This window comes from Pelophylax lessonae (genome assembly GCF_965119305.1).
Source record: "Pelophylax lessonae genome assembly, chromosome: 1".
NCBI lineage: Eukaryota > Metazoa > Chordata > Amphibia > Anura > Ranidae > Pelophylax > Pelophylax lessonae.
The window spans coordinates 216,208,547-216,352,725 of record NC_138768.1 but is presented as its reverse complement, the minus strand read 5'-3'; the positions used below and the strand labels follow the sequence as shown (position 1 = coordinate 216,352,725).

The 144,179-nt window shown below is 45.8% G+C and overlaps 1 protein-coding gene and 1 pseudogene across 2 annotated transcripts; one reads left to right on the top strand and one right to left on the bottom strand.

Annotated features, from left to right (window-relative positions):
• Nucleotides 1-47,907: 47,907 nt before the first annotated feature.
• WSB2 (WD repeat and SOCS box containing 2) lies at nt 47,908-139,588 on the bottom strand. Its single transcript, XM_082243456.1, has 9 exons — nt 139,001-139,588; nt 101,887-102,058; nt 96,561-96,814; nt 96,245-96,376; nt 88,798-88,898; nt 85,222-85,394; nt 84,720-84,836; nt 71,247-71,354; nt 47,908-48,436 (listed from the first exon to the last, which is right to left on the bottom strand). Exons 1-9 carry the CDS (start codon nt 139,065-139,067, stop codon nt 48,271-48,273), a joined length of 1,290 nt encoding a protein of 429 aa, XP_082099582.1. The 5' UTR covers nt 139,068-139,588; the 3' UTR covers nt 47,908-48,270.
• On the top strand, nt 49,570-69,917 carry LOC309543751 (annotated as a pseudogene). The gene is made up of 3 exons: nt 49,570-49,602; nt 51,995-52,491; nt 69,894-69,917. The product of its transcript is annotated as an uncharacterized misc_RNA (transcript).
• Nucleotides 139,589-144,179: the final 4,591 nt, after the last annotated feature.

Below are 144,179 nucleotides of genomic sequence, written 5' to 3'. Positions count from 1 at the left end.
ACAGTACCTCTGCAGTTAGGGTTTCGTTTCTGGATACAGCGCGACTCAAAATGGTCCCTTGTTTTACAGTGGATGAGATGGAAGCACCGCTGCCGCAGCTGGGAGCTGGTATCACTTCAGGCGCACGGGTGAAAAAGCCAGCGATCGGATTGGAAGCTGTCAAGCACGCAGCTGCAGACTGGTGCTTTGCACCTTTAGCGTGGCTAGACAGCGCTGCCTCTCCCATGTTCGAAATGTCAAACGTTTTACGACACAGTGTATATTTAGCACGTCCCGGGTCCTGATCTTTCTCCAGCCACCTCTTATACTTTTCATCATGAAGCCATACATTTTAAAGCTGCATTTCCCTGGCATTGCTACACACTAACTTTAGCTGAAACTGCGTTACCCCCATAAAGTTAACTTGTAATTTGACCAATATACTGTAACTGGAGAAAGAAGATTAATGGCCGCTCCTGCTTGGGGATAAAGTTTCAGTTCAGGCAGTCATGATGGAGGTGCACCCGGACTGGTATGGATGGCACAGTCAGATGCACAAAATGCGGCGCTTACTCTTTAGGCCCAAGCAACAGTCATGATGGAGGTGCAGGTGGACTGGTATGGATGGCACAGATGCACAAATGCGGCGCTTACTCTTGTCTATACTCAGGGGTCAAGTCCTGGGAAAAAAAGTGTGGGGCTGCGGACATGATACAGGAAGTGGTCAGGGGCTGACAGTGGACATGATACAGGAGGAGGTCAGGGGCTGTGGACATGATACAGGAGGTGGTCAAAGGCTGCAGACATGGTACAGGAGATGGTCAAAGTCTGCAGACATGGTACAGGAGATGGTCAGAGGTTGCGGACATGGTACAGGAGATGGTCAGAGGTTGTGGACATGGTAGAAGAGATGGTCAGAGACTGCGGACATGATACAAGAGATGGTCAGAGACTGCGGACATGATAGAAGATAGAAGAGCACTAGGGGGGCCGGAGAGCACAGGGGAAGCAGAGAGCACTGGAGGAGCTGAATGGCACAGAGAGGGGGGGGACTGGAGAGAATTAAGGGTGGGTTTGGAAAGCATTGCAGGGGGGTGGAGAGCACGGGGGGGGGGAGCAGGGAAAATCAGGGGGATGGAGAGCACAGGGGGAGGGGGGGTGTAACTGGAGAGCACTGTCTGGGGGGAACTGGAAATCACTGAGGTGGAGCCAGGGAGCACAGGGGGGTGGAGAGCACTGGGGGAGCCAGAGAGCATGGGGGGGAGATGAAAAGCACTGTGGGGAGCTGAAGAGCACCGGGGGGGCTAAAGAACACTGGGGGGGGATAAAGAGCACTGAGGGGGCTAAAGAGCACTAAGGGGGCTAAAGAGCACTGAGGGGGTTATTAGCACTGAGGGGGGGAGGCTAAAGAGCACTGAGGGGGGCCAGCAAAGGAAGTTGTATAGGAGGGGGATGGGGCAGCTGCATATAGATGAACTTTCCATATTCCTCCTGCAGCCACTGAGAGGAGGAGTAACTAGCATTCAGTGACAGCATGAGGAATATGGAAAGTTCAATTCATCTATATGCAGCTGCCCCATCCCCCTCCTATCCAGCACACAAAATAAGGCTGCTCAGACACTCTCACTGACCTTCTTCCTGCCGCTGCCTTCTTCGCGCGGTGAATGCGGGCGGCCCTGCGGACACCGGCCTGACAGCCCCCCAGGGCTTCCTGACACCCCCCAGTGCGGCGATGCGGGCGGCCCGGCAGACACCGGCCTGACATCCCCCAGTGTGGTGATACGGGCGGCCCAACGGACACCGGCCTGACACCCCCCCAGTGCGGCGATGCGGGCGGCCCGGTGGACACCTGCCTGACACCCCCCAGTGCGCGCGCCCTTCCTCCCCGCTGGTACGCCCCTGGGAGCGGGGACACTAAGTGCACTATTTCTTGGTTTCAGGTTTAGGCGGATGAATCCGCCGCAGAGTTCCCAGCCTGTCACGGTCTATTCCTATTGTGGCAGCTGATTAATCCGCCTAAACCCGAAATAGAGAAAATAGTCCACTTACTGTCCCCCACTCCCATGGAATACAGGGGGCCCGGAGACATATTTTCTAAATTAAATAGTTGCACAATATTCCATGACTTTTCCAAAACTTAGTGGGGTTTACTCATTTTCCATAACTTTTCCAGGCCTGGAAAGTGTCCTATCAAAATCCCATGACTTTTCCAGGATTTTCATGACCGTACGAACCCTGTGAATGTGATACATTGTGCAGAAACCCACCGAACGCCTTCTCTGTTGTTATCCCTTGACGCAGAGAAGGCGTTCGATAGAGTGCAATGGCAATATAAGAACATGGTGCTTTCCCGTTTTGGGTTTTGTGGGGGGATTAAATCCCCAGTTATGGCCTTATACTCATGCCTCTCTGCTAGAGTGTACACGTCTGGCCTGCTTTCTAAATCTTTCAAAATCTCCAATGGCACCCGCCAGGGATGTCCACTCTCACCTACCATCTTCGACCTCATGATCGAGCCACTGGCCGAGTCCATTCGCCAACACCCTTCGATATCTGGATTTCAGGTCGGGGATGAGGATCATGTGGTCAGCCTTTTTGCTGACGACGTGATCCTCCTCCTGACGGAACCAGAAAAGTCCCTGCCTGCAGTAACCAGTCTGCTGGATTCCTTTAGCCTGATATCATACTACAAAATTAATTATTCTAAATCTCTCATTCTTGACTTGGGAATAACTCCTCGAGTAAAACTACAACTTCAGTCTTCCTACCCATTCACATGGGCGAAGGACGGTATCCCCTATTTAGGGATCACATTGACCCCCAAATTACGTTTAATGGCCCGTGCAAATTATGAACCCTTGACAAATAACATTCACTCACAACTGAACAACATGACACCTTCCGCCATCTCATGGGTAGGTAGAATAGCGGCATATAAAATGTCTATCTTTCCGCAGATTCTGTATTTCTTTAGAGTTCTCCCCCTTTCTATTCCAAAAAAATATATTACGACTCTTACAAAATTGCTGACCCAGTTCATCTGGTTACACAAAAAACCTAGGTGTGCAAGGAGGAACCTTATCGCCCACAAAAAAGTGGGTGGTATGGGACTTCCAGATCTTAATGACTACAGGTTAGCAGCCATCATAGACCAACTGGGTTACTGGTTTCAGAAATCCGAGGTCATTATGCAATGTTCTGGACCTGGCTTCCGTACTGTATATGGATTGTCTGGTGTCTGGCAATACTGGCAATACTTCCTCTCTCTCCCCGCCCATGGAAGCTTCAATATTAGCTTGACGCCATCTCCTGACCAACGCCAATGGGGAACCCCCTATTGATGTCCCCCCCATACCAATACAAACATTGGAATCCAGAATACCTCTTCTATACACCAAACCTTTACTTAGTTACGAAATTAAATATATTCAGGACTTTTATTCCGATGGTGTTCCCCGCAAGTGGCCAGAAATGCAACGCCGTTTTTCTCTTCACCCCTTACCTTCTCTATGCGTCTTTCCTTCTATCTGGGCTTTCCTTACGGCTCCAACACATAGAAAGGGGGGAATTTCTCTTGTTTATAATGCTCTCCAACATAAATCAGAATTCCAATTATCCGTATCCATTCAAAAATGGAACACAGACCTGGACGCGCCATACTCACTGACAGACTGGCAACGGGCTGTTCAATCTAACTATCGTTTTTCTAGATGTGTAGAACTAGATGTGTTAAACTGCTTCACAGATGGCACTTCACGCCATATAAACTTTCTAAGTTCTCGCCCCATCACTCTGACCAATGTTGGAGACAATGTGGACAAGTGGGTAATCTGACTCATATTATGTGGGATTGCCCATGTTTAACGGGATATTGGAAGCTAGTCTTTAAAATTATATCCTCCTTAACAGGGGTTATACAAAAACCCCCCATGGGTTTGGCTCTACTAAACCTTGGAATTGATAAGTTCCCATTATCCATGCGACAAGTTATATATCACATTTTATTAGCAGCTCGCCACAATATATTACTCAACTGGGGTACTCAAAATTCACTTAACTTACCTGATGTCAAATTAATGGTCAATTACAACCACTTGTTTGAGCGATTACTTGCAATTAACCAAGGCTCATGTACAGCCTTTGACGAAAGGTGGAATATCTGGGCTACTTTTAGAGGGTAGAATTAACTGGTTGTTTAGTTCACTATTCGGGAGAGTGTATCTTTTAATGGTGAGAAATGGTTGGGAGACCGCTACTCCCTCCCCTACCGTACAGTTAGTACCCATCAGGGGTGCGGGGGGAGATGGGACGGCGGAGGACCGACTAGAGCACCGCCTGCCCTTCCAATGGTCTACTTTATATCGACGAGGTAATAATAACATGGTTTTCATACTCGCATTTAACTCAGACGAATATACGGACTGTAGGGAGATACTGTGTTGTACTTGATAATCTTATCCTGTGTATTTTTGGTTTTGTTTCATTAACACCTAATGCAATACAATAGAATTGTTCTTTGATTTTGTTTGTGTGTATTAAATCAATAAAAAATTATTGTTGAAAAAATATTTACAAAAATGTTAGGGGTGTACTCACTTTTGCAAGATACTGTATGTATGGTCCTTTGTATTTCTTGTAGTTTTGCAATTGTTTGCCTTTGTACATATTTCTATGCACTGCACATCTAGGGAAACATAAATTACAAAATGAATAAGTAGCTTTTTGTACTAAACTAAAAATACTCCTAGACCTAGGGAAAGATTGTTGCATTGACTTACCAATGTGTGCTCGGTTGCACTTGTTTGGCTGCACTTTCAGTTTCTCTTTAACCACTTGCCAACGGGGCACTTAAACCCCCTTCCTGCCCAGGCCAATTTTCAGCTTGAATGCCAATTGCGCGGTCATGCAAAACTGTACCTAAATTAAATGTTTATAATTTGTTTTCAAACAAATAGAGCTTTCTTTTGGTGGTATTTAATCACTACAGGGGTTTTTATTTTTTGCTGAACAAACAAAAAAAGACAGAAAATTTTGAAAAGAAAAAAAAAAACAAAAGTTTTTATAGTTTGCTATAAACAGGCAATTTTTCTCCTTCATTGAGGTGCGCTGATGAGGCGGCACTGAAGGGCCCTGATGGGCACTGATAGGCTGCACAGGTGGGCACTGGTAAGGCGGCACTGATAGGTGGCGCTGAAGGGCAATGATAGGCACTGGTACATGACACTTATGATGGGGCACTGTATGGTGGCACTGGTGAGCACCGATAGGTGGCACTAGTGGGCACTGGCAGATGGCGCTGGTGGGTGGCACTGGGGGCATAAATTCCTTTCCTCTTCAGGACCGATGTCCCTCTGACAGCAGCCGGCAATCACTTTTGTTTTTCCTCCTCACACTGACAGTGTGAGGAGAAAAAAAACTGCTGATCCCCGGCTGTTTAGTTTACATGATCAGCTGTCATTGGCTGACAGCTGACCACGTGGTAGGGGGCGGGATCGCCCCCTTACTCCGATCTGTGATCAGGCGAGTCTCATGGACTCGCCGATCACAGAGCGAGCCAGGGGCGCTCCGCAGGGAACGCGCAGGCCGCTCATGCACGGGAGGACGTCAATGTACGGAATCCCGGCAATTTAGGTCCATGCTGTAGCCGTCATTCGGCTATAACGCGGGCGTCATCTAGTTAATTGCAGTATTTTCCTGTCAATTTGACTTCAAGCAGATTAGTATCAGTCTGTGGAGGCTACTGCATCTTCCAGACAGGAATTTGTGTGTATGCTTGACTGGCAGAACGGTCAGCTGACAAACGTAAGGTGGTGACAAGCTACCCTAAATGCCATGCGTGGGCAGTGGGAAGTGATCATGCCAAAATTCTAGCTCAAAGGATAATTTGGGTAATCTCAGAAGTGTGTGCTAATTACTAAACTTCTTCACAGCGCTTAGTGTGTGTGCTAGATTGTATGCGCATTTGTATCTACCTGTGTGTGGCCAGCCCACTGCAACTCCAAAAAAGCTTGGATGCTGTGTAAAATCTACATAAAAACAGAATGCAACGATTTGCAAATCTCAAAACCATATTATATTCACAATAGAAACGAGAAAACATTAAAAGTTTTAACTGAGAAAATGTATCCTTTTGGGGGGGGGGGGGGGGGGAATAATTTTAAAAATTGATGACAGCAACACATCTCAAAAAAGGTTGGGACAGGGCCATGTTTACCATGGTGTAGCATCCCTCTTTTAATAACACAAAATTCTGGGACCAGTTGCTGGAATTTTAAGAGAGGGCAGTTGTCCCATTCTTGCCTGATATAGGATTCTAACTGCTCAACAGTCCTGGGTCTTCTTTCTCATATTTTTCTGTCAAAATGCGCCACATATTTTCATTTGGTCTAGACCCAGACTCTTCTATGGTGAAGCCATGCTGTTGCCATAGATAAAGTACGCTGTTTAGCATTGTTCTGCTGAAAGAGACGTCTGGATGCGAAAATATGCTGCACTAAAAACTGGATAGATCTCTCAGCATTAATGGGGCCTTTCCAGATGTGCAAGCTGCTCATTTCATATCCACAAATGCACCCCCATCCCATCAGAGATTCATGATTTTGAACTGACCGCTAGTAATAAGCCAGTAGGTCCCTCTCCTCTTTAGTCTGGAGGACACGACGCTCGTGGTTGCCAAAAAGATTATCAAATTTTGATAAGTCTGATCACAGGACAGTTTTCCTCATTGCAATAGACCATTTTAAATGAGCTGTGGCCCAGAGAAGACATCAGTGTTCCTGGATCATGTTCAGGTATGGCTTCTTCTTTGCATGATATAACTTTGACTTGCATTCAGTGGCGGCTGGTGCTCAAAATTTTTTTGGGGGGGGGGGGGGCGCAAAAACAAAAATGTAATAGGTATTGCTTCGCGGCGAAAAACGCGGTAAAAAAATTGCATGACTTTGAGGTCATGGTACAGGCATGGCACAGGTGATGGCATAGGCATGGCACATGTGATGGTATAGGCATGGCACAGATGGTACAGGTATGGCACAGGTGATGGAATAGGCATGGCACAGATGGTATAGGCATGGAACAGGTGATGGAATAGGCATGGCACAGGTGATGGTATAGGCATGGCACAGGTGATGGAATAGGCATTGCACAGGTGATGGTACAGGCATGGCACAGGTGATGGAATAGGCATGGCACAGATGGTATAGGCATGGCACAGGTGATGGAATAGGCATGGCACAGATGGTACAGGCATGGCACAGGTGATGGTACAGGCATGGCACAGGTGATGGAATAGGCATTGCACAGGTGATGGTACAGGCATGGCACAGGTGATGGTACAGGCATGGCACAGGTGATGGAATAGGCATTGCACAGGTGATGGTACAGGCATTGCACAGGTGATGGTACAGGCATGGCACAGGTGATGGAATAGGCATGGCACAGATGGTACAGGCATGGCACAGGTGATGGAATAGGCATGGCACAGATGGTATAGGCATGGCACAGGTGATGGAATAGGCATGGCACAGATGGTATAGGCATGGCACAGATGGTACAGGCATGGCACAGGTGATGGTAAGGTCATGGCACAGGTGATGGAATAGGCATGGCACAGATGGTATAGGCATGGCACAGATGATGGTATAGGCATGGCACAGATGATGGTATAGGCATGGCACAGGTGGTGGTATAGGCATGGCACAGATGGTATAGGCATGGCACAGGTGGTGGAATAGGCATGGCACAGGTGATGGAATAGGCATGGCACAGATGGTACAGGCATTGCACAGGTGATGGTACAGGCATGGCACAGGTGATGGAATAGGCATGGCACAGATGGTATAGGCATGGCACAGGTGATGGAATAGGCATGGCACAGATGGTACAGGCATGGCACAGGTGATGGTATAGGCAGGGCACAGATGGTACAGGCATTGCACAGGTGATGAAATAGGCATGGCACAGATGGTATAGGCATGGCACAGGTGATGGAATAGGCATGGTACAGGCATGGCACAGGTGGTGGAATAGGCATGGCACAGATGGTACAGGCATGGCACAGGTGATGGAATAGGCATGACACAGGTGATGGTAAGGTCATGGCACAGGTGGTGGAATAGGCATGGCGCAGGTGGTGGAATAGGCATGGCACAGATGGTACAGGCATGGCACAGGTGATGAAATAGGCATGGCACAGGTGATGGAATAGGCATGGCACAGGTGATGGTAAGGTCATGGCACAGGTGGTGGAATAGGCATGGCACAGATGGTACAGGCATGGCGCAGGTGATGGAATAGGCATGGCACAGGTGATGGTAAGGTCATGGCACAGGTGGTGGAATAGGCATGGCACAGATGGTACAGGCATGGCGCAGGTGATGGAATAGGCATGGCACAGGTAATGGTAAGGTCATGGCACAGGTGGTGGAATAGGCATGGCACAGATGGTATAGGCATGGCACAGGTGATGGAATAGGCATGGCACAGATGGTACAGGCATGGCACAGGTGATGGTACAGGCATGGCACAGGTGATGGAATAGGCATTGCACAGGTGATGGTACAGGCATTGCACAGGTGATGGTATAGGCATGGCACAGGTGATGGAATAGGCATTGCACAGGTGATGGTACAGGCATTGCACAGGTGATGGTACAGGCATGGCACAGGTGATGGAATAGGCATGGCACAGATGGTACAGGCATGGCACAGGTGATGGAATAGGCATGGCACAGATGGTACAGGCATGGCACAGGTGATGGAATAGGCATGGCACAGATGGTATAGGCATGGCACAGATGGTACAGGCATGGCACAGGTGATGGTAAGGTCATGGCACAGGTGATGGAATAGGCATGGCACAGATGGTATAGGCATTGCACAGGTGATGGAATAGGCATGGCACAGATGATGGTATAGGCATGGCACAGGTGGTGGTATAGGCATGGCACAGATGGTATAGGCATGGCACAGGTGATGGAATAGGCATGGCACAGATGGTATAGGCATGGAACAGGTGATGGAATAGGCATGGCACAGGTGATGGTATAGGCATGGCACAGGTGATGGAATAGGCATTGCACAGGTGATGGTACAGGCATGGCACAGGTGATGGAATAGGCATGGCACAGATGGTATAGGCATGGCACAGGTGATGGAATAGGCATGGCACAGATGGTACAGGCATGGCACAGGTGATGGTACAGGCATGGCACAGGTGATGGAATAGGCATTGCACAGGTGATGGTACAGGCATTGCACAGGTGATGGTATAGGCATGGCACAGGTGATGGAATAGGCATTGCACAGGTGATGGTACAGGCATTGCACAGGTGATGGTACAGGCATGGCACAGGTGATGGAATAGGCATGGCACAGATGGTACAGGCATGGCACAGGTGATGGAATAGGCATGGCACAGATGGTATAGGCATGGCACAGGTGATGGAATAGGCATGGCACAGATGGTATAGGCATGGCACAGATGGTACAGGCATGGCACAGGTGATGGTAAGGTCATGGCACAGGTGATGGAATAGGCATGGCACAGATGGTATAGGCATGGCACAGGTGATGGAATAGGCATGGCACAGATGATGGTATAGGCATGGCACAGGTGGTGGTATAGGCATGGCACAGATGGTATAGGCATGGCACAGGTGGTGGAATAGGCATGGCACAGGTGATGGAATAGGCATGGCACAGATGGTACAGGCATTGCACAGGTGATGGTACAGGCATGGAACAGGTGATGGAATAGGCATGGCACAGATGGTATAGGCATGGCACAGGTGATGGAATAGGCATGGCACAGATGGTACAGGCATGGCACAGGTGATGGTATAGGCAGGGCACAGATGGTACAGGCATTGCACAGGTGATGGAATAGGCATGGCACAGATGGTATAGGCATGGCACAGGTGATGGAATAGGCATGGTACAGGCATGGCACAGGTGGTGGAATAGGCATGGCACAGATGGTACAGGCATGGCACAGGTGATGGAATAGGCATGACACAGGTGATGGTTAGGTCATGGCACAGGTGGTGGAATAGGCATGGCGCAGGTGGTGGAATAGGCATGGCACAGATGGTACAAGCATGGCACAGGTGATGAAATAGGCATGGCACAGGTGATGGAATAGGCATGGCACAGGTGATGGTAAGGTCATGGCACAGGTGGTGGAATAGGCATGGCACAGATGGTACAGGCATGGCGCAGGTGATGGAATAGGCATGGCACAGGTGATGGTAAGGTCATGGCACAGGTGGTGGAATAGGCATGGCACAGATGGTACAGGCATGGCGCAGGTGATGGAATAGGCATGGCACAGGTAATGGTAAGGTCATGGCACAGGTGGTGGAATAGGCATGGCACAGATGGTACAGGCATGGCGCAGGTGATGGAATAGGCATGGCACAGGTGATGGTAAGGTCATGGCACAGGTGGTGGAATAGGCATGGCACAGATGGTACAGGCATGGCGCAGGTGATGGAATAGGCATGGCACAGGTGATGGTAAGGTCATGGCACAGGTGATGGTAAGGTCATGGCACAGGTGGTGGAATAGGCATGGCACAGATGGTACAGGCATGGCGCAGGTGATGGTACAGGCATGGCGCAGGTGATGGTAAGGTCATGGCACAGGTGATGGTAAGGCCATGGCACAGGTGGTGGAATAGGCACGGCACAGATGGTACAGGCATGGCGCAGGTGATGGAATAGGCATGGCACAGGTGATGGTAAGGTCATGGCACAGGTGGTGGAATAGGCATGGCACAGATGGTACAGGCATGGCGCAGGTGATGGAATAGGCATGGCACAGGTGATAGTAAGGTCATGGCACAGGTGGTGGAATAGGCATGGCGCAGGTGGTGGAATAGGCATGGCACAGATGGTACAGGCATGGCACAGGTGATGGTAAGGTCATGGCACAGGTGGTGGAATAGGCATGGCACAGATGGTACAGGCATGGCGCAGGTGGTGGAATAGGCATGGCACAGATGGTACAGGCATGGCACAGGTGATGGTAAGGTCATGGCACAGGTGGTGGAATAGGCATGGCACAGATGGTACAGGCATGGCACAGGTGATGGTAAGGTCATGGCACAGGTGGTGGAATAGGCATGGCACAGATGGTACAGGCATGGCGCAGGTGGTGGAATAGGCATGGCACAGGTGATGGAATAGGCACTTACCTGGCGACGGCTCGGCTCCCGGCGGCGGCTTCTCCCCTCCTCCCGACTCCGATGTCCGTCCTCTTCTGCTTGGCTCCCGGCGGCGGCTTCTCCCCTCCTCGCGACTCCTCTTCTGCGGCGGGAAGGTGACCGGGCGGTGACGGTGAGTGACTGATGCACGCACCGGCACCGCCCCCAACGAGGTCACCATGGATGTCCTGAATCATGATTGGTCCAGGCTGGAGTCTGGACCAATCATGATCCAAGACATCACAAAAGGGGGTGGTGCGCTACAGTTACGCACCAGAAGGCCGCCAATTGGCGCCTCTGCTTGTGGAAAACCCCACCCCCCATCGGCACCAATGTGGCGGACGCCAAAAGGGGGTGGTGTAGCGCAGAGCTCTGCGCTACAGTTACGCCCCAGAAGGCCGTCTATCGGCGCCTCTGCGGGTGGAAAACCCCACCCCCATAGGCACCAATGAGACGGGCGCCCCTTGTGGGCAAAAATTTTTTTTTTTTAATCTTTTTTTTTTCTTTTTGTTTGGGGGGGGGGGGGCGGCGCCCCTGCGCCCCCTATGGGCCGGCCGCCACTGCTTGCATTGTTGAATAGCAAAATAAACTGTTTTCACAGACAGTGATATTTGGAAGTATTCCTGAGCCCATGCAGTGATGTCATAACAGAATCATGCCTGTTTTTAATGCAGTTCCATCTGAGGGCCCAAAGATCATGGGCATCCAATACTGCGTTTTGACCTTGTCCTTTGTGCACAGAGCTTTCTCCAGATTGATGATATATTTAAAGTCATTTCAATTTTAAGTTGATAAACATTTTCTCTTACGTCCGCCGACAGTCGCCGCCCATTCACACAGTCTTCACATATGGGGTATTGACTTCATCTCCACACGTGTTTCTAGGCATAAGACTTGTAAAAGAACAATAAATCTACATAGTCACACCCATGGGGGCTGTCCTACTAGTCCAATACCCCCCTGCAATAGCCAACCCAATTCAGTTTGTCTTCTGCCTAGCTTAGGAGTGGATAGGCTTCCCTGTGCTGGGGCTACTGTCTTAGCCTTCCTCTTTTTCATTATGATTTATTTTCTGGAAATTTAATTTTTCTTTACATTGCTAGCTGTTTCTTTTGTCAGCGCTAGTTTAGTTAGATCTTCGGTTGAAGACGGCGTTGCGGAGCTGGGAATCGGACTGACCGTCCTGGTTCTCCAGGACAGAGGTTTGGATGGAATCCCAGCCCGACATCGAGCGTTTTGCGGGCTATGTGTTCGCCCTGGCCTCATAAACGACCCATCCCTGTCCCTCAGGGATGCAGCCATGTGAGGTGGCTACCTCACTGGACACAGCATAGGTTCGTCCGTGCATTCATAGTGTCCTGCGTTTTTGGCTGGCGGCACTCCCCTGCCATCTGAGGGTGGGCGGTGTTCCGCTTGATCTGCGGCAACCCACGCCATAGGTACAGGTAAGCACACTCTTATGTGGGGCCTCAGTTTGGAGTCGGCAGTCCATGTGTGTCTGTGGTGTCCCCTGTGTCTGTGCGTTTTTGGGCTCCCTGTTCCAGTCCCTGCGGGGGGGGGGGGGGCTTTTCTCTCACGGCTGCGCTGTGTGGGGTGTTTGGGGGTCCCTATCCTACATGTCACTTAGGGTGCTTTAGGATGCAGACATTTGCGGTGACCGCTGCGTGGTAACACACCGCCGGTCTGCCATTTTTAATGTGGGCAGCATGTCTGGCTTCGCTGTGGGCGCTCTTGCAGCATACTATGTAGTGTATTTTCGCGCCATCCGGCGCCATCTTGTGTGTGGCAATGCGATCGTTCCGAGCACATGTCGGCGGCCATCTTGCCGAAGGCTCCCATTAGTTTATATAGGCATCCATTTTACCTTGGCCTGCAGCCTGGCTCAGCCCCCAGCGGTGGCATCACTTCCTCCTTTTTCACAGGAGAGTCCGAAGGAGCTGGTAACACTTTGTGGGGTTCTGTCCTGCTGTTTTTCCTGGTCAGTTTTGTCCCTGTGGGGGTTCTGTATATTACAGTCTTATAGCGGTGTGCTGGGGAGGGCTCCGCAGCGCACTTAAAGGGCCAGGTTCAAAAAAAAAAAAAGAACTTTTCTTTTCTGCTATGGAATCCCAGGACAGCAAATTCCGGCCAGCCTTGGTGGGGGATTCAGAGTCATCTGCATCCTCTAACCAGAACGATTTGGCTGCTATTGTGGCAACTTTGGTGTCAAAAATGGATGTGCTGATGTCTGAACGTGCTGCTTGGAAAAGGCCTAGGATTTCCTTTTCTTCTGATTCTGAGTGTGACATGGTTGCTGTAGGTAGCGGGTAGCGTGGCTCTTTCAGGGTCTCGCTCTTCTCAGGACCCGCAAGAGTCTGAGGGGGGAGGCGGAGGTCGCAGGGGGGGATGACTCCCCCCCCCCCCGGTCACCCGAGGAACGCGCAGCTATGGATGAGTTGATCCTAGCAGTGAAGGAAACACTACATTTAGAGGATGAGCCCACTCCTCCGGGCGTTGTGTCCTCTTTTGGAACACACAGGACCCGCAAGACGGCGCAGGGTTTTCCTTGCCCCGCGGAATTTCACCATAAGGTGACTGAGCTATGGCGTAATTTGAAGCACACCTTCGTGGTGCCTAAGAAGTTTCAGCTTCTCTACCCTTTTGCGGCTACTACGGCTGCGCGCTGGTGTGTGCCTCCTCGGGTGGACCAAACAGAGGCCAGGTTGAACAAGTCTACACTATTGCCCACTGAGGACTCCCCGTGTTTCCGGATCCTACTGATAGAAGACTGGAGTCTCTTGCCCGTCATGCCTATACGGTGGCGGGTTCCATGCTCAAACCGATTTTTGCCTCTGTGATGGTGGCTCAGGCTGTGGCGGATTAGACCACGGTGCTGAAACGCACCCTCGTGGCCGACTCTGCCCCTGCCACTACTGTAGCCATGGTGGAGCAGATTCATCGTGGGGTCATGTATTTGTGTGATGCGGCTCTGAATGAGGCCCCATTGGCAATACGCCTGTCCAGTGTCGCTGTGGTTAACCGTCGATTAATCTGGTTGAAGTGCTGGTCGGCTGACCAGAAGTCCAGGAAGACGGTGGCTGACATCCCCTATGCGGGATCTCGCCTTTTTGGGGAATCCTTGGACGCATTGGTTAAGGGTGTCACTGGGGGTAAGAGCACTCTGCTCCCCCAGAATCCCAAGGGCAAGTTTTTCCGCGGTAAGCGGGGGCCCATCCTTTAAACCTACTCAAGGGTCCTTTCGTGCCTTCAGGGCGCAGGACAAGGGGAAACCCTTCAAGGGCCAAGGTAATCAGAAAAAGCCCTGGTTTGGCAAACAAAAATACGGCCAGGCCGGTGCTGCGGCTCAGTCCGCCTCTGCCTGAAGGGGCGCCCTCACCCATTACAGGGGTGGGGGATGTTTGCGCGGTTTCCTACAACCTTGGCTGCTCCGAATCCCGGAAAGGTGGGTTCAGGAAATCATTCGGTCAGGGTACAAGATCGAATTTCTTTCAAGGCCGGCAAACAGCTTCAATCCCTCAAATCTTCATTTGACCCCAGGGCGGTTACAGGATCTGCATCAGGCGGTGCAGGATCTTCTCGCTCAGGGGGTGATAGTCCCGGTGCCTCATCGGGACAGGTTTCGGGGTTTCTATTCAAATCTGTTCACTGTGCCCAGAAAGGAGGGAAAAGTGCGTCCGATTCTGGACTTAAAAGCGCTGAACCGATTCGTGCGCGTTCAAAAATTTTGCATGGAGTCACTCCGTTCAGTGGTGGCCTCCCTGAATCCGGAAGAGTTCCTGGCTTCCATAGACCTGAAGGATGCGTATCTGCACATCCCCATTTTCGAGGGACATCAGAGGTACCTCCGATTTGCTATCGCGGAGGATCATTACCAGTTTGTGGCGTTGCCTTTCGGTCTCGCTTCGGCTCCAAGGGTCTTTACCAAAGTCTTGGCACCTGTTCTGGGCCTGTTGCGGGCACAGGGCATCGCAGTCTTGGGGTACCTGGACGACCTCCTGTTAAGATTGAGTGCCAGTCAGGACCTGCTGCGCAATCTGTCCACTACGGTCCAGACACTTCAGGAGTTCGGTTGGACGATCAACGTTCAGAAGTCAACCTTGTCGCCTTCGGTTCGTCTCCAGTATCTGGGAATGGTTCTGGACTCTGCTCAAGCAAAGGTGTTCTTGCCGGAGGACAAGCTCCGGACTCTGCAGAACGAGGTAAGGGCCCTCAGGGACAACGACTCCTCATCACTCAGGACCTGTATGTGGTCCCTGGGGTTGATGGTCTCAGCCTTCGAGGCGATACCATTTGCCCAGTTTCACACGAGATCTCTCCAGGCGGAGATCCTCGCCAGGTGGGACAGACTGCCTCAGTCCTTGGACCTGAGAATGTCTCTGAGTCCCCAGACCAGAATGGATCTCTTGTGGTGGCTTCAGTCCCCGGCGGTGTCGGACGGAAAATCCTTCCGGCCAATTCTGTGGACAGTAGTTACCACGGATGCCAGCCTGTCGGGCTGGGGTGGCGACCTGGGCAACCTGTCTGTCCAGGGCACCTGGTCGAAGGAGGAATCCTCCCTTCCGATAAACATTTTGGAATTGAGAGCAATCAGGCTGTGCCTGCTCCATTGGTCGGAACGCCTCGAGGGCCGTCCTGTGCGGGTGCAGACAGACAATGCCACTGCGGTGGCTTACATCAACCACCAAGGGGGCACCAGGAGTGCTCGGGCGGCCCAGGAGGTAACCGGTATTCTGTCTTGGGCCGAGACTCATGTCCCGGCGTTGTCGGCAGTTCACATTCCGGGTGTGGAGAACTGGCAGGCCGACTATCTGAGCCGCCAGACCTTGGACCAGGGGGAATGGTCCCTACACCCCGAAGTGTTTCAAATGCTGTGTGCGAAGTGGGGATTCCCGGACGTGGATCTGTTTGCGTCTCGGCTTAATCACAAGGTGGAAAGGTCGTGGCAAGAACGCGCAATCCTCTGGCAGACGCCTCGGATGCGCTGGTGGTGCCCTGACATCAGTATCGTCTGATATATGCCTTTCCTCCACTTCAGCTGTTGTCCAGGTTCCTTCGCAGGTTGGCCTCGGAACCATCACTGGTGATTCTGGTGGCACCAGACTGGCCTCGCCGGTCTTGGTACGCGGACATCGTTCACCTGGCCGTAGAGCCTCTGTGGCGGCTGCCAATGCGATAAGATCTGCTGTCCTAGGGACCGATCTTCCATCCTGCTTTACAGTCGCTGGCTTTAACGGCCTGGCTGTTGAAAGCCAGGTCCTGAGAGACAGGGGTCTCTCCTCAGAGGTTATTCCTACTTTGATCAAGGCTAGAAAAGCCTCTTCTGGTAAGATTTATTACCGTACTTGGAAAGCTTATTTTGCCTGGTGTGAGTCCAGGGGTTTCCCTCCTCGTTCTTACTCGGTGTCGAGAGTGTTAGCTTTCCTCCAAACTGGGGTGGACCAGCGTCTTGCGCTGGCCACGATTAAAGGTCAGGTCTCTGCCCTGGCTGTTCTTTTCCAGCGCCCTGTGGCGTCTCATTCCTTAATTCGCACCTTTATTCAAGGTGTGCGGCACTTGGCCCCTCCTAGAAGGGAGCCTTTGCCTCCATGGGACTTGAACTTGGTTCTGTCCGTGTTACAGAGTTCCCAGTTTGAAAACATCAGGGAAATCTCATTGCCTATGCTATCAAAAAAGGTGGCTTTCTTGGTGGCGATCTCCTCTGCTCGCAGGGTGTCGGAGTTGGCGGCCTTGTCTTGCCGCTCACCTTACCTGGTGGTTCATAGGGATAAGGTGGTCTTGCGACCTAATCAGTCCTTCTTGCCGAAGGTGGTTTCGGAATTTCACCTAAATGAGGACATTGTTTTGCCCTCGCTTTGCGCAAATCCCAAGCATCCTAAGGAGGTTGCTTTACATGCCTTGGATGTTGTCCGGGCGATCAGAGTCTACCTGACGTCGACTGAATCCTTTCGGAAATCGGATTCTCTGTTTGTCCTTCCTGAGGGACCTCGGAAGGGTTTGGCTGCGTCTGCAGCAACCATTGCCAAATGGATCAGACAGACCATTATACAGGCCTATTCGTTGCGGGAACGGGTTCCTCCCTTCCCTATCAAGGCGCACTCTACAAGGTCGATGAGTACGTCCTAGGCCTATCAGCATCAGGCCTCGGCGGCCCAGGTGTGCAAGGCTGCGACTTGGTCGTCGGCGCACACTTTCTCAAAATTCTACAAAATTGATGTTCTGGCATCAGCTGATGCCTCTTTTGGCCGCAAAGTGCTCTGTGCGGCTGTTCCTAAGGAAACCCTGGTTTTATCCAGGTTCCTGGCTGTTGGGGTTTTTTCCCCTTTGGTTATTTGTTTTCCTGGGTTGTTTCTCATGTTGAGCCTTTGTTTTTTGTTACCCAGAAGGTTACCTTCTTGTACATGTAAGGTTCCTTTCTCTGTGTGGGTTCTACATTGCCTTTCTGGCGGTTGCGTTGCCCACCCCTCATGTCTACACTGCTTTGGGACATCCCCATAAGTGAAGACTGTGTGAATGGGCGGCGACTGTCGGAGGACGTAAGAGAAAACTGAATTTTTGTAAAATCTTACCGTAAAATTCCTTTCTCTGAGTCCTCCGACAGTCGCCGCCCCCGCCCCTCTTTTTGGGGTCTTTGTTATACACTTTCACTGCTTGCGACCTAACTGAATTGGGTTGGCTATTGCAGGGGGGTATTGGACTAGTAGGACAGCCCCCATGGGTGTGACTATGTAGATTTATTGTTCTTTTACAAGTCTTATGCCTAGAAACTCCTGTGGAGATGAAGTCAATACCCCATAAGTGAAGACTGTGTGAATGGGCAGCTACTGTCGGAGGAGTCAGAGAAAGGAATTTTACGGTAAGATTTTACAAAAATTCTGTTTTTGAAATGTTCAACAATTTTTAAATGCAGTTTTCACAGATTGGTGAGCCTGTGCCCATCTTTACTTCTGACTTACACTGACTCTCTAGGATGCTTTTTTTTATACCCAATCACATTACTGACCTGTTGCCTAATTAGTTGCAAAATGTTCTTCCAGCTCTTCCTTGTTAGTAGATTCATGTCCTAATAAAAAAGAGTCACCATGAGCATGCATCATTGACAAGCAGAATAACCTTGAAGTTGAAGACTTCCTGTCTCCCTCAATGGATTCCATTTTATTGTTTAATGCTGCTTATATTACAGTGATGCGTCAATAGTACTGTTGAAGAGGTGGATAGAGCAAGCAATCATAATGGTTTCTATTTGCATATATGTAGCTTTGCAAAGCTTACCAGATGTTCAGGCATCTAAAAAGATGCCTTCTTTACACAAAACATGAGTTTATATTTTGCCACAGGTTCAGGAAGTGCATAGACAAAATTATTTTGGATGTCCAGTGTAGCTGCCTTGCTTAACAGAGGTTGAGGTCCTTAAATAAAATTATTTCATTCTTGTAGCAATTTCTGTATTAGCTGCCTTTTTAGCTTCAGAAAATGATACAGAATGAAACCGTTATATTTGGAGATTCTAACCCCTCCCAGGATTTGTTTAGTCCCGCATTATCTTTTGTTTTTTTCAGCTTTAACAATATGACCACCCATCATAACCCATTGAGGCATGGACTCCACTAGACCTCTGAAAGTAAAGGCCCGTACACACGTACCGATCGTCGGCAGACCGAACGTCCTACAAATGTTCGCGGCTGGCGTGTTTGTTGTTTGTCTGTTGAAAAGTGCTCAAAACTTGCCCAGGACATTTGTCTGCCGACAGAAAATGACGTCACTACGTTCCACGCACGTTCGCCGCTACAAAAGAGGAAGTGAGTGTTTGGCCGTGACCCTTCTGGGCATCTCGCGCTGATTTCGGTAGCATTTCTTTGGTTGACGACATTTCGCTATTTTCCGAGACATCGTTCGAGAATTTATTATGGCGACCGTGAATTCGTCCGTTGCTGTTGTTAGTGTTGGAGTTTTGGCTCTGAGACGACGTACGAGCAATAGGAAGAAGAAGCGGACCTCCTGGACGAAAAATTGGTTGCTTAACCGTGATCAATTTTCTCATATGTCCTTGCTGAGGGAGCTCCAGGAAAATAATCCTGATGACTTCAGGAATTATTTGAGGATGACGGATCCCATCTTTCACCGTCTTCTTGCCCTGGTGTCCCCCTATATTCTGAAGCAGGATACTTGTATGCGGCTTGCAATTACTCCTGAGCAAAGGATAATTGCGACGTTGAGGTATCTTGCAACAGGGAGAAGCCTGCAGGATCTGAAGTTCACCACAGGCATCTCCCCCCAAGCACTTGGAGTCATCATCCCTGAGACCTGCTCTGCCATCATCAAGGTCTCGCAGAAGGACTATATCAAGGTATGTTTCATTTTTTACATTACATGTATTAGTCGTTTCACCCGAATTATGATGTTTTTGGATGTACAGCAATTGACACAGGCCATTATTTGTAAACTACCCTCTGTCCGCATGCACATAGTAGTAAAGATGTAGATTATCTTTAACCATTTGTAAAATTACCCACTAACCACCCCACCATTCTCTCCTATGTGTCTCTAAACGCATTGCCTGTTAACAGTATGTCGAATTTTTCTAATTTTATTGCTTTCCCTCGAACAATTATTCCTTGGCCAATGTTTTAGTACCTAGTTTATGATTTATCTAAAATACATCAGTGCATCCATTCCCACCTATGATTGTGTATGTTTATGTAATGATGTTAAAACCTTCACTGACCATAAGCCCTTATTGATGTATAAATGCCCAGTTTTACTTACCCATCCCCCACCCACATGCTAAATCTCAAGGTCAGCATATACCAAAGCTCAAGCTCAGAGGTCTTCAAACTATGGCCCTCCAGTTGTTCACGAACTACAATTTCCATCATGCCTAGTCATGTCTGTGAATGTCAGAGAATTACAAGGCCTCATGGGATGTGTAGTTCTGCAACAGCTGGAGGGCTTTAGTTTGTAAATCTCAGCTCTAGCTGGTGAGTATAATGGGCCATACACACTAGAATATTGTCAGAACAATTTATCCTTCCGATTTACCAAAACCAAATAATATGAGGTCCAACAAACACTTTCAAATCCTATGCAATCTGGTAGGCCCTTGCACTACATAGAAAAGGTAAATCTGCACGAAAAAGTCTTCAGAGAATCTTATAGTGTGTATGGCCCTTTACAATATAAGAACAATAGGAGGTTGAAAATAAATGTATGTAGATGTTACATCCCAAAATCCAAACCTTTGCCTTCCTGTTGTTTATTTTTTAACAAGTTGCATAAGCATTTAACAGACAACTGTGTGTGTAATTAATAATGTGATGTGCTCAAGCACTAATTATTTTATTTTTATTTTTTCCCCACAGTTTCCTTCAAACGCAGAGCAATGGCTGGAGATTTCTGATCAATTTCTGGAGAAGTGGAATTTTCCCAATTGTGGGGGTGCTATTGATGGGAAGCACGTCCGCATTGTCCCCCCTCCGAATTCCGGCACATTTTATTATAATTATAAAGGTTTTTTTAGTATAGTCATGCTAGCCATAGTTAATGCAAACTATGAGTTTCTTTTTTTGGATATTGGCAAAAATGGCCGCAATTCGGATGGGGGAGTTATTGATCAGACGGAGTTCGCTCATCGTCTAAAGGACGGCACTCTGAACCTGCCATCCAGGGAGCAAACTGTTGAGGGTATGAGCTTTGTGTTTATCGCAGATGAGGCTTTTGCGCTTGGGGAGCATCTCATGAAGCCCTACCCTCAGAGGAACCTCACCCCAGACCAAAGGATTTACAACTACCGGTTGTCCAGAGCTCGCAGAGTTGTGGAGAATGCCTTCGGGATAATGGCCAACCGGTTCCGGATATTCCTGACGTCCATAAACCTGGCACTGTACAAAGTGGATAATGTGGTCTTGTGTTGCTGCATTTTGCACAACTTCCTACGCAGGAATGTACACAATTATGTTTTGCAGCAACTGGATATTGACCCTGCTATGCCAGGTACAAGTGGAGAGGCCCAACCTTCTAACCAAGTGGAGTCCATGACGTCAATGGAAGTTGGACGGTCAGCATTGGCATCACACAGGGCCCGTCAGATCCGCCAGGAATATCTGGACTATTTCGTGGGGAGAGGAGCTGTGTCCTGGCAGCAATCACTGTCACACACACATTAATCTTGTTAAAGATTTGACACACAAGATAAATGTCAGAGATATCTTATTTTTAAACACATTAAACCAAAATTGCAATGATTCTGTATTGTGGATTCTAATCATTTGGGCACATATGCCAAACATAATTATTTGGGTTAATCATGTGTTATATATGTGTGACTTTGGAAGGGTTAATACATTCATCAGTGTGTTTCTTTACTGTAGTCTCTCACCAGCTGATCCAAAGTGATGATGGCCATGTGTTATTTTTGAGCCAGTGGTGTAAATACAAGGGCCTTCTGCACCCCACAAAATTTACACAAACCCTGTCACATTGAGAACTAGGTCACACCCAAGGTTCATCTAATGTCACCTTACATTGGTGGTTCTTGTCCAGAAGTTGCCCATACTATATATTTAATATAATACATTAGGGTATTAACAACGTACCTACACCTGTTATGTTGTGTTCATTTATGACATCCTTCTCACTGCCCACCAATGTTAGGATATGTCAGTGTTATGTGAAACTTGATCATTGTTCATCTCAAAGTGTTATATATATATAAGTAATGGAAAGTGAACTAGAGCAACGAACAAGCAATACACTATGGATTACACTGATCTCCCTACACTGATTTCTACTGCCAATATCAATGCCATATTGAATCCTAGGACTGCTAGTACCTTGAGTGTTGAGTCACACTTATGCGATTGCGGGAAGTCTGCGACTTTGCATCCTTCCTGCATCGCATAAGGGTGACCCGCCACTTACTTTTTCCACAGGATTGTATTACACAAGTCTGAAGAACTGTGCCATCCAATCCTGATACATCTGAAATAAAGGGTCATGTGCGACTTGTGTGCGTGTTCAGTGTGAATGTAGCCATACAAAGTGTATGTCTCAATTCGCACTGCACTCGCACAAAAGTCGCACATGATGCATTTATTCAGCTGCATCAGGATAGGATTGCACAGTCGTTCCCACTTGTATGATCCGATCCTGTATGAAATGTCAGATCGCACTGTGATATGCGTATAAACGGTTGGGATCTTTAACATTTCATTGACACCTCCAGCAACTCGCATATGGCAGTGTCCAAAATGCTTTCATTAACATGTAAATATGGGAATAGGACAGCCATCATACATGTAATGCTTCTTTACACAGCTTTAGATCTCGACCCCCCAACGAAAGTCAAATAAAGAATGGAACACACATTGTTGAATGTAAAAACGTTTTAGTATCAAACATTCACAGGGTTAGGGTTAGGGTGTTGGAAAGTGCTTTTCCCAAACTTGGGTACACTCTTTAACATCTGAGTGTCATAAAACTGGCATAAAATATTCTCTAAAAATTGGAACATCCCAATACAAACAGTAAAAACTTTAAAAAAAAATATTTCTAAAATTTGGCAAGCATGTCCACAAAATCACGCATTTTTCCTTGCAATGCCGTTGCAGTCTCTTTTATTTGCTCGAGGTCTGAGCAGCATTGAAGAGCCTCACGGGTCAATTTGGCCAATGTGCAAGTATGTAATACATGATCTGGAAAATAAAATACAATGGAGTCAATGTGAATCACCTACATGAGGTCATAATATAGAAACATTTGGTGTGCAGGTAATCTTTAAATTCCTCTCGAGATAATACCTACCCTGTTCTTATGCTCTTTTGCCCTAGGCTCTTCATCTTCCTCCTGTCCTCCTCCAATGCTGTTGCTGATGATTCTGCCGGTCTCCTGAGCTTACTATATATTCATTAGGGGTGTGAACGCATGATGACGTCATTGTGAGGGCATGGTTGTAATGTATATATATTAAGATGCAGAGACCAGAGACGGGCAGAATGCACGGCAACAGCATCGGAGGAGGACAGGACAGGAGGAAGAAGAAGAGCCTAGGGCAAAAGAGCAGACAACATAAGAGCAGAAGATTGGACAGCAGAAGAGTGGAGAGGAGAAGATCCAAAGAGCAGAGTGGAGAAGACCGGATGAAGATATTTAAGAACATTTCATAAACGTCTCCTGTCGTTATTCACATACACTTCCATTTATGTGGTTAATGTGTAGGGGTACTATGTACCCCATACCCATTCACATAGTGATTGGGGTCTGGGATCTGGGGACCACCCTTTGTTAAAGGTTGCTTCCAAACTCCTAGGAACCCCCTGGATGCATGACCCCCCAAAACCACCAGACAGGGTTGTGGGGATGAGGCTCTTGTCCTCCTCTACATGGGAGTAAGGTGCTTTTGGGTGTGCGGTGCAGAGGCCCCCTGGCCCAAAGCAATAAAACCCCCCCATGTTGAGGGCATGGGTCCTGCTGTGGTCCAGGGGGTGTTTGTTCCGCTTGCTCGTTCTCTTTCCTGGCCTGACAAGCTGCATGCTTGGATAAGGGTCTGGTAGGGGTTTTGGGGGTAACCCACGCTGTCTTTTTGTTGTGGGCCTACCCTCAAACTCAATACCACACACAAAAGGCCTGGTTGTGAACTTGGGGGGACACCCACGGTGGGTTATTCAATTTGTCTGTGTAGTTCCCCCTCAAAAATCTTCACAGCGCAGGTGACCCCGCAAGTCAGAGCATCCTGATCCGACTTATGGTGCCACTTCCATTCAAATAAAGAGGCTCCCATAGGGAACTAGTGTTGACAATTGCAGGCTAAAAATAATACTGATATAAATCATTATGAAAAAACCTACGTGGGCACACAATTGGCTCTTGGACACTTGGTCCTGGTTCCTCCACAGTTTCGGAAGTGGCTTCCACGCTGCTTGCCAAGTTGCCAGGAGATCGGGGTTCTGACATGGCTGGGGATGCCACATCCTGGCATGACGCAACATCTGCAATGTAAATTTGTAAGGGAATACAAGAATATAAGGTTAAACAATCATTGCAAATACACATATTTCTATGATCCCACTACACAAAAATCTGTGCCTACAAACCTTCATGTTGCTCTGGTGTCTCATCACTTGTTGGCTCCACCAGAATCACCTCAGGAATAATGTCTTCATCTACATAATACAAAAAAGTTGCCATATCATAAAAGTCACAAGAGGTACATTTGTTAGGACATGGTGCCCTGCTTGATAGCTCTTTTAGTAACAAATATGAAGACATGTACATAGTTATCTACGAAAAATATGGTACATTAATGTTTGACAGTGCATAGGAACCAATTACCTTTAGTGGAATCTGTGCCACCTTCTGGGCCCATGTCCTCATCTTCTTCGGCAACTGCCGATGGAGCTGCCAGACCTCTCCTCCTCCTTTCCCATAGTTTGGCACGGAGTTTTCGTTTTTCTCCTATTTAAAGGTTTGATTAATAATCTGTGATTAATAGGAATGTTTGCAGAGAAGATTCGTGCAGGAAAGAACGTTCGTTGCAACACAATACATATATTTTTAACTATGGCTTCCTGACTTTTAATGTCATATACTAAAACATCAACAATAGATCGATCTAATCATGACATGACAACTAAAATGAGTAATCTAACTTTTTACATAGACATTATGATCTAGACATGTTAATACAACATACACCAAATTATAAAAAACATATTGCATGTTTAAAAAAAAAAAAAAAAAAAACTTACTTTTTTTCAGAATCCGATGGATTTGGCCCAGCTGATCCTGCTCACGGTGTTTCAGGTCGGACCACCGTTTCCGAATCTGATCTTTCGATCGCTCAACACCTAATTTTTTCAATAAACAGGCTACCACCTTATCCATGATGCCATCTTTCCTGGCATTGGGCCGCTCATAATTAGCCAACTTGCCATCATAGTCCATTTTTTCTAAAATGGAGACCATCTCCACCATTTCTGGCTTTGTCATGGGTGTAGCCCTTGATTTTCTGGTGGCCCAATCACTTCGGCCCCCACTTGATGAACTCTGAGATCTTTCAGACATTCTTCTTGATTAAAAGATTGTTCCACTGCTTCAGGTGTGAGTGTCGCATGTAGGCTTGATCTTCAGCACGTACACACCCCTGCACAAGCCCGCCACTGGAGGAGGAGTTGACGCCTGCGCTGTATTTAAAGGACGCCAGATCGTTCGGCCGACGATTCGCTAGCGGACATATCGAGGGTTGGAGCACGATCGAGCGGCGAATCACGACTTTTCCCCACAAACAAAGGTACGACTATTTTAATAGAAAGTGTGTGTTTTGGGCCCTATACAGCTTTTATTAGGAATATCTTTATTATGTGTCTAAATACATGCTATTTTAATATGTTTTGTGTTGTGTTGTGTCTTGCAGGCATATACTGTCCTGCAATATGGTGGACAATTACACCAGCCACAACTTTCTAATAAGTTTTATTGATGAGTTCAGGCAACTGCTGTGTTTGTGGCAAGTCAAGTCGGCTGATTATAAAAATAAAAAAATAAAAAAACAGGCCATGGACCATTTGGTGGCCTTCTACAAGCCCGTCTGTCCTGGGGCAAATGTGGACTATGTAAGGCGAAAAATTAACAGCATTCGCACTGCCTACAGGCGGGAGGTAAAAAAAATTGAAAAGTCCACCCGGTCTGGAGCAGGTGCACAGAAGATACATGTACCACGGCTGTGGTACTATGATAACCTGCGATTCCTGTCTGACACCTTGGAATCCAGGCCATCCATATCAACACTGCCTTCTACTTCAGCAGAGGGCTCAGTGTCGGTTGATCCAAGCCAGGATGAGGATTTCCTGGAGGAGAGTTTTACTCAGGTATGGCATTTCACAATATATTGTCTGCTAAAATTTAATCATGTAACAAAATTATAAGCTAAACCATAATTGACCCTTTATGTAAACGGGCATAGCAAGGGGTTGGCATGACAGGCAACCGCCAGGGGCGCAGGCCAAGGGGGGTGGGTCACAAAAACATTGGCATTGGTTTATTGTTTTTTTGAACAATCCACTCAGCCTGCACACCCCAGAACCCCCAGTTTGCAGGCGGATTCATGCAGGTGTAAAACATTGAGAGCTGCTTCATGCAGGTGTAAAACATTGAGAGCAGCTGAGCCAAAAAACCAGGAGACTGAGACTGCCTCTCACTGCATCCCCAGCACACCTCCGGTCTTACAAACACTGCTGCATCCCCAGCACACCTCCGGTCCCAACAAACACTGCTGTAGCCTCAGCATTCCTCTGGCTCAACCTTATTTAATACAAAACTAACAGCTCCTGCAAATGATACATCCATCCTTGCTTCCATGTCTCTGGTCTCTCACTCTGGGTCAGCAAGGCAGGTGGCTTCCTTATTCCTGTTTACCTGCACCGCTTCACCCTCAATGCCCTACATCAAAGCCCTCTGCAAGTTCAGGCCCCTCTCTCTCTCCAACCCCCCTCCTCTCTCTCTCACACCCCCTCTTTCTCTCCCTCTCTCTAGCTCTCAACCCTCTCTTTCTTGTTTTTCACACCTGAGACAATGATTGCCCACTAGAGAGCTCTACACTGGGCAAACAAGGGGCAAATGAGAAACTTTTGATGCCCTTTAATTTTTTTTTGGGGGGTGGGTTACATTTTTACATTGATCTTGGGGGGGGGGGGGGGGTTGTTGCCAAATACAGCTCCTCAACAAGGGCACTGGAGACCCTAGATACGCCACTGTATGTAAAGTCTGCTATTTGTTCACAATAATATAACAAACATGCATTTTTATATACACTATAACATTCTAATCAATTGTTCATTTCATCAACAGGGAAGTGTCACTGAGGAGGAGCCAGGTTGCAGCCAGGAGCCTGGGGAGCCTGGGGAGCCTGAGGAGCCTGAGGAGCCTGTGGAACTATTTCCACCACCACCTCCTCCTGCCAAACGGAGGCAAAAGAGGAAACACATCGACGACATCACCGATGAATTTATACAGGAGGCCACCATAGCCCTACGTAGGAAACCGGAGGCCAATGAGTCCTTCGGCAACATGACTGCCAAAATTTTAGATAAGGTGGACCTCAGGCAGTGTCAGTATGCCAGAAAAATTATTCTGGATGTCCTGCAAAAGGCGGAAAACGGCGTCCTTAATGAGCACAGCCATGCATGCCAGGAGCACCCGTGCCCTCCACCTCCACCTCCACAACAGCCACCACCTCGCCAAATGCCACATGGCCAGTGGCAATATGGCCAGCAGGATCCAAACCTGCCCTCATGGCAACCTGATTTCAGTTACCAGCAACTTTAATTTTTGTAACCCCCTATTATTTATTTTACCCCTGTTTGCCAGTTTCTATTTTAATTTTGTCCAAATGGACCTTTTGTATGTTTAGTTTTTTTATACGGAGAGTATTAATGTTTTCATGTTTTTTTTCTGAGATACAAAAAATAAAGAAAATTGTAAATAAAAAATGGATTATCTGAATTTGTTAACATGTTTAATATTGTGCATAACCTGAAAAATATGTTTTAGACATTAATTCATACAAGAATAAAGGGTCATATCAATAGTTAGATCTTTGCTGTTAAAAAAATAATAATGGTGAAGAGTTCAAATTATTTAATTATAAAATTTGATAGAACAGATAGAATAGACAAACATTATCTTCATCATAACAGAACACATGCCTTTTTATTAGAAAAGTATGGCATTATGAGCAGCATCTTCCTTCTTCTCACATTTATCAAGATGAGCATGTGCTCCGCATTTCACCTATTTCTTGGACTGCCGCGAGCCGAAAGTTCTTTCTGAATAAAATGTTGAGTTTACTAGAGAAAATTCTTCCGGGAACCCATTTGGTTTGATCATGCGTGTTGGGATTTGTAGCTGTGTGTCGGCAGAATTCTGTACTGACTGGCGAACAATCGTCCGTTCTGGTGTCGGCATACAAAAATTTTCATGTTTGCAAGAAAGACTCTTGTCCGCAGAATGCGCGCAGACAGCTGTCGGAGGCACCATACTAACAAGCGTACAATCGGCAGATCTTTCATCCGCCGACGTTTGTATGACGACGATCGGTACGTGTGTACGGGCCTTTACTGGCAAAAAGCCATCTGTAGCAGATGCTTTAGGTTGCATCCTTCAGGGATCTGACTTTTTTTCCAGCACATCCCACAGATGCTCAAGTGGATGGAGACCTGCAGAATTTGGAGGTCGATTCAACACCTTAAACTTGCTGTTAAAGGGGAGCTTCACACTAAGTACTCCTCCCCTGCCACATTTGGCGTGTCATTTTTTTGGGGGGGGAGGGGGGAGCGGGTACCTAGTTTTTACAGGTATCCTCTCCCACTTTTGCTTGGATCGCCTAGGCGATCCAAACTGAAGTTCTCCTCTCCCCCTCCCTCCATGCAGTCTTCTGGAACACGTCACAGGTCCTAGAAGACTGCGGGACCATTTAGGAGGCGCAGTGGGCACCTAAATGTGACGTCACAAGCCGTTCCTGCTGTGTGCCCACAGCTGAGGTGCCGGTGCCAGGCAGAGAAGACGAGGATAAGAGATGGCTCAAGTGAGCACATCGCTGGATCATGGGAAAAGTGAGTGTGTGTGTATTAAAAGTCAGCAGCTACAATTTTTGTACCTGCTGACTTTAACCACTTTACCACCGGAGGATTTTGCTGTCTTACGTCCAGGCCACTTTTTGCGAATCGGCACTGTGTGACTTTAACTGACAATTGCGCGGTCGTGCGACGCCTTACCCAAACAAAATTTACGTCCTTTTTTTACCACAAATAGAGCTTTCTTTTGGTGGTATTTGATCACCTGTGCGATTTTTACTTTTTGCGCTATAAACTAAAAGAGCGTTTATTTTGAAAAAATAATATTTTTAACATTTTTTTATATGAAATTCCTCCCAAAAAATAAGTAAAAATCTAATTTTTTTAAAATTTTTGGCCAATTTGTTTTCTGCTACCTATGTTTGGTAAAAAAAATCACAATAAGCGTATTTTGATTGGTTTGCGCAAAAGTTATTGCGTTTACTAACTAAGGGAAAGATTTCTGTCATTTTTGGTGTTTTTTTTTTTTAACGAGTAATGTTTGATTTGCGCATTTTTAAGCATGTGTTAATGGTATCTAATGTTGGGAATTTAATGAGGGAATATATGTGTACATGCAATGTCTACACTGGCCGCAGGGACGGTCATGAAGCCGGCCTTATCGAGAGTTTGGGTTTGCGGCAGAGGCGGGACTAGGATGTGGCCTAGTTAATTCAGGTATTCGCAGTGTACCCATGTGGTGTGTGACGATGTGGATAGCTCCAGTTCCGGTTTGTGTGTGGGCTTGGACGAGGAGGCTGCGAGCTCCACTTCCTGTTTCCGGCTTCAATGGCAAGGCGGGACGCGTGACGACATTTCCGGTTTCTCTGATGTCCGGATAGGCGGACACAGAGAACAGCGGAGTTGCGACGTCATTTCCGGTGTCTCCAATGTCCGGAAGAGCGGACACAGAGACTAGCGGCGGAGTAGCTTCCGGCTGCCAACGCAAGTGATATGCTGATTAGCGGCGGATTAGCTTCTGGCCGCCCACGCAAGTGACGACCCCGCCCAGTTCCCAACAACCCCCCCCCCCCCCCCCAAAAGGGTATAAAGATGAGGTGATGATGCTGCGTGCTTACGCCCTCAGTAGAAGTCCGTGCCGACGAAACGCGCCAGGGCGTGAGCACGCGGCCATTCGGTCTATACCAAGGACATCCCAGGAGATCCCTAGCTATAACGCCAATTGAGTCCGGGCAACATCGCGATCAGGTGGCTGGATTACCCGTACCGTGCGGCTCAGTGGGGACAACGTTAGCTGCGGGAGGACCGGGTCTTGTCCTTTGGATATGGTTTTTTGTCTAACTACATCCGATTCCATGTGAGTGTGATTTTAAAATTTTCAATAAAGCCTTGTGTGTACATATTACGCTATGGGTCCCTATTGTTCCCCTTTTAAGTGAGAGGAGAGGAGGAGGTGCTGTTCATATCTCTACCAGTTGGAGTGGAATCCTAAGGGGATCGCCATCCGGGAGTGAAGGATCACCTGTTGAACAAAGCGCTACACCCTAGCGTTTAAGGGTACGTGTTCACTCTCAAGGGGGGGAGCACAGTGGTGAGGTGAAGGATTTGGTGGTTGCAGAGTGACCAGCAAAGAAGTCTTGTTTTCACTACACATCAAGTTCCCCATGCACCCTGTCTTTCATGTGACTTTACCCTGAGAGTATCATGGACTTTTGAACTTTTGGCTTTTTAAAATCCACCATTTTGTATTTATTTACATTGTTTTACATTGTGCCATATACCCGTAACCTCGATAGAGGCTGTCTTTTAGCGCTGCTAGTGCTTATGTGGGCTGTTGCTCTTATACGCACCTTTTTATGATATGACCTGAGTTATAGCGGCTGCTTAATTGGGGATATAGGCATATGAGAATTTACACCTTGCAGAGTTGCTAGGGGTATATGTTTGATCCTTTGAGCATTGCATATACATAAGGGCTGAGTGGGTGGGATAAGGAATTATTGTTTCTTTCTTGCTCCTTCTGTGAATTTCTGTTTTTGGTAACTTAGCAGCTATGGATGCAATTCTCTTTCTCAAAAATAGGCAAATTGATGTGAAAAACATATTTGCAGATGAGATTGTGGATGATAATGATTTGGATCTGGGATCGGATCTAGCCGCTTTGGGTATTTTGCTCGAAAAGCAGATACGCAGATGGTGGGATATCTGCACCTTCAAACAGTACCTAAAGGAACGCATCATCATGCGGAGCCTGAGGTGGGAGGTGACCCCACAGGACGGCTTGGATGATGAGGCTAGTCAAAAAGAATGGCTGGAATTTTTTAACAATATGGGCATTAAGTTACAGGAACTGGTTTTAAAATGGAAAAAGAAAAAGATGACTATTTTAGAGAAATGAATAGCAGAGATAAAGGCCAATATTGAAGCTGAGAAGGACACACCTCAGGTAATAAAGTTCAATACAGACATACAGAAAAAATTAGAAAAAGTAGATCGGAAAACACATAAAAAGAAAGTCAAAAAATTCCATAGGGATATGGAAGATTTTAAAAGCAATTTAGTATATGCCTGGCAAATGCCGCCCCTACCCACTAACCACGAGCAGGTGCCACCACCATTGGTACCGGTGGCTGCACCTCTGATGTCCATGCCGAGAGGTACCCCTCGTGGGAAGGGTAAGGGAAAAAGTAACAGCACAATAGGTACGGTCCCTACCCCTACAGGGGTGGGCCGGCACATTATGCTAATTCAAGAGAGATGGAAGAGAGATGTCCTCCTGCCCCTCTACAATATCCAAGAAGTGATTGGCAACAGGGAGCCCCCAATGGTCCATACAGGGGCAATACACATCAGGGGCAGTTCCAGTATGATTCTGGATATACATATTCTGTGCCCACCTTTAATAGGTACAATGAGGCCCCGGGTTTCGAGAACCCAAGAACCCCGGCCTAGAATCGCCCTTTTCCCTGGAGGGGGGGAAGGGGCAGAGGCGGGAGGAGGAGGGGGAAACCGTGGAGAGGGAAATCCACTGGGGCCCAAATGGACTCCTGGAGGCGGCAGCTTCCCCATCTGGACAACCAAAGGGACAGCCCCTGGCCCAGGGTAGACGCACAACAAGAGGATGTAGAGGTGGATTCAAACACCAAAAAAAGAAGGAGAGAAAAGGATTAAAGGGTATATATAACCTCACAAACATCACTCTCACCGAAAAAGAGACCAATATACTGAAGACAGGGTTAAAATGCGCGGCCCAAAGGCCAATTAATAAATTCAATGTCTATGTGGATATCCACAAATACATTAGAAAAATCAATTTGAAAAGGCATTTTCTAAACCCCAGTAGAAATGTTTTGAAAAAAACTCAGTATGTTGGTAGTGGCCTAATAGGTAAAGATAGTGGTCTTAAAAACAAATCACTCTTTAATCCTCCTCAGCCGGCCAATCAATGCATTGAAGTGTTCAAGCAATCGGTCCTTCGAGACTTGGAAAGAATAGTACCTAAGAAGGATGTAAATCCTCTGTATATTAGAGAGGGCCTAGAATTGCTAGAGAAACGCAAAGATATTATTATCAGGCCGGCTGATAAGGGTGGTGGGGTGGTGATCTTAGACAAGAGTTTTTATGACCAACAATTGTCTGAGATGTTATCGGATACATCTACCTATGGGGTCTTACCAGGCAATCCAACTTTTGCTTACAGGAGGGAATTGGAAAGTCTGGTTAATATTGGATACCAAGATGGAATACTTACAAAAAAGGAAAGGTTCTTGGTACCGAGCTATAGTAGAATTCCTACTATATACACGCTGCCCAAGATCCATAAAAGCGATACAAATCCTCCACCTAGACCGATAGTGAACAGCATCAATTCGGACACCTCCAGAATTGGGCAGTACCTAGATCATTTTTTGCAGGACAGCGTCCAATCTCTCAGATCCTGTTTGAGAGATGCAAAGGATTTCCTTGCTATGATCAGAGGGGTTGAATTACCGCAGGGAGAGGTGTACGTGGTCTCTCTCTATACAGTCATTCAACATGACGACGCCCTGCTAGCGTTAAATTGGGCCCTGTGCAAACGACCGGATATCCCATTCCCCCAGAGGAGATTCCTAGGCTCGATACTGCAATTCTGCGTGTCCCATAACTATTTCTGGTATGGGGGCACGTTCTTCTCTCAGCGGAAGGGCGTTGCCATGGGGGCCAAGTATGCCCCGAGCCTAGCGAATCTCTTCATGGGGGAATGGGAGGATCGCTACATCTATGCCGCCGCTAGGGACGAGCTCGTCCTATACAAGAGATACATTGATGATCTCTTTTTTGTATGGGCGGGTAGCGAAGCCTCTCTGATATCTTTTGCGAATGATCTCAACACCAATGAGAACAATATCAAGCTAGAGTTCAACTGGAGTAGGACAAAGATCCATTATTTAGATGTTGAAATCATGATTCAGGGCTCCAGTCTGGTATCGTTGGCTTATTTTAAGCCAATGGACCGTAATGGTTACTTACCTGTGCACAGTGGACATCATAGCACATGGTTAAGGAACATCCCCAAAGGACAGTTCCTTTGTGTGAGAAGGAACTGTAATGCTGACTCGGATTACCAACAACAAGCAATGGGGATCAAGAAACGCTTTTGTGAAAAGGGCTATCAAGCAAATGATCTCGAACAAACAATGAACGAGATCGTTAAAATCTCACAAAGCGAGTGTTTAAGTGACAAAACAAAAACGCCCAATGAGAGACATCAGTGGGGGTTTATAACAGATTTCAACATCCAGCATAAAGAGGTGGAGCAAATTTTCTGAAAAAATTGGAACATCCTGCAGATGGATAAGTTTATAGGTAAAATGATCCCCGAGAAACCAGTTTTCATCTACCGGAAGGCTCCAAGTTTCAGAGATAGACTGGTTTAAAACGTTCTCGACCCACCTGTAAAACCAAAGTTTTTTTGGGACAACAGAGTTGGGTTTTACGCATGTAGACACTGTAAGGCCTGTAGGCAGGTCAATGTTCACTTGAGGGGGTACACGTCCTTTACATCATCTGCTAACGGACGTTCCTTTGAGTTCCAAGACCTGATCACCTGCAGATCCACACATGTGGTATATGGCCTGCAGTGTCCCTGCGGGCTGATTTATATCGGTCGGACGAAGAGAACTCTGGGCAAAAGGGTCTCAGAGCACATAGGGAACATTCGAAAGGGTTACAAATACCACAGTGTTCCCCTACATTTCAAGCACCATCATAATAAGGACCCCTCGGGGTTGCGCTTTTGGGGAATCGAGAAGGTGGACCAAGTATGGAGGGGCTCCAATAGGGTCAGGGAGCTCTCCTAAAGAGAAACCTTCTGGATGTACCAAACCAACGCATTAGCCCCTAACGGTATGAACGTGGAGTTGGATATCAACTGCTTCATTAGCGATTACTAGCCCAGGAAGGATCAGTACCAGACATCTTGAAATCAGAACTAATTGTCCATATAAGAATCATTTTTGTTATATTCCTTTTCTTCTCTCCCGGTCCTATCAGTACTGTATGTCTAACAGCTCAGGGGCACCTGGTGAGGGTAGGTCCCATTTGAGCTCCTATAGTTGTGGTATCGAACGATATATGCCTTTATCAAATTGCTGCCATTTGTTTTATAGGATTTTATCCAATTTATCTGGTTATGAAGTTTTAAACATTATTATTCTGGCCACTTGGATGGCCGTTTTAGTTTGTTTATCTATAGGACGCCACCACATGTGGAGTCTTATCCAAATCGAGGATGAGTGGTGACAATATAGGACCTAGTAGGTCTGATACAGTAATCATTTAATTTTTGTAACTTAAGTCAGTGAGCCCCCTTTTTTGGTATTAGCACATGCTGTCTGATTAATGCTCGCGCTGAGAGCGTGGGGGATACACCATACACTCAGAGGAGCATCAATATAAGGCGATATTCCCAGTATATGGGGTATAGAATTTAATATCGTTTTATGCACAGATCAGTTTTTATGAAACTATTCAGAGAAATAACAAAAGGGAAATTTAGGACCAGTTTAATCTGTGTATTATCCCTACGCTGATCTGTATATAACACCCATGTTACAAGGCTTTGGGGGTAATAGCAAGTTTTTGGTGGGAATCAGTGATTGTAACCATTCTTTTAGTTTCATATCTGTTATTGAATATTTGATTTGCGCATTTTTAAGCATGTGTTAATGGTATCTAATGTTGGGAATTTAATGAGGGAATATATGTGTACATGCGATGTCTCCACTGGCCGCAGGGACGGTCATGAAGCCGGCCTTATCGAGAGTTTGGGTTTGCGGCAGAGGCGGGACTAGGATGTGGCCTAGTTAATTCAGGTATTCGCAGTGTACCCATGTGGTGTGTGACGATGTGGATAGCTCCAGTTCCGGTTTGTGTGTGGGCTTGGACGAGGAGGCTGCAAGCTCCACTTCCTGTTTCCGGCTTCAATGGCAAGGCGGGACGCCATTTCCGGTTTCTCTGATGTCCGGATAGGCGGACACAGAGAACGGCGGAGTTGCAACATCATTTCTGCTGTCTCCAATGTCCGGAACAGCGGACACAGCGACTAGCGGCGGAGTAGCTTCCGGCCGCCAACGCAAGTGATATGCTGATTAGCGGCGGATTAGCTTCCGGCCGCCCACGCAAGTGACGACCCCGCCCAGTTTCCAACAACACCCCCCCCCAAAAGGGTATAAAGATGAGGTGATGATGCCGCGTGCTCACGCCCTCAGTAGAAGTCCGTGCCGACGAAACGCGTCAGAGCGTGAGCACACGGCCATTCGGTCTATACCAAGGACATCCCAGGGGATCCCTAGCTATAACGCCAATGGAGTCCGGGCAACATCGCGATCAGGTGGCTGGATCACCCATACCGTGAGGCTCAGTGGGGACAACGTTAGCAGCGGGAGGACCGGGTCTTGTCCTTTGGATATGGTGTTTTGTCTAACTACATCCGATTCCATGTGAGTGTGATTTTAAAATTTTCAATAAAGCCTTGTGTGTACATATTACGCTATGGGTCCCTATTGTTCCCCTTTTACGTGAGAGGAGAGGAGGAGGTGCTGTTCATATCTCTACCAGTTGGAGTGGAATCCTAAGGGGATCACCATCCGGGAGTGAAGGATCACCTGTTGAACAAAGCGCTACACCCTAGCGTTTAAGGGTACGTGTTCACTCTCAAGGGGGGGAGCACAGTGGTGAGGTGAAGGATTTGGTGGTTGCAGAGTGACCAGCAAAGCAGTCTTGTTTTCACTACACATCAAGTTCCCCATGCACCCTGTCTTTCATGTGACTTTACCCTGAGAGTATCATGGACTTTTGAACTTTTGGCTTTTTAAAATCCACCATTTTGTATTTATTTACATTGTTTTACATTGTGCCATATACCCGTAACCTCGATAGAGGCTGTGTTTTAGCGCTGCTAGTGCTTATGTGGGCTGTTTCTCTTATACGCACCTTTTTATGATATGACCTGAGTTATAGCGGCTGCTTAATTGGGGATATAGGCATATGAGAATTTACACCTTGCAGAGTTGCTAGGGGTATATGTTTGATCCTTTGAGCATTGCATATACATAAGGGCTGAGTGGGTGGGATAAGGAATTATTGTTTCTTTCTTGCTCCTTCTGTGAATTTCTGTTTTTGGTAACTTAGCAGCTATGGATGCAATTCTCTTTCTCAAAAATAGGCAAATTGATGTGAAAAACATATTTGCAGATGAGATTGTGGATGATAATGATTTGGATCTGGGATCGGATCTAGCCGCTTTGGGTATTTTGCTCGAAAAGCAGATACGCAGATGGTGGGATATCTGCACCTTCAAACAGTACCTAAAGGAACGCATCATCATGCGGAGCCTGAGGTGGGAGGTGACCCCACAGGACGGCTTGGATGATGAGGCTAGTCAAAAAGAATGGCTGGAATTTTTTAACAATATGGGCATTAAGTTACAGGAACTGGTTTTAAAATGGAAAAAGAAAAAGATGACTATTTTAGAGAAATGAATAGCAGAGATAAAGGCCAATATTGAACCTGAGAAGGACACACCTCAGGTAATTAAGTTCAATACAGACATACAGAAAAAATTAGAAAAAGTAGATCGGGAAACACATAAAAAGAAAGTCAAAAAATTCCATAGGGATATGGAAGATTTTAAAAGCAATTTAGTATATGCCTGGCAAATGCCGCCCCTACCCACTAACCACGAGCAGGTGCCACCACCATTGGTACCGGTGGCTGCACCTCTGATGTCCATGCCGAGAGGTACCCCTCGTGGGAAGGGTAAGGGAAAAAGTAACAGCACAATAGGTACGGTCCCTACCCCCTACAGGGGTGGGCCGGCACATTATGCTAATTCAAGAGAGATGGAAGAGAGCTGTCCTCCTGCCCCTCTACAATATCCAAGAAGTGATTGGCAACAGGGAGCCCCCAATGGTCCATACAGGGGCAATACACATCAGGGGCAGTTCCAGTATGATTCTGGATATACATATTCTGTGCCCACCTTTAATAGGTACAATGAGGCCCCGGGTTTCGAGAACCCAAGAACCTCGGCCTAGAATCGCCCTTTTCCCTGGAGGGGGGGGAAGGGGCAGAGGCGGGAGGAGGAGGGGGAAACCGTGGAGAGGGAAATCCACTGGGGCCCAAATGGACTCCTGGAGGCCGCAGCTTCCCCATCTGGACAACCAAAGGGACAGCCCCTGGCCCAGGGTAGACGCACAACAAGAGGATGTAGAGGTGGATTCAAACACCAAAAAAAGAAGGAGAGAAAAGGATTAAAGGGTATATATAACCTCACAAACATCACTCTCACCGAAAAAGAGACCAATATACTGAAGACAGGGTTAAAATGCGCGGCCCAAAGGCCAATTAATAAATTCAATGTCTATGTGGATATCCACAAATACATTAGAAAAATCAATTTGAAAAGGCATTTTCTAAACCCCAGTAGAAATGTTTTGAAAAAAACTCAGTATGTTGGTAGTGGCCTAATAGGTAAAGATAGTGGTCTTAAAAACAAATCACTCTTTAATCCTCCTCAGCCGGCCAATCAATGCATTGAAGTGTTCAAGCAATCGGTCCTTCGAGACTTGGAAAGAATAGTACCTAAGAAGGATGTAAATCCTCGGTATATTAGAGAGGGCCTAGAATTGCTAGAGAAACGCAAAGATATTATTATCAGGCCGGCTGATAAGGGTGGTGGGGTGGTGATCTTAGACAAGAGTTTTTATGACCAACAATTGTCTGAGATGTTATCGGATACATCTACCTATGGGGTCTTACCAGGCAATCCAACTTTTGCTTACAGGAGGGAATTGGAAAGTCTGGTTAATATTGGATACCAAGATGGAATACTTACAAAAAAGGAAAGGTTCTTTGTACCGAGCTATAGTAGAATTCCTACTATATACACGCTGCCCAAGATCCATAAAAGCGATACAAATCCTCCACCTAGACCGATAGTGAACAGCATCAATTCGGACACCTCCAGAATTGGGCAGTACCTAGATCATTTTTTGCAGGACAGCGTCCAATCTCTCAGATCCTGTTTGAGAGATGCAAAGGATTTCCTTACTATGATCAGAGGGGTTGAATTACCGCAGGGAGAGGTGTACGTGGTCTCTCTCTATACAGTCATTCAACATGACGACGCCCTGCTAGCATTAAATTGGGCCCTGTGCAAACGACCGGATATCCCATTCCCCCAGAGGAGATTCCTAGGCTCGATACTGCAATTCTGCGTGTCCCATAACTATTTCTGGTATGGGGGCACGTTCTTCTCTCAGCGGAAGGGCGTTGCCATGGGGGCCAAGTATGCCCCGAGCCTAGCGAATCTCTTCATGGGGGAATGGGAGGATCGCTACATCTATGCCGCCGCTAGGGACGAGCTCGTCCTATACAAGAGATACATTGATGATCTCTTTTTTGTATGGGCGGGTAGCGAAGCCTCTCTGATATCTTTTGCGAATGATCTCAACACCAATGAGAACAATATCAAGCTAGAGTTCAACTGGAGTAGGACAAAGATCCATTATTTAGATGTTGAAATCATGATTCAGGGCTCCAGTCTGGTATCGTTGGCTTATTTTAAGCCAATGGACCGTAATGGTTACTTACCTGTGCACAGTGGACATCATAGCACATGGTTAAGGAACATCCCCAAAGGACAGTTCCTTTGTGTGAGAAGGAACTGTACTGCTGACTCGGATTACCAACAACAAGCAATGGGGATCAAGAAACGCTTTTGTGAAAAGGGCTATCAAGCAAATGATCTCGAACAAACAATGAACGAGATCGGTAAAATCTCACAAAGCGAGTGTTTAAGTGACAAAACAAAAACGCCCAATGAGAGACATCAGTGGGGGTTTATAACAGATTTCAACATCCAGCATAAAGAGGTGGAGCAAATTTTCTGAAAAAATTGGAACATCCTGCAGATGGATAAGTTTATAGGTAAAATGATCCCCGAGAAACCAGTTTTCATCTACCGGAAGGCTCCAAGTTTCAGAGATAGACTGGTTTAAAAAGTTCTCGACCCACCTGTAAAACCAAAGTTTTTTTGGGACAACAGAGTTGGGTTTTACGCATGTAGACACTGTAAGGCCTGTAGGCAGGTCAATGTTCACTTGAGGGGGTACACGTCCTTTACATCATCTGCTAACGGACGTTCCTTTGAGATCCAAGACCTGATCACCTGCAGATCCACACATGTGGTATATGGCCTGCAGTGTCCCTGCGGGCTGATTTATATCGGTCGGACGAAGAGAACTCTGGGCAAAAGGGTCTCAGAGCACATAGGGAACATTCGAAAGGGTTACAAATACCACAGTGTTCCCCTACATTTCAAGCACCATCATAATAAGGACCCCTCGGGGTTGCGCTTTTGGGGAATCGAGAAGGTGGACCAAGTATGGAGGGGCTCCAATAGGGTCAGGGAGCTCTCCTAAAGAGAAACCTTCTGGATGTACCAAACCAACGCATTAGCCCCTAACGGTATGAACGTGGAGTTGGATATCAACTGCTTCATTAGCGATTACTAGTCCAGGAAGGATCAGTACCAGACATCTTGAAATCAGAACTAATTGTCCATATAAGAATCATTTTTGTTATATTCCTTTTCTTCTCTCCCGGTCCTATCAGTACTGTATGTCTAACAGCTCAGGGGCACCTGGTGAGGGTAGGTCCCATTTGAGCTCCTATAGTTGTGGTATCGAACGATATATGCCTTTATCAAATTGCTGCCATTTGTTTTATAGGATTTTATCCAATTTATCTGGTTATGAAGTTTTAAACATTATTATTCTGGCCACTTGGATGGCCGTTTTAGTTTGTTTATCTATAGGACGCCACCACATGTGGAGTCTTATCCAAATCGAGGATGAGTGGTGACAATATAGGACCTAGTAGGTCTGATACAGTAATCATTTAATTTTTGTAACTTAAGTCAGTGAGCCCCCTTTTTTGGTATTAGCACATGCTGTCTGATTGATGCTCGCGCTGAGAGCGTGGGGGATACACCATACACTCAGAGGAGCATCAATATAAGGCGATATTCCCAGTATATGGGGTATAGTATTTAATATCGTTTTATGCACAGATCAGTTTTTATGAAACTATTCAGAGAAATAACAAAAGGGAAATTTAGGACCAGTTTAATCTGTGTATTATCCCTACGCTGATCTGTATATAACACCCATGTTACAAGGCTTTGCGGGTAATAGCAAGTTTTTGGTGGGAATCAGTGATTGTAACCATTCTTTTAGTTTCATATCTGTTATTGAATATTTGATTTGCGCATTTTTAAGCATGTGTTAATGGTATCTAATATTGGGAATTTAATGAGGGAATATATGTGTACATGCGATGTCTCCACTGGCCGCAGGGACGGTCATGAAGCCGGCCTTATCGAGAGTTTGGGTTTGCGGCAGAGGCGGGACTAGGATGTGGCCTAGTTAATTCAGGTATTCGCAGTGTACCCATGTGGTGTGTGACGATGTGGATAGCTCCAGTTCCGGTTTGTGTGTGGGCTTGGACGAGGAGGCTGCGAGCTCCACTTCCTGTTTCCGGCTTCAATGGCAAGGCGGGACGCGTGACGCCATTTCCGGTTTCTCTGATGTCCGATTAGGTGGACACAGAGAACGGCGGAGTTGCAACATCATTTCTGCTGTCTCCAATGTCCGGAACAGCGGACACAGAGACTAGCGGCGGAGTAGCTTCCGGCCGCCAACGCAAGTGATATGCTGATTAGCGGCGGATTAGCTTCCGGCCGCCCACGCAAGTGACGACCCCGCCCAGTTTCCAACAACACCCCCCCCAAAAGGGTATAAAGATGAGGTGATGATGCCGCGTGCTCACGCCCTCAGTAGAAGTCCGTGCCGACGAAACGCGTCAGAGCGTGAGCACACGGCCATTCGGTCTATACCAAGGACATCCCAGGGGATCCCTAGCTATAACGCCAATGGAGTCCGGGCAACATCGCGATCAGGTGGCTGGATCACCCATACCGTGAGGCTCAGTGGGGACGTTAGCAGCGGGAGGACAGGGTCTTGTCCTTTGGATATGGTGTTTTGTCTAACTACATCCGATTCCATGTGAGTGTGATTTTAAAATTTTCAATAAAGCCTTGTGTGTACATATTACGCTATGGGTCCCTATTGTTCCCCTTTTATGTGAGAGGAGAGGAGGAGGTGCTGTTCATATCTCTACCAGTTGGAGTGGAATCCTAAGGGGATCGCCATCCGGGAGTGAAGGATCACCTGTTGAACAAAGCGCTACACCCTAGCGTTTAAGGGTACGTGTTCACTCTCAAGGGGGGGAGCACAGTGGTGAGGTGAAGGATTTGGTGGTTGCAGAGTGACCAGCAAAGAAGTCTTGTTTTCACTACACATCAAGTTCCCCATGCACCCTGTCTTTCATGTGACTTTACCCTGAGAGTATCATGGACTTTTGAACTTTTGGCTTTTTAAAATCCACCATTTTGTATTTATTTACATTGTTTTACATTGTGCCATATACCCGTAACCTCGATAGAGGCTGTGTTTTAGTGCTGCTAGTGCTTATGTGGGCTGTTGCTCTTATACGCACCTTTTTATGATATGACCTGAGTTATAGCGGCTGCTTAATTGGGGATATAGGCATATGAGAATTTACACCTTGCAGAGTTGCTAGGGGTATATGTTTGATCCTTTGAGCATTGCATATACATAAGCGCTGAGTGGGTGGGATAAGGAATTATTGTTTCTTTCTTGCTCCTTCTGTGAGTAATGGTGGCGATCTGCTATTTTTTTTTTGCGGGACTGCGACATTGCGGCGGACAGATCGGACCCTTGACTGACATTTTTGACACTTTTGGGGGTACCGGTGACATTACTGCAGTAATCAGTGCTATATATATGCACTGTTACTGTAAAAATGACACTGGCAGGGAAGGGGTTAATTTTATTGGAGAGGGAGGGGTTAATGTATGCCTGGTGCTTACTAACGTGTGGGGGGGGGGGAGGTGACTGAGTGAGCCAGGGACAGATCGGATGTTCAGCTATGCTGAACACTCCGATCTGTCACTCCCTGTCACTTAGGAGATCCGCCCGCTCTGTTTACGCAGGCGGGCGGATCTCCAAACTAGATTCCCCAACGATCAGGGAAGAGCGGCGGCGATCGCCGCCGCTCCTCCTCTGGCCCAACTCCCGCTGTGACTGAAAACAGCGGGAGCGCGCCTCCGGCGGCGCGCGAGCGCCGCCTACAGGGGGAGGAGTCCAGCGACGTAGGTCTACGTCGCTGGACGATAACGAGCCACTGTGCCGCAGTAGCAGCACAGTGGCCGGAGGTAAAGTGGTTAATAAACATAAAAACGACTGGAGCTTCACTTTAAGTTCTTCAAACCACTTTTGATTTCATCAGGCCAGGCCACCTTCTTCCATTGCTCCATGGTCCAATTTTGATGTTCACGTTCCCATTGGTGGCACTTTTGGCAGTGAACACAGGTCAGCAGGGGCACCCTGACCGGTCTGCGGTTACACAGGTCCATGTGCACCAAACTGCAATGCACTGTGTTCTGACACCTTTCTATTAGTACCAGCATTGACTTTTTCAGCAATATCAGCTACAGTAGCTAGTCTACTGGATTAGACTACACGGGCCAGTTTGTTGCAGTCCTGTACCCAGTACAATTTGGCCCTTTTCAAAGTCCTTACGATTGCCCATTTTTTCTGCTTTCAAACACATCAACTCAGGGAACAACATGTTCACTTGCTGCCTAAAATATCCCACCCACTTTCAAATGCCATCGTAATGAGATAAGGAATGCCTGTCAGTGGTTGTAATGTTACGGCTGCTCAGTGTATAAGTACAATATGTCTTCAGCTCAAACGGTGAGTCTGCTCACCCCGTTTTCTGAAACCAAAACATCGATTTGGCCAAATTCTATCAATCCCATCCAAAGCAAAAAGCTGCAAAGGTTTGCTGTTTATAATGCATAGTCCCCCTCTATTATGCACTATATGTACAAAAAACAAAGACAGACACCAATTATAAGGCATTTTATTTCATTACATCTCCACATTCTGATCATACAAAGCATAACACGATCCCTGTTTGTGTCACCTGATGTACTGCAACACCAGGAAATTTTCCTTTTTAGTGTAGAAATGTTTTCTGCAAAAATACAATGTACCATTTGCAATGCACCCATGCTCATGTATAGTGCACAATATGAGGTAAAATGTCACATTGGAAGGGTGAAAGAATTGTTAGCCAAAAGTGAATCGAATGTTTGCAATGGACCAAAGGTCAGTGTTTATGGTTTAAATTCCAAAAGTATGTTTAATGAAGAGTAAATACTTTAAATAAATATAATTTTATAATCACACTTTCAATGGTGTAGTTAGCATTGGGTTTGTCAGCCTGGCGGTTACAACATTCTACCAAGGCACATACATGTGTTAACACAAATACAGAGGAAAATTTTCTGTGCACATAGAACACAAAAAAATAAAACCCCAATTACTGTAAGGATATCATTTCATTCTTACGCTAGGCACTACTTAATTGAAAAAACAAAGTATTTATAAAAGGAATGTCATCAGAGATAATCATTTTGGTAATAGATTCAAGCAAGTTTAAAGGTAGAGTGCTGGTTCATCCAAACAAGCGGGCTGCAAAAAATGGGAAAGCTACCCAGTACCCAATCACCTATTGTGCTGCCAGCCTATGATTACATGCACTGCCACTTCCATACATCCAGAGCCAGCACTTGTGTAAGAGGGAAAAGACCAGTGTTTCCAGGATGCCGGCGTGTAAAAGCCTCTCAGGGATGCATGGAAGACAGAGCTTTCTACTTCAATACAGGGTTTACACATTTATTTTATCCTCTTGAAATATTGTGACCCTGGATGTTTGGATGCAACTACACTTATCCTTAAAGAGATTCATCTTTTTTCTATATAAAGTGGCCTCCTTATCCTACTACCTCCTTGGTCCTTTCCATTCTAACCCCACTGTGTGCAGCAGGAGGACACTTGCACATGAAATGAAAGAATAAACCAAACAGGTATAATAATAATCTCAGCAGAGCCATTCCATTATGGCTCTTCTATCTGACTGTGCTTGATGTGGGCAACAGAAGTAGACCCCAAATAACTTTAAAACATCTACTGATCTCTCCCCCTGAAAATGTTAGCTTGCCTGGTTATCATGCTATCAATGCCACAGACCTAAAGTGTTAGCTCACCTTTTTAGGAACACTGTACACCCCCACGCTCTTGACCCTCGCTGTATTTACCTCTGTGGGTGATGAGCTTTTAGTGCCAATGCAGTCGGTGCAGTTGTCCAGGGTTTTGAAATCCTTGCTCTTCTTCTTTCAGCGGGGCTTCCAAGAGGGGTCACAGCAATGCTATGTGTCAGCACTGATCACTCAGAATCTCTCTAATCTGTCCCAGAAGTGCTTCAGAAACAAGAGGAAGATTGGAAGTGTGGATTTCAAATCCCTAGACTGCTGCAGTGGCTGCTTGGGCACTGACAGCTCGCCACCCACAGATGTATGTAAAGCAGAGATCAGAGAGGTGGGGAGGATATACGGTGTTATAGCACCTTTCCATTTTCTTCTGAAAGGGTGAACTTACACTTGAAAGGAAACATGCAGATCAGGAGTTCTAGGAGGTTTTCAGATCTGCATGGGTTTTGTGAGTCAGTTTTAGGAGGCTAGCAATGACAGCTTCTACATTTCTCTCAGTAGAGGGCTTTTTGTGTCATTTAAAAAAAAAAAAAAAAAAAAAAATGCATGCACACTTGCAAAACTTTGTCTTGTGGCTTTTCCACAAAGTTTTTTAGCTGCTGGGAGCTGAAATCTTTATGACCTCTTGGCCTCTGAAAGGGCTCAGGCACATGGGTGCAATTGCACTGCATTCAGTTCCATAACATGTATACTTTTTATGGATCTTGATGCAGCTGTATAATATGCTATGGGTTGATACACACATCTGCACACAATCCGGAGCTGCATTCAGCTCGATAAAAAAAAATAAACAAATTGAATCTGCATCCATGTTCCTGCGTATAAATCGCATTTAGCACTAGACACATGTCAATTTTGGTGCTAAAGCTCACCCAAACACAGGGACCCCATTGGCTGATGTTGCTCAGGGATGACACATCAATATGAACAATTTGTACGTTGGATATAGAAACGCTACACACCCCTGTTAAAATGTCAGGTTTCTGTGATGTAAAAAAATGAGACAAAGATAAATAATTTCAGAGCTTTTTCCACCTTTATGTGACCTTTAAACTGTACAACTCAATTAAAAAACTAAAATCTTTTAAGGGGGGGGGGGTAAAATAATGTGGTTGCATAAGTGCGCACACCCTCTTATAACTGGGGATGTAGTTGTGTTCAGAATTAAGCAATCACACTCAAACTCATGTTAAATAGGAGTCAGTACACACCTGCCATCATTTAAAGTGCCTCTGATTAACCCCAAATAAAGTTCAGCTGTTCTAGTAGGTCTTTCCTGACATTTTCTTAGTCGCATCCTACAGAAAAAGCCATGGTCCGCAGAGAGCTTCCAAAGCATCAGAGGGATCTCATTGTTAAAAGGCATCAGTCAGGAGAAAGGTACAAAAGAATTTCCAAGGCATTAGATATACCATGGAACACAGTGAAGACAGTCTTCATCAAGTGGAGAAAATATGACACAACAGTGACATTAACAAGAACTGGACGTCCCTCCAAAAGTGATGAAAAGATGAGAAAAAACTGGTCAGGGAGGCTGCCAAGAGGCCTACAGCAACACTAAAGGAGCTGCAGGAATATCTGGCAAGTAATGGCTGTGTGGTACATGTGACAATCTCTCGTATTCTTCATATGTCTGGGCTATGGGGTAGAGTGGCAAGACTGAAGTGTTTTCTTACAAAGAAAAACACCCAAGCCCAGCTAAAGTTTTCAAAAACACATCTGAAGTCTCCCAAAAGCATGTGGGAAAATGTGTTAAGGTCTGATGAAACCAAGGTTGAAATTTTTGACCATAATTCTAAAAGATATGTTTGGCGCAAAAAAAAAACACTGCACATCACCAAATGAACACCATACCCACAGTGAAGCATGGTGGTGGTGGCAACATCATGCTTTGGGGCTGTATTTCTTCAGCTGGAACAGGGGCCTTAGTCAAGGTAGAGGGAATTATGAACACTTCCAAATACCAGTCCATATTAACACAAAACCGTCAGGCTTTCAGCATGACAACGACCCATAGCATACATCCAAACCAACAAAGAAATGGCTTCACCAGAAGAAGATTCAAGTTTTGGAATGGTCCAGCCAGAGCCCAGACCTGAATCGGATTAAAAATTTGTTGGGTGATCTGAAGAGGGCTATGCCCTCGCAATATGAAAGATTTGGAGTGTTTTTACAAATACGATGTGCCATGCGAATAAGACTCATACCCAAATTAAAGGGGCTTCAACAAATTAGTTTTTTATGCAACCATATTATTTTAGTTTTTTATTTTTACTTCTCTCCACCTAAAAGATTTCAGTTTGTTGTTAAACTGTTGTACAGTTTATAGGTCACATTGAAGGTGGAAACAGTTCAGAAATGATTTATCTTCGTCTCATTTCATTTTACATCACAGAAACCTACAGGGGTGTGTAGACTTTTTTTTATATCCGCTGTAGCCAGCGCAGCATGCACAGAATGACTAAAGGCATAGTGAAGAATCAGCAAGCAGAGCTCACTGATTACACACTACTGATGTGAACATCAATAGCAGCTGCTGCATGAATGACTCATGTGGCACATGCGCACAAAATAGAAGAGGCATCAGCGGGCGGGGACTCTGAGCAACGGGGTGCATTCTAGCTCAAATGTATGTACATATATGGGGTGTATTCCAGAAAGAGCCTACCTAAAATAAAACCATGTGCATGAGCCCTAAGGAGAAGAACAAACAACTGCACAGAACAAAGTGACTGGCATCTGTATTTAGTAAAACTTTGTTTAAAAAAAAAAGGGGCAGAATTGAGGGGGAGATTAGGGTGAGCATAGAACAGCCCCTATTACAGGTCCAGTTCCTGGGGAATATTAAAAATAGATACTACAGAGAATTTCCTGAGGGGGAAAGATTACAATATCACTTCCCTCTGAGAGTGGCACTGCCTTCATCACCTCTCACTAATGCCGACGATGAAAGGCAAGATGGCATACAGGTAGGGCCGGAACAAGGTGTAGGCAGGAGGGGCGGCTGCCCTTGGTGCCATGACTTTTTTCAGGGATGGGGGTGCCCTGACCCTAACCCTCAGGGAAAGGGGAGGGGGCGCAGTTTGGCATCTTTGCCCTGGGCGCTGGATTACCTTGTCCCGACACTACATACAGGCAATAAAAAATATAAATAATGCAAACTAACGCAAATTTACAAGTATGCATGCATCATGTTTTAGCCTTCAACTTCAGAGCATTATATTTATATATATAAAAAAAAAAAAAAAAAAAGGATTTCTGCTTTAAATGGAAAGGGTATGTCCCGTATTAGCTAAATGTTACTCTCTCCGCAGTACTATAGCAATTACTACAAGTTACATTAGTGGGGTTCGTACAATTACCACCACATAATTTTGATTTTCACTTTAGTCGTGTGTTTTTTTTTTTTTGTCTACCAAGAGAATTTATGTTTGGCTAAACATAGATTGGAAAAAGACATTCTGCTCTGGATTCTGTCTACTTTCCCTTAGTGAAGACATATTTTAAAGGCTATTTAAATATATCTAATGAAGTGAAGATAGTGGGATGCTTTTTCTGTCCTGTGCTCTTCAAGTTGAAAACATTATCCTTAAACAAGTAAGCTGCAAACTCAAACCTGGTCATCAGCTCAGGAACCATCCCATTGTGAATTATCTTTGCCTCAGCCTTTACACACATGAACTGTGCTGTCCAAGTTTATTTTCTACTTTTTACTGCAGCTACCGTGCAAGTTTCAGATTCTAGAAGTCCATTTCCCCAATATTCCTTGTTACTGTAAGAAGACTAATAATTAGTCCTGTATGTAAGAAAATCCTTCATTTTTCCAGGAATTGGCAGCGTGAGGACCTGATAGGTGGTAAGGAAACAACGCAGTGCTTTGCGACACAAGTGCCTAAGTGAAGACAGGACTCGAGGGGACGTCCAGAACTGCACCTGTCCATCTCGATTTCTGAAATACATAAGATGAATCAGTGAATACCTCTACCAAATTGTAGATCAATTCAAGGCAATATTTCATTCGCTTATAATTTCACAGATTACCTTTTATGTAATGATCCTATAAAAATATGCATGTCCGTGCCTTAATGCTGAACTACAGGCAAATAAAAAAAAGCAGCTGTACCTCTGGATTGATAAATGTATCTTTCTTTCTTAAAATACAATCAGTGCATGTACCTAAATTTGTCCTGTAATCACCCCCTTCAAATACAAAACATCAGAGCTCAGACTGGGGGAGGGAGACACAGCCAAAAGAGCCAAACCCTTGTGCTGCAGGGCAAGTAACATTCTGACAGGAGGAGAGAGCAGAGTTATGGGATCATCAGTCTGCCTCTGTTTCTTTCACTGCTCAGTCACAGGCTGGGGGTATGGAGAAGACTTACAGTTACTGAACTGCAACAAAAAAAAAAATCTGTGTTTATTTGTGCAGTTTGGTTTACCTGTAAAATTTTCTTAGCGTACATCACAGGACACAGGGGGATCTTCATATCAATTATGATATTATGCTACCTTCAGGTAATTGGACACAGGCAAAAAAGGGGGCATCCCCTCCTCCCAGGCATACCACCTTTCATCTAGGCAAGGTTTGTTTTTGTACCAAGCCATGAGCCACAAAGAAATAGGAGCCTGTGATGTACTGCAAGAAGGGGATTGTACAGGTAAACAAAAAACCCAAGTACACAGGGATCTTCATATCCATTACAATAGAGATGTCCCAAAGCAATGAAAATGAGGGGAGGGCAACAAGGCAACAGGCCTCAAACAACTATACCAAAATTGGTTAGAACCTCACGCAGCTGCCAAAGAAAATTTCCCAGAAAACCCAGGAAGTACACTCCTGGCAGAATGATCCGTCACCGAAAATGGTGCCATTTTTCCCATCAGACCAGACGTTGAGAAATTGGCTGACAAATCCATCAAGAAACGGTAGCTTTGCAAGCTTTGTGATCCTTCCTTGGGCTTTCAGGAAGCACTAAGGGGGAATCTAAGAGAAAGAAGAGGTGCCTCTGAGTGTGGTTGAAAATTTAATAGCAACTAAAAACAGTAGTAACTTACATGCAGTAAGTGTTAGCAGGCATATAGATGTGCATATCCGATCAAAAGATCCAGGTGAAAGTAAGTCCCTGGTGCTGGGATGTAGCGGTGTCCTGCGGAGCGGTCTCTCACTGCCTCGTCTGTGTTCCGGCATAACAGAGGGAAGGATCTTGAAGAGAGGCTTCAGACACAATGCTCCAGCGGTGCAGGGTAGTGACGTCACCAAACTGCGACGTGTTTCAGAGCTTGTGCGCTGCGTGGTGTTGTAACACCTGCGCTCCTTTGTCAAAGCATTCATTCCCTGCTATGCCGGAACACAGAAGAGGCAGTAAGAGACCGCTCCGCAGGATGCCGCTACATCCCAGCACTGGGGACTGACTTTCACCTGGATCTTTTGATCCGATATTCACATCTATATTCCTGCTAACCATTAATGTATGCAAGTTCCTACTGTTTTTAATTGCTATTAAATTTTCAACTGCACTTAGAGGCACCTCTTTATCTTCATCTCTATACAGCCGTGGATTTCTGGTTTCATTCTCCATTGATGGCAGCCCTGAGCAATTGGACCTATAGAACCTCCAAGAGGTGCATGGACTTTGTTTAAATATTCCATTTTACATTGTAATTATCAATTTTCTAATTTACTTAATTTCCCCTCCCCAATTTTCCATTTTGTATTGCTATATATGCTTTTTGCATTTATGCTCCCTGTTTATCTGCTGCTCTAGAGCCTTTTTTTCTCCTATTTACTAAGGGGAATCTGACTGATGATTTGCAGCAATCAAACTCAGGGAACACCTGATAGCATGAACCACATCCAAGGAGTGAAAAGCCTAGTCCCCTGGCATCTGAGGTTTAGGACAGAAGTTCGGTAACGCTATATCCTGTTTGAGATAGAAAAAGAAGTCATCTTAATTAGTAATGATGGCTGAGACCGTAGAAGCACAATGTAAAGATGGAGTGCAATGCATGGTTCCTTAAATGAAAGAGCAGCCAATTACAAAAGTCTCTAAGCCCAAGTAATAGCAACAACAAAAATAATTCCAGATAGGTTCAAACAGATTTCTGCAATACAGAATGTACTAAGCTGAGGTCCCATAGAGTCAACAGATCCAAACCGGTGGAACAATGCATGTTTAAGGAATGTGAAGCAATCAATCTCTGAAAAAGGCCCGCAAGACCGAAATCTGACCATTGATCATACTCGAGGCCAGTTCCAGATCATACTCGAAACTGGAGAAAATGTGACGTACCACATACTTGCAAGGATAAGATCCCCTAGCCTCACACCAAGCAAAATAAGATTTCCGAATTCTGTGGTAATTCTTTATTGAAGTCTTCTTTAACAGCATTCACCACAAACCTTCAAGGGACCCTTGTCCTGGAGATATCTCCTCCCCCCACCCCACGAGACAGCTGCCGCTGGCTGACAGAATCCGCCTGTCAATTTTCTATCCCTGGAATAATGGACAATGGACAGTGAGGGGACATGAAGTTCTGCCCAAGAAAAGATTATATCCCACTTCCTCTTGAGCAGCCCGAATTCTGGTGCCTCCTTGATGATTTATGTATCACCACCGCCACATTGTCCAACTGAACCCTTACAGGAGGTCCTTCAGCAACACCAAACAATGCAGCAGAGCAAGACAAATCACCCACAATTTCAGGACAAACAGAAAGGATTTTTTCATCTCTAGCATCTGTCTTGTGTTGGGAAATAATGCCATTGGGGAACCCAATGACTGTCACCTCCTGACCCATACCCCCTAGGACTTTCCTTTGGAGAGGTCGGGAATGAAACTAGGCAATGGACACTTCCTTGCCTAGTTTCCCAGACCATAGCTAGCTACCATCTTTCCCAGAACCCGCATGCAAAAACAAACAGGGGGGATTTGTTAAGAGTGTTGAGCAAGTTCTCAGGGCAAGACGTTTGTCTGGAGGGAGGAACACTCTTGCCTGGATGGTATCCAGGGTTAGACATAGATATTCCAACCTCTGGGTTATGACTTCCGCATATTCAGAACCCATACAAACCTCTCCAGAGTGTGCACCGTGTGAGGAACTTTGTTTTAGCAATAGCAAAAGCGGATTGCTCCCTCAGAAGTAAGTCATCCAGCAGCCTATTACAGGAATACCCGGGATATGTAGAACTCCATGACCAAGGCCAGGAACTTTGTGAAAAATTAGCTGCAAGTACTCCATTCAAGTACAACATTTTAAGTACAGTGAAGAGATATTGCAGGAGATAGTCAAGAGGTAGGCTGGAAGGTGGAAAAAAAGAAAAAAAAAGGTAAGATTTGTTTGACTTAAATTTACAATTTTTTTTTTCTCCTCTTTAAAATGGCAGACTTGGTTCAGTGCAGGAATTGTTGTGCATTTATTTCATGTTCCACTCTTTGGAGATTCGGATGCTGTCAGATCTGTAGACAATTCTCCTTACTGCAGCAGGAAATTGCATTTTTGAAATCAGAGATATTTACATTATCTGTTAAACAAACTCCAGCTGGGACTGCTGCAATGCCACTGCCACAGAGGACCCCCAGAAATGGCAGATGGGTTACTGTAGGTTCTGGAAGACTTAGAGTGGTGGATAGAAGACATGTCCCACAGTCGATGGTTCTCCATAATTCATTTGCAGCACTCTCAGAATGTAAGGACAACATGGATATGGACTCAAGCACGGAGGGTGAGAAACCATCGACTCCTATGTCTAATGTATGCAAGACTGCAGCCAAGGACAAAAAAGATAAAGTGAAGTCTCAAAGGAAGCAGCTGTTGCTGGGTGATTCAATCATAAGAAGTGTGGAGCTTAAAGAAAATGGTTTTGTGAGAGGTCTCCTTGGTGCTACTGCTAGACGAGATAGAAGACGTATTATTAATATGGTTAAGCAAGCAAAGCAGGAAGGGGACGTGGATGTTCTTGTCCATCTAGGGACAAATGACCTGGCTTGCAATGAAGTGTCAGAGGTGAAGAAATCTTTTATCACACTTGGTAATGACGTACAGGATTTTGCATCCACCATTTCATTTTCTGAAGTTCTGCCTGTGCATAATGTTCAGAATGATAGGCAGAGGCGCATAAAGGAGTTCAACATATGGCTTAGTAAATGGTGTCAAGAGCAAGGATTTGGCTTTGTTTCTCATGATAGCTCTACTTGGAATAGAAAGGAACTGTACAAAAAAACTGAATTTTTGTAAAATCTTACCTGTAAAATTCCTTTCTCTGAGTCCTCCGACAGTCGCCGCCACTTCATATTCGTCACTATGGGGTTAATGACCTTTGCTCCGTAGGAGTAGCTAGGCAACAGAATATGTCAATATTAAAGCTTTTAACATATCCCACCCCCAGGGGGTGGTCCCCTCAGTCAATAACCTCCTACTTCCTGTATCCATACCTCAGTTTCAGTGAAATAGCAGTAGAGTATACAACCAAACCCCAAAAGAGGGGCGGGGGCGGCGACTGTCGGAGAACTCAGAGAAAGGAATTTTACAGGTAAGATTTTACAAAAATTCAGTTTTCTCTTACGTCCTCCGACAGTCGCCGCCACTTCATATTTGTCACTATGGGGACGTCCCAAAGCAGTGCAAACATGAGGGGTGGGAAACGCAGCCGCGCCTGAGGCAACGCCGTCTCCACATCAGAGAAAGGAACCTTACCAAAGGAAGGAAACCAGCTGGGTAGCATGAAAAAAACTTGCTCAACAGGAGCAACAACCCAGGAAAAAAGCAAATAACCTAGGGATAAAAATATATCCCAAACAGCCAAGGGCCCAAAACAAGGGACCCTAAAGAACTGCCGCACTAAGAACCTTGGGGCCAAAGGAAGCATCTGCCGATGCCTGAACATCCACCTTGTAGAACTTTGAGAAGGTGTGAACGGACGACCAAGTCGCCGCCTTACACACCTGGACCACAGAAGCCCGATGGTGACAGGCCCAAGACGTACTCAGAGATCTGGTAGAGTGCGCCTTCACAGGCATAGGAGGAACTTTTCCCTTCAAAGCATATGCCTGTTCAATGGTCTGTCTGATCCATTTGGCGATGGTAGAAGCCGACGCCGCCATGCCCTTCCGAGGACCCTCTGGAAGAACAAATAAGGAATCTGACTTGCGAAAAGATTCAGTCGATTTCAGGTAAACCCTGATCGCTCGAACAACATCCAGGGAGTGTAAATCCACCTCCTTCGGATGTTTGGGCTTCGCGCAGAGCGAAGGCAAGACAATGTAATCATTGAGGTGAAATTCCGAAATCCTCTTCGGAAGAAAAGAAGGGTTAGGTCGCAAGACCACCTTATCCGAATGAACGACCAGATACGGAGACCTACAGGACAAAGCTGCCAGCTCCGACACCCTGCGAGCCGATGTGATCGCCACCAAAAAGGCGACCTTTTTGGACAACTTAGCCAACGAGATCCTCCTGATCTGTTCAAAAGGAGCATGTTGTAACAAGGACAGAACAAGATTCAAGTCCCAAGGAGGCAGAGGTTCCCTCCTAAGAGGGACCAGATGTCGCACCCCTTGAACAAAAGTGCTAACCAAGGAGTTAGACGCCACAGGACGTTGAAAAAGAACGGCCAATGCAGATACCTGACCCTTGATCGTAGCCAGCGCCAAACGCTGGTCAACACCCGTTTGAAGGAAGGACAACACCCTAGACACCGAGTACGTGCGAGGTGAATACCCCCTGGACTCACACCAGGCAAAATAGGCCTTCCAAGTACGGTAATAGACCTTCCCCAAGGAAGACTTCCTCGCGTTGATCAAGGTGTGAATGACCTCAGGGGAGAGGCCCCTATCCTTCAGGACCTTGGTTTCAACAGCCAGGCCGTCAAAGCCAGCGACTGTAAAGCAGGATGGAATATCGGTCCTTGAGACAGGAGATCCTCTCGAAGAGGCAGACGCCACGGCGCGTAGATCGCCAGATTTACGAGGTCCGCGTACCAGGACCGGCGAGGCCAGTCCGGTGCCACAAGAATCACCGCGTGCGGTTCCGAGTTTAACCTGCGAAGGAACCTGGACAGCAGTTGAATCGGTGGAAATACGTACATCATTCGGTACTGATGCCACGGAGCTACCAACGCGTCTGACGCGTCTGCCCGAGGATCGCGCGTCCTTGCCATGAACCTTCCCCCCTTGTTGTTCAGACGAGACGCGAACAGGTCCACCTCCGGAAGACCCCACTTCGCGCACAACATCTGGAAGACATCCGGGTGAAGGGACCATTCCCCCTGGTCCAGGGTCTGGCGACTCAGAAAATCCGCCTGCCAGTTCTCCACCCCCGGAATGTGAACCGCTGTTATTGCCGGGACGTGCGTCTTGGCCCAAGACAGAATGTCGGCCACCTCCCGAGCCGCTCGGGCACTCCTGGTGCCCCCTTGGTGGTTGATGTAGGCCACCGCTGTGGCATTGTCCGTCTGCACCCGAACCGGACGGCCCCGCAGCCTGTCCGTCCAACGTCGAAGGCAGAGATTTATCGCTCGCAATTCCAGAATGTTGATCGGGAGGGAGGATTCCTCCTCCGACCAAGTTCCCTGGGCGGACAGAACGCCCAGAACACCACCCAAGCCCGACAGGCTGGCATCCGTGGTGATCACCGTCCATGAGAGAGGACGAAAAGACTTGCCCCCCGACACCGTCGGGGACTGGAGCCACCACAGCAGATCCCTTCTGGTGCGATGACTCAATGAAATCTGGAGTTCCAGAGATTGCGGTCGCCCGTCCCACCTGGACAGGATCTCCGCTTGGAGACCCCGCATGTGAAACTGGGCGAAGGGAATCGCCTCGAAGGCCGAGACCATCAATCCCAGGCTCCGCATGCACGTCCGGAGGGACCTGACTTCCTCCTGAAGAGTCCTGAGTTTGTAGTCCGGTAGGAAGACCTTCGCCTGGACCGAGTCCAGGATCATTCCCAGGTAGGGAAGACGAACCGACGGACACAGCGTCGATTTTGGAAAATTTATCGTCCAACCAAACTCCTGAAGAGTCTGCGTCGTGACGGACAGGTCCCTCACCAGACCCTGGCTGGTCGCAGACCGAACCAGAATGTCGTCCAGATACCCCAGGACAGAGATGCCCTGGGCTCTCAACAAAGCCAGAACCGGTGCAAGCACCTTGGTGAATACCCGTGGAGCCGAAGCGAGACCAAAAGGTAACGCCACAAATTGGTAGTGATTCTCCGCAATGGCGAATCGAAGGTACCTCTGGTGACCCTCGAAAATCGGGATGTGAAGGTACGCATCCTTCAAGTCGATGGAGGCCATGAACTCCCCCGGAACCAGGGCAGCCCCACCGACTGCAGGGATTCCATGCGGAACCTGCGAACCCGCACAAAGCGGTTCAGAGCTTTCAAGTCCAGAATTGGACATACCTTGCCCTCCTTCCTGGGCACGGTGAACAGATTGGAATAGAACCCCCGAAATCTGTCTCGATGAGGCACCGGAACCACCACTCCCTGAGCCCGCAGGTCCCGCACCACCAGGTGCAGATCCTGCAAACGCTCCGGAGACAGTTGAAGATTTGAGGGAAAAAATCTGCTCTCCGGCCGAGAGAGAAACTCGATCTTGTAGCCAGAACGAACGATTTCCTGAACCCACCTGTCCCGAACACGGGCCAGCCAAGGTTAAAGAAAACCGAGCAAGCGTCCCCCCACCCCAGAACTGGGTGAGGGCGCCCCTTCAGGCCGCATTGTTATGGGCAGCGGATCCGGACTGGCCGGACTTCTGCTTACCTGTCCACGGCTTCTTTTGGGAGCCTTGACCTTTGAATGGCTTGCCCTTCTAGTGCGACCGAAAGGCACGAAAGGACCCCTGAGAGGGCCGAAAAGAGGCATGCTTCTTACCTTGAGCGCCCTTAGCCTTGTGGGATTGGGGCAAGAGCGTGCTCTTACCACCCGTGATCCCCTTTATCAGTGTATCCAAGGACTCGCCAAAAAGGCGAGATCCATCATAGGGCAGATTGGATAAGGTCTTGCGCGAAGATTGGTCCACAGACCAACACTTCAACCAAACCAGGCGGCGAGACAACACCGCCACACTGCACACGTGCAGCCACGGGTACTATATCCAAGTCCGCATCACACAAATACATGACACCCTGATGGATTTGATCCACCATGGCCAACGTCGCCGGTGGGGCAGAATCAGCCACCAGGACGCGTCTAAGCACCTGCGTCCAATTTGCGACAGCCTGGGCTGCCATAAGTGAAGCAAAAAGAGCTTTTAGCATAGAGCCAGTAATAGAATAAGTATGACGAGCAAGAGACTCCAGTCTCCTGTCCATGGCATCCCGGAACACCGGGGTATCCTCTGCAGGAACCGAAATGGACTTATTCAAAACCGCTATCGCGTGATCCACCGCAGGTGGCACACACCAACGCTCATCAGTAGCGGGCGTGAAAGGATAACGCAGCTTGAACCTACTCGGCACCGAAAAAGGCTTGCGTATATTGCGCCATTGTTCCTTAACAGCGCGCTGAAAATCATCAGTGCAGGGAAAAACCTGCGATGTCTTGCGCCTTTTCTGCGTCCCATAAGCGGCCAGGGCAGCAGGAGGACATGGTTCATCCTGTAAGCGCAGTGTCTGTTTGATAGAAGCAACCAATTCATCCATGAGTGCAAGCTCTTCAGACGAGCCAGGGGGAGAATTATCAACCCCTTCAAACTCTGACTCCCCTTCAGACCCCACAAGATCCAGGAAGGAACGGGACCCCGATAAGGAGACCCCATCCACGGCAGCCCCATCACCTTCACCCTCTGAATCAGAGGAAATTGAAACTCTGGGCCTTTTAGTGGATTGAGCAGCCACAAGCATTTGCACCTGAGCAGCAAGGTTAGCCACAACCGTAGCCAAATCACCCCCTGGGGGGGACACAGCAGTCCCTTGGCCTCCCACCAAGGTGGCAGGGAATTTGCTTTCCTGAGAATCCATGCCCCCAAGTATGTGGAAGAATAAAGGGTTAACTGCCCCTTTAAAAAGCGCGGCGAGCGCAGCCCACCGCACACACACACCAGCACAAGCCGACCCCCACAGGGAAAAAGTACAACTCAGGCAAGGATACAGGGATAGAGAGGTAAAAACCTGGAGAGACCGCTGCTGCTGCTGCCTCGATCGGTGCGCCCAGGGAAGAGGAAGTGATGTCACGCAGGGCGCTCTATTAAAGCCTATGGAAGGCTACAAAAAAATTGCCGCCTGCAGTGCTAACATGCGGCAGGAGCGAGCGCCGCCAAAATGGCGGCGTTTGGCGCCGAAACGCCGCTCCTCCACACACAGTCAAACCGCCAAAAACACATGCAGTAAAGTAAAATAATGGCGGTCGCCGCAAATGTGCATAACACGATACAATCATGCCCCGCAGCACACAGCCTGTCACACAGTAAAACACAGCACATAATCTGACACAGAACAGTGCAGCATAGCCCCCCTCCTTGCAGCCCACAGAATGCAGCCAAGCAGACAGGGAGACCAAACAGTGTGAACAGAGGCAGGGTTTCACAGTCCCAGACTGACACCCCCCAAACAGACAGTTCCCCACACAGATACACTTACCTTCTAAATGGCGTGGGGAACCCGCACAAGCGAACAAGCCACTGTACGTGGGACAGGGAGAGTCGCAGTCAGGACGCAGGAGAATTGCGGTGCGAAACCGCATGGCGTCCAGTGAGGTGGCCACCTCACCATAGCATCCCTGCATCGAACAGGGATGGGTCGTTCAGAGTGCCAGGAAAAGTACCTGACTGAACGCTCGATGGCAGGCTGGGAAGCCACTGACCCACAACCTGCGAGCAGGGGAATCAGCCCGAGACCCAGCCCGCACGATCCTCTTCATCAGAAGACCTAACTAACGCTGACAAAAGTAACAGCTAAGTAAAGAGAGAGAAAAAAACTCAAATAAAATGAAAAAAGAAGAGAAAGGCTGAGACAAAATGCCCCAGCATAGAGACATCCAGCTACTCCTGACAAGCTAGACATTGAAACTGAGGTATGGATACAGGAAGTAGGAGGTTATTGACTGAGGGGACCACCCCCTGGGGGTGGGATATGTTAAAATCTTTAATATTGACATATTCTGTTGCCTAGCTACTCCTACGGAGCAAAGGTCATTAACCCCATAGTGACAAATATGAAGTGGCGGTGACTGTCGGAGGACGTAAGAGAAAGATGGTTTGCATCTTTCTCTCAAAGGAACAAATGTCCAATTGCCCCCCGAAACAATGCCAGAACAGGTCAGAAGCACAGAGGTTAAGAAATGATAAGCTCAGAGTCTTGTCTTCAAATGCTCGCAGTTTAGGTAAAAAAAATCAATGAACTTGGGTCAATAATGGCATCTGAGAATGTAGATTTAGTGGCTGTTACGGAGACATGGTTTAATGAAAGAAATGACTGGGACATAACCATACCAGGGTACTCTTTATACAGAAGAGACAGAGAAGGCAAGAAAGGAGGAGGAGTGGCCCTGTATGTGAAAGATAGCATTAAATCTAACCTAATACAAGTTGGTGAGGCCAACATAGAGTCAGTTTGGGTTACGTTGCAGTTTGCTAATCATGCAGTAACTCGTGTAGGTGTGATATATAGACCACCTGGTCAAGGTAAAGAACTAGATGATCTACTAGTTGAATAAATAGCTAAAATGACAATGAAAGGAGAAGTTATCATTATGGGAGATTTCAATCTTCCAGATATAAACTGGAAAACCAAAATAGCAAGTTCTACCAGGAGTACAGATGTTCTAAATTCCCTACTGGGGTTTTCTCTGCAACAAGTGGTTGAGGAGCCAACCCGGAGGGAGGCCATTTTGGATTTGGTATTCACAAATGGGGATTTGGTATATGATGTCATTGTAGGCGAAACCTTGGGATCTAGTGATCACCAGTCAGTGTGGTTTAATATAAGAACTGTGAAAGAGTCACACCACACAAAAACAAAAGTTTTAGATTTTAGAAAAGCAGACTTTTCAAAAATGAAATTAGTCATAAATGAGTCCTTATCAGACTGGAACGGATTACATGGAGTCCAGGAGAAATGGGACTACTTAAAAGGTGCATTATTGAAGGCAACAGAAAATTGCATTAGACTTGTCAGTAAAATCAAAAAAAGGAAGAGACCACTGTGGTACTCAGCAGAAGTGGCCCAAATCATTAAAAATAAAAAGCTAGCATTTTGTAATTATAAAAAAACCCAGAGCAATGAAGATAAAGGAAATCTACAAGATTAGGCAGAAAGAGGCCAAGCAAGTTATAAGAACTTCTAAAGCGCAGGCAGAAGAAAAACTAGCTCAGTCTATGAAAAAGGGGGATAAGACATTCTTCAGATATATAAATGAAAAAAGGAAATTAAAACAAGGAATAACTAAATTAAAAACAAAGGACGGAAGGTATGTAGAAGAGAATAAAGGGCTAGCCGACTGCCTTAATGAATACTTCTGTTCAGTTTTTACAGAAGAAAAAGAAGAAGAAGGACCTCCACTTGAAAGGATGACTAATGAATCGTTTGATGCATGTGTCTTTACAGAGGAAGACGTTCTAAGATTGCTGTCTAAAGTGAAGACAAATAAGTCACAGGGTCCTGATGAGATACACCCAAAATTATTAAAAGAGCTTAGTGGTGAGCTGGCAAAACCATTAACAGATTTATTTAACCAATCATTAGTAACAGGAGTCGTCCCGGAAGATTGGAAATTGGCAAATGTCGTGCCCATTCACAAGAAAGGTAGTAGGGAGGAATCGAGCAACTATAGACCAGTGAGTCTGACATCAATAGTAGGCAAATTAATGGAAACCCTATTAAAGGATAGGATTGTGGAACATCTTAAATTCCATGGATTGCAAGATGAAAAACAACATGGGTTTACTTCAGGGAGATCATGTCAAACAAATCTTATAGATTTTTTTGACTGGGTGACTAAAATAATAGACGGTGGAGGTGCAGTAGACATTGCATATCTAGATTTTATTGAGGCTTTTGACACTGTCCCACATAGAAGACTTATCAATAAACTGCAGTCATTGAGCATGGACTCCCATATTGTTGAGTGGATTAGGCAGTGGCTGAGTGACAGACAACAGAGGGTTGTAGTCAATGGAGAACATTCAGAACAAGGTCATGTTACCAGTGGGGTACCTCAGGGATCTGTACTGGGACCAATTTTGTTTAATATCTTCATAAGTGATATTGCAAATGGCCTCGATGGTAAGGTTTGTCTTTTTGCTGATGACACAAAGATATGTAACAGGGTTTATGTTCCTGGAGGGAAAGGCCAAATGGAAAAGGATTTAGGAAAACTAGAAGAATGGTCAGAACTCTGGCAACTGAAATTTAATGTGGATAAGTGCAAGATAATGCACCTGGGGCGTAAAAAACCCAAGGGCAGAATATAGAATATTTGACACAGTCCTGACCTCAGTATCTGAGGAAAGGGATTTAGGAGTAATTATTTCAGAAGACTTAAAGGTGGGAAGACAATGTAATAGAGCAGCACGAAATGCCAGCAGAATGCTTGGATGTATAGGGAGAGGTATAAGCAGTAGAAAGAGAGAAGTGCTTATGCCGCTGTACAGAACACTGGTGAGACCTCACTTGGAGTATTGTGCGCAGTACTGGAGGCCATATCTCCAGAAGGATATAGATACTCTAGAGAGAGTTCAAAGAAGAGCTACTAAACTAGTACATGGATTGCAGGAAAAAACTTACCAGGAAAGGTTAAAGGACCTTAACATGTATAGCTTGGAAGAAAGAAGAGACAGAGGGGATATGATAGAAACTTTTAAATACATAAAGGGAATCAACTCGGTAAAGGAGGAGAGCATATTTAAAAGAAGAAAAACTACCACAAGAGGACACAGTTTTAAATTAGAGGGGCAAAGGTTTAAAAGTAATATGAGGAAGTATTACTTTACTGAGAGAGTAGTAGATGCATGGAATAACCTTCCTGCAGAAGTGGTAGCTGCAAATACAGTGAAGGAGTTTAAGCATGCATGGGATAGGCATAAGGCTATCCTTCATATAAGATAGGGCCAGGGACTATTCATAGGATTCAGATATATTGGGCAGACTAGATGGGCCAAATGGTTCTTATCTGCCGACACATTCTATGTTTCTATGTTTCTAAAAATAAGATTTTTGTAAGATCTTACCGTAAAATCCTTTTCTCTGATGTACGTCAACAGACGCAGCCTCATCTCCATGAGCTGAGTGGGTTTATGCTCCTCCCATCAGGAGTAGTCTAGGCAGTAACACTTGAATACACACGCCCAGGGGGCTGTCCCTCTAGGCATAAACCCCCACTGCACAATCCAGCACAAGCAGTGAAAACAAAAGGTCTGATGGCGAAAAGCCCAAGAGGCACTCAGTGCTCTAGTAGAATGTGCCTTCAAAGGGAAAGGAGGAACCTGACCCTTGATTGAATAAGCCTGAACCACCGTCTGCCTGATCCATCTCGAAATGGTAGCAGCGGACGCAGCCAAACCTTTGTGAGGACCGTCTGGAAGGAAAAAGAAAGTCAGACTTCCTGAAAGACCCAGTAACTGTCAGATAAACTCTTATCACCCGAACCACATCCAGAGAGTGCAAGGCAACTTCTCTGTGATGTTTAGGCTTAGGACATAGGGAAGGTAACACAATGTCTTCATTCAGGTGAAAATCCGAAACCACCTTAGGAAGAAAAGACGTATTAGTTTGGAGGACCGCTTTATCCCAGTGGACCACCATCTAAGGCGGAAAGGACAAGGCTGCCAACTCAGAGACTCTGCGAGCAGAAGCGATAGCCACTAGGAAGGCAACCTTCTGTGACAAAGAGAAAAGAGAAATCTCCCTAATATTCTCAAAAGGAGGCTTTTGAAGAATAGACAAAACCACTTTACCACCGGAGGATTTTCCTGCTTTACGTCCAGGCCACTTTTTGCAACTTGGCAATGTGCGACTTTAACTGACAATTGCGCGGTCATGCAGCGCCGTACCCAAACGAAATTTACGTCCTTTATTTCCCACAAATAGAGCTTTCTTTTGGTGGTATTTGATCACCTCTGCGCTTTTCATTTTTTGCGATATTAATAAAAAAACTTTTGCGAAAAAATGACATTTTCTACTTTGACAGTTAAAAAATATCCAATATATTCAATTTTTGTCATATATTTAGGACAAAATGTATTTAGCTACATGTCTTTGACAAAAAAATTCTCAATGAGCATATTTTTAACTGCTTTAAGACCGGAAGATTTTACCCCATTCCTGACCAGGCCATATTTTGCGATTCGGCACTGCGTTACTTTAACGGACAATTGCGCGGTCGTGCAATGCTGTACCCAAATTATATGTATGTCCATTTTTTCCCCACAAATAGAGCTTGGCGGTATTTGATCACGCGATTTTTACTTTTTGCGCTATAAACAAAAAAAGAGCGACAATTTTGAAAAAATAACAATATTTTTCACATTTTTTATATGAAATTCCCCCCCAAAAAATGTAAAAATCTAAATTTTTTAACATTTTAGGCCAATTTGTTTTCTGCTACATATTTTTGGAAAAAAATAAAAATCGCAATAAGCGTATTTGGATTGGTTTGCGCAAAAGTTATTGCAGCTACTAACTATGGCGGCGATCTGCGATTTTTTTTGCGGGACTGCAACATTGCGGCGGACAGATCGGACCCCTGACATTTTTGACACTTTTGGGGGTACCAGTGACATTACTACAGTAATCAGTGCTATAAATATGTACTGTTACTGTAATAATGACACTGGCAGGGAAGGGGTTAACTTTATTGGTGATCAAGGGGTTAAATGTATGCCTGGTGCTTACTGACGTGTGTGGGGGGAGGGGATTGTGTGACACAGGCACAGATCGCAGGTTCAGCTATGCTGAATCCTGTAATCTGTCCCTGCCTTTTACATAGGAGATCCGCCCGCTTTGTTTACACAAGCGGGCGGATTTCCTCCTCTCCTCCCCTGGCCCGACTCCCGCTGTGTCTGAATACAGCAGAAGCGAGCCACCGGCAGCGCGCGCGCCGCCGAGTAGCGGAGGAGTCCTGCGACGTAGGTCTATGTCAAACTATGAGAAGCCAACAGACGTTGGAAGTAAATAGCCAAGGCCGGCACCTAGCACTTGATAGTCCCCAATGCCAAGCGCTGCTCAACCCCATTTTGCAAAAAGGCCAGAACCCTAGCTATCGAAAAAGAGTGAGGGTACAGCTACCGCGATTCACACCATGAAATGTACGATTTCCAAGTTCGATGATAGATCTTCCTAGAGGGCAATTTCCTGGCCTTTAAAAGGGTAGGAATCACCGAATCAGAGAGACCTCTATCCCTTCTACACCTTGCTTTCAACATCCAAGCTGTTAAAGCCAGCGACCATAAAGCAGGATGGAAGAGCGGTCCTTGAGATAGAAGATCTTCCCGCAGAGGAAGACGCCCTGAAGGATAATTTTTACCAGTTCTGCGTACTAAGACCGCCAAGGCCAGTCTGGAGCCACCAGAATGACCGGAATGCATTTCGTCACCACCCGGCGAAGTAACCTCAGCAGGAGAACGAGCGGAGGGAAGGCATACAACAGGCGATACCGACCCCAAGGAGCCACCAGAATGTCTGTGGCGCTGGCTAGAGGAGCCCATGACCTGGCCACAAACCTCCGAACTTTCCTGTTGAGGCAAGACACGAACAGATCCACCTCCGGAGTCCCCCACAGGGAGCACACTCCCCCTGATCCAACACCTGACAACTCAGGTAATCCGCTTGCCAATTCTCAAAACTCGGGATGTGGACCGCGGAAATAGCCGGAACATTGTGTTCTGCCCATACCAGAATCTCGGCCACCTCCTTGGCCGCCAGGGCACTCCTGGCGCCCCCTTGATAATTGAAGTAAGCCATGGCCCTGGCATTGTCCGACTGGACCCGAACCATAGCCAACTCGTCCAGTGAAGCAGGCAGAGCTTGATCGCTCCCAGCTCCAGGATATTGATCGGCAAGGAAGACTCTTCTGTCATCCAAGTTCCCTGGGCACAGAGCTTCCCCAGGACTCCATCCCAGCCTGATAGGCTGGCGTCCGTGGTGACTGCCATCCAAAACACCGGCAGGAAGGACTTGCCCTGGCATAGGACAAGCGATTGGAGCCACCAAGAGAGCCGGCTTCATGAGATGGCTCAACCGAATCTTCTGGTCCAATGACTGAGGATCTCTGTTCCATTTTGACAGAATCTCTTTCTGCAGCTGTCTCATGCAAGACTGAGCAATTGGGACCGCTTCGAAGGTCGAGACCTTCAGACCCAGGGCCCTCATGCAAGCCTGCAGGGAGGACTGATCGGCCTCCATCAGCAACCTGACCGCCCCTTGCAACTTCTGAAGCTTGTCCAAGGGAAGAAAGACCCTCGCCAGAGCAGAGTCAAGGATCAGCCCCAGACAGGTGACCCGCACAGACGGAGTCAGGGCAGATTTGGGGACATTGATCGTTCACCCAAATTCCTGAAGGGTATGAATGGTGATGGAGATGTTGTCCAGAAGATCTGAATAGGAAACTGCTCGCAACAGGAGATTGTCCAGATACCCCACAATGGAGAAACCTCGTTGACGCAACAAGGCCAGCACAGGGGCTAGGACCTTGGTAAAAACTCTGGGAGCCGAGGCGAGACCAAAGAGTAATGCCACAAATTGAAAGTGCTCCTCTGCCACCGCAAAGCAGAGGAATCGCTGGTGTCCTTCGAATATGGGGATGTGGGAATACGCATCTTTGAGATCGATGGAAGCCATAAAATCCCCCTGATTCAAAGATGCCACCACCGACCGAATGGACTCCATTCGAAACTTCTGCACCCACACAAAGCAGTTGAGAGCCTTGAGGTCCAGGATTGGATGCACTTTGCCCTCCTTTCTGGGCACAGTGAACAGGTTTGAATAGAAACCTCAAGAGCGTTACTGTTGGGGAACCGGCACAATCACCCCTTGAGCCAGGAGATCTTGCACAGCCTCCCGCAGATCCTTCAAACTCTCCGAAGACAGGTGAAGATTTGACTGAAAGAACTTGTCCCCTGGCCGAGACCAGAATTCTATCTTGTTCCCGGAACAAACCAGTTCGTGAACCCAATCGTCCTGAATGAAGGATGTCCAGGGTTTCTGAAAGAAGCGCAGGTGTCCCCCCACCCCTGAGCCAGGTGAGGGCGCCCCTTCATGCTGAAGAGGACTTGTCTGCCGTACCGGACTGACTGGCCTTGGTCATGCCCCAGGGCTTTTTAGCACCTCCAGAAGTTCTGAACGGCTTACCTTTTTCTTGCGCCCCGAAGGCACGAAAAAAACGTTTGTGAGCAGAAAAGGAAGGACCCTGCTTTGGACAGGGTGTCTTACCCTTGGACGATTGAGGAAGAAGAGTACTCTTCCCGCCAATCAGTCTCTTGATCAACTCATCCAATGAGTCGCCATATAACCTGTCTCTCAGAAAGGGGAGATCAGCTAAGGCCTTTTTAGAAGCTTGGTCAGCCGACCAGTTCTTCAACCAAACCATGCGTCCTAAAACAATGCCCACGGCCACTCTGGGCACCAGGGGAGCCGCATCCATAGACGCATCACACAGGAACACCAGTGCCTGGATCACCTAGTCCAACAGTTCCAGCTGTTCCGGAGGAACAGTCTCGGGGTCCAAAGACTCTCGCAACCCCCTAATCCATTCCGTCACCGTCTGTGAAACCAAGGCAATGGTGAATACTGGCCTCAGTGATGAACCAGTCAGAGTGTACATGATGTGGGCCATAGCCTCTGCCTTCCTGTCAGCCAGATCCTTTAAAGGCAAGGGACTCTTCAACCGGAATCATGGTTGCCTTGTGTGAACTGGAGGGTCCACCACCGGTGAACAGTTCACTTCTCCTCATAGGGGTAACGCCTAGTAAAGCACTTAGGGACGCTTTGGTCGTCCCCACTCTTCAGTGACAATTCTGTCAAGATAGGCTGGGAAATAAAACACCTTTGCCGCTCTGAATGGCTTGTGAGTGCCAAAGGGAACCTGCGCCTCTGTCACAGCTGCAGCCTTTATCTTCAAAGGTCTCACGCACTGATACAATCAGTGCTTTCGCCAGCTCCTTTTCGTGGGTGGATGCAGATGTGGAAGAATCATCCTCACTATCAGAGAATTCCGGGTGTGCGTGGTTGCAGCCCCAGCAGGGTGTACCATGTCCGTGGCGGCCGAATCAGATTCAGGATCTGATGAGGCAGGGGAAGGAGGGGATGCTTTTTGCTAGCCCGTCGCCCAAAGACCACCTATACCTGGTGGACTCCAGGACCGCCTTCAGCACATCGATAGATGGTTGGGACCCGGAGGGCCCCGCAGCCTCAGAGAGGATCAGGTGGGGGAGATGTGCTCCAAAGACTCCATTAGTCACCAGGGGGACCCCACAAAAAGTGGAAAACACTGCAGGGGGACAACCCCCACCACATTGGCAGCACCACCCGGTCACCAGGCACAAGAACCAAGCAATCCTCAGCAGAGAGGGAGAGAACCCCACCAGACTCACCACCCAGCAGAAACAGGCACCTGAAGCCACTAGGATAATCTGCACTCCACGTGCGGCAATCAGGAAGTGAAAGGATCCAGGAGTCAGCACCAGGGGATGAGGAGGTGCTCCCAACGCCAAAATTGCTGCCCACAGTTCTCCACAGTCATGGCCGGTAGAAATGCACCGAAATGAAAGCCGAATAATAATGAAATGCTTGGCCGAAGGCCGAATACCGAACGCGGTGTTTCGCATTTTTTAACATAAAATATGCCCATTAGCGTGCCCCTTAACATAAAATATGCCCATCAGAGTGCCCCTTAACATAAAATATGCTCATCAGCATGTCCCTTAGCATAAAATAAGGGGCACGCTGATGGGCACATTTTATGTTAGGGGGCACTCTGATGGGCACATTTTATGTCAGGGGGCACGCTGATGGGCACATTTTATGTTAGGGGGCACGCTGATGGGCACATTTTATGTTAGGGGGCACTCTGATGGGCAAAACAAAACATTTAAATCAGCATTGCTCTTAACATAAAATATGCCCATTAGCGTGCCCCTTAAAATGAAATATGCCCTTAGCATAAAATAAGGGGCACGCTGATGGCCACATTTTATGTCAAGGGGCACTTTATAGGGCACTCTAATATAATTAGCATGGCAAGTGGCAACAACATATGGCAGACTGCACACTAATGCTTGTGCAGCTGCCAGCTACCGTATTCTTCTCCCCCAAATGTGCTCAGCTCCACATCACATACCTCAACTGCAGCCAGAGCCAAAAGCCGAAAAACAGGGGGGCGGGGCGTGGACCTAGTGTGAAGGAGCCGCCAGTCAGGAGCAGGCGGCGGGACGCGCACGTGACGTCACACCCCCTACTCGCGGCCGGACAGGACACCGGCGGCGTGTGAGAAGGGAGCCGCGAGCCGCAATGAGGAAGGTGAGCGGTCAGGGCGGAAGCTACAGAGGATCATTGCATACATTATCAGAGGGTTACTTACTGCAGAGGACATTTTTTACATAGATCATAATAGAGGACCGCGAGCCGCAATGAGGAAGGTGAGACATTGTTCGGCTCAAAATTATTCGGCCTTTTGATTTATTTGGCCTAACACCGAAAGTGCCATTTTCTCTATTTTCGGCCGAATAATGTTCGGCCGCCGAATATTCGGTGCATCCCTAATGGCCGGCACTATTTTCAATGGCAAACAACCGAAAAATGGCCACCGGACTACACAAACATGGCTGTCGTATTTAGAAACACACAGGCTACAACAAAATAGCGGCACCACGAGGCTTACAGCGAATGAGGAGGGAACCCAGGCCTCAAGGACAGACCCAGGCAGGATAAGGAGCCCTGGAAGGAGCCCTCACCAGGTACAACCCCCCGACTCTCATCGCCAGCATAGCGCCCTGCCCCCATCCCAGGAGGTGGACTAAACCACCCAAACAGCCCCAACATATGTGGAAAGGGGGGGGGGTATGGGGGGGTATGATGGGGGACAGATGACAAGGGGGGGTGCTTGATGGGAAGGAGGGGAACCCGGGGGTCCGACCATCGGGCCCACGTCCACCCCAAAACCCTCCAGGGGGAGAGGTGGGAAAGCTATTCACCATACCAGGAACCAGGCGGGCACCGCTCCCGAAAGAAACCTCCTCTCCGTCGAAATGGCGGGGCTGACAGCCAGGAGGAACGCTGCGACTCATGCCGAGACCCGGTCGTATGCGACCTCGCGAGTCGTTTAACTCGCAGGCCAGTACCCGTCCAGTGGGGCTATGACGCAGCCGACCTAGCATGGAGTGGAGGTCAGCGCACGCTCGCTGGCCAGACTGCAGTGACCACTGGATCTAGATTATCCAGCCCATCGCCCAGTCAGGCAGTTGATTATAGATCTCGCTACAAAAATTTCTATCTAAAAAGAAAAAATTGCCAGGACCAAAGATCCCAGCAAGGAACACGTGACGTCATATCCGCACGCTGAAAACATTCTGCCTTCTAAAACCGCCTCAGGCAGCCTCGTGTGCAGCCAGCTGCAGTCCGGTCACAGTGCCAGAACCAGCCACCCATAGGCCCTGGCCTCAGCCACTCACCACAGGGTGCCAGCCAGCTACCCACCACAGGGGTGCCAGCCGCCAGCCATCAACCCAAAACAGGGTTCCAGCAAACCACAGGGTGACACCAAGCCAGCAAGTCACAGGGTGACACCAAGCCAGCCACCCACCAGTGTTCCAGCAAGCCAGCCACCCACAACAGGCCAGGGTGAGTGACACCAAGCCAGCCACCCACAACAGGGTGACACCAAGCCAGCTACCCACCAGAGTGTTCCAGCAACAGGGTGACACCAAGCCAGCCACCCACAACAGGGTGACACCAAGCTGCCAGCCACCCACAACAGGGTGTCACCAAGCCAGCCACCCACAACAGGGTGACACCAAGCCAGCCACCCACCCACCACAGTGTTCCAGCAAGCCAGCCACCCACAACAGGGTGACACCAAGCCAGCCACCCACAACAGGGTGACACCAAGGAAAACATTTAGTACATCTATGAAATACATACATGTTCCTCTGTGTTTTATCCTGTTAAAGAGGAAGTAAGCTTCCCTCTGTAACTTTTACCTATAGGTAAGCCTATGATAAGGCTTACCTATAGGCACTGTAAATATTTCCTAAACGTGCACAGTTTAGGAGATATTTACTTTGACATCACTGGTGCATGCGCTCTAAAGGAACGGCCATCCATGCCATTCCTTCAGAGCCCTGTGCCGTGAATGGCTGCTCCCGCGAGCATGTGCGGGAGTGAGGTCATCGTGGCTCCGGCCAATCAGGCATGCATACTAGCTCATTATGCCTTTGTCTTACAGGTTTTTATTCTTTTTTTTTTTCTTTTTTTTAGGAGATTTACAACCTCTTTACGTAAACTGCAATTCCAGGAAAAAAACAAACAGAAACAAAAAACCTGTAGTTGTGCCGGTAACACAGTGTGACCCTAACATTCTCTTAAACATAACACAGTGGGGGAAATTTACTAAAACTGGAGCAGCCAGAATCTGGAGCAACTATGCAGTTACCAATCAGTTTCTAACTTCAGCTTGTTCAGGTAAGCTTTGAAACTGAAAGATAGAAGCTAATTGGCTGCATAGCACAGCTGCTTCAGATTCTGTCTTCTCCGGCCTTAGTAAATTTCCCTCAGTCTAATGCATTACAAAGAACACCCCACCTCCTTATCTCCACAACCCTTCCTGGTGCAGACAGAAAGCACAGAATGGTTCAACTTTCTGGCAAAATCAGTAGGTACTTTTTGCACTTCAAAAAAAAAAAAAAATTTCAATGGTATACCAAGCAGACTAAAAGGAAGCAAATAAGAAATGTTAATTTTTTGGGTTTGCATACACATTAGAAGTTTTAACAGGCTTTGTTCATGTCAGAACTACTTCCCTCTACCAAAAGCAGAAATGCAAAGCATGTTGATGCAGCCTAGAATAATGTCAAATCTAAATGATCCTACTGTTTACTTTACGTTGGATATAATACTAGCAGCACTGGGCACATGCCCACTTTAAAAAAACTGTACAATCCAAACACATTTTGGTACTACACTGTCCACTTACATTATTGTTATTTTCCCAAATGACTGTTAGGGCTGTACGTCTTATTTGGCTTAAATTATAACACCACCATTATATCTCCATTTGCTATAAAGCCCCTTTTGATGAACAACCAATTCTGTAATAATTGGAAATAAACAATACGCTTCCTTTTTATTGGTCGTTAAAAGTAAACATTTATTAGAGGCACATGGAGGCTGCTACATGACCTTTCCTTCTGAAAATGCCAGCTGACTGTCAGAGTGACTTTCCTCCTGTAATACCTTGAGTTACTGATCTGAAAAAAGTATAAGTATGCAGGTCAGTAGCTCTGACTTTCTCTGACTTATTTGAACTGCAAACTTATTTCAGATAAGTGGTTTATAAAGTATTGGAGATAGTTGGTCAGAACAAAAAGACAGCCCTCATATTTATCTAAGGACATTTATTATGTAAAGAATCCATGTAGTAATATCATTACTAAACTGTGCCCCTACAATACCGCCTTATTAATTTAGAAATAAAAAAAAGATCTTAGATGTAGAAGTGGTAGTACGCTGAGCTGGCTGGACAGCAATTAAGTATCCACAGTAATAGGAGATGAATGGGGTGCATGGTAAAATCATGTGATTATTACATATGCACTTTTTCATTTCACTTACCCTGTAGCGAGAAGTCCTCCATGTGGAAAGAATGTACAACACAGTCCATTTGTTACTGGAGCAGTGGACAAAGGCTCTTCATGTTCCAGGGACCATATTCTCAGAAATCTTTTGGGGAAAAAAATGCACTTGTGTTTTAAAAAAATGTAAGGACCTCAAAAACAAATTAGGTATTCAAAACATAAAAAAAAAAAAATATGTGATTTTTGTACTTACCGTAAAATCCATTTCTCTGCAATGGACACAGCGCTCCATAAATCATAACTACTGGGTTATATTGCCTCCTCCAGGAGTAGAACTAGGCAGAATAAAAAACACTTGGCTACGTCCATGGGCCGTCCTCAGCTTGGTATATAACCACCTTTCTGCTCTAGGTAATCAGTTTAGTAGCAAGCAGTATTAGAAGTATCAGAACTCCATAGAGGGGTGGGTGCTGTGTTCGTCGATTAACTCAGAGAAATGGATTTTACGGTAAGTACAAAAATCCCATTTTCTCTTTCGTTCATTGACGGACACAGCGATCCATAAATCATAACTACTTGGGACATCTAAAAGCAGTTCCAAAAAGGAAAATGAGGGGTGGGGAAAATAACAAAAGGTTAAACATAAGTGCCCTTAACCAGAACACAAAAACCTTAACCGGGTCACAGGAGCCCGGTCTGAAAAAATAAAAGTTTAAAGAAAAACACCCCTCAAGAGGGAACAGCCTCTCTTAACCTCTTGCCGACCGCCCACCGTAGTATTACTGCGGCAGGGCGGCTCGGTTGCGCAAAATCACGTAGTACTACGTGATTTCGTGCACGAGGTCTTGGCGGCGCACGCGATCATCAGATTTAATGTAGTTTGACAGAAGACCCGCCTGCTTATGTAAACAAGGCAGGCAAGTCTTCTGTCAGACAGGCAGGAAGAGATCAGAAATTTCAGCCAAGCTGAAACTCTGATCTCTCTGTGCCTGTCACAGAACCATTCCCCTACAGTCAGCAAGCATATTTAGGCACATATTAACCCCTTTGATCATATTATTTAGCACTGATTACTGTATTAATGTCACTGGTCCCCAAAAAGTGTCAAAAATGTCAGTTAGGGGTCCGATCTGTCTGCCACAATGTCGCAGTCCCGCTAAAATTGCTTATCGCCGCAATTACTAATAACAAAAAATAAATCAAAATTCAAAAAATCTATCCCGTAGTTTGTAAACGCTATAACTTTTGCGCAAACCAATTAAAATAAGCTTTTTGGGATTTTTTTTTTACCAAAAATATGTAGCAGAATACAAATTGGCCTAAACTGATAAAAAAAGATTTTAAAATTTTTTTTATTGGGAATGTTTTATAGCAGAAGGTAAAAAATAACGGAATTTTTGTAAAATCTTACCTGTAAAATTCCTTTCTCTGAGTCCTCCGACAGTCGCCGCCTCTTCATATTCGTCACTATGGGGTTATTGACCTTTGCTCCGTAGGAGTAGCTAGGCAACAGAATATGTTAATATCAAAGCTTTTAGCATACCCCACCCCTAGGGGGTGGTCCCCTCAGTCAATACCCTCCTGCTTCCTGCATTCCTACCTCAGTTTCAGTAGCATAGCAGTAGAGTACATAAACAAAACCCCAAAAGAGGGGCGGGGGCGGCGACTGTCGGAGGACTCAGAGAAAGGAATTTTACAGGTAAGATTTTACAAAAATTCAGTTTTCTCTTACGTCCTCCGACAGTCGCCGCCTCTTCATATTCGTCACTATGGGGACGTCCCAAAGCAGTGTAGACATGAGGGGTGGGAGAAAAATCGCAGCCGCGCCCAAGGCAACGCAGTACCCACATCAGAGAAAAAAGGAACCTTACCAAAGGAAGGAAACCAACTGGGCAACATGAAAAAACTTGCTCAACAGGAGCAACAACCCAGGAAAATAAATAACCTAAGGATAAAAAACATCCAAGGGTCCAAGAAAAAACAAGGAACCCTAAGGCACTGCCGCAAAAGAACCTTGCAGCCAAAGGAAGCATCTGCCGATGCCTGAACATCCACTTTGTAGAATTTCGAGAAGGTGTGAACGGACGACCAAGTCGTTGCCTTACACACCTGGGCCACAGAAGCCCGATGATGACAGGCCCAAGACGTACTCCGAGATCTTGTAGAGTGCGCCTTCACAGGCATGGGGGGAACTTTCCCCTTCAAAGCATAGGCCTGTTCAATGACCTGTCTGATCCATTTGGCGATGGTAGAAGCCGACGCCGCCATGCCCTTCCGAGCCCCTCTGGAAGGACAAATAGAGAATCCGTCTTGCGAAAGGATTCAGTCGATGACAGGTAAACAATGATCGCCCGAACAACATCCAAGGAATGCAAAGCCACTTCCTTTGGATGTTTAGGCTTGGCGCAAAGCGAAGGCAAGACAATGTCCTCATTGAGGTGAAATTCCGAAATCCTTTTCGGAAGAAAAGACGGGTTAGGTCGCAAGACCACCTTATCCAAGTGAACCACCAAATACGGAGATCTGCAGGACAAAGCTGCCAGCTCCGACACCCTACGAGCCGAAGTGATCGCCACCAAAAAGGCGACCTTCTTGGACAACATAGACAACGAGATCTCCCTGATCTTTTCAAAGGGAGCATGTTGCAACACGGACAGAACAAGATTCAAGTCCCATGGAGGTAAAGGCTCCCTCCTAGGAGGGACCAGATGCCGCACCCCTTGAACAAAGGTGCTAACCAAAGAATTAGACGCCACAGGGCGTTGAAAGAAAACGGCCAGAGCAGAAATCTGACCCTTAATCGTGGCCAACGCCAAACGCTGGTCCACGCCAGTTTGAAGAAAAGCCAACACTCTTGATACCGAGTATGAGCGAGGGGAATACCCCCTGGACTCACACCAAGCAAAATAGGCCTTCCAAGTACGGTAGTAAACCTTCCCCGAAGAGGACTTTCTAGCCTTGATCAAAGTATGAATGACCTCAGGGGAGAGACCCCTATCCTTCAGGATCTTGGTTTCAACAGCCAGGCCCATAAAGCCAGCGACTGTAAAGCAGGATGGAATATCGGTCCTTGAGACAGGAGATCTTCTCGAAGAGGCAGACGCCACGGAGCGTCGACCGCCAGATTCACGAGGTCTGCGTACCAAGACCGGCGAGGCCAGTCTGGTGCCACCAGAATCACCTTCTTCGGTTCCAAGGCCAACCTGCGAAGGAACCTGGACAGCAGCTGAATCGGTGGAAAGGCATACAACAGGCGATACTGATGCCAGGGCGTCACCAACGCGTCCGAGGCGTCTGCCCGAGGATCGCGCGTCCTTGCCACGAACCTTTCCACCTTGTTGTTTAGACGAGACGCGAACAGGTCCACATCTGGGGACCTCCACTTCTCGCACAGCATCCGGAAGATATCCGTGTGAAGGGACCATTCTCCCTGGTCCAGGGTCTGGCGGCTCAGATAATCCGCCTGCCAGTTCTCCACCCCCGGAATGTGAACTGCAGATATCGCCGGGACGTGCGTCTCGGCCCAAGATAGAATGTCGGCTACTTCCCGAGCCGCTCGGGCACTCCTGGTGCCCCCTTGGTGGTTGATGTAGGCCACCGCTGTGGCATTGTCTGTCTGCACCCGAACCGGACGGCCCTGCAGCCTGTCCGACCAACGCCGAAGGCAGAGATTTATCGCTCGCAATTCCAGAATGTAGATCGGAAGGGAGGACTCCTCCTCCGACCAAGTTCCCAGGGCGGACAGAACGCCCAGAACACCACCCCAGCCTGACAGGCTGGCATCCGTGGTGATCACTGTCCATGAGAAAGGGCGAAAGGACTTGCCCCCCGACACCGCCGGGGACTGGAGCCACCACAGAAGGTCCCTTCTGGTGCGATGGCTCAACGAAATCTGGAGATCCAGAGATTGCGGTTGCCCGTCCCACCTGGCCAGAATCTCCCTTTGGAGACCCCGCGTGTGAAACTGGGCAAAGGGGATCGCCTCAAAAGCCGAGACCATCAATCCCAGACACCTCATGCACGTCCAGAGGGACGAGCACTGAACGTCCCCGAGGGACCCGACTTCTTCCTGAAGCTTCCGGAGCTTGTCTTCCGGCAGGAAGACCTTCGCCTGAACAGAGTCCAGGATCATTCCCAGGTAAGGAAGACGAACCGACGGACACAGCGTCGACTTTGGAAAATTTATCGTCCAGCCAAACTCCTGTAGCGTCTGCATCGTGACGGACAGGTCGCTCACCAGACCCTGACTGGTCGCAGACCGAACCAGAATGTCGTCCAGATACCCCAGGACCGAGATGCCCTGGGCTCTCAATAAAGCCAGAACCGGCGCAAGCACCTTGGTGAAAACCCGCGGAGCCGAAGCGAGACCAAAGGGTAACGCCACGAATTGGTAGTGATCCTCCGCAATGGCGAATCGAAGGTACTTCTGGTGACCCTCGAAAATGGGGATGTGAAGATACGCATCGATAGAGGCCATGAATTCCCCCGGAACCAGGGCAGCCACCACTGATCGCAGGGATTCCATGCGGAACTTGCGAACCCGCACAAAGCGGTTCAGAGCTTTCAAGTCCAGAATCGGACGTACCTTGCCCTCCTTTCTGGGCACAGTGAACAGATTGGAATAGAACCCCCGAAATCTGTCCCGATGAGGCACCGGAACCACCACTCCCTGAGCCCGCAGGTCCCGCACCGCCAGATGCAGATCCCGCAATCGCTCCTGAGACAGATTTGAGGGAAAAAATCTGCCCGCCGGCCGAGAGAGAAACTCGATCTTGTGACCAGATCGAACGATTTCCTGAACCCACCTGTCCTAAGGCGGGCCAGCCAGGGTTGAAGAAAACCGAGCAAACGTCCCCCCACCCCAGAACTGGGTGAGGGCGCCCCTTCAGGCCGCATTGTTATGGGCAGCGGACCTGGACTGACCGGACTTCTGCTTACCTGCCCACGGCTTTTTCTGGGGGCCTAGTCCCTTGAAGGGCTTGCCCTTATAGTGCGACCGAAAGGCACAAAAGGACCCCTGAGAGGGCCTAAACGAGGTATTCTTCTTACCGCGAACAAACTTAGTCTTGTGAGTCTGGGGCAAGAGAGTGCTCTTACCCCCAGAAATACCCTTTATCAGAGTATCCAAAGATTCGCCAAAAAGGCGAGAGCCCGCGTAGGGCAAATTAGCTAAAGTCTTGCGAGAAGATTGGTCAACAGACCAACATTTCAGCCAGATCAGGCGACGGTTCAACACCGCCACACTTTGGAGACGCGCAGCCAAAGGGACCATATCTAAGTCCGCATCACACAAGTACATGACACCCTGATGAATCTGATCCACCATAGCCAATGTTGACGGTGAAGCAGAGTCAGTCACCAGGGTGCGCCTGAGCACCTGCGTCCAATCGGCAATAGCCTGGGCTGCCATAATGGAAGCAAAAATCGGCTTTAGCATAGAGCCCGCAACCGTATAAGAGTGACGGCCAGAGACTCCAACCTCCTGTCCGTAGGGTCCCGGAACACCGGGGTTTCCTCAGCAGGGATCGCAGTGGATTTATTCAAAATCGCCACCGCGTGATCCACCTGAGGCGGCACACACCAACACTCATCAGTAGCTGGTGTAAAGGGAAAACGCAGCTTGAACCTACTCAGCACAGCAAAAGGCTTCTTTATATTGCGCCATTGCTCATCAACAGCGCGCTGAAATCCCGTAGAGCAAGGAAAAACCTGCGACATTTTGCGTTTTCTTTGCGTCCCGTACGAGGACATCAAAACAGGAGGACAAGGTTCATCCTCCAAATGCAGTGTTTGCTTGATAGAAGCAACCAACTCATCCCTGAGTGCAAGCTCTTCAGACGAGCCAGGGGGAGAATTATCAACCCCTTCCACCTCAGCCTCCCCGTCAGACCCCACGAGGTCTAGGGATGAGTGAAACCCTGAGAAGGGCACTCCAGCCATAGCAGCCCCATCGCCCTCTGAATCAAAGGAAATTGACACTCTTGGCCTTTTTGTGGATCGATCAGCCACCAGCATCTGCACCTGAGCAGCTAAGTTAGCCACAATAGTAGCCAGATCAGCCCCCTCGGGGGAAGCAGCAGCCCCTTGGCCCCCCACCAAGGTGGGGGGAAACTTGCTTTCCTGAGAATCCATGCCCGAGTAAACTTAGGAAAAAAAGGAGTACTGCCCCTTTAAGATTGCGGCGAGCGTAGCCCACCGCACTCACAGAATACACTGACCCCCACAGGGATAGGAATACAAGGCAGGGAATACAGGAATATGGAAAGGTAAAACCTGGAGGGATCACACAGGCTGCTGCACCGATCGCTGTCCCAGAGGAAAAGGAAGTGATGCAATACTGACCGCCCCTATGAAGCCTATGGAAAGGCTACACAAACATGGCCGCTGGCTGAGGCTCCATAGGCAGATACAGAAACAGCGCTGACATGAGGCCGGAGCGATCGCCGCCAAAATGGCGGCGCTTGGCGCCAAAAATGCCGCTCCTTCCACACAGGACCGGCCCCCATAGCTCGCTGCAAAACAATGGCGGACCGCAGCAGCGGCCGCCGCACAGTATGCTCCAAAAATGTTGCACAAGCATGTCACACACAGCATACAGCATGTCTCACAGAAAACTCGGCCTGTTACACAGAGCAGAGCAGGAGAGCCCCCCCCCCCCTTCAGCCCACAGAAAGGCAGCTAACACTGACAGGGAGCTCAACGTTTTTTCACAGACATGCAGGGTCCCACAGTCCCAGACTGACACCCAAAAACAGACAGGTCCCCACACAGAATACACTTACCATCCGGATGGCGTGGGGAACCCGCACAAGCGATCAAACCGCTGCCCTAAGGACAGGGAGAGTCGCAGCCAGGACGCAATGGAACTGCGGTGCGAAACCGCAAATGGCGTCCGGTGAGGTAGCCACCTCACCGCAGCATCCCTGCAGCGAACAGGGATGGGTCGTTCATATATGCCAGGGAAACCTGAGCTGAACGCTCGATGGTAGGCTGGGAAGCCACTGGCCCTGAACCCCGGATAACCAGGGAGGCCAGCCCGAGACCCAGCTCCGCATGATCATCTTCATCCGAAGAACTAAACTAATGCTGAAAAATAACAGCTAAGTAAAGAAGAGAAAACACTTGAAATAAAATCAAAAAAAGAGAATAGAGGCTGAGACTGAAATCCCAGCACAGGATAAGCCTGCTAACTCCTGAGCTAGACAATTGAAACTGAGGTAGGAATGCAGGAAGCAGGAGGGTATTGACTGAGGGGACCACCCCCTAGGGGTGGGGTATGCTAAAAGCTTTGATATTAACATATTCTGTTGCCTAGCTACTCCTACGGAGAAAAGGTCAATAACCCCATAGTGACGAATATGAAGAGGCGGCGACTGTCGGAGGACGTAAGAGAAATGGTGTTTTCTTCAAAATTGTCACTCTTTTTGTTTATAGCGCAAAACCTAAACACCGCAGAGGTGATCAAATACCACTAAAAGAAAGCTCTATTTGTGAGAAAAAAAAATCAATTGTATTTGGGTACAGCGACGCATTACCACGCAATTTTTCGCTGAAGTACGCAGTGCCGAATCGCAAAAAATGGCTTGGTCATTAAGGGGGTAAAACCTTCCAGAGCTGAAGTGGTTAAACAGCAGCCTGCAATACTTTGCAGCCAAAAGAAGCATCTGCAGATGCCAAAGGAATGCACTGACGACCAAGTGGCCGCCTTGCAAACTTGCGATATTGATGCCTGATGACAGAAGGCCCAAGAAGCTCTCAGCGCCTGAGTAGAATGCACAGTGAAAGGGAAAGGTGAAACCTGACCTTTAATGGAATAGGCCTGAGTCACCTTCTGTCTGATTCATCTGGAGACAGTAGCCAAAGAAGTGGCCAGCCCTCTTCTTGGTCCATCCGTAACCACAAAAAGCTAGTCTGACCTCCGAAAGGACTCAGTTGCTGCCGGATACACCCGAATCGCACAAACCACATCCAAGGTATGCAAAGCAAATTCCTTGGGATGAGCCGGCTTGGGACACAAGGAAGGCAACACAATGTCCTCATTCATATGGAAGTTAGAGACAACTTTGGGCAGAAATTATGGATAGGGACGAAGAACCACTTTATCCCTATGGACCACCAAATAGGGACTGTGACAGGATAATGCCACCAATTCCGATACCCTGCGGGCCGAGGTAATAGCCACCAAGAATGTCACCTTCTGGGATAATGTAGACAAGGAAATCTCCCGAATACTCTCAAATGGAGGTTTCTGGAGAACCGAAAGTACTAAATTTAAATCCCATGGCTGCAAAAGAGACTATACAGGTGGAGCCACATGTCGAACCGCCTGAATGAAGGTAGGAACTAAAGAGTGCGTGGCTAGGGGGTCGCTGAAAGAAGATTGCTAAGGCAGACACCTGACCCTTGATGGTACTCAAGGCCAACTTCTTATCAAAGACCTGTTGAAGAAAGGTTAAGATCAGAGCCACAGAAAAGGATCGAGGATGAGCGCTAATTGACTCACGCCACGCTTGTACGCTTTCCACGTACAATGGTATATCCTGCTGGAAGACGACTTCCTCGCCTTCACCATAATAGGGATCACTGATCCAGAAAAACCTCTATCCCTCAGTACCTGGCTTTCAATAGCTAAGCCATTAAAATAAGCAACTGTAAAGCAGGATGGTAGATTAGCCCTTGGGACAACTGTTCTTCTCTGAGAATAAGCCCCCAAGGGACGTTTACAGCTACCAGGATGATTGGAAGATCCTTGCTCTTAATTCCTCGCAGGAACTGCGGAAGAAGCCTGAGGCCAGGAGGATACTGGCCTTTCCGTAACCTTTGGACGCCTGCGGCGTCTGTCAGAGGACCCCATGACCTCGTCACAAACTTTGGTATCCTCCTGTGGACCTGAACCTGCTAAAGGAGCTGCATGTAGGACTGTGCAAACAGAACTGTCTTGAAGGTGGATACTACCAGACTCAGAACCCGTATGCAAATCGGGAGAGAGAACAGTCTGTGTGACAGCAGCCGGTGAATCACGGCCTGTGGTTCCTTAAATTTGTCCAAACGATGGACCACTCTGGTCAGAATGAAAAAACAGACCTAGGTAAATCAATTCCCTGGAAAGGGATAGGGGGGACCTTAGGTAGTTCGGACATCACCTGAATCTTTGCAGGAATTACATCCGCACAAGGAGACTCTGAACCTAAAAAACCTGAAAAGAACAAACTTTGCACCCCCTTTCTGGGTACCCCCCCCAAAAGAAACATTTCGCAGATCTAATTGACACTCACAAAAGAAGTCCACAGGGCCGGAAACCAGCGAAGATGTCCCCCCACTCCAATAATGGGTGAGGGCAGACCTTCATGCTGAAGGGGTCTTGTCTGCTGGTCCAGAGAAGCTTGCTCTAGGCTTACCAGACCAAGGTTGCTTGAAACCTCCTGGGGAAGATTTAAGAGATCTATTTCCCTTATTTTCTGTCCCAAAACCACAAAATAATTTTCTATAGGCTGAGAAGGAGAGCTCCCGTCTGCGACGAGGCTCCTTCCCTTAACTGTGGCAGGAAGGTACTCCCCCTTACTCACCCTTAAGGATGTCATCCAGGGTAGCCCCAAAGAGGTGATCACCTTGAAAGAGCAGATCAATGAGAGAGGTTTGATCTGCAGACCAATTCTTAAGCCACAGCACGCACCTAATCACCACTGCTGAAACAGAAAGTTTGGACAGCACAGAAGCGGTGTCCAACCCTGCATCACAAATAAACTGCTGCCCCTGGACCAACTGGTCCGCTAAATCAACATAAACAGCGGGGACCTGCTCACTCCCCAGTCCCTGGCGCAAAAGCTTGGCCCATTCAGTTAGGGTCTGAGACACCAGGGCTGAAGCAAAGACTGGCTGCAATTCCGAACTAGCCATAGTAAACATGCTGTGTACCACAGCCTCCGCTTTCCTGTCAGCCAGGTCCTTAGAGGACGGGGATTCCTCTACTGGGAGCACGGTTGCTTTATTCAACCTGAAAACAAGACGGTCCACCACTGGTGAACTAGTCCACTTTTTTAAAAGTGATTCCTCAAAAGGTTAACGTACAGCAAAACGTTTGGGGACCACAAAGGGTAATTTCAGTTGTTCCCATTCCTTACAGGAAAACCTGTCAAAATGAGGCACATGAGAAAACACCTTTGGAGTACGAGGCGACTTATGCGTACCACACAACAGAGCCACATCTGTGGCTACATCTGCCGCATCCTTCATTTTTAAAGTCTCACGCACTGCAGTGATAAGTGCGTCTTACCAGCACTTTTTCATTCGCTGCGGCGACCATGGAGGAATCATCCTCAGTATCAGATAGATCTGGGGGTGTGATAGTAAGTCCCCCAGAACAGGCCAGATCCACGACGGCATCAGGCTCAGAATCAGATGAGACAGACTTAGCAGGGGAAGGCGGGGGATGCTTCTTCCTGGGCCTTTGCCCACATGCCACTTCCACCAAGGACTGCAGGACCACTGTCAGTGCAACCATGGGAAGCTGGAGTACCGAAGGACTAGCCATCTCCATGAGGGGGTCAGTAGGGGAGATGTGACCCCGAGACTCCATAAGGAAAGGAAGACCTTGCAGTACAAAAACGATCATTTGGCACCGCTAAAGGATCCCCCTTAAGGCTCAGGGTACCCATCAGCAGAGAGAGAGATAACAGTGACCCCCAAGAACTCACCCTGCCGATCAGAGGAGCGCCAAGAATTTGAACCCAGAATCATCATGGACGCCATCCCTGTTCATATGTCCTGGGCAAGAGGAAGAGAAAGAGGAGAAGCTTCAGCATCCCCACGAAGCTTCGGTCGTCTCTAGCGTCTCCCGAATTATGGGAAAATAGCCCCCGTGACATCATCTGGCTACACAAACATGGCCGCCAACCAGAGACCAGCCAGACTAAGGGAAAATAGCCACCATCAGCTACAAACGCTGAAGCATGCTGCCAGGATCTTCCTTGCACCCTCTGCAACGCTGTACCCTCTGCAAGGGGACCAGACCCCCCTCAAAAGGTAGGACACACGTTAGGGGGACTCCGCTGCGCACTCTACACCGGTCTCTGCACTGGGACCCCCCTGCACTTTACCCACACTGCAAACAGTAGGGCATGCACCTAGGGGTCTCCTACACTGGGACCCCTCCAGGCTAACCAGGGCAAAACACACACACTATCCCAGGACCCTTACAAAGTGGAGATAGTGGAGGAGATCCCCAAGGGAGTGGGAGGAAGCCCAGCTAACTGAGGGGTTTAAGAATGGGAGGAGGGAACCTGCAGGTAGGTCTTGACCGTCCCTGGAGGTTACCCGCGTCCTAAAAAACTGCCAAAAGGGGAGAGGGGGGGACTGTACCTACCCTTCCATGGTGCGGGTAATGCTCCAGACAGAATCCCCGCCACCAAAGTAGGGGAGCTGTTGGCCAAGGGACAGCTTCTGCCAGCCTCTGTCCAGCCAGCCTCTGTTGCGGCCGACCTAGTGCGTAGCTGCGGTCTGCATGCGCTAGCTGGCTGGGCTGGGGGGACCACTGGATCTAAATTATCCAGCCCGTCGCCCAGCCCAGAAGTTGTTTGTAGATCTCCCAAGAAAAAAAAAAACAAAAAAGATGTAAGGGAGGAGAAAAAATTGCTAGGACCAAAGATCCCAGCCGGGAACCTAGGTCCTTACTTTGACTAGACAGATTAAAAACTGATTACCTAGAGCAGAGAGGGGGGTTATTCACAAAGCTGAGGATGGCCTATTGGCGTAGCCAGGTGTTTTTGTTCTGCCTAGTTCTACTCCTGGAGGAGGCAATAAAACCCAGTAGTTATGATTTATGGAGCGCTGTGTCCGTCGATGAACGAAAGAGAAAAACGATTTTGATAAATGTACTTTACTAAAATGCCAAAAAAAGGTGTCAAATTCTGAACTTTGACGACCACTTTGAGGTAAAAAGGTTTATTTTAGTTTTCTAATGTTACATTTCATGCTATATGAACAAAAAAGATCAAAGGGCACTTACATTTCACAAAATTTTTAATTTTTATAGGTTTAAATATCAAATGATAGATTGGTTTTACTCAACTATACTATCTATTTTACTTACAGGCCTCATTCACATAAGGTGATCACTTGTGTGCCCTGAGCAGGGACATGTGTTATCGGCATGGGATGCACAGGTGTTGCGTGGATCCCTGTGACGGCAGTTTCTATAGATGTGTATTGGGACTTCCTATATGGCCCTGTCCACATGGGGCGATTAGCTGTGTGCTCTGTACAGGGCTGTCTTTTACCGGCACAGGTGTTGCGTGCATCCCCTTGCTGGCAGTCCTATAGATGTGTACTGGGACCCCTGGCTGCACAGACACAACTGCTGTGTGCCAATGTTACATCCGTGCAAGTTTCTCAGGGCCAAACTCAATCAGGGTGCATTTAGGGCACGGATGAAACACAGAGACACAGTGGTTGTGACAGTGCAGCCGCGGGTTCCAATACACACCTATAGGACTGCTGGCATGAGGACGAATACAACACTCTGCATCCCCATGTCAGTAAAAGACAGCCCTGCACGGGGCACACAGATAATCCCTCTGTGTTAACAGGGCCATTTACAAAGTCATGATTTCTACATAGCACCCTTGATAGGGAACCAATATTAAGGACCAATATCCTTATTCAACATAAAGAAACTGGAAAAAACCTAAGAAGGAAACAGAACCCATTGTCCACCAATGAGATCCTGCCTGCTCCTGCAGACACTCAGTACAGCTCCCATACAGGGAGAGAGTTACTAAAGTGCGGAAAGAGTTAATGAACTATGAGGGCGCTTATGAGCACTCTCGTATTTCATTGAACTTACAAGCTGTCTGGGGGATGGGACTTGTATTTCAGTCATTCACAGAACTCTGTGCATGGTGAATGAATGATGCAGCTGTGTGGGCAGAGCCCCACACAGCCACATTGTTTTTAAGATGGGACAGCGGGTGCTGGAACAAAAAACAATCCTATGAACAAAAAAGATCAAAGGGCACTTACATTTCACAAAATGTTTAATTTTTATAGGTTTAGATATCAAATGATAGATTGGTTTTACTGGGCGGGAGAGGAACTCCCGCCCAGGATCACTGGAGGGGTGAGGGGGGAAAGAGATCGGCAGCTGCACAGTAACAATGTTACACCCCTAATATGGGTGTAACATGTAAAATGTTACAAAAGGTGAACTTATCTGAATGCTTTTAACATTTAAATATTGCATAAAAGTCATATGTATTTTCTATAAAGTAGATATCCATGTGTGGATTGTACCTCAAAAGTCCCGTTGTTTCCTGGTTAGCGTTTTGCTATTTTACTTATAACTGTTATACATGATAAGCCACACAACAGCTGATAACACAACAAACATCAGTTATAGGAAACATTCTCTTGTAACAGTACAAGTAACAGCTTGATCTACTATTGAGACAGCAGGTGTTTTTTTAACGTATTCAATCCTTTATCCTACTGCATGAATGCAGAAAATTCTTCTCACCTGTCATCTGCCAAGCTTGCGAGGTACAGTCCTTCTGGTGAAAAGCAGACGGATCTTAGAGCACTGAGCTGTGGTTCTGGAGAGCTATAGTCCAGATCACGAGACATTGAAATATGGCTAAGAGCAAAGAACAGCAGTCAACAAAAGTAATTTTACTCCAATTTCCCTAAGCATTACAAATATTTATCACTCCATCTCTATTACTACAACTGAAATGGTGCTAGCTTTTTTCTTTCTTTGTACGCATCTATCACCTTTAACCAACCAGATTGCTTTGTCAAAATTAAAAGCTAGCAACTACTTACAGGAACTAGCAAAAGGTTGGGGGAGCAAACCCTGAACATGTATTTCTAAAGCTGGTGCTGCTATGAACCAAGCGACATGCATATTAAAAAAGAATAGCGCACACATGCAAAAGAAATGACTATCAAATATGAAGACAATCCATAAATAAAAATGGGGATTTGGTCCCACCATATGGCCATATCATGCTCTTACTTACAGGAACTGTCTTAGCTTTTCGCCTGTATAAGGATCCCATAAAATCATGGTAGTGTCATAAGAGGCTGTGATTAAGAGTGCAGAATCTGGAGAGAAGTCACATGATACAACACTGTTCTGATGGCCCTCCAGCTTCCGAATGAGAGTGTACGATCGCATGCTCCAAAGCAGTACCTAGCACAAGATAGGAAAAAAAGAGTTTACAAACAAGGGCAAGCCTCCATTCCTAAGGGTCCATTCACACTAGCGCGACTTGTCAGGCGACTTGGTCGCCTGACAAGTCGCGGTCGGTCGCCTGCCATTGATTAACACAGGACCCGTTCTAATAGGAGCGACACAAGTCGCTCCGACTTAGAAAAAGGGTCCTGTACTACTTTGGGGCGACCTGGAGGCGACTTGCATTGACTTCAATTATATGAAGTCCGTGCATGTCGCGCCGAGGTCGCAGTGCACGCTGTGCACCGCGACTTCACTGGTCGCCCCAGCAAGTCGTGTCGCCCCTGTCTGAATGGGCTCTAAGTGTCATCCACACCGAGCTGAGTGGAGAACTACAATAAGTTTCCTTTGGAAAACAGAGTAGAAATGAATCAAAACAGTCAAATTCACAGCTGAAATATGAAATTGTGAAACCTTACCTGCCAAAAAATGTGTAAATTATGTTCAGCCAATAATCTAATCCACAGATTCCTGCCAGTTAGCACTGCCAGGATTACTTTTCTCTTTTGCAAATAAAAAGTATTTAAAAAATAACTTGTTCTACTGTACAGATGAGATCTGGGGACCACAGTAATATTACTGAGAAAATATAACTTTTGAACTAAATGTACACAATTTTATCATTAAAAAAAAAAAAAAAAAAAAAAAAAAAGAGAACAGGTTAAACCCACCATCTGTGCCCCATTTAAGAGATTTCCCTTCACTTTCTATATTCTAGACACAAGCTGGAGAAAATCTCTCCCAAAAGAGGTAAATCCATTACTAACTGGCCATACACTAGTAGGATTTTGCTGGAAATACTTTGCTTTAGGAACCTTTGCTGGATTTTTTTAATCGTCAGGGTGGTCAAAATGACATTCGTATCCCATCACAGTGATGAGAAAATTAGAAGGAGAAGGATGGAAAATATTTCTCGAGCAAACAAGAACTGCCCCAAAACCAAGCACATTGTGGAAGGTTGTCTGGTTTTTAGGGAGTTAAAATAAGCAGTAAGGGGACAATGTAACACCTCCTCAACGCTGTCTGTTGCTCTCTAAAGAGTGATCCGAATGCAGATTGCGCTTAATGCCCCATACACAAGTGCAGATTATCTGCAGACTTTTGTTTGCAGACTTACCAAAACCATATAATATGAGGTCAAACCTAAACACTTTCAATTTGTATGCAATCCGGCAGGCCCTTGCACTACATAGAAAAGGTAAGTCTGCAGACAAAAGTCTGCAGATAATCTGCACGTGTGTATGGGGCATTAGACAGAAAAGCAGGTGTAAACAAGGCCTATGGATGCAAAACCAACCAATATAAAAAAGTCACCTTTTCTTGAACTATTATATTTAAAAAAAAACTTCTATTAATATATTTTAAAAAAAACAGCACTTTTTTACGACCAATGAGGGCCACTTGTGGCAACAAATGCTAAAAACACGCATGTTAAAGTGCATTACCACAAAGCTTGACAATACATTTAATCTATGTGCAGTGTGTTTTGGTGCCAATTATTGTGAATGTTACTCCAGCAAATTATACAGTAGTGCCCAATGCACTTCAGCACACCATATCACATATACTATGCATTGTGGTGAACTGCATTGTTAAAAATTGGTCTTGCACTTTTTTGCATTTGTTGTGGTGCACCGACAGCCTAGTCATAATAAATGGGCTGCCTTAAAATGGAACTAAATACTTCACAAGATGTGCAGTCATTCCGGCACACAAGCACAGTGCCAGAATGTAAACTAGGCTGCGCATGCATGGGAATGATGTCATCCTGCAGCAGCCAATCAAGATACTCACACTTTGTATGTATCCAAAGGCATAAGATATCTCCATAGTTCAAGGATATAGGAAGAAAAGCAGTCCTTAAGTATCATAAACCCTGGGGACTGCTTTTATGCCTATATTCTTGAACTGTGGAGAGATCTTATGCCTGTGGATACATACAAAGTGTGAGTATCTTGATGATGAGAGTTGATATTGTTTATTTGTACTCATTAAAACAGTTACCTTACTAACACATTCCTGCTCCCTGTTTATCTTTGGTACTAGCTGGATTCTCTGTGATCCTCCATAAAGGAGCTGCAGGTTGTGTGGTTCTGTTAAACCTTGATTGACCCCATACATACATTGCATTGTATGGGTATTATATTAATATATTAATATAATTTATTAATTTTTTTTCTTTGTATAATGAGTTTGTAGGTCACATTAGGGGTGCTACTGTGTATTTCTTTTCATTTTCAGTTGTAATATCTATTTATCATCCAAACACGAATATATCCACCTTAGATTTATATATATAAAATAATTTTTTGTGCAATATACTAATACAATATTTTTTTTTAAATATAGTTGCTCAGGAAAAGGTGACCTCTTATAGGCAGCTTTGAACACCCAAGTTCTTTTCATCATACAGATCAGTTCTGGTTTAAAAAACTCACACCCAAAACTAAAAAAAAAAAAAAAAAAAAAAAAAAAAAAAAAAGGTTTTAGCTTTAGGTGCACTTTAATGCAATACAAAAAACCCACTGCCAGTGTGTCCAGGAACAACGGTGTTTTGGCAGAAAAAACACTTGACACATGCAAAGGTGAGTTGATGCATCTCTAGGTGCATTAAGCGCTTCAGCATTTTTTAAGCGCTTCAGCATTTTTTAATTTCAATGGCCACAATAAATAATTATTCTGACCAATGAAATAAATTAGCGCCCAAACAACTGAGAAGTCTAAGACCCCATTCACACTAGCGCGATTTGTCAGGCGACTTGGTCGCCTGACAAGTCGCGGTCGGTCACCTGCCATTGATTAGCACAGGACCCGTTCTAATAGGAGCGACACAAGTCGCTCCGACTTAGAAAAAGGGTCCTGTACTACTTTGGGGCGACCTGGAGGCGACTTGCATTGACTTCAATTATATGAAGTCCATGCATGTCGCGCCGTGCACCGCGACTTCACAGGTCGCCCCAGCAAGTCGTGTCGCCCCTGTGTGACTGGGCGCTAAAGGTGACACACATTTATTTACCAGCATTTTTTTTTTGCCAAAACAGCACTGCCAGGAGGAAAAGCGTCTAGGAGAGATAACAAAAATGTCCTGTGTGCATAAGGCCTAAAGGGGATTTTGTACCAACTGGACGTCAGTGCATGTCAGGGTATAAAGTCATCTTATAACAAATAGATCTTTCCTAGCAGATACCCTGGGTCTTCTAAGCGCTTTCATAATCCTTTAAAACCTCAGCAGAACACTGCATGTGACTCTGCAATTATTAGTTTTTGAATTGTAACAGTTCAGAAATATTTAACTTAATAGGCTAATAAGGGTAGCTGTGTGTACGGATTGCGTTGACGACGGGGATATGGGGTATCTCACCGAGCTCTCCCCTGCAGCAGAACACAGCATACTGCAGTCTGGAGATATGGAACAGCAGTAGACCCACTGGATGTGTCCAGATAGCACCTGGATCAATTTACCTAAAAAAACAGAAACAGACAATCAGTCCGTACCAAAAACCAGATGGAACATGTCTTGGTTCTGCATATAGGAATCATGTGCCTGCCCAAGTTCTGGCCACATACCCAATGAAAGTGACTAAGTGATTGAGTTTGACTTTTCTGCCTTAGTATTACAATTCTGCATGAGTCAGTTAATGGCTGCTTCCATTTGGGCCTAGTCACAGAGGTGTGTTTTTACAGACAGAAAAAAAATAAAGCTGCAAATTTTGCCAGCTCTCAGTCCACATACTGGGGTAGAATGTACAGCAGCTTTTGATACCAGTAAAAGTGGAACTTCAGTCAATTCCTTTTTTAGTTTTGGATAGGATTTGTAATGCTGTCTGTGACCCCCAACCTGGGAGATTTTACCCCTGTCAGTGACAGAACAGCAATTAAAGAGATCATGTTAATGGGACTACAGACAACATAAACTTGTGAGAAGTTTTAGTTCTTTCTCAATATACCAATAAAAAAATTCTCTTATTGTCATTGGTACAACTGTTAGCTACTCTTCTTAGGCAGGCTGCATCCAGGGCCAGTCATTCGCATGTGATCTCTGCATGAGAGATTACATTTGAGTGGGCGTGATTAGCTGCAGAAGCCAGGAGCCTCCCATTGCTTTTAATAGGGCTGCCTCTCACAGGTAATCGTGGAAGCCCCCACTGGGGTAATCAGACTGCGGGTGTATTTGCAAGTGTTTAACAGACAATGAGGTGGTGTTGTGTCGTCTCCTCACTGCCTGTTTTAATCCCTAAAAGCACACACCACAGCGCTGAAATGTACTGCACGCAATTGCAACGCGGCGGCATTTGGTTGGCAGGTTGCATTCAGTGGGTGGTACTGAGGCAAAAGCAACAGCAGGGATTTTTTTCCTGCGCGAAACATCGCGGCCATGGCATGTGTACACCCCTGTCTGCTGCCACAACAGCAGGTGTAAATGAGGCCTAAATCTGGCCATACACTGTTCGAAGCTGAGATTTGAACCATGTCTGGGCAGGCTGAATGTGCCCAAGTTGATTGATCAATCACCTTGGGTACAACCAGCCTGTCAGATTTTACATGGAAATTATTGCTAGCAGCTAATTATTGCTAGCACCAATTCTCCCATCAACGCTGTCAGCGTTGATGGGGGAATGCCTCCCGTGGAGCATTCCCCCATCAACGCTGACAGAGTTGATGGGAGAATTGGTTGCTCCATCTAAAGCCCAGCTTAAAACGGAGTTACACCCACATTTTCAACTTAACGGATTTCAGTAGTGATATGGTTTTTAAAAATGAATTGTGCTATAATTTTTTTTTTTTTTTTTTTTTGGATCACTTACCTTATTTTAGAGGATTGTTTGTCCTACTTCCTCCTTCTGCAGCCGCAGCTCCCGGACGTCCCTTCCGGGTTCGCATTGCATCCTGGGAGATGTGTGTCATCAATCCCAGGAGGCAATGGGCATGGACAGCCGCTCCTCTCATTGCCGATCGCAATCTACAGGGCATGCGCGAGATTGCGATCGGCATTCTAGGTAGCCAGCTTGCACGGAAGAGGAGACACAGGGGCTTCAGACACCCACACCGGAGATGGCAGCGCTCTGCAATCATTTTTAAAGGTAAGCAACTATCTACAATCAAATACTGTACTGTAATCTGAGAATAGTGTTACTGTAATTGGCGATATGTTAGTATTAAAGGGGTATTTTTTTTATTTTTAAAAAGTATTTTCGGCCCGACCTTTTCGACCTGCTTTAAGTGTGGCACTAATTTTCCCTGACACTCACATAAATCACTGTAATGACAAAAACAGTGTGGTTTAAAGTATACATTGTGACTGTGTCTTATTAACTTTAGCAGTTGATGACACAGTAGAGTAAATGCCCATTCATTATTAAAATTCAATGCAAAGCTATCTTGTTACGTGTAGGTCTATGTGCCGTTTTAACTAGTTGCATTTCCAGTTCTACATGACAACTGGGTGTGTACTTTCCTGAAAGCATAGCTACGGATGCTGAACTATTTCAGAAATTCACACACCCCGGACTGCAAACAATGACTGTGTGACTTAAACCTGAACTCGTGAGCTCTGTATATAACCAGACAAAATGACAGCAATCTTTTTGCACATTCTTCTACGTGAATGCTTTTACAAGGGAAAATGTAAATATACATTTCAGGTAATTATACTTGCATGAGTATTTATAACTTGACATAACCAATACATGAGGTCAGTTATCTGTTACATTAGTGACTTTGGTACTTTCAACATTGCCACAGGTGCACCCAAACCTGATCTCTAGCTTTTAAGTTATGTTTAAATAGTTCATTTGGACCAAGCTGTTCCAAACAAACTATTTACTTAATTCAGCTATCAGAGCTGCATAAACCGTATGTAGCGAGAGCTACATACATTATACATTGCTGTGTTTCGGCAGTGGGACAAGACCTTCCTGTACCACTCCCAGAACGAAATCGAGTCGGGCTGAGTGACAGAGGGAGCTTTGTATTTCTATTCATGAAGACAAAGCTTCCTCTGATTGGCTGAGGTAGAGAAGCGGGCTGATGATGTCACTATCTCCACCTCAACCAATCAGAGGAAGCTTTGTATTAATTTATAGAAGACAAAGCTCCCTTTGAAAGGGTGAATGCAACTCAGCTCAACTTGATTTTGTTCCAGGACTAGGACAGAAAGGTCTTGTCCCACTGCTGCAACACTGTATACTGTTTGTAGCTGAGGCTTCAAACAGCTCATACAGAGCTGAAAGCCGCTGCATCTTGGTTCAAAACAAACTATTTAAATGTCACTAAAAACTGGAGAGAATCTTTAAAGTGGTTGTAAACCTCAGACATGAAATATGAACAAAGCACATATTTCTATAATGTTTACTAGCCTATTTCCAAAGCAATGAGCTTAATTTCTCTCTGCTGTCTAGTTCCTGTTATCAGCATGAGTCACTTCTGACAAGTTTGATGTAGGAGGATTTGTTTAATTTCTGAGGCTAGTCCCTTCACTGAGTATATGTAAAGGGTTACCAAAGGATGAGACAGCGCTATCTTGATGGTATGGTAAACACTCATCCTTTGCTTGCCAGTTTTAGTACCTCAGTATACTAACCTTGACAGCTGCACCTGGGTGGCCCTGGGACAATGGGCAGTGTGTATCACCATAGGGCTTAGCGCTTGTTCACCTTGCTATGTAAGGGGTTACAACCATTTTAAAGTTATTCTTTGAGTGGGAACATCTGTAGTAATTACTGATCCACTGACAAAGATATAATCATTTTTACAAGAATGAATAAAGCTTGAGAAGAACCAAGAAATAATAATAACCAGGGCAGATTCTACATGGGATCTACCAGATCAACTAGTTTATTTAGAAAAAATTGCATTTTTGACTTATCGTAAAATCCATTTCTCTGATGTTCACCGACAGGCACAGCTCCTGATATTCTTAACCATTGGGTTATACTGCCCCTACAGGCGTAGGACACTAGACAGAAAAGAAATCTGGCTACACCCATGGGCAGTCCCAGGGGGTATACTCCCTCTCTCTGCTATAGGCACTCAGTTTAGTTACAAGCAGTATCAGGAGAGTTACAACTCCACAGAGGGGTGAGTGCTGTGCCCGTCAATGAACATCAGAGAAATGGATTTTACGGTAAGTCAAAAATCCCATTTTCTCTTTCATTCATTGACAGACACAGCTCCTGATATTGTTAACCATTGGGATGTCCCAAAGCAGTGTAAAACATGAGGGTTGAGAACAGCGAAAAATAAATTCCCAAGGCTAAACTATAGCCAACCTGGTAAACAGGAGCTCAACCAAAACAACTGGCGCCCACCTGAAAAAAACAATACACTCTCAAAGAGGATCAGGTCCTCTAAACAGCAGCCTGCAAAACCTTGCTGCCAAAAGAAGCATCCGCAGATGCTAACACATCCACTTTATAGAACTTTATGAAAGTGTGCACCGATGACCAGGTGGCTGTCTTGCAAACCTGCTTCACTGATGCCTGATGACAAAAAGCTCAGGAGGCACTAAGCGCCCTAGTAGGGTGCGCCTTGACAGGGAAAGGAGGAACCTGACCACCTGTCTGATCCATCTGGAAATGGTCGCAGAGGTCCATCCATGAGCAGAAATAGAGAGTCTGACTTCCTGAAAGACTCCATAGCTGCCAGGTACACCCTAATTGCCCGGACCACATCCAAGGTATGCAAGGCAATTTCCTTCAGATGTTTAGGCCTGGGACACAGAGAAGGCAACACAATGTCTTCATTCAAATGAAAAACAGAAACAACAGAGAAGGAAAAAAAGGACAGGGGCGAAGAACCTCCTTATCCCTGTAAATCACAAAGGTAGGGTGAATGACAGGAGAACGCCACCAGTTCCGACACCCTGCGCGCAGAGTTGATAGCCACCAAAAAGGCCCCCTCCAGGGACAGCGTAAGCAGGGGAATCTCCCGATGATTCTCAAAGGGAGGCTTCTGGAGAACAGAAAGCACCAAATTGAGATTCCAAAGCAGCAACGGAGCCTGCTTTGGATGAACCAATGTTGGACACCCTGAAGAAAGGTACACACCAGGGAGTGTGTGGCCAAAAGTTAATGGAAGAAGACGCACTTTGCCTTCCTTCCTGGGAACTGTGAACAGATTTGAGTAAAAACCCTGAAAACATTCTGGAGTAAGAGCCTCCGAGCAATTACCCCTTGAAGTAACCGGTCTTGTATCGCCCCAAACAGACCTTGCAAGCGGTCCGGGGACAGGTGCAAGTTGGAAGGAAAGAACGAAACTCAATCTTGTAGCCGAACCGAATGACTTTGTGGACCCACTTGTCTTGCACCAGGGCTCTCTGCTTGCCAGACCAGGTTTGTTTGGATTCTCCAGAGGAGGCTCTAAAAAGCTTTGAGCCCTTGTCAGTCGACCCTGAGGGATGAAAAAACTTCTTATGAGCTGAGAAGGAAGGCCCACGTCTACGACGAGATTCCTTGCCCTTAGTAGCCTGTGGAAGAAAAGTACTCTTCCCCCTGTGAGACCTTTCATAATCCAGGGTAGCTCCAAACAGGCGATCTCCTTGAAAAGGCAGATCAGTCAAGGCCTTTTAGAAGTCTGGTCCGCAGACCAGCACTTGAGCCAAAAGACATGCCGAAGGACCACTGCCAAAACAGAGAGCCGAGCCACTAGGGGAGCCGCATCCAAAGAGGCATCAAAGATAACCTGCAGCCCCTGCAACAGCTGGTCCGCCAGCTCAGCAAAGGCAGGGGGAGCTGTTCTGCCTCCAGGTCACGGCGTAAGAGCTTAGCCCACTCGGGCAGTTTTTCGACACCAGGGCAATGGCGTATACCAGCCTCATTGGCAGATTGTACATATTGCGAGCCACAGCCTCTGCCTTCCTGTCAGCCGGATCCTTAAAGGCTGGGGACTCTTCAATCTGAATCATGGTTGCCTTGTTTAATCTGGAAACCAGAGGGTCCACCACCGGTGGAACAGTCCACATCTTGAGAAGAGACTCCTTATAGGGGTAACGCCTAGTAAAGCGCTTAGAGACCCCACAGGGATGCTTTGGTCATCCCCACTCTTTAACGACAATGCTGTCAAAATAGGCAGGGAAAGGAAACACCTTTGCCGCTCTGGATAGCTTGTAAGTGCCAAAGGGAACCCGCGTCTCCATCCCAGCTGCAGCTGCATCCTCCATCTTCAGGGTCTCACGCACAGATACAATCAGTGCCTCCACAAGTGCCTTTTCATGTGCGGTTGCAGACGTGCAGGAATCATCCTCAAGATTAGAGGATTCTGGGTGCAAGGTTGCAGACCCAGCAGGGTGACCCACGTCCGCAGCGCCGGATCAGATTCAGGATCTGATGAGACAGATGAGGCAGGGGATGCTTTTTGCCAGCCCGTCTCCGGAAAGCCACCTCTACCAGGGACATAAAGGACTCCAGGACCGCCATCAGTGAATGGATGGATGGTCAGGACCCGGAGGGCCCCGCAGCCTCAGAGAGAGGATCAGGTTGGGAGATGTGCTCCAAAGCTCCATGAGTCACCAGGGGGACCCCACAAAAACTGTAAAACACTGCAAGGGGACAACCCCCACCGCGCTGGCAGCACCACCTGGTCGCCAGGTACAAGCAACAAACGATCTTCAGCAGAGAGGGAGAGGACCCCACCAGACTCACCACCCAGCAGAAACAAGCACCTGCAGCCACCAGGATAATCTGTACTACACGCGCGGTGATCAGAAAGTGAAAGGATCCAGGAGTCAGCACCAGGGTATGAGGAGGGGCTCCCACCGCTGAAATCGCCGCCCACAGGGCTCCACTGTCATGGCCGCGGTTATTTTCAATGGCAAATCACAGCAAAATGGCCGCCAGACTACACAAACATGGCCACCGTGTACAGAAACAGACAGGCTACAACAAAATGGTGGCCCCATGCAGCACCCGAGGATTACAGGGACCCAGGAGGGAACCCAGGCTTCAAGGATAGATCTGGGCAGGAGCCCCACCGGGTAAAACCCGCTTCCTCTGCCCACGCAGAGTCGACCGTCCAGTCGCCGGTGGCGAACCCCTCCGGCCCCCATTGCCAGCTAACGCCCTGCCCCAGGAGGTGGACCAGACCACCCAAACAGCCCCAGCATATGTGGAGGGGGGTAGGATTGGGGATACTGGAAAAGGGGGGTGCCTGACAGGAAGGAGGGGAACCCGGGGCCCCCCCAAAACCCTCCAGGGGGAGAGCCACTATCTATACTAGGAACCAGGCGGGCAACGTTCCAGACAGAACCCCTCTCCAGGAGGAACGCTGCGACTCGAGGTGTTTACCACGCAGGCCAGCCCCCATCCAGTTGGCTATGTCGCGGCCGACCTAGCGTGGAGCTGAGTTCTGTGCGCGCTCACATGGCCAGACTGGGGTGACCACTGGATCTAGATTATCCAGCCCATCGCCCAGTCTGGCATTTGATTGTAGATCTCACAGGAAAAATCCAGAAGAAAACTTTTCTATCAAAAAAGAAAAAAAAAAAAGAAAAACTTGCCAGGACCAAAGATCCTAGCAAGGAACTTACTCCTGAGTAGGCAGAAAGAAACTGAGTGCCTATAGCAGAGAGAGGGAATATACCCCCTGGGACTGCCCATGTGTGTAGCCAGACTTTTGCTGCCTAGTGTCTTACTCCTGTAGGGGGCAGTTTAACCCAATGGTTAAGAATAAAAGGAGCTGTGTCTGTCAATGAACGAAAGATAAACAAAGTTTTCCAGGCTAGGAAAAAAAAAAAAAAAAACTGTCCTTGTGCAGCATCTTTTACTCTGTTTATTCTAGCAGATAAAAAGTCCTTGTAAATTTAAAAATCATACCATCTTTTTTTAAGTCCCAGACACGCAGAGTCTTATCTCGGGATGCAGTAACAAGGGTCAGGCTGCCATTTGTAGCAAAGCTTAAGTCTCTAACTACGTCTTGGTGCCCAGATAAATTGAAGAGCAAACGACCTGTGGTAGTAAAAGAGGTAATTAGTTCCTTTCCTTCTGACAGTAAAGGCAAAACAGAGATCCTGTCAAATGCTGAGTTTATGAACACTGCAACACAGTCGTAAATGCTGCTACAATATAGAAAAACAATCACTGATAAGCAACAGAGTATGCAGATAAAAGCTATTTCATTCATGCAATTTACCTGTATGCACTTCCCATATTTTGACATGACCATCGCTAAGTCCTGTTGCTAGGAGCAGCCAAGACCCAAGAGATCCAGATGCTTGTTGCCTGGAACGTGGCCACAACTTCCATCCTGCTGGTGAAGAGGAGGAGCCAAACGCTAAACTCCAGACAATCTGACCACAGTCCAAAATTTTCTCTTTCAGATTACATTTGCCTTTGACTTCTGCACTCTTGTAGCACTGACTTTTTGTCCTGTAGGATGGTGCTCGTCTGGCAAAATAAGAGGTTTCCCAGTAACTGAAATGAAATGGTCCTTCATTTTACAAGCATTTTTATCTAAAAAGTGAAAACAAGATTTTTGTACTAAACATAAAATCTTTTTCTTGCAGTCCATTGAAAGACACCAACATTCCTAAACAGTCTGATTATACTGCCTCCTACAGGAGGCTGGAACACTGGCAAACAAAAAAGAATTAAACCAGCCCCAGTGTAACCCCAACTTCAATGGTCATGCTTCAGTTTTGTGAGCAAGAAGCACAAGAGCCAATAAACACGAAAAGCAGGACATGTCTCTCAATGGATTTCTTGATAAAGACTTTACGGTAAGTACAAACCTTATTTTCTTATTGCCCATTGAGAGACACAGGAATTTAGGAATTCCCAAACAGCCTGGACATCCAAAAGTAACCACTAAGGGGTGGGCAACAGTCACTGAGAGATCCAAGAAAGGTGGGGATTGTGCTACAAAAGGGTATCTGAAGAAAAGAATGCCTAAATCAAGGCTATGAATCAAACCTGTGCTCCAGACCAGGAAAGATAATCAGCGCTAAGGAGAAACTGCTACCTGAAAGAGTTATGTGCCTCAATCAATTAGGTGGAGGACCAATTAGCCATGCGCTTCAACACTGGGGGAACAACACACTACCCAAATTATGAAAAACTAGAAAAATTACGTGGTAAAAAAGGAAGAGAGATGTGGTGTAAGACATTTTAGAACTTTGAAAAAATTAAAAACCGTATACCAAGGTGCTAAACCCTACTGCCCAGTAGTGACTGAAGTAGTCCCAAAAATCCTGCTGCTGTATAAACCCACCTGGGGGGGGGGTAGAAGTCGTCAAAAGGTAACACATAAAACACAGAGCAAGGACCTTGAGAGTATATAGGGTGTCCTAATAAACAACCCAGATGATGGTGCTGATATCTTTATAAATAACTGGCTGTGAGTGCCAATTATGGATTCATTCTAATGACACACATAATGCTCAACTGCACGCCAAAGCAATACACACTCTTATCGTGGTGTTGAATAAATGAGCCCGGATGTCACTTTATTGATTCAATAAGGGGTTAAAAAGAAAGTCCCCAGTGATATCGACATAAAAGCAGCATTCATAAATGGTGCTTGCACTGGTTTCTGCAGTGTGCAGTGGATGAAATGCATATCTAAATCACGTTGGGACTCTTGTCTGAGGCGCACTCTCACAAGCTACCAAACCAGAGGGTATAACGTAGCAAGAGCCATGCTCCCTGGTAAGAGTGGAGAAAGATACAGCATTCAAGCCAGCAGGGACGCTAGAGCTGCTCCATAGGACTGGAAGTGCATCACTGATAACAAGAAGCCCTCAGGCGGCCATATTACCGGAGTCCATAGTACTAGTGAGCATACATGGACTCTAAGGTGACATGTTTCCAGGTCTTGCCTCTTTGTCAAAACTCCCGAAACAGGTGGCAGATGTAATCAAATCTGGTGCAGGCTATTTTTAGGGGCCATAGCATCAGCAACGCGTCGTTAGGCATTTAATGAATTTCCCTGAAAATGTTTACTGGGCCAAGTCCCAGAGAAAAACAGATCCCTATAAAAAAAAAAAAAAAATCTAATTAGGCTTTTACCTGTAGGTAAAGCCTAAGCCTAACATTCTTAACCCTTGATTTCAGGGAAAGGAAATCTGGACAGATGTAGCATGTTCATAGAAAAGACAAGGCAGCCAGCAGAAGGAAGCAGAACAATTCTAACACTTGACTTCAGGGTAAGGGTGAACCATGATAAGGATAGAGATTACTAGATTAGAAAAAACAAATCTCGTAAAGGGATAACCATCTTCCAGTAATCAGGTACCCCCAAAGGCCTACCGACTTACACTATCACCCTTAGGGACCTGCTGACCATCCAGAGGTGTACAGGACTTTCCATCGATGGATACTTCCTTATATGGAGAAAAGGAAGGATACAATGTGCTGAGCCCTCACTCTTTAAGGCGATACCTTGAATATGGGAAAGACAGTGCAGTCAAGAATGACACATTCAACACTGTCTAGCGTAGGGAGTAGGTCACCTGGTCTGTTGCATGGAGTTACCAAATCTTTCTGAAGGTGACGGTCCTGCAATGCCCACATGATATCCAGTGAAGGTCAGGTCAGAAGACGAACAGAAGGATCCCATCGATGACTCTGGAACACTTCTTTCCAGAGAACCAGACTCAAGGAGCAGGCAAGGCGATATATCCGTTAGGGGAGTGTTGCCTGGATGACGAGAAGAGGCCATCCCCTCCCTGTTCATAGACCAATGATTAGGGTCAGAGACTTCTTGGACAAAAGAGACAAGCTAGGTGCCTTGCCCAGATTTAAAACTCCCTAGCTTATTGAGAGAGGCCAAAAGGGACGAGAGCCTACACGAGAAGGATCACTTACATGGAGAAGTAAGAGCTAAAAGGAGAAAAGTCTGCAATACATAAGAAAAGGGTCAAAAGTGCACAGGAAGTGGGCTTTCTTGGCAAATACATGGGTCGAACAGCTCGGCTCAAAGGCGCTCCAAGATTATTAGCGCTAGGTAGTTGGCCAATTGTATCTAGTCAAAGTCTGTGAAAATCCAGGAATTTGTGCTCTTCATGACAGGTCTGAGTCCAATTGGACTGATCCCTGTTGAATTTGCAGGTCAAGAGGTCCATTGGAAGAGGAATAGGGCAGGGCAGAGCCAAGCACTGCAAGAGGTGCAACCACTTGTGAGGGAAGAGGACTCGACTGTTGGGACAAGTGCGAGTTTGAGTGGCATACAGTCCTTAGGGATATCATCCCTAAGGATAAGTGCCTAATAGAGTCGGAAGTAGAAGTCCCAGGGTGCAAAGAACTTAAGTTTAGGAGGATGTACAGTGGGGTACAGCAATACTAGATGAGGGAGAAGTGCAGCTAAAAAAAGTTCCTAAATTGAGGGACTAGAGTGAAGACAACAGAGCATCTAAGCTACAAGGTGGTAAACTACCAAGGGATCCAGCAGGATAAACAAACAGCCACTCACTTGAAAAAGTAGGGTGCACTTCACACAGAAGACTGAGCAGAAGGAACTGGGGGGTCTCTGGCTTTGAGACTGTGATGAGACAAATCAAAATCACTTCTAACAGAGGTCGGAGAGTCATTCTAGTTAATTCAGACTTAGACCTACAGTATGTAGGGAGTCTGGGAATGAAATCCTGATAGCAGTTGTGAGAACACCATCAACCCAACTGGTTGTGTATGTTTCTTCAAGCGTACCACTTAACACCAATTTCCCTAACACTAAATTCCCTTACAAACGGAAAAGGCTCCATCACAATGACAGATGAAGGTTCTGTAGAGAAATGGTTTAAGTACTCACAAAGCCTTTAAAGCAGTATGAGCACTAAAAGATCCTAGACCTGGAACTGCAGGCTGATCCTCTAAATGCAGGGTAGCATGTACTGCATCAGGTAAGAAAACAACACCTTGTAAATCTGAGTCATATGAAAAAATAGCCACTCCAGGAGTAGACTGTGAGGACTCTGAATTAGAGATGGTAATGGGTAGCTCAGGCTCACTAGAGATAAAAGCCCAGAAAACCCAGAGTTAGGCCGTGCGAAAAACATCAAAAGTGGACATAAGGGGCCTTGTGGATACAGAGGAAGTCTTGGCCTACTCCAACAGAGCTGAAGATGACTTTCTTAAGCAGGACCCTAAAGTAATAGGGATTCCAAGGTCTAGATCACAGTCACTTGTTCCATGTTGGTATACCAAGAAAATGCCCCTATAAGCAGTGGGGAAGCATGGATTGAGGTCCCCTGTTGCAGTCAGTTGTCCTCTGTGTGTCTTTGAAAAAGCATGTTGCACCACATAGTGGAAATCAACTGACCTAAAGTAGGACAAAGCCTTGCATACTTGCAAACTTAAGCTGGATACACACTATCCAACTTTTGTGGTTAGATTTCCTTCAGATTTACCTTTTCTATGTAGTGCAAGGGCCTGCCAGATTGCATACAAATTGAAAGTGTTTAGGTTTGACCTCATATTATATGGTTTTGGTAAATCTAAAGGAAAAAGTCTTCAGAAAATCTTATAGTGTATGGCCCATTAGGTAGCTGGTGCCGATGACAGTCACAAGTGGCAGAAGATGACCTAGTCACTGTAGATGGGCAGTGGAACGAGACTGGATGATCCATGCAGTGCTTCAGAAACAGGCATAGCAGTGGAACAGTGTCTCGTTTAAGCTAAATGGAAGGAGAAAGAGCAGAGCAACGCTAACTTCATAGGACTTTTGAATGATGGTTTGAGATGGGGTTATATGGGGGCTTGCTTAAAGTGGAGTTCCACCCTAAATTTATACTTGCATCCATCTTCTCGCTCCGGGTCACCTGAAAAACAAATGGATAATCACATTTTTTTTTTTTACTTACCTCGTAGAGAAGAAAATATACTTACCTTACTTCCTTCTTCCTCCCCTCGGCGGCCACGGCCCATCGTCACTTCCTGGCTTTGCAATGATTCCTGGGAGCTGAACGTCATCGCTCCCAGGAATCATTGCGCCTGCACCGGCCCCGACGTCAGTTCCGGGGTGCACGCGTCATTCCCTTCTAAACAGCTTCTGGGCATGCCCAGAAGCTGTGGAGGGATGACGCGCACGCACCGGAAGTGACGGCGGGGCCGGTGCAGTGCATCATGGGACCGAAGAAGACGGAAGAGGATGCATGAGAGGATCGCACTGGCTTCAAGCTGCCCACACCTGAGATGGCAGCGCTGGACAATACCTTTTCAAGGTAAGTATTTGTCCTAAAAAGGTAAGGTAAGTGCAACCCGGGACAGATCAGAGGCTAGCCATTGTGGAATGTACTAGCCCTGACTGTCCGGGGGTATTTTTATTAAAAAAACTATTCCCAGGGTGGAACTCCGCTTTAACTTTTTTTTTGTTTACTGGTGTACTATTCCCCTGTAGGCAGCTGCATAACCTATTCCTAGGTCCCTTAATGGACTAAAAAAAAAAAAGTCTCGGAAAAGTGTGTGTGTGTGTGTGTGTGTGTGTGCAGTGTACTTTAATTTTGATACATCAAAAGGTTTCTTACATTTGTTCCTCTTCCAGTGGCCAGGGGATGAGTTTAATGATGCCATGTCCTTGAGACCATGCAAACCAGAAGCCATCAGGAGAGAAGGCAACACTCCACGTCTCACAGCTGGACTTCCAATCATACAGCTGCTCTCTACCAGGACGTAGCTCTGCCAATAGGACAGGGGCATCTGGAAAGACAAACATTGCTAAATGCTGCATATAAATAAGCAATTAAAAAAGAATTGGGCTACAATCTGGTAAATTCAAACCTAAGGTCCTAACAGGTTTCACGGGTCTCTTGTCACTAAATCTTGTTCACAGCGTCCTTGGTAGTAAAGTGCTGGATTTTAAAGCCACATTCACACTGGCGAATTGGCCCAACAGTGCTTAAATGCAAGAACCCCAGCATGGTTCTTGGCAATTACCTGTTGGAGGCAGCCCCTATTAAAGCAAAGGAGTGGTCCTGGCTCCCACAAGTAACTGTGGCTGCTTGAATGTCATCACTATGCAGCAATCACCTGCGACTTATTGGCCCTGGACATAGACGGTCTGCATCCAGGGCTAATCTTGCAATCACTTGCAGGTGATTGCTGCATAGCGATCACCAGGACCCTTGCTGGGGTTCTCCAATGTAAAGTGCTGTCAGACCAATTCGCAAGTGTGAATGTGGTCTTCGTGCTGCCCTGTACAGAAAAATCGACAATGACAATCCCTTTCTGTTATGACAATCATGAAAAGAGTGTCCTTGGCGCTTTCTTGTTTATGCTGTGTGTAAAGCTATTACATACTCTGCAGCAATATGTAAATTGCTGACACTTTATAATCACCATCAATAACCACAAATATACTAGAGATGCATCGAAATTTCAGCCGCGGAAACATATCGCTAAATCGATAAATGGTGTTATCTGCATTTTGCCGATAAGAGAAAAAAGGTGCCAATAATGGCGCCTAAAATGCTTGCAATTTTTACGTGACTTCGCAGGCGATTTTGCACCCATTTACTGTGCTTATTGTTTTCATGGGTCATGTGACATCAAAAACTTAACATTGGTGTGTTAATGATGCATTCTTGCTAAGTTTTCAATGCATTTTACCAGGGAGGTGCGAAATGCAGCAAGAAGGATTTTTAACACCACAACGGAAGGGCAACGGACCAGTGTGAAGACATACATAGAATTTAAAGGGATACGTTTTTCTTGAGCTTTTCTTGTGCTAAAGGTGCCAATGAGGCTGGGTTCACACTGGTGCAAATCACAGACATCACATGTGATTCGCACCACATTGCAATTTTAATTCAGCCATACAGTTTGTACAGCTGAATTCTCAGCACATTCGGACCAAAAAGGTACAGGACCCTTTTTTTGGTCTGCACTGGAACCAGATTGATCCGATTCCTGTACCATTTCACAGTTCGCACTGCGATCTGTGAACTGAACTGGGGGTGTTATTAACCCTTACACTGACACCCGCAGTGGTTTGCAGATGTCAATATAAGTTTCCCGCATCGCACCAGTGTGAACCCAGCCTAATGGCTGGCAAAGTCCTATTCATTTAAACTGATGATATTAAAAAGGTCGAAAAAAATACAATTATAAAAAAACAAAATAAAAACATTTTAAAAACTGTAATTTTCCGTTTTCGGCCAAGTGCATCCTGCATTTTCAGTGCCAAAAATTCCTAACCTAAAAGCAACATTTTTTAAAGTTTTTTTTTTTTTAATGCAAGTGTTTAAGAGAATAAAATGAACAATAATTTAACAGAATGAAATTAAGCTTTTTTTTTTTTTTATGTCCCATAAATCCACTGACTTGGAGATGTCCCTATCTGGGGTATATATCCCTATATAATGTGAGATATATATTGTTTTTGGACACAACCACACTTTTCTGTTAGCTGTTCATTTTCCAATGGCCCAACATCGAAATCTTGATTCTTATTTATTCATTAGGCTGGCTGTAGTAGAGGCGAACATGTTACCTACAAATATTTATTCTGCAGCTAAATAAATTAGATGTACAATATATAAATGATGAAATCATATTATTTTATTTTAATTAAAGATTAATATTTCAGCATCACCTCTTAGGCCCCTTTCACACTAATGATCCGATCAGATGTGCCTGTCAGTTTTTCAGGCAGAACTGATCAGATGCTCCATGCATCCCTAAAGGGGCAGCGGATGTTAGTGGAGACATCTCCGCTGACACCCGCTGCCATCCGATCCAATCCTGTCTGTCAAACCCTATTTTCCATCCGTCTGGCAGATCGGATAAGAACGGACAGGCGGTCCGTTCTCATCCGATTCCCCCATAGCGGACAGCGGGGATCTGACAGCGCCGTCTCCGCACACAGAGCGGAGACTGAGCTGTAATCCGCCTGCTCATCGGGGATGGGCGGATCGATCCCCCGCTGAGCAGAACGGACTCCTTTGACGGAACAGAGCCGTGTGAAAGAGGCCTTACGGTGATCTACAAAGTGATGCAAACAAGGGTGAGTAAGGCAACCCATAGAGAAGTCATTGTTTTTGTTCAACTAGTGGGTTGTTGTGGATGGGGGAATCCTCCACGCTAGCCTATTGTATTCTCACAGCGGGGAGATTTCCCTGCCCTCAGAATACAATGATAAAGCCGGCAGCACTGATTGAGTGAGGAACATCAGACAGGCAGTTGTACAAAAGTTGATTGGTAGATCGATTCTGTACTCCCTCCCCAAGTATGGATTGAAATTCGATCCGTCCCCGCTGAGCTGGGCAATTTTTGATCCATGTATGGCTTAACAGATGTAATACAAATTAACAAGATGTTTCAAGTGACAAGTGCATACAGGTGTACAACAAAACAAATACAGAAATAATGCAATAAACCAGGACTGAGTTATAAAACTGGAGAAAAGAATATGAGAACAAAAGAGAGGTGTGGCCAGCAGAAAGTAATCAGGTTTCATTTTTCAACTCAAGGAAAAAAAAGGGATTTCAATAGTCATTATGAGCAACAAGTCCACTGTGAGAGAGCTATGTCCATACAGGCTTACACACATCTACAGTGCCTTGCAAAAGTATTCAGCCGCCCCCCCCCCCCCCCCCCCCGCGCACATTTTTTGTGTTTTGTTGCCTCACAACCTGGAATTAACATGGATTGTTTGAGGATTTGCATCATTTAATTTACAGGACATGCCCACAACTTTGAAGATGTTTTTTTTTTTTAGGACAAAATAACAGAAGAAGTCAATGTGCATAGCTATTCACCCCCTAAAGTCAATACATTGTAGAGCCACCTTTTGCAGCAATCACAGCTCCAAGTCGCTTTGGGTAAGTCTCTATGAGCTTGCCACATCTTACCACTGGGATTTTTGCCCATTCCTCCGTGCAAAACTGCTCCAGCTCCTTCAAGTTGGATGGTTTGCGCTTGTGAACAGCAATCTTTAAGTCTGACCACAGGTTTTCTATTGGATTGAGGTCTGGGCTTTGACTAAGTCATTCCAACACATTTACAAGTTTCCCCTTAAACCACTCAAGTGTTACTTCAGCAGTGTGTTTGGGGTCAGTGTCCTGCTGGAAGGTGAAAAAACATCCCCACAGCATGATGCTGCCACCACCATGTTTCACTGTGGGGATGGTGTTCTATGGGATAGGTTATGTGTTGGGTTTGCGCCAGACATAGCGTTTTCTTTGATGGGCGAAAAGTTAAATTTTAGTCTCATCAGACCAGAGCACCTTCCTACATACATTTTGGGAGTCTCCCACATGCCATTTCGCAAACTCAAAACGCGCCATTTTGTTTTTTGCTGAAAGTAATGGCTTTCTTCTGGCCACTCTGCCATAAAGCCCAACTCTATGGAGCATACGGCTTATTTTCGTCCTATGTACAGATACTCCAGTCTCTGCTGTGGAACTCTGCAGCTCCTCCAGGGTTACCTTAGGTCTCTGTGCTGCCTCTCTGAATAATGCCCTCCTTGCCCGGTCCATGAGCTTTGGTGGGCGGCCTTCTCTTGGCAGGTTTGATGTTGTGCCATGTTCTTTCCATTTGGTTATGATAGATGTGATGGTGCTCCTGGGGATCATCAAAGGTTTGGATATTTTTTTTTATAACCTAACCCTGACTTGTACTTCTCAACAACATTATCTCTTACTTGTTTGGAGAGTTCCTTGATCTTCATGGCAGTGTTTGGTTAGTGGTCCCTCTTGCTTAAGTGTTGCAGCCTCCGGGGCCTTTCAAAAAATGTGTGTATATTTAAATGACAGATCATGTGACACTTAAATTGCACACAGGTGCACATCATTTCACTAATTATGTGACTTCTGAAGGTAATTGGTTGCACAAGAGCTTTTTATGGGCTTCATAACAAAGGGGGTGAATACATACGCACATGCCAATTTTCTGTTTCCTATTTCTAAAAAATAGTTTTATGTGTATAATTTTCTCATTTTACTTCACCAACTTAGACTATTGTGTTCTGATCCATCACATAAAATTGAGATTAACAAAACATTGAATTTAAGGCTCACCTCTCCTAAACAGATTTGATGTATAGTTTAAAATGTAAACTGGCTATACACAAAGATTTTTGAACAAATGTTTGCGTGAAAGTTCATACACTCTTCATGCATTCAATGACTGGACAAATATTGTTCAAAAACACTTCAGATTTTAATTTGTTTATAACATTCAATTTTGAAACAAATGTAATTTCCTGAAGGAAAACCATATTCACATTTAGAAATTTGATTCAGAAAAAAAATTTCCATCATGTTCTTTTGAATTTTCTTGCCACTATAATCAAAAACGAGTGTTTTTTTTTTTCACCCCACTAACAGCTTAAGACAGCAGCCAGGTTAAGCAAGGACTGCAGTCACTAATATTTAAGGTTGAGGCAATTTTTTAAAGCTTTAGATTATGATCGTTATACAGGATTTAAATAACGCCAACAGTTTGCGCAGCGCATTACATTAGGGCAAACTGTACAGTTACAATTCAATACAGGAGGAATCAGAGGGCCCTGCTCATTAGAGCTTACAATCTAAAAGACAGAGCAGGGGAGCATTGGAACTCCCATTAACCTTTTACAGCTATTTTTGTATTTATTGTGGAGGTTTTCCCTTCCTTCCTTTTCTGCCTGACAAGAGTAATAGACAGGAAGTGAGAAAAACTCCCCAAACGGGCATAAAGATAACAAACATTTTTCTAAAAGACTTGGGAAGTGATGACACTCCTGAAGACACCTGGGATGTATGACATCATTTGCCTAGGCCAGAAACCAGGAAGGAACTGAAGAAATGTAAAATAAATAAGTTTTAAAGAAAGGAAATGTGATATACTTTCCTTTCTAGTTACTAATGCTAGCAGCATGATGATTAAAAAATAAGATTTTTGTAAGATCTTACCGTAAAATATTTTCTCTGATGTCCATCGACAGATGCAGCCTCATCTCCATGAGCTGAGTGGGTTATGCTCCTTCCATCAGGAGTAGTCTAGGCAGGAAAATGTAAATGTAAATGCCCTAGGCCTAGGGGCTGTCCTTCCAGGCATAACCTCCACTGCCAAAGCCCAGCACATCAATTTAGTTTTAAAGCAGTGAAGACAAAAGAACCAACCCCAAACAGAGGGTTTAAGATCTTACAAAAATCGTATTTTCTCTATCGTCCATAGACGCATCCTCATCACCATGGGGACTTCCTAAAGCAGTATAGGCATGAGGGGTGGGAAAAACGCAGACAGTAACATCAACTCCAAGAGGCTAAACCTAGCCAACCAGGCAACATAGAGCTTAACCAAACAATAGGAGCTCACCCAGGTAAAAGACCCCTAAGAGAACAAAAAAAAAAAAAAACATTCTCTTATGAAACAGCAGCCTGCAAAACCTTGCGGCAAAAAGAGGCATCCGAAGATGCCAACAAATCCACCTTGTAAAATTTTGTAAAGGTGTGCACAGACGACCAAGTCGCTGCCTTACAAACTTGTACAACAGAGGCCTGATGGCGAAAAGCCCAAGAGGCACTCAGCGCTCTAGTAGAATGCGGCTTCACAGGGAAAGGAGGAACCTGTCCCTTGATTGAATAAGCCTGAACAACCGTCTGCCTGATCCTTCTCGAAATGGTCGCAGTGGACGCAGCCAAACCTTTGTGAGGACCATCGGGAAGGACAAAGAGAGTCCGACTTCCTGAAGGACTCAGTAACCGTCAGATAAACCCTTATTGCCTGAACCACAAGGCAATCTCCTTGGGATGTTTAGGCTTAGGACATAAGGAAGGCAACACAATGTCTTCATTAAGATGAAAATTTGACACCACCTTTTGGAGAAAAGATGGATTAGGTCGGAGGACCACTTCATCCCTGTGGACCACCAAATAAGGCGGACAGGAAAGCACCGTCAACGTCAAGAAGTGATAGCCACTAGGAAGGCAACCTTCTGCGACAAAGAGAGCAGAGAAATCTCCCTAATATTCTCAAAAGGAGGCTTTTGAAGAACAGACAAAACCAGATTAAGATCCCACAGCGGTAATGGGGATCTCCTCGGAGGAGCCAGATGACGCACCCCCTGAATGAAGGTGCGAACCAAACTGAGTAGCCAACGGATGTTGGAAGTAAATAGCCAAGGCCGAAACCTTGCCCTTGATAGTACCCAATGGCAAGCGCTGCTCAACCCCTTTTTGTAAAAAGGCCAAAACCCCAACTATAGAAAATAAGCAAGGGTGCAGCTGCAGCGATTCACACCAAGAAATGTACGATGATAGATCTTCCTAGATGTCGACTTCCTGGCCTTCAAAAGGGTAGGAATCACCGAATCAGATCCCTCAACCCCTTGCTTTCAACAGCCAAGCCGTTAAAACCAGCGACCGTAAAGCAGGATGGAAGATCGGTCCTTGAGATAGTAGATATTCCCACAGAGGAAGACGCCATGGAGGATCCATGACCATTTTTACCACCTCTGCGTACCAAGACTGCCGAGGCCAGTCTGGTGCCACCAGAACGACCAGAATGCCTTCCATCGCCACCCTGTGAAGAAACCTCGGCAGGAGAACTAGGTAAGGCATATATCAGGCAATACTGACTCCAAGGAGCCACCAGAGCGTCTGTGGCGTCGGTCAGAGGATCCCAACACCTGGCCACAAACCTCTGAACTTTCCTATTGAGGCGAGACACAAAACAGAGCCATCTCCAGAGTCCCCCACCGGACACAAAGAAGATGGATGCAGGGACCACTCCCCCTGATCCAACACCTGACGACTCAGGTAATCTGCCTGCCAATTCTCCACACCCGGGATGTGGACTGTGGAGAGAGCCGGAGCACTGTGTTCCACCCACACCAAAATCTCGGTCACCTCTTTGGCCACCAGGGCACTCCTGGTGCCCCTTTGATGATTGATGTAAGCCACAGCCTTGGCATTGTCCGACTGGACCCGAACCGGAGAGCTGCGTAACCGACTCGTCCAGTGAAGCAGGCAGAGCTTGATCACTTTCAGCTCCAGGATATTGATCGACAAGGAAGACTCTTCCGTCGCCCAAGTCCCATGGGCACAGAGCTTCCCCAGCACTCCACCCCAGCCTGAAAGGCTGGCGCCTGTGGTGACCACCGTCCAAAAGACCGGCAGGAAGGACTTGCCCTGGCACAGGACAGGTGACTGGAGCCACCAAGAGAGAGCCGACTTTGTGAGATGGCTCAACCGAATCTTGTGGTTCAATGACTGAGGATCTCTGTTCCATTTTGACAGAATCTCTTTCTGCAGCTGTCTCGTATGAGCCTGAGCAAACTGGACCGCTTCAAAAGGTCGAGACCATCAGACCCAGGCCCCTTAATGCAAGCCTGCAAGATCAGCCTCCATCAGCAACCAGACCGCCCTTTGCCATTCTGAAGATTAATAGAGTATGGATTAAAAGCGGTCCCAGATTGTGGTAAACTGGGCGCCTATATAGCGTATTAAGTGCAACATCCTATTACAAGACTAAACTTCTGAAGCTTGTCCAAGGGAAGGAAGACCCTCGCCAGAGCAGAGTCGAGAATCAGCCCCAGATAAGTGACCCGCATGGACGGTGTCAGGGCAGATTTGGCGACATTGATCGTCCACCCAAATACTTGAAGGGTCTGAATGGGGATAGAAACGATGTCCAGCAGATCCAAATGGGAGACTGCACGCAACAGGAGATTGTCCAGATATCCCACAACGGAGATACCTCGCTGACATAACAAGGCCAGCAAGGGGGCCAGGCCCTTGGTAAAAATTCTGGGCACCGAGGCGAGACCAAAGGGTAATGCCACAAATTGAAAGTGCTCCTCTGCCACCGCAAAGCGGAGAAATAGTTGATTTCCCTCGAATATGGGGATGTGGAGATACGCATCTTTAAAAACGATGCAAGCCAGAAAATCCCCTTGATTCAAAGATGCCACCACTGACCAAATGGACTCCATTCGAAACTTCTGCACCCGCACAAAGCGGTTTCAGAGCCTTGAGGTCCAGGATTGGACGCACCTTGCCCTCCTTTCTTGGCACAGTGAACAGGTTTGAATAGAAACCTTGAGAGCGTTCCTGTGAAGGAAACGGCACAATCACCCCTTGAGCCAGGAGATCTCGCACAGCCTCCCGCAGATCCTTCAAATGCTCCGGAAACAGGTGAATATTCGACTGAAAGAACCTGTCCCCTGGCCGGGACCAGAATTCGATCTTGTACGCAGAGCAAATCAGTTCACAAACCCAATCGTCCTGAATGAAGGAAGTCCAGGGTTCCTGAAAGAAGCCGACGTCCCCCCCACCTTTGACATGGGTGAGGGCGCCCCTTCATGCTGAAGAGGACTTGTCTGCCGCACAGGACTGGCTGGCCTTGAGCTTGCCCCAGGGATTCTTAGCTCCTCCAGAAGTTCTGAACGGCTTACCTTTTTCTTGCGCCCCAGAGGCACAAGAAAAAAAAGGTGGAGTAGAAAAGGAGGGACCCCGCTTGGTACGGGGAGTCTTACCCTTGGAGGATTGAGAAAGAGGAGTACTCTTCCTGCCACTCAGGCCCTTGATTAACTCATCCAATTAGTTGCCAAACAACCGGTCTCCCAGAAAAGGGAGATCAGCTAAGGCTTTCTTAGAAGATTGGTCAGCCGACCAGCTCTTCAACCAAACCATGCATCTTAAAACAATGCCCACGGCCAAGACCCTGGCCACCAGGGGAGCCGCATACATAGATGCATCACAAAGGAACACCAGAGCCTGGATAACCTGGTCCAACAGTTCCGGAGTCTAAGGACTCCCGCAAACCCCTAATCCATTCCGTCACTGTCTGCGACACTAACACAGACACAAAAACCGGTTTCAAAATGGAACCCGCCAGCACGTGAAGATGGTGGGAAAAGGATTCCACCCGCCTGTCCCCTGGATTCGTAAAAAATGGGAAAACCTCCACAGGCACAAGGGTAGATTTGTTCAATCTGGAAACAGGATGGTCCACTTTAGGTGGCACCGTCCAATGGTTGGAGACCTTTTCAGCAAAAGGGGACCGGCGTTTAAAGCGTTTAGGCACCACTAACCCGTGCTTAATGCGTCGTCATTGGTCATTCCCAATTTCATGAAAAGTGTCGGGACAAAGGAAAACCCTGTCAGCTTTTGGAGACTTCTGAGAGCCAAAATTTTTTTTTGATATTTATAATATATATATATATATATATATTATAAAATATAAATATTATATTAATAATATATTATAAAATATAAATATTATAATATATATATATATATATATATATATATATATATATATCTTAATAATATAATTTACAATTTATAATATTTGATATTTTTCTGATACTAAGGTGATACAGTGTAATCCTCCCAGATTACATTGTATCACCTCCTTTTTATGTGCTTGTGCAACATTTGAATTTCCCTCCCAGATCCGCTCCCATGCACCATTGCTGCTGCAGGGAACGGAACCAGGAAGTCATCAGAGCGACAGACGGACGGCGCGGCGGGGATCTCGGCGGCGATCACAGCAATGGGAGATCATCGCTGGATCGCCAGGAGAAGGTAAGAAACCCGCTGCAGGCCCTGCACTTCTACTCCGAGCGTGACTCAGGGATACCGATCCTAGCATGAAAAAAAAAAACCCAGAGTCACGCTCGGGGTTACCGATAAGGGGGTTAAGAGCTCCGATCGCGGTATCCACCACTGATCGCAGTGGTCTGCAGGGAACCAAACTGGACCACAGAAAATGAAAGGATATGCCCACAGGGACCCCAAGTACTGTACCACCTCAGACAAACCATCCTCCTGAATCCTTCAGCAGAATGGAAAGAAAGGCAGGAAGTGACCTTGGCTCAGCAGCAGGAAATGACTGCACAGGAAGTGATGTGGCCTGAATAGGGTTACACTGCTGAGTATAGCACCAGGACTACACAAAGATGGATGCCCATACAAAACAATAGGAAACTACAGGAAAAATGGCTGCCCCATAAAAGGTGACCACAGTAGGTACCAGCAATCCCAAGGGACTATGCCACCCCCCCCCCCCAGAATGCCAGGGCACTCCAGACACACAGCCACCACAGGGACAGACAGGGAAGGGGGAGGGAAGGACACACAGACCGGGCACCGGGCAGTCCAGGGGGATCTTTTAGGAGGCACAAATCCCATTATCCCCAGGAGAGGATCCACATTCCCCATAGGCCAGCAGGACCGGGTGGGCTCAGCTCCGGGAAGACTGCCTCCCACCCGAAGTGGGGGTGCTGCCAGCCGAGGGGTATGTTGCGACTCAGGGAGTTCCAGGTCGTCGCGTCCCGGCGAGGTATCCGCTCGCAGGCTCGTCCCCCTCCGGAAAAGGGGACCGCGGTGGCTAGGCCTAGGTCAGAACTATAAACCTGCTCACACTCGTAGGCCAGACTGGGGGGACCATAAGGATCTAGATTATCCAGTGAGAAGCCCCAGCCGGCATCGTTGCTTGCAGATCACCAGGAAAATTCTTCCCTGAACACTAGCTAGCAAGTGAGTAAAGAGAAATAAAAGTAAAATATTCTTAAAAGAAATAAAAAAATTAAGACCGGAGTCCCAGCAGGAAACCTAGGTCCTACTCCTTCTCTAGGCAGAAACAAACTGATGTGCTGGGTTGTGGCAGTGGGCGTTATGCCTTGAGGGACAGCCCCTAGGGCGTGTACATTCAAATTTTCCTGCCTAGACTACTCCTGATGGGAGGAGCATAACCCACTCAGCTCATGGAGATGAGGCTGCGTCTGTCGATGGATGATAGAGAAATAATCATTGTTGATTGGGAGAGTGAAGTTCCACTTTAAATGATCACATTAGGATATTGTTAAAATATTCTCGACAAGGGTAGAAGCATTTGCAAATTAAAATATTTCTACATTTTGTTATCTCTTATGAAATGTACTCAATTTTTTCAATGTTCACTACTTCAATTTAAAAATATTTAGCAATGCTGCATGCCTCAAACAACATATGGGGATTAGTGCTCCTAACAGACAACTGTGTACATGAGCCAAACCTGACATTCCTCAGCAGTTAGAGAATCAGAAGAAATGTCAGGGTGCAGGCTTGAGCAAGCACATTCCATGTTTAAAAAGAAAACAAACAATCTCCTATATATATAACAGTAGCTTTTGCACCTACAGTGTTTTGCAAAGTCAGATTCCTCACACCCACTCAAACAGGAACTGAAAGGACAGATACATAGTGCCAGCTCACTGAAAGAGAAATCCAGGGACAAATTCCTTTCACCCAATAAACCCAGGAAAACACACACATGCTGTTCGCCAAGTCAGCGAATCATGCAATCAAAGCCTTCACCTTACCCAAAGGTCACACCACCATCAGTCCTGCTTCTCAACAAAGTGGATTCCTGTTACATTCCATACACAGATCCGAATCCTGCTTTCGTCATTCATCTTTAATATAATCAAGCCCTACTGATTTTCTCCATCTCTTTTGTCTTGTTCCCTCTATCACAAAGGAAGTGAAGATTTTTTTTCACCTTATTGATAGCCTATGTTCTCTCAACAACTTAAAGCGGTACTAAACCCAAAAGCAAAGATTTATTACCAATTTGTAGATGTGGTGGCTGCATTAGTCCTATTTTAGGCTCTCTTGCTTCTATTTTTATTTGGTGATCCAGCCAGTAAGTCTGTTGTCTTTCAAAAGAACAGGCACTCATGCAGATGTTTTAGTTTAGAGGGATGAGACAAACCATTTAACACTGTCAGGAGTGTTTGCAATGATTTAAATTATTTAAAACCTTTATTCTAAAAAGGAAAAAAAAAACAGTTTGATGTAACTGATTATAAAGTGTGAGCTGGGGTTTTGCTTTAATTTGTAAGTGTATTTAAATCTTCTCGTACATATACCACCCCACCCCCTCCAGACTGGAAATGCTACTGTCTGCTGTGCCCCCTGTGCTTCTTCATCCAGAGTGTAGGCACACTAATGCAGGAGTTATTTTATTGGTCAGATTCACCAGGTGAAAACAGAGGGGGGAAAAAACAAAACAAAACAAATGCAACCACCATGTCGAATAATAAGTAAGCTGCAATACATTACATTTTTTGGTTCTTGGGTTTAATACCACTTTAAAGCGGAGTTCCACCCTAAAAACTATTTTTCCACGTCCGCTAGCTTAGATGAACCTGAAAAAGAATTGGATAATTACATTTTTTTTTTGTTTCACTTACCTTGTTTTAATGAATATATACTTACCTTCCTTCCTGTTCCTCCCTCTGCGGCCGCGGCCCGCGCCGTCACTTCCTCCTTGCATTGACTCCAGGGAAATCAGCGTAATCCATCCCAGGAGTCAATGTGCCTGCACCAGCCCTGCTTGTCACTTCCGATTCAGGCACGTCATTCCCTGCTGAACAGCTTCTGGGCATGCCCAGAAGCTGTGCAGGGATGACACACCTGCACTGGAAGTGGCGAGCAGGGCATTCTGGGACTCCGACGTCACAGAAGAGGATGCTCTGGCTTCAGCTGCCCACACCTGAGATGGCAGCTCTGGACAAGACATTTTCAAGGTAAGTGTTTCTTCTAAAAGGTAAGTGAAACAGGGGACAGTTCAGAGGATATTGTTGCTTAAATGCACTAGCCCTGACTGTCCCGGGGGTATTTTTAGGTACATTTTTTTTTTGCCCGGAACTCCGCTTTAATCTGATTAATTTACTCTGTGACAGCTCTAGATCGATCAGCAACAACATTACAATCACTAACAGGTTAAGTGAATACCTTGATTATCTCTTTTACAATAGCATCTGAAAGTTGGTGAGATATTTTAGATAGCAAGCGAATGTGTTGTCCCTGAAGTTGATGTGCTGAAAGCAGAAAAAAATTGGCAAGTGTAAGGATTGTGACTTTGACAATAGCCAAAATGTAATGAGGAGATGACTGGGTCAGAGCAACTCCAAAACTGCAACTCTTGTGAGATGTTCCTGGTCTGAAGTGGCAAGGACCTACTAAAAGTGGTCAAGGAAGGAAAGCCGTGAACCGGCAACAGGGTCTTCGGAGGCCAAAGCTCACAAAGGCAATGTAGTCTGATCCAATAGATGTCTGTGTATTTTGGTTATAGTTTCAAACAATGGTTTGGTAAAGCTCAAAATTTGCAGGCATTCTGAGATGCCAAGTCATGTAATCAACAAAGCTTGAAGCCTGTTCCAATTGTACTCAGGACTTTCATGCAAAAGAACAGGAGTTGGACAGTTCCTGGACTGGATATTTCAAATCGAAGACTGGAGTGTCTTAAAGTGTTACTAAACCCAGGACCCTGCATTCACCATATCTGGTCTCCCACAGTACACAGAACATGGAAATGTAATGATTTTAGCAAATATAAACTGTTCAACACCTTTTCCCATCAGCAGTATATAGCAGTCTGGTGACATCTATCAGTGTCCAGCCGAGCACTGGTAAAGCTTGTAGGAGTTTTCATTCTCCTCTGGCTGATCTATGAGGCTACATGACCCCTGACCCTCTGGAGAGTTCTGATTGGCCCTGTGCTAATTACTCGCACCCCCCCCCCCTCCACAAAAAAAAAAAAACTCTCTAGCAATACACACCAAACTGAGCATGTGCAGAGTGGCCCCAAAGTACTATCAGCAGATGGATTGCGGACAGTGGAAGAAGGGATGGGGGGGGTGTGTAAATCAAAGATGACCGGATCAGCCTTTTTACACAATGCGGAGGATTGACCCCCTTAGGTTCCACAGTAAGTATATCAAGCATGCTTTACTGCAAATACAGACTGATTTTACTGTTGTGGGTTTAGTAACACTTTACATTATTACTGTGGAAGGAACACTTTGAATAGTCTTGGACTAGACCCAAAAAACTCAAGATGATTGGTCGGTTCCAATAGTGGTTTCTAAACATTCAGGATCTATCCAAATTACTGTAAAGCCTGGATGGTCAATTTCGAGTTGTCGAAAAAAGCCCATGCTGACTGTTCCCTCTACAGGAGGTAGTCTAGGAAACCCACTATGGGGATGCCATGAGAACACAGCAGGGTTAGTAGAGGGGCCAACACCTTGGTGAATACCCGAGGTGGAAGGGCAAGGCCCTAAACTGTTGGGAGCAGAGGCCCCATAGCAAAGCAAAGAAATCATTAGCGCAGTAAAGAGAGATGACATTTAAAGAGGTTTATAATTATCTATTCTCAGGTCGCTCCGATCACACGATCAGCTCCCTGTGGCAGCTTCAGGGGAGAGGAGGGACAGCCGATAACAGATGCCCCATAGTAAGCCTATGGGTGACATCACCACACAGGCATTGCACCCATTCTCCTCTCCCCTGAAGCCAGCCACTGGGGAGATCATATGATCAGGACCATAGTGCCCTAAGAATAGGTAAGGATAAGCATCTTCCTTCTATAGGGTAGTTAGAATAGGATTTAGAACAGGGGAGCAAGTTTAAACTTAGTTAGTGGTAGCCTGGACTTCCACTTTAGGTAAGCATCTCTGATGTTCACAGAAGCCAGAAAGTCTCCATAGAGAGTGGAGGCAAAAACTGATTTTGAGTAGAATTTTTGGACTCAAATGAAGACATTCAGAGCTTTGAGATCCTGAATGGGATGAATGTCCCCATTTGGCTTGGGAACAGAGAGTAAAAACCCTGCAACTGTTCTTCCACAGGAACTGAATTCAGAAAACAGAGAAAGAGGGGGAGAGGGAGAAGACCTTGCATTCTGTTACTTAGGCTTCTTCTACTAGGCAAGATGGTGTTCTTGTGACCAGTGGCATTCTTGATGATGTTGTCAAGTGCTGGTCTGAAAAGAACCCATCAGTCAAAAGCCATGCAGAGCAAATCCTTTTTACACAAGGGCTCCAGGGTCCAGCATGTTACACAAAATGCCCTATACAGTGCATTGCGAAAGTATTCAGCCCCCTTGAACTTTTCGACCTTTTGCCACATTTCAGGCTTCAAAACATAAAGATATAAAACTGTAATTTTATGTGAAGAATCATCAACAAGTGGGACACAATCATGAAGTGGAACGAAATTTATTGGATATTTCAAACTTTCTTAACAAATAAAAAACTGAAACATTGGGCGTGCAAAATTATTCAGCCCCTTTACTTTCAGTGCAGCAAACTCTCTCCAGAAGTTCAGTGAGGATCTCTGAATGATCCAATGTTGACCTAAATGACTAATGATGATAAATAGAATCCACCTGTGTGTAATCAAGTCTCCGTATAAATGCACCTGCACTGTGATAGTCTCAGGAGGTCCGTTTAAAGCACAGAGAGCATCATGAAGAACAAGGAACACACCAGGCAGGTCCGAGATACTGTTGTGGAGAAGTTTAAAGCTGGATTTGGATACAAAAAAATTTCCCAAGCTTTAAACATCCCAAGGAACACTGTGCAAGCGATAATATTGAAATGGAAGGAGTATCAGACCACTGCAAATCTACAAAGACCTGGCCGTCCCTCTAAACTTTCAGCTCATACAGGGAGAAGACTGATCAGAGATGCAGCCAAGAGGCCCATGATCACTCTGGATGAACTGCAGAAATCTACAGCTGAGGTGTGGGAGACTCTGTCCATAGGACAACAATCAGCCGTATACTGCACAAATCTGGCCTTTATGGAAGAGTGGCAAGAAGAAAGCCATTTCTTAGGCTCCGTTCACATTATAGCGTATGGATCACGGGCAGAACCGCCGCGGTTCTGCCCGCGATCGGGAGATTATTGCAAATCGCGGGACGCCTGTGCGTTGCCCGTTGATTTGCAATAGACCCCCAAACGCTGAGCGCTGTTGCCGCGATTTCCGCCTGCCGAATCGCGGTAACATCGCGCAAAAAAAAATCGCGGGACGCAATACGACCAAAAAAGTACAAGAGCTTCTTTGGATCGTATTGCGTCCCGCGATTTTTTTTGCACGATGTTACCGCGATTCGGCAGGCGGAAATCGCGGCAACATCGCTCAGCGTTTGGGGGTCTATTGCAAATCAACGGGCAACGCACAGGCGTCCCGCGATTTGCAATAATCTCCCGATCGCGGGCGGAACCGCGGCGGTTCTGCCCGTGATCCATACGCTATAATGTGAACGGAGCCTAAAAGATATCCATAAAAAGTGTCATTTAAAGTTTGCCACAAGCCACCTGGGAGACACACCAAACATGTGGAAGAAGGTGCTCTGGTCAGATGAAACCAAAATCGAACTTTTTGGCAACAATGCAAAACGTTATGTTTGGCGTAAAAGCAACACAGCTCATCACCCTGAACACACCATCCCCACTGTCAAACATGGTGGTGGCAGCATCATGGTTTGGGCCTGCTTTTCTTCAGCAGGGACAGGGAAGATGGTTAAAATTGATGGGAAGATGGATGGAGCCAAATACAGGACCATTCTGGATGAAAACCTGATGGAGTCTGCAAAAGACCTGAGACTGGGACGGAGATTTGTCTTCCAACAAGACAATGATCCAAAACATAAAGCAAAATCTACAATAGAATGGTTCACAAATAAACATATCCAGGTGTTAGAATGGCCAAGTCAAAGTCCAGACCTGAATCCAATCGAGAATCTGTGGAAAGAACTGAAAACTGCTGTTCACAAACGCTCTCCATCCAACCTCACTGAGCTCAAGCTGTTTTGCAAGGAGGAATGGGCAAAAATTTCAGTCTCTCGATGTGCAAAACTGATAGAGACATACCCCAAGCGACTTACAGCTGTAATCGCAGCAAAAGGTGGGCTGAATAATTTTGCCCACCCAATTTTTCAGTTTTTTATTTGTTAAAAAAGTTTGAGATATCCAATAAATTTCGTTCCACTTCATGATTGTGTCCCACTTGTTGTTGATTCTTCACAAAAAATTACAGTTTTATATGTTTATGTTTGAAGCCAGAAATGTGGCAAAAGGTCAAAAAGTTCAAGGGGGCCAAAAACTTTCGTAATGCACTGTACATATGAAGTGATATGGGAGACTAACAAAAAAAAACAAGACAAATAGCTTCTAGCATACAGCTGACATACAACACTACAAACATTTGTGCTACTCATTCTATATGTGAGGGATCAGCCTCAGCAGCAGTTAGATCACTTTTAAGGCATCTTCACCAGTCAGAAATGGTCTGGCAGAGTGATGTCACAGCTTATATTGAATATAGGGCTTTAAGGAAGAGGCTAGTCCTGGAAACACGTTACCCTATTGGATCTTCACCTTCTCCTACCACATGATACCATGCAATGTGGACTTAATGACACTGTACTATGTGATGCGCTTGTTACAAATGTCACCTTGCGAGTATAATACTTACCATTTATTACATTACTAAAGTAATGGTTATAGGATAATGCATTAGGTCTGTGCGCCTTGTCTTTTCGTGGTTTTAGGATTGGATATAGGGCAAGGACCCAACAGCGAGAAAAGAGCTCTAGAAAAGGCTTCAAACTGCTTATCAGTTGGGTCCATAAAGAGACGCATCCTCTACTGGAATGGTAAGCGTCATGTTAGGGTGGTACACTGCCAAACCCACAGAAGGAATAGATCACTTCTGCACAAAATCCTCATTAAGTAGATACAGAGAGAGTATGTTTTCTTTTGGGGGGGGGGGGGGGGGGTGAAACAGGATGTATCCAGTCTCCATAAAAAACATTGGGAAAAGCGAGTGCAAAGGAAAGTCTTTGTGGTCTTAAGAATGCTAAAAGACCCAAGGCTGGACACAGCACTGGTAGAAGCAACTAGCCGATCCTCTAGTTTCAGAGTGGTGTGAACTGCATCAATAAGAGCCAAAAACTGTCTCCTTTAATTTGGGAGTAATAGCAGAGCACTCCTTAGGGGCAACCTCATCAGTAAAGAATTGGCCTGACCCAGAGTCTTTGCAGCCAATGGTTCAGAATGCCACTAAGGCTGCAGGCAAACTCTGTAGAAGAGGTCACAGGAGCACTCTTGTGGTCTCTGTGATCAGAGTAAAGTAGGGTACACACTATGAGAAAATCAAAAGAAAAATGCTGTACAAGGAGCGATTCATCGATTTTCGTATAACTTTCGACATCGGATTCAGACTTTCCAAACAAAAATTTCCGAAGGGACAAACTCCAAATTTTCTCTCGTACTTGAACAGAAAGAACGATTTTTGTTTAATGCATACAATTATTGTACAAGAAAAATTGCATACGAAAGAGATCGCATGATCAGAAACAATAAACAATAGTCAAAAAAAAAAAAGTCTGAGAATTTTCGTACAATTAGTACCATCCTTGGTTTTGACCTGCTGTGAAACAAAAACTAGACAATCGTTTGTATGATTTTCTTATAGTGTGTACTGGGCTTAAGTGAAATACTGGTTGATTTTGGTCATAAAATCTTGCATGAATGTGGAAAAAACAGCAGAGAGGGGAGAGGGTCCAGTCACATCCACTGGAGCCAAGAAGCAATCCAAGCATGGAACAGACTCTAGGAGCAAAGAAGAACATGATTCCAGGCTGCAGACGTTGGCACCATCAGTGGGTGTGCTTCAAGCAGCCCTAAAAGCGTTAGTAGAATGTAAGCTGGGGGCATCAGGTACAGAGGGCCTTAACACCCATGTTAGTATTTATGATACTGACTTGTAGTGCATCTACCATTGGTTAGAACTTTAAAGAATCAACTTTGTATCTTTGAAAGACTAGGTCTTCCTTTCTCCATCTCTATATTGAAACTATGTACATGCATGTTTAAAAGGACAAAATCCTATATTTAGTTTATACATTGGGTTCTAGTTTACTTAAGTTCAGCTGTAGGAAGGAGTACTCGGCCAGCAGAAAGGATTGCTTAATTTCTATACCACAGAGAGACCGGTAGAAGATTCCCATATAATATAGATCTTTGTTTGCGGACCATAAAAAGAACTATGTAAAGTGTCTAAATCGTGGTTTTGTATATATGTGGATTGTCTAATGAACAACTCAGACAGCAATTTCCACCTGAGGTGTCTCACGTGATACTATGTTATTTCACAGGCTAAAGAATAAATCAAGCCAGCTAAGGACATCACCCTGGGGTAAGCTAATTTCTCAAGAGTCCTCAGGTCAACTTAACGGACAGTAACACCCCTTATGTCTAGAAACAAACTCGTTATGACTGCATGACAGTAAAGCATCCTAATGACAGTAACACTTATTAGCATCATACATTATATACCCAAGCAGCAGTGTCCAATACCTGATTCTTATGTGGAATATAAGGACCAGAAGCAAGGCTCAGGAGCAGAAACTCTCATTAACAAGTATGTATCCCATTATGTGACCAATATGAAAAAACGCTTCAATTGGTTAAACATAATATATACTTAATCCTATCACCTACTATACCCACAGATATGGTGGACATAACCTCCTTGATAAAGGCATCATGCCGAAACGCGTAGGCAAAAACCAGGATACTCTCCCTATAGATCCGACGCTATACAAGAAGCGTGGACAGATAGAGAGATATACCACTGTCACCAATTCCTTACTTTTATTCACTACCACTCATGGGTCTATAACCTATACACCCAATGTATATACTTTTCTTTTTCTATATATATTTATCATGTTTGTATGTTATTAAACCTTTCAATAACTTATATAAAACCTACAAACAATGTATTAGCCCATAAAGTCCCAAAACCTTTGGCCTGAGGCACCAATTTCCTTTCCAAATACCCTCTCGGGATGATGGCTAAACCGAACTAAAACGTTTTTTGGGAATCGCACACCTACAACAATGACAGTAAAGCATCCTAAAGGCTCAGGGAAAGAGACAAGGCTACAGGTACTCACAAAACCTTAAGACATGACATTACTTTAGCTCAACTGCTCTATCCCAAATTCAATGGCTGGAAACCGGTGCTCTGGTTGGGATGTTTAGTCCCCAATGTAGACAATCCATAGCAAATCAGTACTCAGTGTACTCTTCATGAAGAATCTTTTTTGGCTACATATAAAATGACACAGTATACAGAGTGCTAATGCGTTTCGGCCAATGCTCCGGATAATTCCCTTGGGGCAGGGCTTGCTGGATGAGATAATGATGCTCAGGAAAAGCAGAGGATCTGTAAAAACCATAGGAGAACTGCACAAGTATACAAAGAGAATTATATTTACACATGCTGGTTATATTTGGTGCAGTTTATCACCCTTGTAATGGGAGTGTCATTCTGTATTTTTGGAAAATCAAAATCTAGGATAAAGTACAATGTAGTGTTTTTTCCTATTTGGCGCTGAGCAGAAGAAAGAGCTAAAGAGTGCTTTAGAGGGGCAGTGCCCGAATTATTGGGACGAGGAATTGGCTTATAACCAGGGTTCAGAAAGAGGGATTAATATCAGGAAGAACCATCAGCAAGGCCACAGAGATATTATATGTCCGCTAAGGGAGAGACACAAGCCTTATATGATCCTACATAGCGTGTAAGCTAATGGAATCCAGGTGAGAGCACAGCTGGTGGTGGTCACACAGGAATATGGAGGATTAATGTGCACGATTGCTGGTGAAAACATCACAAGAATTTTGAGAGACTTTATCATAGTTTTATTATATATTATTTTTGTGTACATATATGTTTTGGTTTCTGTTTATTTAAGCACCAATCACTACTATCTTTCACTTATCTTTAGAGTTGCAACTAACGATTATTTGGCAGATTATTGTTTCGATTAATCGGATAATAACCTTAAAAAAGTGTGTTTTATAACTAATGCCCCATACACACGTGCAGATTATCTGCAGACTTTTGTCTGCAGACTTACCAAAACCATATAATATGAGGTCAAACCTAAACACTTTCAATTTGTATGCAATCCGGCAGGCCCTTGCACTACATAGAAAAGGTAAGTCTGCAGACAAAAGTCTGCAGATAATCTGCACGTGTGTACGGGGCATTAGTTAAAAGAAGTATGGGTTTCTATTTTTTTCCAGAACCATACCTACTTAGGTGGATGCAGTATTGGTCCCAAGGCGCCTCTACACTGAGAACAGAGCAATCAAACACCGATTGCTCGGTTCTCACAGCTCCGTGAGCAGAGAGCTGCTGACTCTCAGCACTCGCTCACTGGATTGCTGGGTTGTGAAGAGCTGGGAGCGTCTAGCTCAGGCCCTCACCAGGTCACTAAGAGGCTGAGCTGGTGTCAGTCCAAGGATCTGGCGGATTCTGACTCCGTGGTCATGATGACGCAGAACCTCGACCGACTTCTGTGACGTCAGCAGAGAACGGACTTCTGTTTGCTCTCTGCTGAAAATGGGTCACAAAGAAATTGCACTCCTGTGATCCATGTGGGAGATGTACAACCAAACGAGCTCTGGCTATACTTCTCCTTTTTAATATGTAAAGTTTAAAAAAAAAGGCAATTTATTCTTAAAATCTATATGAAGTGGTAAATATAAATAACTAACTATATGGTTACATAGTTAGGTTAAAAAAAGACACAAGTCCACCTGGCTCAACCAGTAAAAAACAAAAACAGTAAAGAAAACCCAACCATACAATCCCATATACACAATCCTCTACCCGCAGTTGATCCAGAGGAAGGTGAAAAAACCCCAGAAAAGCATGATCCAATTTGATACAGCAGGGGAAAAAAATCCTTCCTGATCCCACTGAGAGGCAATCAGATATTCCCTGGATCAATTTTACCTATAAATATTAGTACCCATTTATATTATGTACACCTAGGAAAGAATCCAGGCCCTTTTTTAAAGCAATCTAGTGAGCTAGCCAGAACCACCTCTGGATGGAGTTTAGGTTAGGGAGCAAAATCTCAAAACCACTCTGAGAATAACAGACAGAAGAGATAATTATACTATTAGCGGTTGAATCTGGTAAATATCATCAGACTCGGACATCAATTTTTTTTATTTAAAGAAAAAAAAAAAAAATTAAAGACTGTTGCTAATTTTCAGACAGAACCGTAATATATTATGTATGACCGACTCCCTTGTCATAGGCTGGTGGCTTGATAAAAGCTCCAGGTGCCTGCTGTCCATACAAAAACAATGTCTTCCTTCAAAAAAAATTTAATTTTACATTTTTTTTCATTTTCGTTTGATTTTCTAATCAATGGTGGGGTCAAATCAACATTAGTTTTCTACCACAGTGACTGGAAATTTTGAAGGAACAGAATAGAAAACTTGTTGGTCAAAAAAATTTTCAGACATTGTATATTGGTTTTTGTCCAGAAATTACATTAATTTTAAAATCGAATGTTAAAAGCAAGTTAAACTTTCAAACAACATTCTTTCATTCAGGGAATGTACAAAGATTTTTCGTATGAATAGACTCGTCCGAAAAATCGATACATGTATGTCCAGCATAAGGTTCGGTTCACACCTATGCTGTTTGCTTTTGATCCGTTTCTGCAGTGCTTTTTGCATTTTCGCACACGCGATTTTGCTGCAATTTGCGTTTTTGCATTGTTAATGCTTTTTTGGCCAATTTGTTGTTAGGCAGATTAAACAAACGCAAATTGCAGGAAAAACGCACTACATGCTTTTCTGCAGCTTCTCCATCGAAGTCTATTGAACCAAAGAAGCAAAAACAAATTGGCTGACCAACTAATCGATTATGAAAATAATTGACAACTATTTTCATAATCAATTAGTTGTCGATTAATCGATTAGTAGTTTCCACCCTACCTATCTTATCTATCACTTAATATCTTTGTACATCCACAACCATCTGTTTTCAATTTCTATATTAAATCCTGAAGTTATATGTTTGCACATTATTTCTTGCATAGAATAGGCCTTTTCACCAAAAACCTTACAAGGTCCAGTCTAATGGGATAATAATGCTATAGTATGTTGCCTCAGTGCTAAGCTACACATTACAATTAATTTCCCAAGGCAAGAAGAATGTAGAAAGGCAGGAGGCTGATGTAACCCCCCCCCCCCCCCCCCGACGTCTCATCTCTGGAAAAAGCTCTGGGTTGGGAAAACCTGGAATTGTGATGGGTCCCTCTCCTTCCTAGCTGTTCTCCAATTCGCCACCAGGGCAGAAAAGAGGACCTCAGAACTAGACTTGGGAAGCACCTAGTAATATGGGACAAAATACTGCACACACTTTGCCCAATGAGGGGCAGAGCAGTACTCTTGTCGAGTCTCTGCACAATTGAGACTACATTTTCTAACATTAATCTCTTTGATTTCTAAGTTACTCTGCACACACGCGATCAGTCTCCCTATGAGGGCTTTAGCGAGTAACATCCTTCCTACAGATAAATCCCTTATTAGTCGCTTTTTTGGAAGACCGTTGTGCAAGTTTTTTCACTTTAAATATAACCCAGCAGGATTAATCTCATTAGATAATTTTTTAACAATCCCAAGAATATCCAGTGATAGTGCTAAGAGAGTCTCTCCATAAGATCTAGTAGCATGTAAAGTCAAACAGGATATGAGGCTTAAAGACCTCATCCTGGAAAGAGGGGTACAGCTGGATATAGTTTCTATATCAACTCCACAAAATACAAAGAAACCCACTGAAATAATTGTGCTAGGGCACCTTATCTGGGACTAACTGATTAGAGATCACTTCAGTACAGCCTAGGTACCCACTTGGGACAGAAGATTAACGAATTCCCCACAAACTGTACCTGGAAGTAGGTGTAATAGGAGTAGATCCTGTTAAACTTTTTAAACTGTCCCAAAAGCTAGGTGGTTGCAATCTTTTAATTGACTGTCATGAAGCATGTGATTTAATGGAAACATCTGTGTTCATGTTTCTAATGGGAAAGCATCACTAACTTCACAGACATGCATCCCCATAGTTGTATTGGGATTTTTTTTTTTTTTGAAAATTCGTTTTATTGGTTTTGAAAAGAACAACATACAAAACATAGCAATTGGGCATTCCCTGGCTCAACAACAAAAGAAGAAAAGAGAAGACAAAAAAACAAAAAATAAAACACACAGCAACAAAAAAAAAAAAAGAAAAAAAAAAAAAAGAAAGCAAAAACAACCCCAAACAAGGCTGCACCCAACTGCTACTTCATAAGGGTGTTCAACTCATAAGGATCCCGGTGACAGGAGCAATTCGTTCACTGCGTGAAGGTCCAGCAGTCCAGTAGGAAAACAAAAGAACAGAGTCCACTGCATGTGGGGGAAACTATTGGCAACAGCAATTACAATTAGGGTCCCTGAGTCGACACAGCGGATTGTTTTGGGATTTTAAATAAGGTTTCCACAGGGGGTGCGGAAAATCATCAACTGTCTGCCACCCTATTGTTTTAGCCTATAAAAAGAACTATTACCTAGCAGCACTCAGCCGATGTTTTCATTTGCTTAAAATGCACATACTTAAAATTATAAAATGTTTCCCCTATGAGAAAGAAAATCATCGAAGTCTGTTTAGAGATATGTAACTAGCTCGCTGTTAGTTGTTACAACTGCAGTTATTCATTCTTTTTGCAGGAATATCTTAAAACAAATGAATTTCCATTATAGGCTCATGCACACAGGTGTATTGTATTTACAGAGGATCTTGCAGACAGCAAATGGTTTGTAACTTAGACCGTGGGCTGAACGAGAGAACGTTTTACCTATGCTTGGTAACACAAACACAGCCATGTCAAATGAAGAACAAACTTTACAAGCCATTCATAACCTCATAGCTACACACCGAAAGACATTCCAACAATAAAATAGGAACATGTCAAAGAAATATGGAGGTTGCCATTGCCATCCTCCTTCTGGAAATGCTAGTTGCTTTGCTTTCATGCTGATCCTATGGGATCTGAAACAAGTATGCAGATCAGACTTTACCCAATACATACTTTTTCAGGGCCAGGATGTAGAAATTATCATCATCTTCTCTCTGCACTCACAAGCATTTTTATCCCCCAGCAATCCGGGTTACACAACAGAACGACTTTCATGATAATGCAGTAAATCATATAAGGCAAGTAGACATGTGAAATACTCATTGTTAAAAACGTAGGGTTTTGCCAACTGTTTAACGCTTTCGCTGCCAAAGCCATTTTTTCTCTATTTTTTTTACGCATCCTAAAATGCACATTTTAGGTCCAAAGGTTATTTAAATCCCAAAACCCAAAAAAATACAAAATGAGGTTCTATTGAGCAAATAGTTACCTAATATGTGGTAATTTACTGGTAAAGCACCAAAAAAACGATGGTACTAATTGTCCCAATTGTGTATAAGCGGTGCTTTAACCACTTAAGCCCCGGAAGATTTTACCCCCTTCCTGACCAGGGCCTATTTTGCAATTCGGCACTGCGTGATTTTAACGGACAATTGCGCAGTCGTGCGACGCTGTACCCAAATGAAATTGACGTCCTTTTTTTCTCACAAATAGAGCTTTCTTTTGGTGGTATTTGATCACCTGTGCGATTTTTTGATCATGCGCTATAAACAAAAAAATAGCGACAATTTTGCAAAAATAACAATATTTTTCACATTTTTTTTTATATGAAATTCCCCCCAAAAAATGTAAAAATCAACATTTTAGGCCAATTTGTTTTCTGCTACATATGTTTGGTAAAAAAAAAAAAAAAAAAAAGCGTATTTTGATTGGTTTGCACAAAAGTTATTGCGTTTACTAAGGGAAAGATTTTTGTCATTTTTGTTGTTTTTTTTTAAACGAGTAATGGCGGCGATCTGCAATTTTTTTTGCGGGACTGCGACATTGCGGCGGACAGATCGGACCCTTGACTGACATTTTTGACACTTTTGGGGGTACCAGTGACATTACTACAGTAATCAGTGCTATACATATGCACTGTTACTGTAAAAATGACACTGGGAGGGAAGGGGTTAACTTTATTGGAGAGGGAGGGGTTAAGTGTGTCCCTAGGGGCGTGCTTCTAACTCTGATTGGATGTGGCTGTGTGTGTAACAGCAGAGATCAAAGGTCCTACATAGCAGGACCGTATGATCTGTGCTGTTACACAGGGGAGAATGACAGGCGGCTTTGTTTACATTAGCCGCCTGCCTTTCTCCCACTGTATCCGATGATCGCGAGTGACCGGCGAACATCAGGTACGCCGGTCACACGCGCGGGCTGCACGCTCGCCCCCTATTGGGTCACAGGCTAGTGACGTACCGCTACGTCACTTTGCCTGTGAGGGGCTGACCGCCGCCGTATATAGTCGGGCGGCGGTCGGCAAGTGGTTAAAAGCACTTACAGTATCATCAGTAGAGATGGGCTCGGGTATGTCAGCTTCCTGGAGGGATCGGCCAGGTGGGTTGAAATTAGGATCCTGAACACACCTGAGCCCATCTCTAATCATCAGTAAAGGGTTAGGCCCCTTTCACACAGGTGGACCGTTCAGATCCGCCTGTCAGTTTTTTTGGCGGATCTGAACGGTCCCCACATGCATCTCTATGGGGCATCGGATGTCAGCGGAGACATGTCCGCTGACATCCGATCCGATCTGTCAAATCTGGACGGATGGAAACCCTATTTTCCATCCGTCCAGAGGATCGGATGAGAACGGACCGACGGTCCGTTCCCATCCGATTCCCCCATAGAGATGTATGGGGCTCTGACAGCTCGATCCCTGAGATAAACGGAGTCCGCCGACGGAGCGGAGTGTGTGAAAAAGCCCTTAAGGCAGGGGCGTAACTACAGGGGTTGCAGGGGTTGCAATTGCTACCGGGCCCCATGCTCCAGGGGGCCCGGTAGCAAACCAGTGGGTGAACTTCCAGGATCTCAAAGGTCACACTTGCGACCGGGCCCTGGCATTGCACCACTGTGGGGAGGCCCCAAGATTGCAGGAAGGGGGCCCACTGCAGAACTTGTGAAAGAATCCTGCTGCGGGACCATAATAAAAGGCCATGCAACGAGAGTAAAGAGCCCCAGGATCAGTGGGAAGAGCCCCGGGCTTGAAGGGAAGGGCCCCGGCCAGGGGTCTGGGGGGCCCTTCATGGTTTCTTGCATCGGGGCCCTGAAGGTTCTAGTTACGCCTCTGCCTTAAGGTAGTTGTAAAAGCTGAAGGAGTGAGAAGTAGGGCTGGGTTCACATATGTGCGGCCACAGTTCCTAGTAGTGGATCTGATGCATTACTGTTCACCGGTTCAGGTGCAAATCAGGTCTGAATTTCTGCCTGAATTCGCACCTGAAACAGACCCAAATATGCATTGAAATGTGGACTGCGGCCGCCCCGGACCTTTGGGAATTGCGCTATAAACAAAAAATGAGTGACAATTCTGAGAAAAAAAAATATATATATTTTTTCACTTTCTGCTATATAACATTCTCAAAAAAAATTTAAAAAATCAAATTTTTTCATCCTTTTACGACAATTTGTATTCTGCTACATATTTTTGGTAAATAAAAATCCCAATAATCGTATTTTAATTGGTTTGTGCAAAAGTTATCGCGTCTACAAACTAGGGGAAAGATTTAGGTCATTTCTATTTATTTATTTTTGTAATAGTAATGGCGGCGATCTGCGATTTTTAGCGGGACTGCGACATTGCGGCGGACAGATCGGACCCCTAACTGACATTTTTGACACTTTTGGGGGGACAAGTTACACTACAGTAATCAGTGCTAAAAATATGCACAGTTACTGTAATAATGACACTGGCAGGCAAGGGGTTATCCCAGGGGTGATCAAAGGGTTAAGTGTGAGCCTAGGGGTGTGTTTTCTAACTGTATGGGGGAGGGACTTGTGGAATCAAAACAGAGACCTGTGATCCTAAATAGGAGGATGTGTTCATTCCAGAGAAAACAACGGTCTGCTGTGTATACAACAGCAGACCGTTGTTCTCTCTTCATGTGGAGCGTTCGTGGGTGCCCGGCGGCAATCTCTCGGCCGTCAGCCCCGTGAATCAGCTTCCCCGCTGCCTAATGGGGGCGGGCGCACGCGCCACCAGGAGCGTTCCCGCGCACCCTCCCGCGAACCGCCGTACAGCCTGCCGGAGTATATCAGCGGGGGCAGTCAGCAAGTGGTTAAAGAAATACTTGTTTACACTAATGTTATTGTATCCACTATTAATAGATGAAAATGTTTTAAAACTGCAGCTAAACTCACTAAATGCACCACAATTGTAGTCAAATCTTTATAACATTGCCACTCCTCCTACCTATCCCACCGTACCTTTAGTGTCACTTACAATTCTACTTCCTCCTCTGCTCTCCTCTTCCTTTCTATGTCAGGCAGTGGCGTACTAATAGGGGGGGCGGGGGGGCAGTCCGCCCCAGGTGCCACACATTAGGGGGGTGTCAGGGAAGATCAGGGTGACACCCGGGGCCGGCCGCCAGACTGCTTCCACCGCGGAGGAGGAGGAACTGTTTAAAGCAGAGAGGATGTGAGAGAGACTCACTGTCACTCCCGAGCCCTGAATACACAGCGATCGGCGCTGCCGCAGTTTACTGTGCTGGTTAATGAGAAGGCGATTGGTTGCTAGGACCGCCTATCAACCAATCACCTGCTCATTAACCAGCACAGTAACTTCTGCAGTTCCCGCCGAGGCGCCGATCACTGTGTATTCAGGGCTCAGGAGTGACAGTGAGTCTCTCACATCCTCTCTGCTTTAAACAGTTCCTCCTCCTCTGCTCTCCTCCTAAAAAGGTAGGGGGGGGGGGCTTTGTATTATAAAGGGGTTATTTTGAGGGGGGGGGGTGACTTTGTATTGTAAAGGGGTTATTTTGAGGGGGGGGGTGACTTTGTATTGTAAAGGGGTTATTTTGAGGGGGGGGGGTGACTTTGTATTGTAAAGGGGTTATTTTGAGGGGGGGGCTTTGTATTGTAAAGGGGTTATTTTGGGGGGGGTGACTTTGTATTGTAAAGGGGTTCTTTGGAGGGGGGGCTTTGTATTGTAAAGGGGTTCTTCTGGGGAGGGTGGCTTTGTATTGTAAAGGGGTTCTTTTTTTGGGGGGTGGCTTTGTATTGTATAGGGGTTCTATGGGGGGGGGCTTTGCATTGTATAGGGGTTCTATGGGGGGATTTATTGTAGAGGGGTTCTATTGGTGGGGGCTTTGTATTGTAAAGGGGTTATATTGGGGGGCTGTGTAATGTAAAGGGTTGTATGGGGGATGGGGCTGTGTAATGTAATGGGTTCTATTGGGGGTCTGTGTAATGTAAAGGGGTCCAGGGGTAAGGGGGCTGTGTAATGTAAAGGGGTCCAGGGGTAAGGGGGCTGTGTAATGTAAAGGGGTCCAGGGGTAAGGGGCCTGTGTAATGTAAAGGTGTCCAGGGGTAAGGGGGCTGTGTAATGTAAAGAGGTCCAGGGGTACAGGGGCTGTGTAATGTAAAGGGGTCCAGGGGTAAGGGGGCTGTGTAATGTAAAGAGGTCCAGGGGTACAGGGGCTGTGTAATGTAAAGGGGTCCAGGGGCTGTGTAATGTAAAGGGGTCCAGGGGTAAGGGGGTTGTGTAATGTAAAGGGGTCCAGGGGCTGTGTAATGTAAAGGGGTCCAGGGGTAAGGGGGCTGTGTAATGTAAAAGGGGGTCTCCATACATTTTATACGTGACACGTCAATGTTCGTCGCCTGGGGGGGGGGGGTGCCAGATATAGGATCCGCCCCGGGTGCCAAATGCTCTAGGTACGCCCCTGATGTCAGGGTCCCCCAAGGTTCTGTTCTTGGACCTCTCCTATTCTCATTCTACACCTCCTTACTGGTCATCTGATGACACCTAAATCTATCTCAATAGCCCTCAGCTCACAACATCATTCTCCTTACGCAACGCTAATTAACCACTTAAGCCCCGGAAGATTTTACCCCCTTCCTGACCAGGGGGTATTTTGCGATTCGGCACTGCGTGACTTTAACGGACAATTGCGCGGTCGTGCGACGCTGTACCTAAACGAATTTGACGTCCTTTTTTTCCCACAAACAGAGCTTTCTTTTGGTGGTATTTGATCACCTGTGCGATTTTTTGATCACGCGCTATAAACAAAAAAAGAGCGTAAATTTTGCAAAAATAACAATATTTTTCACATTTTTTTATATGAAATTCCCCCCCAAAAAAAAGTAAAAATCAAAATTTTTTAAAATTTTCGGCCAATTTGTTTTATGCTACATATGTTTGGTAAAAAAAAAATCGCAAAAAGCGTATTTTGATTGGTTTGCGCAAAAGTTATCGCGTTTACTAACAAAGGGAAAGATTTTTGTCATTTTTGTTGTTTTTTTTTTTTAACGCGTAATGGCGGCGATCTGCGATTTTTTTTGCGGTACTGCGACATTGGGGCGGACAGATCGGACCCTTGACTGACATTTGTGACACTTTTGGGGTTACCAGTGACATTTCTACAGTAATCAGTGCTATACATATGCACTGTTACTGTAAAAATACACTGGTTGTGAAGGGGTTAACTTTATTTGGAAGGGAGGGGCTGTGTGTGTCCCTAGGGGCGTGCTTTCTACTGTGATTGGCTGTGGCTTGAGCTGTAAGGACACTGATCAACGGATCTACATACTAGATCCGTTTTATCAGTGTCTTTACAGCGAGGAGAATGACAGGTGGCTCGCTCCCTAGACCCTCACAAGCTAGTGACGTAGCCCTACGTCACTTTGCCTGTGAGGGGCTGACTGCCGACGTAGATCGGCGTTAGGCAGTCGGCAAGTGGTTAATGCCTTGTACACACGCATCGATTATTGGCCGGGAATTTTCGGCCAACGTCCGATCGGCCGATTTTCGGCTTGTTAGTATGATGCTTTCGACAACCGACTCCGACTTTTCGTCCGAAAAAAATCTGGTGTGCAGGCTATAAAATTTTTGTTGGCCGTGAACACATGTCCGATTTTCCGTCAGTCAGTACAGATTTCGGCAGACAAAAATCTGATGAGCAAGACTGGGCATGCTCAGAGAAGAAAAAACACACGGAAAGTAAATCAGCACTTGACATCACTTCAGAAGTAGATTTTTGTTGGCCGAGAAAATTTGTGTGCAGTCTAGGCACATTCCAACCAACAAAACACCACTCTGGACAAAAGTCGAACGATCGGTCGGCTGATAATCGCTGCGTGTGTACGAGGCATTATAGACCGACATAAAAGCCTGGATGTCACACCACTTCTTCATACTAAATCTATCCAAAACTGAGCTGATTCAATTTCCTCCCCCACGTGCCCCTTCCCCTGACTACTCTGTCAAGATCGATGGCACAACTATCAGCCTGTTTCCGCATGCCAGGGTGCTAGGTGTAGTCCTGGACTCTGAACTCTCCTTTTAGCCTCACATCCAATCACAACATCTCCAAGATACGCCCCTTCCTAACCAATGACACCACAAAGCTTCTAATTCACTCCCTGGTTATTTCTCACCTCTACGCCTGCAATTACCTCCTTATTGGCTTACCTTTCCAGAGGCTGTCTCCTATTCACTCCATCATGAATGCTGCTGACAGACTCCTCCACCTTACAAAACGCTCAGCATCTGCTACCCCTCTATGCCAATATCTCCAGTGACTGCCACTCACCCAACAAATTAAATTCAAAATATTAACAACTTACAAAGCCATCCACAACTCTGCCCCCAGCTACATCACTTGCCTAGTCTCAAAATACCAATCAAATCGTTCTCCTTGTTCCTCCCAGGATCCGCTGCTCTTTAGTTCCCTTGTCACCTCCTCTGAAGCTCACCCCCAGGACTTCTCCCGAGCCTCTCCCATCCTTTGGAATTCCCTACCCCAATCCGTCTAACTATTGCCTACTCTATCCACTTTTAGGTGATCCCTGAAAACTCTACTCTTCAGAGAAGCCTATCCTGCCTTCACCTAGCAACTTTAATTTTATTTTCTCCATCAGCATATCCTCCATAGTTATTACTTTTTGTATCAATTGACCCTCCCTTTTAGATTGTAAGCTCTAACAGGCAGGGCCCTCTGATTCCTCCGATATTGAATTGTATTGTAACTGTACTGTCTGCCCTCACATTGTAAAGCGCTGCACAAACTGTTAGCACTATATGAATCCTGTATAATAATAATATTGACAATTCTTTGCTCCTAAAATTTTACAACCCCCCCCCCCCCCCCATTAAAAAAAAAAAATTCCTGTCTTTCAATCAAAATAATAAATTGTAGAAGGTTTTCTGTATAAAAATGGAACATTGTTAAATAATCTTCATCTCAACATGTACAGTAAATAATGCCACTCATATATAACTACCAAAAATCTTACATAAATAGGCTGTATATATTTGTGCAAATGCATAGTTCTGTAAATTTCAGTCTTTATCCACTTGCCGACCAGTCACGTTGACTGTACTGCAGCAAAGTGGCTCGTTATCGTCTGGCGACGTAGACCTACGTCACCAGACATTCCCCTCTCTCGGCGGCGCGCATGCGCTGCCGGAGGCTCGCTCCCGCTGTATTCAGTTACAGCAGGAGTCAGGCCAGGGGAGGAGCGGCGTTGATCACCGCCGCTCTTCCCTGATCGTCGGTAATCTAGTGTGGAAATCCGCCCGCTTGTGTAAACAGAGAGGGCGGATCTCCGAAGTGACAGGCAGGGTCAGATTGCAGGGTTCAGCATAGCTGAACCTGCGATCTGTCCCTGTGTCACTCAGTCACCTCCCCCCACACACGTCAGTAAGCACCAGGCATATATTAACCCCTCCCTCTCCAATAAAAATTAACCCCTTCCCTGCCAGTGTCATTTTTACAGTAACAGTGCATATGTATAGCACTCATTACTGTAGTAATGTCACTGGTACCCCCAAAAGTGTCAAAAATATCAGTCAAGGGTCCGATCTATCCGCCGCAATGTCGCAGTCCCGCAAAAAAAATAAAAACGTAGATCGCCGCCATTACTGGTTAAAAAAAACACCAAAAATGACAGAAATCTTTCCCTTAGTTAGTAAACGCAATAACTTTTGCGCAAACCAATCAAAATACGCTTATTGCGATTTTTTTACCAAAAATATGTAGCAGAAAACAAATTGGCCTAAAATGATAAAAAATTTAGATTTTTACATTTTTTTTGTGGGGAATTTCATATAAAAAAAATGTGAAAAATATTGTTATTTTTTCAAAATTGTCGCTCTTTTTTTGTTTATAGCGCAAAAAGTAAAAACCGCACAGGTGATCAAATACCATCAAAAGAAAGCTCTATTTGTGGGGAAAAAAGGACAAATTTAATTTGGGTACAGCATTGCACGACCGTGCAATTGTCTGTTAAAGTAACGCAGAGCCGAATCGCAAAATATGGCCTGGTCAGGAATGGGGTAAAACCTTCCGGTCATAAAGCGGTTAAAAATACGCTCATTGAGAATTTTTTTGTCAAAGACATGTAGCTAAATACATTTTGGCCTAAATATATGACAAAAATTGAATATATTGGATATTTTTTAACTGTCAAAGTAGAAAAATATTGTTATTTTTTCAAAATTTTTGCATTTTTTTTTTTATTAACATCGCAAAAAATAAAAAGCGCAGAGGTGATCAAATACCACCAAAATAAAGCTCTGTTTGTGGGAAGGATGGAAATTTAGTTTGGGTACAGCGTTGCACGACTGCGCAATTGTCAGTTAAAGTCGCACAGTGCTGAATCCGAATCGCAAAAAGTGGCCTGGACGTAAGACAGCAAAATCCTCCGGTGGTAAAGTGGTTATTCCTCTCTGACTTCTCTCCCTTCAAACCCCAGTGGTTGGCCACTCATCAGAGAATGTAGAGTCTACATTATTGGTTGAGTGCCCAGCCACTGAGGTATTATAATCAGAGAGGAATTAGGACCATATTTTATGGAAATATGTATTTATAAATATTTTATATACGTTTAAATGCAGTGAGATTTGGTTGTCGACTACAATTATTTGCATATTTTTTGCAGTTATCGGTTTATTGAACTTGTTTATATTGCTTGCATTATTTACTGAACGCAGTTAGGAATATGATCAGAGACTGCAGACGTGATACAGGAGATGGTCAGAGACTGCAGACCTCCCCCAACTCTTGGATGGAGTAAGATTATTTAGCACCGATTCATTTTTACACATAAATCCTGTTACAATGTATGCCAAAAGCTTAAAGCCCAATTTACCTTTAAGTTTAAATCCGCTTCCAGGTGCGTCAAAACAAAAAGGTGTGTAATGCCTTACAGATTGTTTTTTTTTTTAAGTCTGTCCCCTGCCAGCACGCTCTATGCATGGAAGCAGTAGTCTCTCTGCAAAGGTCAAACATACCCCCTGCCGATCAAACCTATAATTCTGCAATCAGCAAAATTGCATACTGAATAGCTCTAGCTCAGCAGGGAGCATATCAGACCTCTTCCCCACAGAGAGCAAGGAATCCTCTGCAGCATGCCGGCAGACAATATATCATTCAGTTAGGGTTTACATGGCTTTAAATATCTATAGTAAGGCTCCTTCCACACGGGGTGGGCTATGTTTGAGTCTGTCTGCTCAGCTGGGAATATGTCCACGGATCCCAGTTGAGCAGGCGGATGGCTGGTCCGTGTCCACCCCACTTATGCAGAGCGAACAGACACAGCCCACTGTCCTCTATGGGCGGTTGGATGTAAACAGACCGCCTGTCTGTTTACACCTGACCAGGCCATTCGAATCAATCTGCTAGAGGGATCCTCAACTGTCTGTTTTTAGCAGATAGGATTGGATCGGATCGGATGTTGGCGGGTGTAAACAGACACATGTTGGAGACTGGAGGGTACGATCGGGTCCACTGGAAGCACTGACTGGTGGACCCAATCGGTTCGCTAGTGTAAAAGAGACCTTACAGTAGACATGTTAATTTTATAACATCAACATTGCAGAAAAAATCTGAACAATAGTTGTTTTTGACAATCCAATATAAACTTACTTGAAAAATCTCCCCTCTTGTTGTGAGTTCTGCCTGTCTGTCTGACATCGCTTTCCACAACTTCCTTGATTCCCTGCATGCTTTGCAGCTTCTCCTCTGTTATATACTTGCAATTATCCCATATCCCATGGTACCTTGCCGCCTGCAAGCTGTGATTCCTGTACTGACTAGTTACTCAGATTATTATGAACATGCTATAAATATTTTAAATGCAACATGAAAATAAATATAATAAATATAAAGCCTTAGTTTTTTTTTTTTAATCAGCAAAGGGACAGTACTTACATTCAATGAGAAGTTTCCCCTGCACTGGAGGCTGCTGTCTGAAACATTCTTTTCTCTGTTTCCCCCTTACCCGCTGAAGTGGTAATCTTCTGCTCCAGGGGTTAATACAGCCATAGGACCTGTCATAGACACTCATCAAGACTATGCCTGCCCTACACCCCTCACCAAGTAGCAGCAGTCAGCTTGTGCCAGTCTTTCTTAGCCAGCCCCTGGCTGTAAAATAATAGTGATCCAAGTGGCTGTATAGCTGCCTGATCACTTTTACAATGCTAGCAGCGTAGTAACCCCTTCCTACACACCCACGTGGTTCCTGGGCTCTCAGCTGGAAGCGACAATGATTTTGCCACTTCCACTTTCTGAGCTGTCATTCTCAGGCTGATACAGCCAGGGAAGCATCTAACCACACAGGATCTGTGCTTGGTTAGATGCTTTGGAGGGCAGGGGAAATACCTGGTGAATACCTGTCATCAGCCCAATGCTATCACATGGGGGTGTGTTAACCCCTTGTTAAAGCAATAAAGGTAAAGTGATTGTAAAGTCTCATTTTTTTTTTTCTATTAAAATAACAAACATGTTATACTTACCTGCTTTGTGCAGTGGTTTTGCACAGGGCAGCCCAGATCCTCCTCTTCTTGGGTCCCTCTTTGGTGCTCCTGGCCCTTCCTTCTTGTTGAGTGCCCCCATAGCAAGCAGCTTGCTGTGGGGGCACCCGAACCGAGCTGCAGCTCCGCATATCCATTCAGACAGGGCGCTGCCATTCTGCCCCACCCCCTCCCTCTCCTGATTGGCTGAGTTTGATTAACAGCAGCAGGGGCCAGTGGCACCGCTGCTGTGTCTCAGCCAATCAGGAGAGAGAGTATCAGAAGGCTGAGGCACTCATGGACATCGTTGGATAGAGAGGGGGCTCAGGTAAGTATTAGGGGAGCTGCTGTACACAGAAGGTTTTGTTTATCTTAATGCATAGAATGCATTAAGACAAAAAAAAAAAACCTTCTGACTTTACAACCCCTTTAAATAAAAAAAATTAAACCAAAAATAATTAACTGAACACCCCCCCCCCTCCCAATTGCCCAGCATACACCATCAAATGCAAACACGTGACTGCATGTAAACTGTGATCACACCACACGTGAGGTATCTCCGCAAATGTTGGAGTGAGAGCAATCATTGTAGCACCAGAGCTCAGTTAACTATAAACTGATGAGCTGTAAAGGCTTTTAAAGCATTGCCTATGGAGACTTCTGAGTACCAGATTTTTTTTTTTACTATATCTCAGACGCATAGCATTTTAAGACCAGACAGGTTTGGTATCTGTTCACTCAATGCAACCTCATCTTTTATACTCTACCAAAAAATTGGGCATTATGTTGTGCTTTTGTGCACTAAAATTCATTTTATTATATATTTTCCTGAAAATAAGCATTTAATAAACAGTTGTGCTTATCTTTAAAAAAAAAAAAATAATATTGTGCGACATTAAACAAAATTGCCAGGACTTTTTATTCTACAGGTCCTCTGCTTTCAGGAAATATAAAAAGCTCAGGAATTTTGTAGATATAAATGCAGATATTTTACATATGTGCAAAAAACTGCTTTAGAGCCGAAGCAGTTAATATGAAACTAAAAAAAATAAATCTGTCATTTCTCTGTTTGGAAAGAAGATATTTGACAGGGAGGGATGTGAAGTGACAAGAATTACCTTCCTTGTTATCTGAATGCAGCACTGTGTTACTATCCATCTGCAACAAAAGAGAGCAGGTGATCATCTGACAGTAATGGAAGGTACATGTATGACATAGAGGTGAGAGAAGGCTGATGTGTACTTACCTAGAAGGAGGAGTGAGGGGCTTCCAGCCAGGGGGCTCAGCAGGGAGGAGAAGACAGCAGAGGAGCTTTAATATTCTTGCTGGTGATCAATGTGTGTGTACAGGGACAGCTGGGCTGTCAGGGGTTACTGTATACAGGCTCTCTCTATGTCCTCCATGCCTGAGAGGTAGACTGGGACAAGGCTGTAAGTGAAGGGGAATCTGCTCGGGCTAGTTAGCTCTCTGGGCTGACCTAGGTGACTCATTTTGCAGTGTGTGGGTGTGAGAAGGTGGGTGTCAGGGCTCCCTGGGTAAAGGTGTCACTCTGCATGGACCAGCAGCCGAACCCCCTCAGCTTAATGATGCAGGAACCCCCTTAGAAGAGTATGGGAACCGCCTGGCTGCATGGGGGACCCCTATCCTCCCATGGGAAGAATTCAGGGATACCAGAGAAAGGGCTTCTTCCTGACGCTTCCGGTCATATGATCAGCACAACTATTACCATAGAGATCGCATTGTCGCATGGGCACCATCTAGTGGCCGTTTTACAAACAACAATTCGGTATGAGGCTTTTCTGGGGACTTGTCATTGTCTCCCTTACCAGTGTTAGTTTATGCAGTTTTTTTTTTTAACCTCTTCACGCCTAAGGGTAAAGCATATGACATGTGGAATGTCTTCTGTAATACTCACTGTATTTGACCAAAAAATATTTCTATGCTAACATGTTGGCACATTCTTTTCTGTTTTTAGTATATAATGTATGTTGTATTTTTGAGCACATTGTCACTTTATTTAATACTTAAAGAAGATTTTTATATAGCGCTGTATTCTTATATATTTATTGTCAATTACAGTAAACCCCCCTCCATTGCGGGGGTTACGTTCCGGACCCAGCCGCGAAAAGTGAAATTCCGCAAAATAGAAAAACCCTATTAAAATGCATTGTAGGCATGTTTATTTTACTGTCACTGTACGTGTAAAAGCATTTTAAGGTCTTTAAACACACTTTTAAAACAATAGAAACTCATTTAAACACATAAAAGATACTGAGAGACATAGCAAGAGCTATGGAAAACACAAAAATATTTCATTTTTAATGATTTATATAGTAAAATAACAAAAAAATACAAAAAAAAAACGCAATATACCGGGACCGCAAAAACTGAACCGCGATGGAGCGGGGGATTACTGTACTTATACTTTTTGAGTGAGAATTTTTTTTAATATAGCTGCTGTATATTGCATATTTGCACAGTTGTTTGCTATACTTGCACGTTTTTATTTATTTAGAACTGTGTTGAAGCACTGAGTCACTTTATATATTTATTTATTTATTTATTTATTTATTGCGCTGATTATTTATTTTTACACATATGTTGTATTTTTGCACACTTTGAAATAAAAAGAGTTAAAAAAATAAAATAAACATATGACATGTGTTAGTAAAACTATACATATCATCACAACTACTTTGTGCATCCAGGTGGATTATACAAATTGGACTTCATTTGGTGGTAAATGGTAGATATCTCCTGATTTATTTATTTTTTTTATCGAAGGAAAACTGGCCCAAAAGAGTAAAAATATATATATATATATATTTTTTAAAATGTAGCTGTATATTTCTTGGTACTACCATAACCTTTCACCAAAGAACAACCCAATTATCCTGCCCCTGCCGATCACAGCGATAGCACATATGTCTAGGTTAGTTGTTTGTATGCGTAGTACAGACCAGAAACAATAGTGCATATTTTTTTTTTTATCCTACCTAAAACACACTGACACTAACTGACACTTATACTAATTATAAAAAAAATTCTGTCCAAAAAAAATACTGACCCTGACCCTGACCTAAACACTAACCCTGGCCCTGACCTAGATAAAACCTTGATCTAGGTATTTTTTTTATTTAATTTTTTTATTATTATTATTTTTTTTTTTTTACACACTTTTTTTTCTCTGCAAGGAGATCCATTCACAGAGAAAAAAAACATAAGGGCGGGCTTCACAGTGACTGATCACTGTATTAGCCAATCAGAGGCTATCACAGCATTCAGGTGACCCGGAATTGGGAGTTCTGGGTCCCAGTCATTAGTACGGGGCCCTGGGCTCTAAGTGAGACCTCAGTCTTTGTGCAGAACGCTCCCAGCCCAAAGGAAGATACACAAATATGCGACTTCACGGAAAAAAGCCCAGTCCAGTGGGGCTTCATATTTGTGTTATGTCAGCGTAAAGGGGTAATAAGCTAGTTTATCCATTCACAGAGAAAGAAAACATAACGGTGGGCTTCACAGTGACTGATCACTGTAATAGCCAATCAGAGGCTTTCACAGCGTTCAGGTGACCTGGAATTGGGAGTTCCGGTGTAACGTTAAAAGACCCTACCTCGTGAAAATTCCCTACCCTCGTCACTTCCTGTTGACATACATCATGGAACAGCTGAGCAGCTTACCATTGCGCATGCTCACAGCTCCGGAGGGTAGCACCTACGTCATTGAACAGCTGAGCAGCTTACCAGTGCGCATGCTCACAGCTCCGGAGGGTAGCACCTACGTCATTGAACAGCTGAGCAGCTTACCAGTGCGCATGCTCACAGCTCCGGAGGGTAGCACCTACGTCATTGAACAGCTGAGCAGCTTACCAGTGCGCATGCTCACAGCTCCGGAGGGTAGGGAATTTTCACGGGGTAGTGTTTTGTAATGTTATACCGCATCAGCTGTTGCCGCGGGTACATTAAATCATCTCCGCTCCTACCCCTGTGACTTCCCTGATCTCGGCTACTAAATGTAAAAGCGGCGGGTGTATGACAATATAAATCACGGAGATCTCGGCTCCGTGATTTATATTGTCATAGACCCACCACCGCTTTTTCATTTAGGAGCCGAGATCAGGGAAGTGACAGGGGTAGGAGCAGAGATGATTTCATGTTGCAGCAGAGATGTTTTAATGTACCCGCGGCAACAGCTGATGCGGTGTAATGTTAAAAAACCCTACCCAGTGAGAATTCCCTACCCTCCGGAGCTGTGAGCATGCGCAGTGGTAATCTGCTCAGCTGTTCCATGACGTAGGTGCACCGGAAGTGACGAGGGTAGGGAATTTTCACGGGTAGGGTTTTTTCATGGAACACCCGGTCCCAATCATTAGTATGGAGATGGTGAGACCTCGGTCTCTGTGCGGCACACTCCCAGCCCAAAGGAAGATACACAAATAGGCGGCCTCACGGAAAAAAAACCCAGTCCAGTGGGGCTTCATATTTGTGTTACGTCAGCGTAAAGGGGTAATAAGCTAGTTTACAGGTGATTCTATCAGTACAGAGGATGGAGTCCTTATATTACTGATTTCATATTATGTCATTGCTGTGTTGTGTCTCTTCTATTTTCTGACATTAAGCTGGTAGTAAATTTTTGGATAAAAAAAAAAAACACTGGTGGGTGGAAGTGGTTATTGTATTTATTATATATTATACCCCCCCCCCCCCAGGAACCCCTTTCAGCCCTGGGCACACAATATACTTGCAGCTTTGGTTTTACCTCCAAAGTCATTGTCCAAAGAACCCTTACTGCTCTAAATAACTACTAATATTTTTTCAGATCTGTTTTGCATAATTTAAACCATTAAATGAAGGATTTTATTTACAAAAGAAAAATACCTCCATAAATCTATTGGAAATGGTGCTGGAATACATGTGCTAATGTAATCAGAACAGCAATAAATTGTGTCTGTGCTTAAACCTAGAAGTTCTAGATACTCATTTGGCTTCAGGGATATAAAAAGATAATCTGTATGGATATGTGAATTATCCTTAATAGGAATCTGTGTCAGCATAAATATAGGCTGCCATTGCTGATTTTCTTATAATATTCCTGGCTGTAATACTGATCCAATGGCTGCAGTATTGTCTCAGAGAGGTAAACAGTTCCCACCTCTTATGTATACTTGCTGTTTCAGAACCTGAGATGGCAATTACCACTATTTTATTGCTGTGTCCACAGGAGCTGTAACCATGAATGGAACTGAGATTTAATGTTTGATATATCAAGAATATCACAAATGTAAACGGAAAGCTACGAAGGTGGCACTCCATATTACGGGTCCTTTGGCTTTTACCCCAATATGGCATAATCCTAATTTTCCTAAGCTTTGTAAATTAACAGGTTTCTCAAATTGGCAGCAAAAGGGTATTTGGTTCTTTCATCAGGTCTTTAGGAACAGTTCCCTGATGGCATATGACCACTTGTGCAATGAATTCTCACTATCCCGTAGGCAAGTTTACCAATACCTTCAGTTTAGAAATGTGTTGCAGATTCAACAGCGAACCCTTAATTTGACTACCTCTAATTTAGCCCTGGTGACTGAGATTTTGCATTCAAATGCTCGCAAAGGTTTATTCTCTCGTGCTTATATGGAACTACTATCCTCTATCCAAGACCCTACTAGACTGAAATGCAGAGTTTGCTGGGTGACGGATCTTGGAGAAATTGATGGTGATCAATGGGACATGTCTCTGGAAGCAATCCTTGTATTGTATTGTAATTTCCCTATCCGCCTCCCACAAGCTCTCACAGCTATTTATTCTCCATAGAGCTTACGCCTGCTAAGTTGTTCGACTGGGGGAGGAGAGATTACAACGCTATGCCCCAAATGCAATGTACATAGAGGTGATTTCATACATATGCTGTGGCAATGCCCAAAACGTATGAGGTATTGGAACAAGGTCCTGCAAACCATCTCCGTTCTTGCCCAAGTGCCTATTCCTCATAATCCCCTGGTGTGTTTGCTTGGAGCCTTGGATGCTGAAAAGTATCCACCAGGGCATATATACTATGATAACGAGTCTGTTGTTCTTGTCTAGGAAGCTGATAGCCAGGTTTTGAATATCGCCTATGATACCTTCCATATAGAAATTGGTTCAATATGTTAACTCTCTCCTACTCAGGGAGCAACTGGCTTATCGCCATCGAAATGCATTAAAGAAATTTACTCTTGTGTGGCAGAGCTGGCTGTATTCTCCTGGTCTTGTTCCTACACAACTAGTAATGGATAGACTCTTACAAATCTGAGTGAATATA

Bases quoted from the DNA above. Each gene is read 5' to 3' on its own strand.
- WSB2 (XM_082243456.1), bottom strand. From the start codon at position 139,067: ATGATCACCTGCTCTCTTTTGTTGCAGATGGATAGTAACACAGTGCTG. The intron at 96,377-96,560 runs GTAAATTGCATG...TTACTACCACAG, and splicing joins AATATGGGAAGTGCATACAG to GTCGTTTGCTCTTCAATTTA. The intron at 84,837-85,221 runs GTAAGTAAGAGC...CTTTGCTCTTAG, and splicing joins GAAAAGCTAAGACAGTTCCT to CCATATTTCAATGTCTCGTG.